This window comes from Taudactylus pleione, unplaced genomic scaffold (genome assembly GCF_031769625.1).
Source record: "Taudactylus pleione unplaced genomic scaffold, aTauple2 ptg000170l, whole genome shotgun sequence".
In the NCBI taxonomy this organism is placed as follows: Eukaryota; Metazoa; Chordata; class Amphibia; order Anura; family Myobatrachidae; genus Taudactylus; species Taudactylus pleione.
Window position 1 is genome coordinate 9,357,744 of NW_028284572.1, and position 144,179 is coordinate 9,501,922.

At 42.7% G+C, this 144,179-nt stretch overlaps 2 protein-coding genes across 4 annotated transcripts; one reads left to right on the forward strand and one right to left on the reverse strand.

Annotated features, from left to right (window-relative positions):
* Positions 1-21,298: 21,298 nt before the first annotated feature.
* FGB (fibrinogen beta chain) lies at positions 21,299-31,542 on the reverse strand. Of its 2 annotated transcripts, XM_088475371.1 has the most exons (9): positions 31,459-31,542; positions 31,230-31,250; positions 29,783-29,998; positions 27,129-27,312; positions 25,652-25,879; positions 25,175-25,288; positions 23,342-23,464; positions 22,243-22,528; positions 21,299-21,527 (listed from the first exon to the last, which is right to left on the reverse strand). In XM_088475371.1, the coding sequence occupies exons 1-9, from the start codon at positions 31,540-31,542 to the stop codon at positions 21,299-21,301; spliced, it is 1,485 nt and encodes a 494-aa protein (XP_088331497.1). The 2 variants fall into 2 exon arrangements, with proteins under 2 accessions (XP_088331497.1, XP_088331498.1); XM_088475372.1 differs by lacking the exon at positions 31,230-31,250.
* Positions 31,543-58,796: 27,254 nt separating this feature from the next.
* On the forward strand, positions 58,797-109,928 carry PLRG1 (pleiotropic regulator 1). Of its 2 annotated transcripts, none has more exons than XM_088475316.1 (15): positions 58,797-58,961; positions 74,263-74,369; positions 75,855-75,988; positions 79,305-79,358; positions 81,091-81,184; positions 81,430-81,520; positions 84,517-84,618; positions 84,916-85,008; positions 86,284-86,433; positions 88,313-88,414; positions 96,268-96,370; positions 100,792-100,900; positions 102,155-102,294; positions 102,497-102,690; positions 108,630-109,928. In XM_088475316.1, exons 1-15 carry the CDS (start codon positions 58,932-58,934, stop codon positions 108,687-108,689), a joined length of 1,563 nt encoding a protein of 520 aa, XP_088331442.1. In that variant the 5' UTR covers positions 58,797-58,931; the 3' UTR covers positions 108,690-109,928. The 2 variants fall into 2 exon arrangements, with proteins under 2 accessions (XP_088331442.1, XP_088331443.1); XM_088475317.1 differs by lacking the exon at positions 58,797-58,961 and adding an exon at positions 75,666-75,775 and having other exon boundaries at positions 74,282-74,369.
* Positions 109,929-144,179: the final 34,251 nt, after the last annotated feature.

The window sequence follows — 144,179 nt, forward strand, 5'->3', positions numbered from 1 at the left end:
TCCTGTGAATTGCTGTCTCCCACTGGACTACCCCGCTACCTCCATCACCCTTGCCCATACCTGAGTGCCTGAGCCTGCTGACATCCTGCGCTTCAGTTCACTATCTGCAAACCTGGCTTGATTATTTTCAGTTCACTACCTGCAAACCTGGCTTGATTATTTTCAGTTTCACTACCTGCACACCTGGACAGCTTTAATTGTTTCTACCTGGACATTAACCCTTTTGCTCCCACCACAGAACTCTTGTGCACATTTATATTTTCTTGGACTTTTATTTACTGCCACATTATATGTCTACTCAAGCACTTATTAAAAATCCTAGTTTTATTTTCAAATCTGCTTCTGTGATCGCTCCTGCTACCACCCCGGGTCCACAAGCAACCCAGAACATAACACAAAGTGAGTGACAAGTAATCAGCATTTGGTGGTGGTAACGGTGGGTGGTTAGAAAAACGCAGGCGTATCTGACCATTTAGACGCCATTTCGTGGGCATGCATAAATTAGCCATTGTGATCTCCTTCACAGCATGAGAGCTCTCTGCATGTCAGGAGAGCTGTAGTGTTTGCGGCTGGTCAGACTTGACTTACATACTGCATCACTGCCTAATGTGTGTCGATGGTACCGAAGTTTATGCTGTTGCACGTCGTCGTATGAAGGGTCATAGAGAGCCGAAGCGGGAAAAAGGGTTGTGGCCTAGTCACTAGAGGCATGGCCCCCGTAGAAAAAAAGGTAAACAGCTAAAGCCTATCATGGTGCTGCGTGCTGGGGAGGGTCTGGCGCAAAACCGGGGGGGGGGGTGGTGGCGCTTACGAATATGAGAAGGCAGCAGTGGGTGTCCCTATGCTCGGGGATACTTTGGAAGGCTTTAGCATATTTCACCAACTGCGATCCGCGAGAGTATGAATTTGCATTTGCATTACCATCCTCCCTATATCGTGTGTTCTGGGATGAAGGGTAAGAGCGACCATCGCGTCTTTTGTTCGTCGTTCTGATGGTGAAGGGTATTATAATGTCTAACACATACAACTTGCCACCTTGATTATTTTAAATGTGTCCAATAATGGAATGCATGACAGTGAATAAAGGTACCTTTATGATATTATGAAACTTTGTATGATATACTGAATTACTTAATTATATAGGAAGACACCACAAGTTAACAGAACAGATAAGATTTTCACAAATTATAGCTTTCCCCTAACTTCTTTAAATAGTTTCTACTGGTTTATTCTCTGCCTTCCAGAGAGCTCAAAAGACAAGATTTATCTGACTGGTAACTAAAGCTGGCCATACACTGTGTGATATGCACCGTGCAACGTGATGGGGGATCCGACGTCCGACATATCGGGACGTTCCCACACACGGTACGACCGGGTGGCCGACCGCCAGATATGCCGGCTCCCCCCTCCCCAACCCGCATAGCGCTGCATGTGATCGCACATCACACCTCCAGATCGACTGAACCTGCAGTAAGATCGGGGTGCGATGTGTGACCCAACGGGTGCGCATTCTGGGCCTGATTCAGACCCGCTCGCGAGTGCTGAGCGCTCACAAGCGGGTCGATGTTGGCCCAGTGCGCATTTGCACGATGGAGGTGGCTCCGTCGTGCGCATGCGCGAGATCCGGATAGCGAAGGGCAAACTGTCGCTCCGGGTCTTGCACCGAAGGGGGCGTGCTGTCGATGTTGAGAGACAGCACGCCCCCTTTGGTGGGCGCACCAGGGGTGTGGCTGCCCAGACGGAGGCGTTCCCATGGGAACGCCTACCGTCTGGGACCGGCCCCACTGACATCACAAGTGATGTCAGTGGGTGGACTTCTTGCTCTGTAAGAGCAAGAAGTCCACTGGGACTTGCGGCAACGAGACCCTACCACAAGGGTCTCGTCGCAAGTCCGGTGTTCGAGATGGTCTTGACCATTGCGACCATCATCCTGGCCGCTCGCACTAGCTGTGGGTGGTTACCCACAGCTATGCGAGCGGCCGGGAGGCCACTCTAAAAATACAATAGGTGGGCCCTGATTCAGAGCGAGCGCTCTGAAAGAGCGTCCAGCTCTGAATCAGACCCTCTGTCCGATATCATGCTCATACACGGTACAATAGAGCAGCCAAATCGTACCAATCCGTCGGATTGGCTTCTTTATCGCACTGTGTATGGGCACCTTAAGAAATGGCATCCGATTTCAGATTTGTTTGTCGTTAGCATTGCTTGTTGTTATCATTGCTTGTTGTTATCATTGCATTGCTAGTGCTGTTTTTATAGATGTAATGAAGCAACATGCAAAGACAGCAGTCTAGGCTTAAACTGCCCTCTCCTGACTGCCATAGTACCTATAAATATCAGCTTGCTAGAAAGGCAAAACGTTTAATTTAACATAGCTGAGAGAGAATGATTAGCAGTGTTTTGCAAATATAATTATCAAATTGGGATGGAGATCTATATATTCTATCTTTAATGTTGCAGTTTATTGCAGAATTAATCAAAATCAAATGAGCAGCATAAAAAAAATAACAAAGAATTGAAAAATCCTGTCAAACACTAATAATTTATCTCTAGAGATAGTGGTCCTAGGCCTTGTAATGGCACAAAGGTGGAGGGGTATGCTTCCTAGGGGTAAATTTACTAACAATCGAGATAGGTCGAGATGACCATCTCGGGTGATTTATTGATTTTTTTTTCCTGCTTGCAAATTTACTAAAGGTAAAGTCGGGTGAGTTAGAGAGAGATTTCTCTTATCTCACTCGTAAAACTCAGGAGAGATAGCAATCTCGAATCTTATCACCATCGGGCCAAATCGGAAGTACTCTTCACCTAAAACATACATCTCTCAAATTTACCAAAAATCGGGATGACAAGCTCGGGTGAGATAGGGGCAAACTCTCTGTTAAAATCACTTTTCAAACTCTCAACCCCCTGAGCTGCGAGATGGTCAGAAACATACACAAATCATTGTGATTTGTGTATGTTTCTTTCTGTAACTGTAAAAAATAGGGATAATTTGTAAAAAAAAAAGACGTGAGGTACTCCCCAAAACACTAACCAGCCCCGGGCTTGCAAGCCTGTCCAGGTTCTTAACATTACAGTGAAAAAAATGTGTAGGGATCCCCTGTAATATAAGAACCAGCACAAGGCAGCAGGGACAGAGCTGGTTTTAAATATACAGAGAAAAAAAATTACGTGAGTTCCACCGTATATTTAAAAACAGCCCTGGACCCTTTCTAACGGGAGGCTGATGCCACAGCCAGGGGTGCCCTTTCACCGGGCCCCCCAGCCACAGCATCAGCCCTGACCATTAGTAAGCCCAGGCCAGGGATCCCTTGGAATTTGGGGACCCCCCAATAAAGGGGCCACCATCTCCAAGGCACCCCTGGCCTAGGCTGACAGCCCGGGGCTATCTCCGCCACCCCTGGGTGGTGGGTGGCGGGTTGATTGTGTTAGGTGAAGTGCAAAAAATAGATGTATCATCATTGTCTTTACAGTGGAACTACAGGTCCCAGCAAGCCTCCCCCGCATGCTGGTACTTGGAGAACCACAAGTACCAGCATGCAGGGCATTAAGGGCCCACTAGTACCTGTAGTTCACCTGTAAAGAAATGGTTAAAAAAACACACAACACACCTGTAAAATAAATCTTTATTACATCCATACATACACATACATATTCACCTGTTTTCAGATGTTTTCTCCGTATATTTAAATCCAGCTCTGTCCCTGCTGCCTTGTGCTGGTTCTTACATTACAGGGGATCCCTGCACATTTTTTTCCCTGTAATGTTAACAACCTGGACAGGCTGGCAAGCCCAGGGCTGGTTAGTGTTTTTGGGGGGGACCTCACGTCATTTTTTTAAAAAACATTTTTCTAATTTTTACAAGGGTTAAAACACAAGCAGCCAACACATATCTCACTTATATGTGCTGGCTGCTAGCTCGGGAGAGATTTGCAGAGAGAAAACACTGCAATCTCGGGTGACTAATCTCCTGCAAAACGAGTTACTCGGGAGAGATATCTCGTTCTGCTTCACCATCGGCAAACTCGTTTAGCCTTAAATCGCCTGTTGGTAAATTTGGTAAAAGGAATGGGATTAAATCACCCGAATTTGGGTGAATTCCAGCGAGATAAATCACTTTGAAAATCGGGACCATCTCGAATCTTAGCAAATTTACCCCCTTCTGTCACCTGTTTATGTTTACATTCCCAGTGACCCCTCCTCTCCTTCTATGAAGTTCATATACATTTCTTCTTTCCACTCTATCGTCATGTTGCTGGCACTTATCCCCCAGGCACTTTCTCCCAGTTCCTCACTAGCTTTGCTGCCTGGTTTCCTTATTTCCTTTCCATTGATCTAGCCTCTCTTATTCTTGGGCATTTGAACATCCATATTTACAACCCTACTGCCTCTAAAAAATTCACTCATGCAATCTTACATTTTTCCAAATGGGCATTACCTCCCCACTCACAGTGATAGACATTCTCTGAACCTTGTATTTTCTCATCTCTGTGCCATCTCCAACTTCTCAAACGCTACACCCAAATCCATGCATACACACTAACACCTAAATGGACCTGACCTTCAATACTCACTTGAACCATTCCTCACTCCTATTTCTATCCTGTTCTGCCCTAATGCTGCAGTAATTCTACAGTACTACACTCACCAGAGCCATCTCCAGACATCACACACCATCTATGACCAGGACACTCAAAAGGCCTGCTACATGCAAAAGTCACCAGAAATAAAACACTATCAGGCGCTAGGTCAGTTAGATAGTTTATTACACAACTACGGTATTAAAAAAAATACAAATTACACATAAAAAATATATATATAAATAAACACATACTGTATAGCATAAAAATGCACCTTCTAAAAGAAAAGGACTGAGAACAATTTAGTTGATAGGCACAAATTGAAACTTTCGTAAGAATATATATTGATATATATTAATATGTGATCACACAGCTAAATTGTTCTCAGTCCTTTTCTTTTAGAAGGTGCATTTTTATGCTATATGTGTTTATTTTTATCTATTTTTTATGTGTATTTTTTATTTTTTTTAATACCGTAGTTGTGTAATAAACTAATTAACTGAGCTGACCTGATAGTATTTTGTTTCTGGTAGATATAAATATTGGAGGGTCCAGTTTCCTCCATATTGATGACTGCTGTCAGTTGTTAGGACAATAATATTTTTATACATATATTCTTTATATTCGTATGTCTATGCTGTTCCACTAATTCCGTGTTTACTATCAGAAAGCCAAAGGAAGTCCAGTGCCTATTTGTGTGTTGTTTGATTATATGCAAAAGTCTTCCACATGTTTTCACAATTTCACTGTCTCTCATTCCCTAAGCAAACCTACTTTAGATCCTCATATACTCCAAGTCATTCAACTCCCTTTGCCTCTTTGCACCCTTCTATTAGCTACTCTGTCACACTGACTTTCTTCCCTTAAAGCTCATGACTTTGCCACCTACTTCAAAGACTAAATTGGCAACATCAATCAAGAAATATTCTCTCAATAGGTCCATCAACTTACACCATATGTTCTCTTCCACTCACCTACCCACCCTCAGTTCTTTCTCTCCTGTTCCAAAGGCAAAGTGTTCATACTTCTCTCTTTCTCTTCCTTATCAAACAATAACCTCAATCCCACTCTACCGCAACTCCTTCACAGCCTCCCATCTAATGCTTGCCTGAATGTAACACAACTTTTTGACTTGTCCCTTTCCAGAAGAACTGTCCATTCCCTCTTCAAACACATAGTTATCTCTCCTTTTGTCACAAAACTGAGCTCTACTCCAACTTGCCGGGTCCAGCAGTGTGTTACCTTCTCAGTCTTGCAGTGGTAATTAGCTAATTATCTGTTCTAAACCTTGGTTCATATCCTTGATATCAGATTGTACCACTATTCTCCTGCTTCATGAATCTAAACTGCGCCCCTAACTCTTACTGGCACAAGTGAAAGATGACACCAGGGACCCTCAACCACCGAATTCATAACACCTCAGAGTCCGGGACCCTCACACAGATGAAAGAATGCACAGAACTTGAACCAACCATATGGGGGTAGCTAGCATGCAACGGCTGCACGGGTGCAGTATGCACACATGGCAGGTGAAGTTCTTGCGCATAAGAGTCATGCCGTACACAACTGCACTATTAGTCGGGTTGCCGAAGGATGCAGCAGCTTAAAGCACAGGATCCCCGTAAAGTGAGCTACGCTGAGATAGATATATAGCTAGAGAGACAAAGTGACACGGTAAAGAGGAGGGGTCCCAGGAGAGTTAGGAGAGGGGACAAGGTGGCAAGGCATAAAGTACTGGTCCCAGTAGAGAGGGGATGAGTGTTTATATAACATTATAACCACTGACAGACAGGGTAGGTGCACGGTTTCTAGGCACCCTAGGTAAAGTTACACAATACCGCTCCTGTTCCCCCCAATACCCTCCACCCAACCCATCACATACAAACTTGACTTCTTAAAATATTGGTAGGTTTATTTTTATATTTACTACAACATAAATTATAAAAATAACACTAAAATAATAATAGCTATAATATTAACAACTTAGTGACCATCACACAATGCTGAGAGCATTTTTGTGACCACCAAACAATACTGAGATAATTTTTGTGACCTACATACAGTAGAATGGACACTGAGAGCATTTTTGTGACCACCATATAAAGTATACTGAGAGCATGTTTGTAACTGCCATACAATAGATACCGAGAGCATTTCTGCAACTGCCGTAAAATACCAAGAGCATTTTTGTGACTGCCATACAGTAGATACTGAGAGCATTTTTGTGACTGCCGCACAATACCGAGAGCACTTTTGTAGCTGCCAAACAATAGATACTGAGAGCGTTTCAGCAATTGCTGTACAATACCAAGATCATTTTTGTGACTGCCATACAATGGACAATGAGAACATTCTTGTGATCACCATGCAATAGATACTGACAGCATTTTTGCAACTGGCATACAATACCAAGATTATTTTTGTGAATGCTATACAATAGACATTGAGAGCATTTTTGTGACTGCCATACAATATCATAGGGAGAGGGGCCCTAGATTGCACACCCTAAGCACAATGTGAGGTGCTACCTGTTGAGACTTGTAGTGCTGCAAGCATAAAGAGACAAATGCAAGTGCGCACTCTAACCATGCTGAACCTAATAATATAACTGCTAAATAGCATCAAAGAGGTTCTTTGCATAATAATGGCCATAATTATGGGCCTGCCCACCGCGTCCAGGTGACCTCTATCAGGCAGGTCCCTAACACTCCCATGGAACAAATATAGGGCACGGGACCCCCCAGGCCAACCCAGCAGAGCCGCCCCATGGCATCACACTAATGTGAGATTTAAAGTGAGGGTTAAAGAATAATAAAGGAAGCCTATGTGTTAAGTCCTACCTAAGTAGGAGGTTATAATAAAAAGTGTATGAAGTGCTACATATATAAAAAACATATATATGTAGCACTTCATACACTTTTTATTATAACCTCCTACTTAGGTAGGACTTAACACATAGGCTTCCTTTATTATTCTTTAACCCTCACTTTAAATCTCACATTAGTGTGATGCCATGGGGCGGCTCTGCTGGGTTGGCCTGGGGGGTCCCGTGCCCTATATTTGTTCCATGGGAGCGTTAGGGACCTGCCTGATAGAGGTCACCTGGACGCGGTGGGCAGGCCCATAATTATGGCCATTATTATGCAAAGAACCTCTTTGATGCTATTTAGCAGTTATATTATTAGGTTCAGCATGGTTAGAGTGTGCACTTGCCATACAATATCAAGAATATTTTTGTGACCGCCATGCAATAACAAGAGCATTTTTTGTGACAGCCAATAAAAACATTAAACCATTCATCTTAGCTATATTACATTAACCCCTTGTCCCTCATAATAAAACCCACATAGCTTACCCCTTATACTTATTAACTTTTCTGAACTGTGACAATCCCCACCCTCTCCTCCATCCCCCCATCTGTTGCTGATATTTTCACCACTGTTACCCTGAATGCTGTTGTTGTCACTTGCATCCTGAGGAACCTAGTTCTGCACTAGTGAGAAGAAACCAAACAACTGGGTGGAGGTGGGAAGCCTCTGCACAGTCATCTGGCCCCCCTCTTGAATGGTGGGAGGTGCGAGCCACCACATTGATTCCCACTCAGATGCCCCTGCAGTCCATCATAATGGACAGTGTCAGGAGGTGGGTGAAAGTCTTAATGGGTGGGGAGGGAGAGACCATGTATTGCAGCTGTGGAAGGGGGGAGCAGGATCAGGGCACTTGAGCAACACTGGCCTCATTACAGCACATGACATATAGGGGTCTATTTACTAAGCAGTGTTAGGAGACAGAGTGAAAAGTGATAAGTCAGTGATAAGGTGCCAGCCAGTCAGCTCCCAACTGTCATTTTTCAAACACAGCCTGTGAGATGACAGTTGGGAGCTGATTGGCTGGCACCTTATCACTTTCTTTTCACTTTTCACTCTGGGCAAAATTTACTAAGCGGCGGTTTGATAGCGGTTTCTATTATATTCTAAACCCCGGCAGTTTGGTTTTGCAGCAGTTTCTAAATGACAGCCCTGTTCTATTCTATTCTAAAATGTGTTTTGATGGTAGTTTTGCAGTGGTTTTGGCCTTTGTAAATCTGCTGATAGCAAAACCGCCGCCAAACCACAGTCAAAACACATTTTAGAATAGAATCAAACAGGGCTGTCATTTAGAGACTGCTGCAAAACCAAACCCCCAGGGCTTAGAATAGAATAGAAACCGCCACCAAACCGCCGGGGCTAAGAATAGAATAGAAGCCGCCGCCGACATCATTCATTATTTTTGTAGGCAGACCCAGCAGTGCCTACCCCCTAGGGCCCAAGGTAGCATTTAGCCCAGGGGTGGGCAATAAGCATCCCTCTAATTGTTGTTGAACTACAAATTGCAGCATGCCTTGCAACAGTTTTAGCATGCCCAAATAGCAAAACTGTGGCAGGGCATGCTGAGATTTGTAGTTCTACAATAGGTGGGGGCTGCTTATTGCCCACCCCAAATCTAGGCAGCTGTCTGAAGATGCCTAAAGGTAGTGCTGGCCCTGCTGACAAGTTAAGTGAATGACATTAAATATCTTGTTACAGTTGCACCTGTCAAGGGGTAGGATATATCAGACAGCTAGTAAACACTCAGTTTTTGAAGTTGATGTGTTGGAAGCAAGAAAAATGGGCAAGTGTAAGGATCTGAGCGACTGTGACAAGGGCCAAATTGTGGTGGCTAGACAACTAGGTCAGAGCATCTCCAAAACGGCAGGTCTTGTGGGGTGTTCCCAGTATGCAGTGATTAGTACATACCAAAGTGTTCCAGGAAGCCAGGAAGGACAATTGATGTTGCATGCATGTGCGCGTCATCCATCACCGCTGGTTAATGTTATGTCTGATCGGTGTGTGTATATATAGGCTCAGAATAAGGCAAAAGGCTACAGTGTTAGAGAGTTCTCATGTATATAGTGGAATTCTGCAGTAATCTCTTTGCAGTGTGTATATTTCTTACACAGCCCACCCACCATATTTATTTATTTAAAACATTGTATAGTTTAAGGGTCAAACAATTTTCCTTTCGGATTGAGGAGGAAATGTATCAAATATTCTAAGGAGTAAAGAAGAAGCCACAGCAACCAATCAGCTTCTAGCTATCTAGTACATTCTTTGCCAAGGGCAATTTTTCCACCCATCCTCTTTAGAAGGTTTGATACATCTCCGCCAGAGGGAATGATTCTGAGTTGGACACATATGTGGCCGTGTCTTTTGCAGCAGCCGAATGTGCAAGGACTGAGGGGCCTATTCATTATACCTAAAATACCGATGGAGGTAATTAGGTTTAGAACTCGCATGGAGTTCTACCTAATTACAGGAGGAATTCATCATTCCTCCTCTCCATAAGTATCTATTCCGAAAAGCTGTCATTTTTGCGATTACCTGTGAGCACTTACCTGTCCGCGCAGCAGCCTCCGGCTCCGTCTGCTGTGCTGTCACATGGTCTCCCAGCAGAGCACACTACTGTTTAGGAAAAAAAAAAGAAAAACTTTTTTTTTTTTCCTAAACTTTATTGTGTTCTGCCTGGAGAACACAATGTCAGCATAGCAGACGGAGCTACCAGAGGAGAGATCAGAGCGCCGGAGGGAGACGCCGGGGGACCTGTACACGCTGATACAGGTAAGTGTTACCTGCTATTCGCCACCTCACAGTGGCGAATATTAACTCCATCAAATTCCGAAAATACATAATTTTTGGAATTTGATTTATAGCATAATTTCCATATCCCCATACTAATGTATGGGGAGTGTGGAAATGAACACAGGGAGGCTTAGCAAGGAGATATCAGTGATATCTCCTGTGCTAAGTGTGTTCATGAATACCAAAATAACGTTATTTAAGGAAAATGTCTCAAAAACGTTATTTTAGTGTTGATGAATAGGCCCCTGAGACGCCAACTCACAGCTGCCTTTCAGCCCAGTGAGTCTTTATCATCGAAACTTGTAGCAGCCCTATGGCAGGTGTAGTTTCTCCATCTGAGTATTGCTCCTATGTCAGCTGTGGGGTGTCTCTTTATGCCGACGTGTTCAACAACATGCACTCAACACTCCGATGCAACATTACCCACCTCCTGCTACCTCCCAGGAATGGCCACTATAATGCCAGTACCCTGCGTTCGAATGTGTACTGCATTTCTGTGCACAACCAATCAGGGAGCATATGCGGTGTGACACAGTGTATGCGCAGGCGAAAGAAACAATGGCCGTTTGCGTGCAGACTCAGAATCAGGCCCTTAGACTCCTATGTAAATAACCTTGGAGAAAGATAAAGTACCAACCAATGAGCTCCTAACTGCCAGTTTTCAAACACAGATTGCAACATGGCAGTTAGTATGTGATTGGTTGGTACTTTATCTACATCTCCAAGGCTTAGTACATAGACACATTAAGCGTATAAACTAATCAGCCTGTAATATATTTTTTTAAAGTTGTTTTTAAAAGTAACTTGGGGTTGAGAACATGTGGTTTGCCAATGTGGAGCAAAGTCCATTGCAGATAGGATTGGGGCTGTACATGATACTGGGTTGGCATAAAGTTCAGATAGTAATTGAAATATTTTGCTTTTAAATAATATGTAAGATGAAATAATAAAGTGTTCTTGTGTGTCCATGAGCACTAAGTCATGTTTTCAGTAAATAAAGTCATTGTGTTATTTGTGCACTTTGAGTGGCTGTGTCTTAACAATTGTTTACATAAGAGGTCAGCATACTCAGCGTAGGCTGATTCTGCAAAAAAGGAAGTCCTTGAAAAGTGATGGCAACGGCATACATGATATTTTGTTAGAAGCAAATAAATAACTGGACAAGGACTCAAACTAAATTGCAAAGCAAAAAAGTATAGTACAGAGATTCCAGTAAATGTTTCACATAATTTGGACAGAATGTTTCAGTAACATCTAGAGACCTACAGAGTAGACCCTTTCTTCAATATTAATGTATGTATTTTTTAAGTGAAATGGATAATAATAATAATAATAATAATAATAGTATTATTAGTATTTTTTATTAGTATTATAGAGAGAGAGGAGGGGGAAGAGAGAGAGACGCAATATACAGCAGGATATCTCTGTAATTGTATTATTCATTCGGAATGTTATTGTGTTACTCTTAACTGTAATTTTTCAAGCAAAATATGTTACATAGCAGTTAGGAGCTGATTGGTTCGTACTTTATCTCTCTCCAAGGCTTAGTATATCTTCCCCTTAATGTAAAACAAACTCGAGAAAAAAAGTGGCAGTCAACAATTCCCGATACAATTTGCAAGGGGTAGAGGCATGGGTGAGGGAAGAGGGGTGAGGGAGGAGGGGAGGTCACAGCGACTAAAACGGTTTCAAGTTAGTTGTCTTAATAGGTAACACTATTCAATGTTAGCAGGAAGAATATCCATATATGCCTCCTCTGGGAGGAGGCAGCCAGGTCAGCACAACCGGGGGAGTGGAGAGGGGCGTGAATGTGCCATGGGGTTCTCTTGCGCGATTTGAGATTACCAGCATTGTGCATCAGGGGGCAAGGCCACGATGACGCGATTCAATGTGAATTGCATCATTGGCTTCCCCCTGACTGCCAACTTGTATTCTATAAGTGGGTGGCTCCCAGGGGGAAGTGGACTGCGGCGCTTGGCGGACGGCCGGGAGACTTGCCCACTCTTCCAGGCGGATGGGAGTGCCATCTGATTTTCGGGTACCTCCCAGCTATTCCGGCAAGTATAATGTATGCTTGCAATTTCTTATGGAAACTTTTTACATCCACCTCAGTTTTGGAAATAGCCGCCCTCATTTCATAAAATAATTCATTTCCCTCATGATGGAGGGGTAAACCCAGTGGTATAGCAAAGTTCTAAAAGTGAGTGGGAGCAAAGAGTTAAAAAGGCGCAAACTGGGGTAATTGCCAACCCCACCATATATATAGGTAACAAAAACACGCAAAAATACCTGTGGTAGTTAGACACACAAAATGCTTATTTTCTATTAAATCAAAGAACCTAAGGAGCTATAAAAATTAAAAAACTTTATTATACCTATATATTATAAATACAGAATACTAACAATGAAGTAAATAAAAAAAAAATCAGCTAGACTGTGAATGTGGGTTAACACATCAATATATGTCCATAACTATGCCCATAACACTTCCATGAGATGGATCTTCTGTGTACCCGCATGGTAGCTACCCAGAAATACCCATTTCACAAAAGAAAGATCCTTCCATGCATGGAAAATAAGCCTGCTCTTGTAATCTCTGTCCATGTGGAAGCGGTATGAAATACCGCCGGGCCGCATGGATGGGAGTTCAAATCCCGGCAGCGTCAGGCAGACAAATGAAGAGATCCCGGCAGCGGCAGCCTGACAGTGCTGGAAATCCTGATCGTCCATAGGTGAGTACTTACTAACCTAACCTAAACCCCCTAACCCTCCTTAGGGGTGCCTAACCCTAACCTCCCCCCCTGTGCCTAACCCTAATCCCCCCCTAAGTGCCTAAATCTAACCCCCCCATTCCCCGCTGGCTAAACCTAAGTCCCCCAGGGTGGTGCCTAACCCTAACCTCCCCCCAGGGGTGCCTAACTCTAACCCTCCCTCCCCCTAGCCTAACCCTAACTCTCCCGGGGGGTGCCTAACCCTACGTCCCCCGGGAGCCCTAAACCTAACTCTAACCCCCCGCAGCTGTTCGCTCGCGACGCCCGGCATCCCTTTGATCGGGATGCCGGGCGCCGGTCTCCCGGCATCGTAAAAATGACAGGCGTCTAGATTTAGACGCCTATCATTTAACCCTCGCCGGGATAAAGCAGTCGGGAAGCCGGCTGTCGAGCTTACGTCAGCCGGCTTCCCAATTGCATCCCGTCCATGTGCATGTTCCTTGTGCTGTACAGTGTGCAATTGCTTTATACGGTGCATGTGCAGTTTGCAGTCTATGGGAAGTGCCCACCTTTGGACATGCATTTGACTCACAGTCAGGCCCATTGTGTTCAACATACAGTAATATAAAAGTTCTTATAAAATTGTGATAATTAGACTTCCATAACATTCATATAGCAGCAGTAAGAGTAAAAAAATGAAAATAAATGCACAGTATAAATGTGTATATAATATATAAGTAATTGTGTATGCAGTATGCAAAAGTATTGATAACTCAACTGTGCAGTGTAATGGCCCCCATACATCTGTAATGGATTGTGACATTTTCCCATTTTGAAGATAATTATGAAAAAAAATTGCCAATGTTTGGGGTACACCGATCACCGATTCTGTCCAAAAAGTAAATCGGTATCGGTAAGTCAGGTTGTCCAACATGTTGGATTTCAGACCAATCTGGGCTATAGATTGCTAGGGTATGGTAACTATCAGCCGATTTACTGACCGTTACTAATAAAATTGATGAGACTTTCATGATTGGCAGATCTGTCTTTCCGTGAAAATACATATCTGTAATGTATGGGCACAGATTGGTGGATTGGGGGAAAAAAAATCACAGGATCTGTGAATCGTTCCTTTGTGATTGCTAATGTATGGACCCCTTAAGGCTTTTATATTCAGTGTTACACAAATGTCCTATGCTATGTGATAGTGACTAAAGAATCGTAATGTGTGATGCTGACCACAAACTGATAATATAGTACAGGTCAGCAGTGGGACTGCCTCACGAGTGATCTGCCACACACAAGGAATAACTTCACCAGTGTTTAGTAGTTTTATTACATTAGGACTCTTCCTATCCATCTACATCTGTCGCCTCTTCTCCAGTCCACTAACAATAAGCTAGCATGTCCCATGCAACCATCTGCATCCACAACACTGCCAGGAGATCAGTGCTGCCACCTATTAAGGCAGCTGAAGCACTATCCTTTATTAGGTGCCTTTCCCCTGTGCCCCAATCTTATACTGCCCATGCTAGTTTATTTTTCACTTCAACTTGCCTCCACATGCTGGCCACAACCACATTTGTGGGGCAGTGGTGGTGGCGGTGTCTTAGCATGTACTTTCTCGGGGTGCCAGTTAGCTGTCATCATGCAACTGTGTTTATAGTCCCCAGTGTCAGCCGGAAATTACCCAGTTTGGCAATTTACAGTATGTGTGTGGCTAAATTGGACAGTGATCCTATTGCTCGGAGCTCAGGCTGAGCAACAGGATTGGTCTGTGCATGTCCACTTGCTAAACAGCAGCATGGTATCAATATGAAAATTCCAGTAAGCAAAGAACACATACACCAAGACATTACTATGCCAAGTGTAGTGCAAAATGGATCAACTGCAAATAAGTTGAGTCCGAATATCATTTTTGAGAATTTTCAGAAATTGTATTTGCAAACTATAAGCTGAACAGCCACAACGTATCGCTTTGGGCAACAGCCTATATCCATTTGTCACACTTAAGTGATTTATGTTGTTTGTGTGCATTGATTGGGTTTATTAGTCATCTGAGTGAGTCACAGAGGTAACTCATTCCATTAAAACCTCACTTCTTGGTTTGCCACAATTTCACATTTGTCTAATACCTTCACAATGTAATTATGAAAAAAATATCCATAAACTAAGAAAAACATTCTTGGATCTTTTCTAAGAACTCTCAACAGTATTTGGCAATTGAAGCATATACAGTAGGATTTAATATAATTTAACAGACAACAACAGACGTGATATATTTTATTGCACATACATTTTTGCAGATGGGACATTTGAATCATGTCTTGACAAAAGTTTAGTGTCCAAAAGTTCAGGTGTCTGTTGATTTAGTTTTAGCAAATAAAATTGTTCAAATATCAAAGGTGAACTTTTAAGCACACAATGTTCCTAATTATTCTGCTATGTTAGATGGGGCTGTGTGATCCACTTTAGCACTACCAATTAATTTATGCAAAGCCATGTCTAATGACCATTGATGTCTCTATGACCTACTCAATGTATTAAATTAATGGACATCTATCTAGGCTTACAAGCATCCCATTACTATCTCTTTTGTGCAGTGGGATGAACATTGCTTGATCTTACAAAGTCATTAGTATGTGCTATTTTATGATATCATAGTAAGATACATAGTTCATACAATTGTCTAACTTGCCTTGTTTCTGGGTACAGGATGTCAGCACTCGGGATCCCGTCGGTCAGAATCCAGACTCCGGCATCCTGACAGGGTTACAATACCGACACTTTGTGGCCAGTATTCTAACCTTCCCCCTCTCCCTACCATAATCCTCCCTTCCCGGGACCCGGTGCCTGACCCTAACCTCCCCCCTAGTACCTAAACCTAATCTCCCCCACTCCACACCCTAAACCTAACCCTCCCCCCTTAGTTCCTAACGCTAACCCTCCACGTAGTGCCTAACCCTCCCCCCAACCATGCTACTTATCTTCGGGATTCCGGCGGTTGGTTTGCTGGTGCAGGGATTCTGAGCGCCGGAATCCCCGCGGTCTGGATATTGATCGCATCCCGTTACGGGAATGTAATACTGGCTTATTGACCATATTCTATAAAATCAGTATAACCTACTAACTCCATAAGCCTCAATGTTAGGAATCATAATTCTGAGGAAAACTGAGGGCCTGATTCAGAGCCGTTCGCTATTTGCGGTCGTTCGTTCAAAAACAAGGGGTGGCTATTCAAATGATCCGTTCGCAAATTGCAGTCTGTTCACACCTCTAAGTCTGAACGAGCGAGCAAAACATACGCTCGTTTATTTGATAAAAACGCCCCCTGGCCGCACGCACCATGCGTCATGTCCGCTATTTATTATATTAATCGAGTACATCGTACAGCGTATGAACTGCTCGCTATTCTTGTGGTTGGTGTTTTCAACCGCTATTTTGCGAGCAGTTCTGAGCTAAAAAAAACCAAGTGACGTGGTCAATGACGCTGCTGTATTAATTATGCACTCCCTTAAAACGCCCGTTTTGACCTTTAAGCACGCCTGCGAACGGATCTCCACTCCCCGTTTTCAAACACCTTCCCCTGTTACCACCCACATACACCTCATTCTGTCACTCAAAATAGCAGGCACTCGCTATATTGCGTACAAATGATTTTCGGCAGCACTGACTGGTTCGCGCATGCGTACTAAAAACCGTACGCATGCGCAGATGTGCGAACATCGCTCGGAACGAGCGTACTGCCGCTAGCGAGTGGCTCTGAATGAGGGCCTGAATATTTTACTTGAGATACTTATTTTATATGATTCTATAAAAAGCTTATCATATAATATCATCATCACCACATATTGTAAACAGACACTGGTGTCTTCAATACAATTTTGAAAATTGACTGAAGTCAGCTGCAATTTCTCACGGGGCGCGAGACAATCAGCGCCCACTTTACATATAGCGGCCGCTCATTGGCTGGGACCCATGTGGGAGCAGCCAATGAGCGGCCGCTTTACATGTAAAGATGCCGCTGATTGGCTCGCACCCCGTGAGAAATTACAGCTGACTTCAGTCAGCTGTCATGTTGTGAGGTGTAAGTATATGCAACAGCATATACTTTCATCTGTCCGGTCTGGTTCGGGTAACTCGTTTATTTGTTTTACCAAGACCCTGGATGCTACGGAGAGCAGCGCCAGGATCTAGGTGAGTATAGATTCTTTTTTGCAGAGCCAGGCACACGGATTCTACTTGAGAAGAGGACAGACACATCTGAAAGCAGGTAAGTATGTGTGAATGGGTAGATGTATGATATAAAGTTTTACTAGGCATGGTGTGTGTGTTTTGTCTTTATTTAAGTATTTAATTTACAGTGGGGGTACGGGTGCCAGCCGCCTGCTGGCATTTGTAGTTCCACAAGTGCCAAAGGGCAGGCATGCTGGCACCTGTAGTCCCACTGTAAAATACAATAGTTTACTTTATTACCCCCGAACCCACAGCCCAGGGGTGAGGTGAAGAGCCCCGGGCTTCAGACCAAGCCTGGGGTTTCGGGGGGCACCCCTTCTTGGGGGGGGCCCCACTTCCCCTGAGATCCCCGGCTTGGCCTGACCGGCTTGGGCTGATAATGCTTTGGCCACAGAGCCCCGGTAATAGGGTCTCTGGGCTGTGTCATTAGAGCCCCGGTAATAGGGTCTCCGGGCTGTGTCATTACAGCCCGGCAGTTTTGGGTCCGGTGCTTTTTTTAGATATAGGAGACAGATATAGCATATACCTCTATGCAATTTTTTTCCCCATATATTTAAAACCAGGACTGGCTGTAATTTTTGGAACCAGGACCGGCTGACAAGTCTGGGGCAAGTTAGCCTTTTGGGGGGGGGACCCCACTTCATTTTATTTATAGAATTTAACCCATTTTTTACAGGTCTAACACACAAGCAGCTTGCACATATCTCACTAATATGCGCAGGCTGCTAACTCGGGAGAGATTTGCAGAGAGAAAACACTGCAATCTCAGGTGAGTAATCTCATCTTCACTTGCAACTCGGGGGAGATATCTCGATTTGTATCACCATCGGCCATCTCACTTTCAATTAAACTCACATCTTAGTAAATTTGAGATGAAAAACGGGAATATCACCCGAGATTCAACGATGCAAATCGAAATAAAAAAACCTAAACTCGACCATTCTCGATTCTAAATTTACCCCATGGAATCTATTTCCATTTTCTATTTTTATGGCTGAATGAAGTATCTGAATTTTCTAGAAATGTGTTTAATGTTGCCAATTTTAATGAAATATTATATAGAAAAGCAATAAGCCTGTACTTGGTTATTCCCATACTCTCCAGGTTAGAAGCTGCATGGCAATATAAATGCTCTACATGGATACAAAACAAAACAAAAAAACAGCCTTTTGTAAAATTGGGCATTGATGTTGTGATACTTCCATAAAAGTGAGAGTTGCAAGCTATCTCCCCTGTAATAAGTGATTCAGCCCTGTCTAAACTGATTGAAGGAATGTACTATGTTTTATATACTGCTCTGTGGTACCATTACTGTATCTTCTACTAATGTAAATAACATTTTATTTGTTCTATTGAAATGTCAAATATTTTGTTACTGCTGTCAGTGAAGAATACTAATAATTCAATGTTGGGGCTTGCTGATGGTAGGGAGGCCTATTTATTAAACGTGGGTACTGTTGACTTAACATATAGGTGAGTTGGGGGGAAGGAGACCTAGAGGGTTTACTCATTTGCTATGACTTTCCATATTTCATATATCTATCTCTTTTTCCAAACAGGCTCCCAACTTTGCAGGATCCAGACAAGTAGCATCAGGTTAAGTAGTGAAAGCTGCACAAATGTTGGGTAACTATAGTGGGGAGTTTGTTCCCACTGCAAGGTCAGTTGGGCGGTATATGCTGCTTCCCATTACTCTGCTTGTGCAGGATGAGCTGTGTGCACCTAGCAACAGTGCATGCAACCTTGTCCCTGTATTTGAAGTGAATAGAAAGAGGTTGAAGTGTGGCCTCGCACTGTACCAGAACAAGGAAAATTAATTACTCAGGTGAGGTGACTGAAGCGTTATTCACCTTTCCTTCCCTCTGGTCACCCCATTAAATGTGTGCCATCACCCTTCAGCTGGCCCCTACAATTGCATTATCCCTGCCCCAGTTTGACGTGTTGTTATATACTTCAAAGATGGAATACAAGTGATGGGTGTACTCGATCTATCTTTACATTTATGATGATTTAGTCACACCCAATTTTCTTTGAAGGTCTGCAACCTATATATATTGCTCCTGGGATAGAATGCCAACATGTTTCCCAAGTTGCTTTTCATCTCATCTATTTGATTCCAGTTAGTTATGGCATGAGAGAGTAATCTGTAATGCTGGCCATACACCTGCACGATTTCGGGCCGATTGCCGATTTTCGACGAGTCATATGATGGATCTTGTGAAAATCATGTATTTTTTTAGCAAGACACGATCCGATGCGCGCTCCCGCAGCTCCTATAATCGGATCTTATGATCAGATGCGCAGCACATCATGTCCATCGTATCGTGTGCAGATCGTATGGTTTATTTTGTTCATGCAATCCATCGTGCGGAAATTCAAGTCATTTCAAAAGTCTCTAGTAACACTCCAATATGTCTTGCACAACTAAAAGATACCTTGCTAGGTGTTTACGCAAAGTTCTAAAAATGTATCTCCTTCGTCTTTTTTTCATTCTAGCAGTTATGTATGTATTATGATGCATTTATGGTCATTCTGGACACAGATTTATTCTTTTGACTCTCTCTTTGAGATCAGGCTTGCTTTATTCTATACAAGAGGAAAATACATATCAAGTACTCTATGGTAGGAGCTAGAAGTGATGAAAGTTTGAACAGTCATTTCTAGTGACTTTTGCAGTTGCCCCTAGGCAGCGTATAACCAGATGTGGTGCAGTCAGTCAGCACACTAAACGGGTGTTGTCCACCTACGATGCATATGACTAGCAGGTAAATGTCTTATATAAAAATAATGTGTTACAATGTGCAGTGCTTCACATAAAGTTCCTGATTAAGCTTAGATCGCAGGTTGCTTACACACACGCAATCGGCTGATTGTTGCGTTCTGCACATGCGTGTGCGAACCAGTCATTGCGATCGGGACTGTGATCGCGGGGACTACGCAGACCCCTCACAAATTGATTGACAGGAAGCATCGTTTGTGGGTGGTGATGCATTTCAATACCGTTGTATGGGCGTGCATAAATTAGCCACTGCGATACAATGCGCAGCCAGAGGCCTCATAGCGTGCGCTGAAGGAAGCAATTCCTGAGTGAGGTCTGACCTGCCTTAATTGTGCGTATGGGTCCGATGGTACACGATTGTACCGAAGTTTTCGCAGTCTTGCTAACCTGTGTGTGTAAGGTAAAGTGGGCATCCTTATGTAATGCGGCGGCATTTCGATCGCTATGGATTAGCATACTATCGCACTGAACTACGTGTGTACGCTATATTGCGATCTGTAGTGAATCAGGCCCAATATTAGAATACACCTACACTGATGAACCCCAAGTAGGATAAAACTGTCTATCAGGTGGCGGCTTGATGGAGATGTCATATAACATGACTAATGCAAATTATAGGCACTGCGTGTAAATATTGTACCGACAGAGAAGCAAAAACAACACACAGTATGTCAGCAGACAACTAGGAGCATTAGGAACATAAGTACATAAAACTAAGCTATGGATATTGCATTATTGCTACTCTCAGATTCCGTTAACTGAATAAAAACATGAATATATTTTTCCACAATTAAAGCTTCAGGTTTTCATGTTGCCTATTACGGAGACATTGAACTGATTCATGACAATACTTCAGTGACTTTATTGTTACACAGCTCTTCATGATAACACCATAGCAAACATGTTCTGTACGATTTAATGATCAACTTGGACAGAGACAAAGCCATTCAGTGGTTCTAGGCTCTCAATATTTACCCATTAATACACATGGCGGTATCACATAAATGGTTTTGATATTGTGATATTATTGTATACAAACCCCCATTTATTATAGCAGCTACTTACGTTTACAGTTGAACTTTTGGACATATTTGATATTAGCATATGAATGTCAGTAAAATGCTAGATGTCAGTAAATTATTTTTCTAAAGTTGTTAATAAAAATATATTTTAAAGGCTGGCAACCTCTTCTCCTCTCTTAAAATTAGAGATACACCGAAGCGTTGAACATTGCACATGCTGGAAGTGGTTGATGTGTTTGGTATAGCCCATTGGTATCTTATAGGCTAATGGCTGTCATAGTTCCTCTGAAGTGAGAAATTACTTCAGTTTTTAATTACTGAACTTTGGTCGGATCTTTATGCTCATCTTCTTCATTGAGTACCAGGAATCTTTCCAGTTCATATATACGACACCATCATCTGTGCCGTGTTTTGTCATATCTGGTGAGTAATTACCACCCCAGTAATATCTGCCATTAGGATTAGCGGAGTGACATCTATTGTACCACCAGCCACCACCATCTTCTTTGGAACACTGTTTGTTCGGGTCTGCATGTAACCTACAGATAAAATAAAAAGAAGATCAACTATCATTTTCTTTGTGGTTATCATTAAAATCAAGGGAAAAGAATCGTGCAGCGTCTTAAATATCTCATTCTGCTTTCCCAGAAGGATTCATTAAAAATCCCGATAGTCAGGATGTGGGCGCTTAGAATTCCGGCACTGGAATCCCGACACCTGTCAGAATCCCGGTGCCGACATCCCGACTGGAATTAGGGATAGGCACTATGGGGAGGGTTAGGGTTAGGCACTAGGGGGAGAGTTAGGCACTAGGGGGAGGGTTAGGCTTAGGCACTAGGGGGAGGGTTAGGGTTAGGCACTAGGGGGAGGGTTAGGGTTAGGCACTAGGGGGAGGGTTAGGTTTAGGCACTAGGGGGAGGGTTAGGGTTAAGCACACAAATGTTGGAAACCATCAGAGTCTGCCTGGAATCAGGACCAATGAGACATGGGATGGGACCAGGTGATGGGGGCATGGTAACTGGAGGGGGTGCAGCTATGCCCCCCAGTACCAGGGCCTGGGAGTATGTTTTTATGGTGTGCAAAGGGGGGGAATGTTCACGGCATTCTGAGCGGTGTGGTTATTCCTCTTCTGCGCTCCAGGACCCCAAGTGAGACCCGTGTACTTTGTGTCTACCCCTCGCAGTGCCACTGCCTAGAAAAGAGCAAAAAAAACGTATCCTTCAAAACAATGTATAGTATAAGTTCCATACATACCAGCCATCGTTGTCTCTGTCAAATGTACTGAAGAACATGGCATTGTGTATTGTCATGGTTCTGTTCTCTCCTTTCAGTTGTGGTGCCCCTTCTAAGAGAGCATTGCCGGCATTTCCCTTGTAGCCAGTGACAGATATCTGGTATTTATTTGCCTCACTTTGTACAAGGAACCCAGTGTACTGCGCTATCACTGCACTGCCGCTCCAGTCTTCCATTTCAATTATGGCTTCTGAGGGCGCTAGGTTGGTGAGCTGGCTAATTTTTTCATTACCCAGCCAGAATTCACCTAGAGAAAAGTTAAATAAAAAGTCAGTTTCTGATCATAGAGACCTCCCTTCTCTTGTACTGTCCCTGTCTCCAAGGCCCTCCCCCCTCACAGTCAGTGATCCATCATATCTGTCACCCTTCCCATGGCACTGGATCATTGAGTACTACTGTCATTAAGTACCTGTCGTTTTGTAGTATCACTAGCTCAATTTATTAGTCCTCCCCTCTACGGTCTATTTGAACCTTTATATATTGTACTAATTTATACAATTTTAATCTACCCTGTATGGCGCTGCAGACACTTGGCGCTATAATAAAAATATTAATAATATAATAGAGTCAAACATTTGGGAAAATTGGATACAGGCCAGAAACTCAAATGCCTTTAACTGGTGTTGTCTGAAAGTGAAATATAAATCACTTCAATAATAAAGTGTTTCCCAATTTTAATAAGAATATTACTACAAGCTTCTCAATAACAATACTGATGGTTTTATTCAATGTACAATAGAAAACCGATCAACATTGATGTTGCATTTCTGTGGGTAAATCACAAATTTACTAATACTAAAATTGTCTGCTAGTAAATGTATGATTTAGCCCTAGAAACACAACAATTTTGATCGATTTTAAATCGATCAAAATCAATTAAAATCGACCTTTAGTAAATCTACCCCTTTAGCTTTGGAGATCAGACAAGTGCTAGGACCCTGCTAAATTCAGGGAATACACCAGAATGATACTATTGGGAGGGGAGGAAATTAGGTAACATGATATTATTTTGATAAATAAGTAACACGTAAACATGATTACAGGTATAAATGAAATTAACCTGGCATGTCACAGATTTTCTTTCCTCCATCATGAGCAATATTTCCAAATCCATTTTTGTAGGCATCCCAGGTTCTACCAAATCCAACACTGCCATCTTGTCTGTTCTGGATCATTGTCCAACCTGCAAAATGTATATTATTGGTTTACTAAGTACTGTAAATGACATGACCTCAGTGTATGCGTGATATTAAGGGCAGGGCCGTAGCTAGGGTAGTGCGGCCAGTGCCATCGCACAGGGCACCACAGGTTAGGGGGCGCTGTTTGGGCCTGTCAAATTTCTGTTTATTATCATTCTTGCTTGTAGCTTCCTCTTATTTCATCTCCAGCATCTCCTGGCCTCCCCTATATCTTCCCTGGCCCTTTCCCATGAAGCCATGGTCCTTTTTTGGGTGCATTATGCCCCTTTGAAAAATGACGGGGGCGCCAATGCTCTTTCTGACACAGGGCACCAAAAAGTCTAGTTACGGCTCTGATTAAGGGGCATTCTGTATTTATTATTAACAGCCCCTGTACGGTGATAAGTAAGATTTTTTTTTTTCACCACTTTTAGTGGTGATGTAAAAAAGACCCTTATCACCACATTTTTCATTGTATGACCTGCTGGATACTGTTGTCATTTTGGACCATATAACTGAACCTTATAAACTGAACCCAGGGGCATATTAAGAGAGCAGAGGGCCCATGTGCAGACTCTCCATCCGGGCCCCCTCCTCTCTATCCACCACTGTGTTGCTCGCAAGTGAGCGTTTATAGACTCTGGTGCTGTGTCAGAGTCTACTGCGCATTTGCATGTCTTTGGGGAAATGCTCACCGCAACATTTACCCTGGTGATTTATGCAGCATTGGAGTGGGACTCTGGAGAGGTAAGTATTGAAAAATATGGGTGCAGGGTGTGCCGTGTGGGCACCCCTTGACCTATGGGCCCGTGTACACCGCACACCCTGCATCCATTTTAGATACGACCCTGACTGAACCTGTATTCTTGCCTCTACCGTCATAAACAGATAAGTCTAAACAGGTCTGTATTGTAAGCTTGTGCTATGCTGATATAATAACCAACATTTCCAGAAATAATTTATTAGCTGTCACCTAAACAGTGCAAGTTTAAACATATACCTGTATATAAGCACAACTGTGTTTGCAAATAATTTGACCTTGGCATCATGTTAACCAGTAGGGCCAACAATACTTCAGGTAAAGACAGGAAACATTACTTTGTGCATGGGATGCCCTTAAAGGCCCAAACAGTGACGTCACTAGTGGGTGTGGGCCACACCGGGTGACAACATCCAAGGGGGTGACACCAAAGTAGCAGAGTCACTCTGCTATTTTGGTGCCACCTGCTCGGATAGTGTCACCAAACATCCACTGCAGAGAGAGGCTGGGTGCTGCCCAGCAGCTCATGGAGCACTGGGCAAGACCCCTGCGTGACGTGAATGGGGACGTGACTCACGGTGACTCCCTCAAAATGGCACAAAACTGGGGGCGTGGCTATGTCAACATGAGGCATCGTCCCCTTTTGCACATGCTTTTGGTATTCACTATTCAGTAAGTATTCAGGCTGCCGCACCGGGTTTCACAAGGTATAGCGACGCTGCTGGGCCCAGGCTATATGCTGCTCATTCATATCTAGTACAGTACTAGTATGTATGCTCTGTAATATACATGCTACCTATTCATATCCTTTATATTGCAGTTCTGCTATCAGTTCAGTAATATTAGTTAAAGAGAGAATCCCAGCTGCAAATTCTGCATTGGGCCTTTGAACATTCTAAAAATGTATGGTTGCCCCCAAGTATGCGACAGCCATTTTCAAATTGAACATGCTCACCTCCATCTTGTGTGGTCATGTCACAGTACACTTTGTATGGTCTGAAAAATCCATCTGGTTGAATCAGATACATTTCGGATGTATCCCCACCTTTCCTGTAGATTTCTTCACACTCTGCAATAATAAAAATAATTCCAGATAAGATAATAAGATAATGGTTGTTATGTATTAAGCAGTTCCCAACCAATGAGAAATCTATAAAACCTAGACAATAATAAAACATTTGCAGGAAGTTTACAATTCTTTTATGCTTATACTGGTTGGTAATTTTGTGTGCTTACAGGGGCCTAATTCAGAGATGTACAGAACTCTCGTGTCCATTGTTCACGCACATCTACGATGGTTTGAGATCTGCCCATGCATAGAAGCCGCACTGTGCATGTGCGACATTGCTCGCAGTGCCCTGGACACTACAGCCTGATTGACAGGTCCCAAGACGGAGCCGGGGTCCGTTTCCCAAAACAGAGGCTACTCTACCTTTGCCGGAGACCACTGGAATATTGCAAGATGTAACACATGGAGATCTGCAGTTGTCTGCCTGGGTGGAAATTGTGCTTTCCAGCTTCTGAATTTTGGATCGCAGGTTTTCCAACACTTGGCGGAGGATGCGGATGCTGGATGGAATATTGTTGTCTAGATTTTCCTTGATGAATGTGTACTCCTCATGCAGATCTTCACCATATTCATTTATAACATTCTGATTATCTGGAAAGGAAAGGTTTCCCCAGTTACACAGACGTGCTTTATCAGTTGTTCTGCACATTGCACTGCCCTAATAGTCCCTGGTAAGTGCTTTATATTAGATAGATATTTTAAAGACAATAATAATCAAATGTATGGGGATTAAGCATTTTTATGGAAAACTGTAACATCTGCAGCAGCACTAATCAGGAGGCTGCCCAGCACCTGTGGTATTGGTACTGGTACGGATTTACCAGTTAAGATATTTCAATTATGATTGATGTAAAAAACTCATTCTGGTGAGGTGCAGTGTGCACAAATCCCATACATACACTAGGCAAAATGGGGCTGCAAACAACAATCTAACGGCACTGTAAGGGGTCACTGCTGGTGCTCAAACGCTGTCACAATGGTACATCGCTGGCATCGTCCCTAATTGAATTGACCACACATTCTGTATTCTAGTATTGCTCCATTTGTGAGTAAGATTCTGCTTTCTCACACTACCGTCAGTCTAATTCCTCTATGGAGCTTTATTTGCTTTTTATTCTATGTGCTGTTACTAGTACTGAACACTAAAACATTCAGCTTGCTCACCTAGGAAGAACAAAGCAATGTGGCAGCTGCCATTCAAATGTGTAAGTGTTTATATGAAAAACATACAGTATTCTCTTCTCACTATACTGCGCATGATGTCAGTACCTACTAGCTTTTATCCCTGCTATCTATGCATTGAAAACCATAACCAGTGATTTCATTGTCATTTAACTTTGAGTTGGCTACAATATGTCTCTATTCTTCAGCTGGCTACATGGATGACAATTTGATTAGCTAATTTAGGGGTCTATTTACTAAGCCTTGGATGGAGATAAAGTGGACGGAGATAAGGTACCAGCCAGTCAGCTCCTAACTGTCATTTTTCAAACACAGCCTGTGTCTTGGCAGTTAGGAGCTGATTGGCTGGTACTTTATCTCTGTTCACCTTATCTCCATCCATGGCTTAGAAAATAGACCCCTTAATTGTTTCAGAAAAAATCAAGTCAAATTCAATGCAAGGGATGGACTCAAATAATTGGATATTCCAATGTAACCTTCTATGCGTTTGTGGATGGTAACTCACAATGGTCACATTGCCATGTGTGTTGCTGGATTTAATTTCCACTACTGATTAAGTAATTACAGACAGTGCACTGACATCTGATAAGTGTTTACACATAAGGCTAATAAAACAGACTAAAGTATCATGAACATTGAGATATAATATAAATTCTACCTGTGTTCAGTTGTTGACTTTCTTTGACCTTGTCTCCAAGCAGAGAAGCATACTTGTATATGTTTATAGAGGACTGTGATAGTGCCCTCACTCTGGGTTCTATCTTAGTCAGGGAGTCTCTGACATTCTTCTCTTGTTTTAGCAGTGTGGTGCGCAATTCACAGCCATTAGGACATAACACTCCCTGGAAGAATAAGAAATGTATGTCTAACAAAGAATGGTCATTCACCAGCTCAATGACTGCACACTTACAAAAGTCCTTCAGAATCAAAGTGGGGGAAATAAAATCAGTTTTTGGAGAATGTCCATAACCACTTTAGTTGAATTGATTATGATACTGAAACAGTTGCCCGCAGAGTGAATGGGCAGAAGGGTTGCTTAGTGCGATGCTGCTTGGAGATGTAATAGAAGTTGGTACCCAACAAGATCTACAGTACTGTAATGGTCTTCTAACTTCTTTTATTGCCATGGGAACTGAAGTGTTAGGGCTCAATCCAGTTAGCTGCAAGTCCGTTAGCGGTGCAAGTAAGTGTAACTGTTTGCTGCACTTACGGTACTACCAGGCTCACGGATTTCTGTTTGCAGCCCCATAGCGATACGCACAAAAATGCGCAACTCCAGGGTGAGTTCAGGCCACGAGGGGGGAGAAGTGTGGTGCCGTTGCCGGCGTTTCTACTTCTCATCCCCTTTTGCGGCTAATTGGAGTGAGCCCTTATTGTCCACGAACCCCAAATATCAGTATGCAATTACTCTGGTACCCCAAGCGTCAATGTGTGATTGTTCTGGGACCCCAAAAAGGCAGTTTACAATACAATATGTTGCGTATCTGTCAAACAGGGTATCCCAAAAACACTTTCTGAGATGATCCCTAGGGTCTTGGCTCACAGATTGCGTACTTCTGATCTAAGTTACATTTCAAACTATTTTCTTATCTTCATGTAATCCTCTAACTACAGCTCATGTGTTTTAGATGCAGATATTTAGATTTATATATAGAGATGGCAGTTAAAGATATATATTCCTAGCTAATATACTAAGGGGTAAATTTACTAAAGTGAGAGTTTTTAGAAGTGAGTTTTAAAAGTGATGTTGCCCATAGCAACCAATCAGATTCTACTTAACATTCAACTAGCACCTTCTAGAAGATAATAGCTATGGGCAACAACACTTTTAAAACTCACTTCTAAAAACTCTCACTTTAGTAAATTTACCCCTAATTATGATAATCAAAAGTGAGATTCCTAAAAGACAAAATTTTCAGTGGTGTAAAAACTTTCTTAAGCAAATTACAGTAAATCATTTTCTATACTAAACAAAGTACAATTTATATCATGTATTTATAGGATTAATACATTTTAACTAGGGATGTGCAGGCTCGGATAGGTTCGAGTTTGCACGTGGAGTTCGGATTTTTCCCTCCAAAAAAACGGAACTCAGAACGAGGCAAAACGTCATCTTACATGGACGAACATCATCATTCCTGGACAAAAGACCAGGAATGATGATGTTCGTCCATGTAAGATGACGTTTTGCCTCGTTCTGAGTTCCGTTTTTTTGGAGGGAAAAATCCGAACTCCACGTGCAAACTCGAACCTATCCGAGCCTGCACATCCCTAATTTTAACATAACCTGACAATGATAAGTACACAATATAACAAGCAACTTTGTTACACAGGAGTTATGAGAACTGATTATTCTGCACAGTATATGCTAATAAAGTCTATGCCTTAAAAAAATATTTCCTGAAACCCCCTACTCGTGCTGTAGTGTTTCCCAACCCTGGTTCTCCTGTCCAGGCACCTACTACATACATTTTCTCCTGCTCTTCTCAATCGCACAAACATCTCCAGAAGAGTCTCCATATAACTCCACTACAACACTACTCACTGCTCAAGGTGATGTTTTACAGATGTTCATCATAAGTGCTAATCCTGGCAATGCATATTCCTAGCCTGCTCGCAAAGACGTCTGAGTGTCCTGAGCTAAAATAAGAAAAACTCCTGGGCCAAACAACAATAATAACACATATATCATTGTAGACTTTACTGAAAAAAGTCATTCGAACGAGGTGTCACAGTCCAAATAAAACACAAAACAAATATCCTTATTTTGCAGCTTACCAGGATGTTGTTACTTTGCTGTGATATGAAAATCTGACATAGCCTACATCATTTATAAAGCACTACATTATATATAAAGCACTACATCATTTATAAAGCACTACATTATTTATAAAACACTAAACTTTGCGAGACCATGGCCACCACAACATTGCACAATGATTTTGCCCATTCTCCTGCCCTTTCTGAACTTAATGCTCAAATATCACAGTCTGTTTCCATAGGTGACCAGCATTTGCCATATTACTCTGTCATGCCACGAAAGTCTAATAGAGTCTTCCACCCATCCCGTCTTTGTTTATTCAATGTAGCAGTTACCACCACCATCCCCAATTATATTGCCTAATACTCAGAAAACTAGCCTAATCCCTGTGTCCCAGTCATGATGCTCCCCCAGTACTAAAACCCTAATAAAAGGGCTAGCCTCTATCCACTGAATGATTCCTGCTCTACTCTTACCCCAAACACTTCTTTCTATTTATTCCTGTATCTTATTAACACCCCTTTTTACTTTATGATATGCAATTCTCATACCGTTTGTTCATATGCATGTTTGCAGCCTCCTTCATCAGGGTAGACTATGGCTTCCTTCTTCTGCCCTCTGGTCGGTGTCTTGGTTGGACGTAATGAATAGTATCCTCCTCCACTGGCTGGTTGTGAAGGAGGGCGTCTGGTGGGAGCTAATTTTTGTCCTGGAGCAAGTGGCCTATGTCCTCTGGCATCAGCTTCTGTTTTATTGCCCTCCGCAACCTATGAGAAAATGTGACCATTTACTGTAGTGTTTACAAATGAAATCCACAGCTACTGAGATAGACCTCTATTATTCTATTAACACTATTGTTTACACACATGTTTACATTGTGACTTCTTCAGCACTACTATAAATGTTACATTGGTGAAACTGTACACAACATAACTATCTAATAAAATAATACAAAAATAAATAAAAGATAAAATGTGTATTATTATATTCTAACATTCATTGTATTACTATTTACCAATATACAGTATAGCCACAATTTTTTAGAGTGGCTGCAAAAGTGCAGTGACCTGCATCTATAGCTGTGACCAGTCCAGTTACAGTAATAAAAACAACTGGCTCATCGGATAATATAGAATACTACAATTTTACTTATGTTAGTAAATTACTGTCAGTGTGTAATCAATAGCAACCAATCAGCTATAATCTGCCATTCGTCTGACGACACTAAACTGCTACAATATTTTATCTACTTGGTTGTTACGTGTTTCAGCATACCATGTTCTCTGATGTCATATTATTGTTTTATTACATTCTGACTTGTGCTCACCCCGGGAGAAAGCATTTAGGGCCCCACTTACTGTATGAACGAGACATAACAGAATAAAGGGATTATGTTCTCCTTTCAATATTTAACAAACAGCGGTATCTAAGATTACCGCCGTTTGTCACTATGCCGGCAATGGGAATCCGACAGCAGCCTTTCCGGCTTCAGTGAAGCCCTCCAGGCACTATAGGGTCTCCGCTGGGTGAAAAGAGGACACCGCTGAGGAGGGGGATCGTCGGTGGACCTTCCAGGAAAGGTGAGTAATGTTGTATACCAGTGGCATACATATTCGTTAGTATCACTGCAATACTAAACTAAATATGTCACTGGTAATAAGGTATGTTCATAAATAGGGCCCTTAATCCAGCATGTATATGAGTTATGCTCCCTCCTGGACCACAGAACAGGTGTGATGTTCAGAGGATGCACAGAGGAGGCCGAGGAGCGATCATGTGAATCATTACATATTCTCTGTAGGGTGCTTTGCAATATGGTGGTGCTAAATGAATGAATAGATGGTGAGTTGGGCACCCTCTTGTGTCTGAGTATTTGTAAAGCATTCCATTCTACCATCCCTGGTAAAGCAAAAAGTCCCTCTCTGTGATGTGTAACATTATGTTTATGGTTGTATTTATGATACAAGGACAGTAGTATAAAGGGTTATGCATTATTACCTTTGTTTTTGTCTCTTCATCCTGCAAAATATATAAAAAGAGAGTTCAATAAAATAATAAAATAACACAGCATATTGATTCCTTTCAAGTAGTATATGGTTACAGATTATAAATTCTTTCAAAATACCAATTATAAACTAAATAAAAGAAGCACTACAAACTTGGGTAAGTGAACAGAATAACCATTATCAAAAGTATACTAAAAATAAGGTCAGTGTAGTCTAATTACCCCATCTTCTTCATCGTAATCACTGCACCACACTGCAGAGGCGCAGAGCACTAGTAACAAGGCCACCCGTATGACTGTAGCCATGCTTACTTCTAATGTTGCCTCACAAAGTAACATATCTTCTTATAGCTCTATGACAATGACACAAGACCTCCTGGCTGTCCTCTGATAGGATGACAGTTGCACAAAGACTCCTGTCTGTTAATAGGTAACTCACCCTGTTACTCTGTTTACAGGAACTGTGAGGTATAGTTATGTCAGGCCGAATTATTGCAAAATTAAGGTTTACATTCAGATTAGCAAACTAAAATAATGTAGTGATTTGATTTAGTAAAGTAATGCTCAAACCTTTCTTCATCATATTAGACTGTGTACTGTACATGTAAGGTGTACGCCAAGGCATAATGCAGTAATACATTTTAGCAAAATAAGATATGTATGGATTCTGTCAAGACTATGATTACAAAAACACAGCTGGCCAGTGTTACCCAGGTATGAATTTCTAGTGACACTTCTCCAACAAGATTGGCAAAATACTATGAGCTGGGGCAGGTGGAAATGGGGAGGTATTATCTAAACATCTAATGTGCTTAAGTATTATTGGCCTGATTCAGAGCCGGACACAATTAGCGCTCGCTCGTCCAGAAAATGGGGGTGGCTATTCAAATGAACCGTTCGCTCTTTGCGGTCTGTTCACGCCTCTAGGTCTGAACGAGCGAACAAAACTTGCGGTCATTTTTTGGGAAACTACGCCCCCTGGCCGCTCGCATCCTACGTCATGTCCGCTATTTATTAGATTAATCGAGTACATCGACCAGGGTATGTACTGCTCGCTATTCTTGTGGTTGGTTTTTGCTACCACAATTTTGCGAGCAGTTCTGGCTATTAAATAACCCAGTGACGTGGTCAATGACGCTGCTGTTTTAATTATGCACACCCATAAAACGCCCGTTTTGACCTTTAAGCATGCCTGCGTTCGGATCTCCACTCCCCGTTTTCAAGCACCTTCCCCTGTTAGCACCCACATACACCTCTTTCTGTCACTCAAATTATCAGGCATTCGCTATTTTGCGAGCACATGAATTTCGACCGCACTGACTGGTTCGCGCATGCGTATAACGATCCGTACGCATGCGCAGTTGGGCAAACATCGCTCGGAGCGAACAAGAGGCCGCTTACGAGCGGCTCTGAATCAGGCCCTGTGTACCTTGTTTAAACTTTGTAATTTTCCTGAGGGTTAAACAGATGTAAATAACATCACTCCCCAAAGCCACAGTATTAAAACTGCCTACTGTATGTACAGACAAGGGAAGCACACGAAGATCACTATATTATTTTTATTTTGCAATTATGTTTAATTACTGTGTGCACATGCAGAACGTTCTGAACAGAGGGGGTCATTCACACCCGCTCGCGAGCAAAGGACGCTCGCAAGCGGGTCGATGTTGCCCCACTGCGCATGCACACGACGGAGGGAGCTCCGTCGTGCGCATGCGCGAGACCCGGATAGCGACGGGCTCTCCGTCGCTCCGGGTCTCGCACCAAAGGGGGCGTGCTGTCGATGTTGATTGACAGCACACCCCCTTTGGTGGGTGTGCCAGGGGCGTGGCTGCCAGATGGAGGCGTTCCCATGGGAACGCCTACCGTCTGAAGCCGGCCCCACTGACATCACTAGTGATGTCAGTGGGAGTGATTTTGGCTCTGATAGAGCCAAAATCACTCCTGGGCTTGCGGCAGCGAGACCCTACCGCAGGGTCTCATCGCAAGCCCGATGGTCGCGATGTTCAAAGACCATCGCGACCATCTTTTTGGCCGCTCGCATATGCTGTGGGTGGTCACCCACAGCTATGCGAGCGGCCAGGAGGCCGCTCCATTTTCAGGTAGGAGGGCCCTGATTCAGAGCGAGCGCTCTGGTCAGAGCGTTCAGCTCTGAATCAGGCCCTGTGATCAATGATGCCTATGGTTATTTGTATTCATTCTACTAGCCGTGGGGGAGGTGTGTTAACAGTGCAATGCTGTAGAATCGCCGGCAATGGCACCGCAACTTGCCCCCCTTGCAGCCTGATCTTGGCCCTATGGGTCTACGAACAAATTCTACAGGTCTGGAAGTACCATAACTATCCATAATAGTACTGAACCCTTGGTTTATATGTACTCACCATAGGGTATACACAGTAGTGCTACTAGACATATTCCTGCCCATGCAACAACTATAGTGGCATAGGCTGGCAACAGCCACTGCAATATCTGTAATGATAGTGGGCAGTTGTGTATGTACAAAAAATATTCTAAATCATATTATTATTGGGCATGTTGGTAAATGTAGTTGGAAGGTGACTAATATCAGCTTGTGAGTAAGGTGGCCTCAGTAATCCCGAACGTGATCTGGGAATTTGGTGTACGTGTGTGGTCAAGCTGGACACCAAGCCTGTTATTTGGTTCTCAGGCCAAACAATAGAAAGGCTGTGTGTGTGGCCTGATACTGATAGTTGTTAGATCACAGGCAGAGTGACACTGCAACAACCCAATGGCTATAGTATTGGACAGGCAACAATCAATGATGATTTATAAAGTGACTCTGACTATCAGGCATTAGTCTCCGTGTCGTCTGCTACAGTTTTAGCAAAGTGAGATTTTGCAGAAATGTGTTTAACTCAAAAAAGTCAGGCAAAAGTGCATAACTTGGTTTCTGTGCACGCGCTGTATGGTAAAGATCTCTATTTGCGTCTTTGAGGAGTGATCGATCTAAATCAGTGTATGGGTACAGTGCTGTAACAGGGCTTTAATGCGCCAGCTCTATGACAAGTGACTCCATTCGCAAAGCGGTCTCTGGGCCTGATTCAGAGTTGTACACTAAGGAAAACGCATTTGCAAATTTTGCCACTTAGCAATTGCTAAAATATTCTAATGCAACAGGCAGCAGATTTTGTATTGTGATGCCCCCTGGAGCCCTCGTATCTGCCAGCAACTGCGTACACAAATGCAGCATTAGACACGGATCTGTAAAACATTGGGCCTGATTCAGACCCACTCGCGAGCGGCTGTCCGCTCGCAAGTGGGTCGATGTTATGCACTGAGCATGCGCACGACGGAGGGAGCTCCGTCGTGCGCATGCGCCAGACGCGACGAGCGAAGGAAAGTCCTTCGCTTGTTGTGTCCGATCAAAGGAGGCGTGCTGTCAATGTTGATTGACAGCACGCCCCCTTTGGTGGGCGTGCTGGGGGCGTGCCTCCCTGACGGGGGCGTTCCCACGGGAACGCCTCCCGTCAGAAGCCGGCCCACTGACATCACTAGTGATGTCAGTGGGAGTGATTTTGGCTCTGATAGAGCCAAAATCACTCCAGAGCTTGCGGTTGAAAACCTCAACCGCAGGCTCCGGCTCGCAATTTCGATGGTCGCGATGGTCTCGACCATCGCGGCCATCACAAAGCACGCTCGTATAGCCTGTGGGTGGTGACCCACAGCTATACGAGCGTCCAGGAGGACGCTCCATGAAAATGGAGCCCGGCCCTCATTCAGAGCGTGCGCTCTGCTCAGAGCGTACGGCTCTGAATGAGGGCCATTGGCTCCTCCAGTGAGGCTGTTTTCACTCAGAATGGCCAGGGTAACTGAGGCGCTGGAACTCTGTTCTCTGCGTGCGCGATCATGAACGCTGCCTAATACACGCCCAGGAAACGGCCCGACGCGCTCGCGCTTTGGTCAGAACTCCCCATAACCACCTACGTAACAGTCTCTTCCTGGCATCAGTGAGCGTGATAGCAATTCATTCGCAGCACGTGTGTAACATGGCTGTGACGCATGTGCAAACTACAGATAACTCAACTGTGTGAACATCGGCATAGCGTTCAACTCTGATCAAGGCCCTCTGTCAGGGGTGTATCTATAATAGGTGCAGGGTGTGTGGAGCTCCACACCACACACCCTGCACCCATAGTATACTTACCTCTCCCGAGTCCCACGTCGGCGCGGGGGCCGGCATGGTAAAAACAGCTGGAAAATGGCCATTTTTCAGCCACTTGCGCATGCGCAGTACAGGAAAACATGTCTGCTACGGCCATTTTCCCGGTGACTTGCGCATGCGATATAAACTATATGCACACTCTAGTGCCAGAGTCTATAAGTGCGGCACTGGTCACGCACAGATCAGTGCGCTCTAGGCCGCCGGAGAGAGAGGAGGGGGCCCGTGTCGGAGACTGCACACGGGCCCCCTCCTCTGTAGAAACGCCCCTGCCCTCTGTGTACACTCAGTGGTACCTATGTGCCATAGGTGTTTCTCTGACTTTTTTCATGACCCCGCAGCCGTCGTTCATCTCTGGTCGGCATCGGCAAGTGTGTATACCCCCGCCGATATGCTGCATACATACATCGTCTAGTGTATATGCAGCTTAAAAGGTAATCTGACGTGTAAAAAATACTACTGCTGACTATTGCTCAGGTGGGCTGGAATTGAACAGCTTATTTAAGATCCAATAAAGACTACAAGGAGTCTCAGATATATTACTAGGAGATAAGAGAGGATATGATATTTGGAGCTAGAGAGGATATGATCAAGGTGTACTAAGCTCCCAAAAGCAAATATGTTCAGGAAATCACACTGGTACAAAGGTCCTGAAGCGTATGAGAAATAACAAGCCGCTGTTAACCACATATGAACCAATTTTATGCACAAAAGTGATCTAACACCAAAATCTGGGAGAAAATGTGACGTGAAATATAAGTTTAAGCATGTGGAGATGCATTCATGTTTTACTACAACTTAATACAATAATTATAGATCCTGAAACCACAGACTAGACTACTTTATAAAGTATATCTGGCATAAATCCACATTTACAATTATTTTACAAAAGGTGCCATATGTTCATTCTAAAATAATCTTATATATTACGGAATTAAGAATCAGCATCTTACACACAGCCAGAAATATGGCAAATATTGATTTGTACCAAGGACACATACATTTAGTTTGAAAGCTCTGTGGGATAGGAGCCTCCCTCCTGTGCTATAAAGCACTGTGTTCATGATTGATGCACTATGGGACTGATTCACTGCCGATCGCAACTGCAATTATGCACGCAAACGGGCGATTGTTGCGTTCTGCACATACAGATGCATCGCAGTGAGCGAACACTCCACTGCGATCGGGACTGCGATCGCAGTGACTACACGAGTGATTGACAGGAAGTGACCGTTTGGGGTTGGTGACGTGGGGTGGTCGGCAAAACACAGGCGTGTCAGTGCGTTTGAACGCCATTACAGGGGAGTGCATAAATTAGCCACTGAGATGCCATACGCAGCTTGGACTTTCACTGCGTGAGATGAGGTTAGCAGTTCCTGAGTAAGGCCAGACCTTGTGCAAGTGTACGTGAGGCCCCAATTGTACTCAATGTTACCGATGGTTTCGCAGTCTTGCTAAGTACAGTATTACGGATGTGTGTAAGGTAAGGTGGACGCCCTTATGTTAGCCTGCGTATGGCATTGCGATTGCAATCATTAGCATATCTCAGTGAGACTGCATGCGTAATCGCTATTGCGATCACAATAGCGATCCTTGCTGAATCAGAACCTATGTGTATATATATATATATATATATTATAGAAATGTGTGTAATATATAAACAAGTGTAAGGAACAATTATAGAAAACCAGAAATGCATAGGTATCTATGCTGGCAGTCATTGTGGTAAAATGTGAAACAAAAGGCTGCAGGCCACCGCTGCTTTTTCTGGCACTCATAGGACTATGCTATGTACATTCTAAAAGCCTGAAAGTGTAATGATCCAATAACCCATGTGCATATCATGTCCTTGTCTTTTCCCTCTGTTTGTCTGTGATGCAGCAGCTTCATTGTGTGCATCAGTGAATCACTTCCTGCTCTGCGGAACAGAACATACTTTATTGTGTAACATTCACAAAAGCCTGTACTTATGATTAGTGTGTAATATGAGGCTAATAGTCCATTTCCAAAAAGAATATGGACCGCCAAATGTACTGTTGATTAGACTTGCCCACCAGACTCCAATTCCTTCCTTTGCTTGTTAACTTGTTTGCACTAGACAATACAAAATAAATGTATAACTTGTGTCTTTGTTATCATCACCTATGTATTGTGTTTTCACCATAAAACAAGATATTTACAGTATATATATATATATATATATATATATATATGTAACAAGATAGATACATATATATAGGATACAGTCATGTGTATGTTGATGGCCGGTAGGCCGTCTGTCTAAATCCCAGCATCGAAATACAGACGCGGGACTAAAGACAGGCGTCGAAATCCCGACGCCCGTCTAAATCCCGACGCCGAAATCTAGACTGACGGCTTCCCGAATGAAGGTAAGTCGAGCAGTGTTAGCGCTTAGCCGCAGGGAAGAGGGTTAGGTTTAGGGACCCCCGGGGGGATTTAGGGTTATTAGGTTTAGGGACCCCCAGGGGGATTTAGGATTAGGCACCACTCCGGGAGGGTTAAGTTTAGGGTACAGTGAGGGGGGGTTAGCTTTAGGCACCCCTGGGAGAAGGTAAGGGTTAGGCACCACCCCGGGTGGTGAAGTTTAGGGTGTGGGGAGGAGAGGTTAGGTTTAGGCACCCCCGGGGGGAGGTTAAGGTTAGGCACCACCGGGGGGGAGGTTAGGGTTAGGCACTACTAAAAGAGGGGGGAGAGGGGAGGGTTAGGGTACTTACCATCCCCAGTTGTGATTTCGAGTGTTAGGACTTGCGGCATCGGGATTTAGTCAGGTGGCTTTCTGGCCGTCGGCATTTCATACCCAACCTATATATATATATATATATATATATATATATAAAACTTTATTATATAAAGGGGAAACAAAAATTCAGTCCAGATGTTCCCAAACGCGGCCCTCAAGGCTCCCCAACAGTTCAGGTTCTAGAGATATCCATGGTTAGACACAGGTAATTAAATCAAATTTAAATCAAATTGACTGAGGTACTAATTAAGTCACCTGTGCTCAACCATGGATATCGCTAAAACCTCAGGTGTTGGGGAGCCTTGAGGACCGCGTTTGGGACCTCTGGTCTATCCAATTCTCCTCAATTATTCATCTGATTAAATCAAACTTGCCTACACTCTTGGAAATCGGGGGAGGCTCACGATTATTCGGGTAGCCCCCTGCACCCCCGGAAGTGTAGGCAGATCTCCCGTATCCTGCTCACTTCCTAATTAAGCGGGCGGGATGGGGAGATTTATTGGGGAATTTGTGGGTCCGTGAGGAGGGGCTTCGACCCCTCCTTGCGGACCCGCAAATTGAAGACTTTTCTGTAGAAAGGGGCGGGGTCTAATTAAGACACCAGTTCGGCCCCGCCCCCCAAAACAGCCTACAACAGCAGCTGTCCAGGCTGCTCCTGGAAAAGGATATCTACAATTCGGTAAGTATGGATTTAATGTATGTGCCATAATTAGAAGTTAAATATAAATGTACCTGTCATTTTTGTTGACTAAAATTAATATAAATTGCATGTCCGATGTAAAATAAAGATAAATAAAGTAAGGTCTGTTGAATATGCAGGCTAAAGAAATTAATTATTGTGCAATAGCTAAAGCATGCAATCTTGCTAGTTGCCCCAATATTAACATATGTCCCTAATTTTTAATTATAGTTGTGCTCACATTCTAGCGATTTTACCTTCAACCAAATAAATGCAATATTTACTCTTCCAGTCTCCCCTGTCACAAGGGCAATGCACTTTGTTAGGTCCACAATAATTTGAAGGACAAAATTTTGGTACACAGATAATCCTGTGTTCCCTGCTATCATTCTGTCAGTCCGTAACCCTTAGTTAGTCTGTGTAAGAAACATTCAAACAAATTTCGTAACTAAAGTGGGGAGGGGGCGGGGGTGTTGGGTTGAATCTGTAAAGAAAAATAAATTATTCTACAATATGTTGAATATGCAGATTAATATTTATTTACACTGGACACTAGTTATCAAAGTGTCGGTGCTTCCAATACAAACTAAATTGTATACAGTATAACACTCACTTTGCAATCAGACGAAATAAAAATTAGTATAGTTAATTTATGCATATATACCAACACTGACTTCCTCGTGTTTTGGGTCAAGGAGGAGTGGCCACAGCACCTTAGGGGCATGGTATTGTCAGTGGAGGTGTGCCCACGCCATCTGGGGCGTGCACATCCTCAGGCTGCATACCTAACACTTCCAGATTGTTTGGCAGCCACCAACCTTGCACCCCTAAAAACATAATTAAATTGTGCAGCACCAATTTACCATGGAGACAAATCTCTCAACTTCTTGAGAGTTGGGGCAAAAGTGCACACTCTTGCACAACGGAACAGTCCCATCTGCACAGTTGTGTGGTAAATGGAAGATTCCATGATGAATGTAGAATTGTAGCAACAAACCTGATTCTGCAGCAAAGTTAAAACATGATTCTGTATATATCCACTATATAAAATGGCTGTCCCCGAGTGCTTGGGGTTCCCTCTAGACTAGGGCTGGGCATTAAGCAGCCCCCAAGATGTTGTAAAACTACACATCCCAGCATGCCCTGCCACAGTTTTGCTATTTGGTCATGCTAAAAGTGTTGAAATGCATGCTGGGATTTGTAGTTCAGCAACAGCTGGCAGGCCGCTTATTGCCCACCCCTGCTCTAAGCGGTTCATTTGATGCAAAATGGACAAAACATGGAGTGAACATAAAGTTAAATAAATAGAAATGATAGCACATATCAAAAGGACAATACAATAATACAAATTAGAAAACCCTAAAATAGGAAGACCAGAGAAAGAGACTGGTGGTCAGGGCTTTGCATATACAGTACTACGCAGAGGGAAACAAACAGGAATAAAAGTACATTGGATTAAATGGCTGGCAATCAGTGAGTAATTTATGTCCCCAAAATGCTAGTTTTTGATTAATGAAAAATGCAATCATGTGTGACCGTCATCTGCCTTTGTAGCAGTAAAAATATGTTTTTCTTATATAGGTTATGTCAACTTTTGGGCATCAGAATTAAAGTATGAAGTGGATTTCTGGGGATGCTAAATAATGCAAATATATAGACAGACACAAGTGCAGCACACTAGGAGGCAGAGCCGGATTAAAGGCAGGTCAACAGGGGCGGTCGTCCTGGGGCGTCCTCACATAGGGGGCACCCACACACTGTCCCCGGCCCCTGTGCACATCCAGTTGAACCGTTTTTTTTTTTTTAATGGAGCCGCCTGCTGCGGCCCGCTCTTAAGCCACGCACCTCCTGGCATTTGGCACCGCCCCCTTTTTAAAAAACCTGCAAATCGCGCTGGTCCGACTGCTGCCTTGGAAACCAGGAAAGGTAAGCAGGTGTGTCTGTGTTTGCTGTGTGGTGTGTGTGCAGAATGTTGATTACAATAGCAGCATTTATTTACCAGGTAGCACGGACCCGCAAGTGTCACTGACCCTAGGGCTTGGGTCAGCCCCAGGGAGGGAGAGAGCTGCAGCGTGATGCTAGGTACCAACAGTAGGAGCAATGTTTTATTGATAGGGGCCCCCACACGTTTATTGCCCAGGGGCCCCCACAGACCTTAGGGCCTGATTCAGACCCGCTCGCAAGGGCGGGTCGATGTTTGGCCCCTGCGGATGCACTGCCTCCGGCGTACGCATGTGCGAGCTCCAGCGAGCGATGGCAGCTCTGTCGCTCCGGGGCTCACTACAAGACAGGGCGGCTTTCGATGTTGAACGACAGCTCGCCCCGTTTTATAGGCGGGGAGGGGGTAGTGGACAGTAGTGGACGTCAGTAGTGGACTTCCGGCTCTATTAGAGCTGGAAGTCCACTCGGCATTTCGAGTGCTGAGACCCTACCTTAGGGACACCCACAGCTTAGCGAGCGGACAGGAAAAAAAAATACTCCCCGCCCTGATTCAGAGCGTGCGCTCACAAATAGCGAGCAGCTCTGAATCGGGCCCTTAATCCGGCCCTGCTAGGAGTTTAAATCAATTGCGAGCGCTTTGGGTCCTGTGAGCTGTTTTCACAGCGAATTCGCACAGTGAATTGTATTTGCAATTCAGTTCCAAACTCGCATTACATTTTCCCAGCAAATTACCATTTTTTTTTGTGTACATCTTCCTGAGCAGGTTAATGTCAAGACCTAGGGCCTGATTCAGACTAGTAAGCGATTCTGATGTATATGCATCAGTAAAGGTACATTACCGTAGTCGCTCGCAGCGGCTATTCACTCGCAGTGTTATTATCAGGGAGCGTTTGTGCGAGGTACTGTAATGGGAAGTTTTAGCAAAGAGCGCAGGCGCCTCGTGTCTATATCAGGGGCTTGTCGTATCCTGCGTCTGTGATCCCGTACACAAGAAAAATGTCATACGGTAGATCGGAAAGTGTGTATGCGGACACATTATATTGTTACATCGTATTAGACCACTGCAAGATAACCGGGTCGTTCAAGTGTGTACCCAGCATTACAGTGGGTAAGGTCACTATGTGGTGCCCAGTGGTTAGGGAGCATAGCAGGAGGTAGACTTTAAGACAGTGGTGTATATATACAGTAGTGGATATAAATGGGCCCCTGGGTGCATGGCGGTCCATAATGCACACCCTGCTCCCATTTCAATTACTTACTTCCTGCCCGTCCTGCTATGCCAACTCTGTTATTCCATCAATATCTTTGGAAACATGGCACCGGCGTGATATTTCTCAAGTAATCACTATGCATAGGGTGCCAGTGCATTATTTACAAATTTAATGCAAAATTATTGCACATATACAGAGTCTTTGTGACATACAGAGTATGCGCCAACGCCATCCAACGCCATCCATGGTCATTTGCACGAGTCCCCTCTAGGCTTAAAACATGCGCGTGTGTGTGTTGTTTGTATGTCAGGGCAATTAGCCTGTAAATTCCAATGAAGCAGGGACTGATATGAATGACATATATTCTCTGTACAGCGCAGAGTACATTTTGTTCATCTTTGCTCCCCCTCATTCAAAAGCTAGATACACTATTTGAGAATGGTAATGTCAGGTTACGTCCCCACTTCGAGACCCCCACTACCACCCTGACCAGTCTTTTCAGAGTAGAGTGTTTGCCAGGGAGGGTAGAGTAGCATCATTGGGTACCTACCTAAATTTTGTTATGCCCAGTAATGTTTTGTTCTGCTTTCTGTGCTGCTGTTTCATGGGAGGGGTGGGCTTTCGATAACACCAAAGAATAACCCGAGATGTTTCCAGAACTACAAAAAAAGTGAATCAATTTCAAATGAGTGTGTCCCAATACAATGACACTCTGGATGTGTCAGTACAATGTAGTATATTGAATACATGCCTATGCTAACAAAATTTCCCGGAGACCCAAAATTTTGGGGAAATCTCAGGGATCCTGGGAGAGTAGTCAACACCCGCATCCTGCCCACAGCTCCTGTGAAGTGGTCAGAATGAGAGGCAGCATTCTCCATAAATCACGCCATCATAGCCTTGCGGCCATGACATAGTGCCGCAATTTGTGGCCAGATGTTGTGAGAGGGGAGCCACGTTTACATGATTATTGGTTCCACTACTTGTATCCCCTATGGATCACCCCCTCAAGGATCCACAGGAGGAAAAGTTGGCAAGTATGAGTATAAAGGAAAATCAGAAATGGGGATATGAAATATGTTATCATTTACATAAATGTGTAGTATTCAGATTGGTTCCTCACACCTTATCATGATTTCATTCCTATATATTATACTATTGCTATACTCTTTTCTATAAAGGTCTACATAAAAGTAAATATGAATAAACTGTGTGTGACAACATATCCAGGTTAGGAATCAATGATTTAACAGGAAGACAACTTATATACATATTCTTTGCAAACCATTTTGTGTATGTCCATTATATAATGTATTTATTGTATATTAAGTTGTTTAAAAGGTCCATTCACACCTATCTTATTCTCATAGCATACAAACCTCATGAAGAGTGTAATATTTTCTTATGGGCTTGTTTCAGTGGTTTGGTTCCCACTTTTCTGTCTGCTGTTGTTTTGGTTTTTGATTTATTTTATATTTGCTGTACAATTAGAAGAAGGCAGCAAATTTCATTCTTCATAGGAAACTGACAACAATTCTTAAGAATCACATTTCTTTTTGATACGGGGTAAAGTATAAGATTGAACAGGTGCTAACAGGAAATAAATAAATGGCTATTTATCATGTGTTATTTAACAGTATTGTTACTATATCAATATTATTTTTTATCAATCATTTATAAAGCGCAACAAAATCTGAAGAGGTGTACTGTGGGGAAGTAGACATATTACATTGACATAGAGGACCAACAAGGCAAAATACTGGACATTCAAGAAGCACAATACTGTGTAAAGCGCAATAGACAAGGTATATAACAAATAAAAGAACATGCAAGTGACATATTATAAAACAACATGTAATTGGACAAAGTATTCTCAAATTTATAATGCTATGCAAGGCAAATACTATTTTTATAACTATAAAACTGTATTATATCCATTGCCAAAAGAATCTCAATGGATTTGTTAAATTTCTAGTACTAGGTAACTGGCGCCACCTTGTGCTGGAATTTGTGATTACAGGTGACAATTGAGTAATCAAACACTAGTTATGGATTTTATTAGCCAGAAAATGCTTACAATTTAAGATTTTCCATATTATTGTTATTGAGTTTTCATTAATTTGGAACATCAATACAAAAATATTATAAATTACATTTTAAAATTAGTCCTGTACTTCCATCGCTAATCTTCCTGCTCACAAAATGCTCTCAACAATGGGCCTGATTCTGAGTCTCATGCAGATCCGTATGCTGCTGCTTTTAGCAAATTTTAGCAAACTACACTATGTGCCATAGCTAACTTACTGTACATAGGCGTATTTATAATGGGTGGCCCTGCACCGCACTCTCTGCACCCATAGTATACTTACCTTGTGCCAGCCAGCAGGTCTCTACTCTTCCGAGGCACCATCTTCCCAGTGACACCCCTACAGAAGATACAGATAATTTGGTCATGATTAAATCCCAATCTACTGCTGTCATTTATAACTAAAGGACAAAACACATATTGGGCCAAATGTAATAGGGTGAGAGTTTAGAAAATGTAAGAGTTTAGCAGTAACCTCTCACACTGTTACATTGGTCGAGTTTTATCTTCAAAATGGGAAAGCATCTGGATGAGAATTTAAATCGTGAGAGTTTTTTGAGTCTAAAAACATGAGTTTGCATGTTCTCAGACTCTATTACATTGGCCGAGTTTAAAAAGTGTGAGAGTTTACTGCTAATCTCTCACCCTATTACATATGGCCCATCATCTCTACTACTGCACTTATTAATTACTAGCTGTGATACTCGACGTTGCCCGTGTTGAAGATTGGACCCTGAAGCAAACCTGCAGCCTTTATTTGTTTACATTGTCCTCGCCTATAACCCCATTCCATTAATCCTGAAAAGGACCCCACTGTTTGCTAACATGCATGCAAGCAATGGCGTGCAAGGGTGCTATGATGCCCGAGTTGCCTCTGTGGCCCGCCACTCCCTGTGCATCCAGTCATGCATAAAAGGTGGGCCGGTCCAGTTAGGGGGGCCCAGGTGTCAGCGATGTTGATTTGGTGCCGGCCTGCCACCTGCTTACAGCTGGCGCACTGGAAACCAGTCATGGAGAGACAGTACCGCTAGTCGTGAGGCAATCACAGTTCGCAAACCAGCAGCCAATCAGCAGTGGCAGCTCCTGATTGCCTGCCGGTCCGCAAGCTCCGATTGGCTGCTGGAGGGACATGGGGAGGTGAGTTGCTGGGAGGGAGAATAATGTGTAAGGGGCACTACTATTGTGTGGAATAATGTGTTATATGGGGCACTACTACTATGTGGCATAATCTGTAAAGGGCATTATTGTGTGGTATAATGTGTAAGGGGCATTACCATGTGGCATGATGTATTAGGGGCACTACTACTGTGTGGCATAATGTGTATAAGGGTGTGGCATAACCTGAATGGGCTGTGTGGCATAACCTGCATGGGGTCTGTGTAGCATAACATGAATGGGCTCTGTGTGGGGGCAAATGTATGTGGGGAGAGGCCTTTTAAGATCTTGCTATGTGGCCAACATAGTTCTACTTACATGCAAACACATAGGCTCTGGATTTAATATGAACTGGCGTGAGTCATCAAGTTTGTTCAGACTGAAGTAAAAGGGATACTTTTGTAGATTTCTCACAGACTGCCAGTTTCCCCTGAAGCCAGCCCCAGGACTTGTGTAATTTAAAAGTGGCCCCATTTTTAGGGATTGTGTGACAGTGTGTGGCCCTGGCGAAGTTCAAACCTAGGCAAAAACTTAATCCTGGTCAAAGTAGACCACCATGCCAAATTTGATGGAGCTAGGTCCAAAACTCTGGCCGGGCAAAAAGGACAAACAGACGCACAGACAAGGAGACACGCTTTCTCGCTTATTATAGATGTTGACACATCTTGTCCCGGTGTAAAGTACTGTATCACCTATCATAATGCAAATTGTGAATAATCCACCTCTGAGCTTTATTACTTACAAGATAGAAATGCTAGCAGACATTGCAAAACCATCTGTTTTCAGCCTATATCTCTCACTGCTCCCTGTTATCCTTGGAATCCCATGATTTCTTATTTACTATACTTCTTTTAATTGGAAGACAAGGCTTTAACTTTCTTTATCAATGTTGCCATCTGAGGCAGAATCTGATTTCCTTGTGGGACTCTAGGGTTACACAATTGCAGGAACTGCCTCCTCAACAATGAGTTTCGAGATGTCTGCAAAAAGAAGAATGTGGATCACCTGCCTATCGGTAGACATTATGATTGTCCCACTGTACTTATGCCGGGAACATCTTTTTGTCATATTTTTACTCTCTCTGAACCAGTTAACAGTTCCCAGAAAATACCAGTAGGAAACAGTTGAAAGGTTTATGCAGCCTTCAACCTGTGTTGTTGGAGCAGACTTTATTTTGGGAAGAAATCAAAAATAACATTATCTCCTGTCTTGACTACAATAAACTTAGGGCCTGATTCAGCAGTGGACAGAATTGCAAAGCCGCACGCAAGTGGCTTTGCAATTCCATCCTGCTAAAATGCAAATGTCTGATACCTCCCTGCTGCATCTGTGATCCCAGCACTGTGACCAAGGTCACATACCCCCATTTCTGGGAACCCAGGCCGCCCCTACCCAGCAAACGCCTCTGCCTGTCAATCAGGCAGAGGCATTGCGGAGGCTGCGTGTGATCTTGCAGGATCCATTCTGCACATACGCAGAACGGGTCTTGTGCATGCGCAGATTCCCAATAATCAGGAATCTGCGTTAGTTTCTGTAACTGCATCCTCTGCTGAATCAGCCCCATAATAAAGTAACTATTACAAACTGAGATTGCATGGATTGCTGAGTTACTGGAAGGATTGTAATCTGCAAAGAAGGTAAATCTGCAGAGAGTTTACAACTGCTGCTCTTCAGCCTCTATAATGCATGTGCAACATACCAGCACTTCATTAAACACGTCCTACTGGATTTCTTGAACAGTTTGCAATGGCCAGCCTAATATGTACTGACAATCTTCAAGAACACAAGATGCAAATAAAACAGGATCTCTGCAAACATTTTATTATAAATTATAAAAGTGCCAATTTAGGAATATAAAAAAACTATTTCTTACATACAAAGAAAAACAGCATACCATTGGCCCAAAGGCCTTTCAACATTATTCAATTACTAAACAGATAGAATACAAAACAACATTTATTAAAAAAAACAATAAGTACCGTAGCTATAAAACAGTTAGATAGTAGCATACATTTGTAGGCCTTAAATTTAAATAAGTCAGCAGATATAGTCAGGAACACTGTGGAAATAAATTTATCTTCCTCCAATTATCCTGTTAGCATATAATATAAATGGGCCTAAAATTAGGTGAAGATACCACAGAGGTCCTTATAGTGCAAGTGTTGCTGATAGGGTAGCTAAAGGACGCATTTCGCAATCTCCTACTGGTAGATTTCTCAAATTTCCTGCATACGTCATCTCCCAAGAAAGTTTAAGGGGTAAATTTACCAAAGGTTGTTTTAGTTTTTTTGGTCAATTTTCTTTCAATTTTGCAAATCGGACATTTACTAAAGTCAAATTCGACTACCTAAAACCGGACTTTAGAACATTGGACCAACAATCAATTTTTCCCCATAGAGAATAGAAACTGCAGATTTACTAATGGTTGGTTTTTACAACTGACCAAAAACAACAACTCAAAATAACAGGAAACCTGCCCAAACAATAGACCTGCCTGAGGTAGGCAAGTTTGGGAGAAGCACTCACAGATCTTCATGAACTGCGCAGGCTTCATTATGTGAAAAAGTTAACAAATTGTTAAAAAAAATGTGTGGGTCTCCACCACCACCAAATCAATAACCAGTCCCGGACCTCTTAAACTGGCCTAGCATTGGAGAAAATGGGGGAAAATGGCATGGGGTTCCCCCTATTCTCCAATAACCAGCACCAGGCTGAACCAGCCGGGGGGATAATGCCACACAGCGTGGGGTCCCCCTGCCGTCACATTAACTGGTCAGCCCAGGGCTGGAATTCCTCGGAAAGTGGGACCCCAAAAATAAAATTTTCTCCCGTCCCAAGGAACTACCAGCCTTAAGCTGAAAGCTGTTACCCACATCCCTTAATAGTATTGGGCCTGATTCTGAGTTGTATGGTCGTATGGTATTGCACATCTGCTTACCTGCAATGCAGCAAGTAGCTTAAATTGAAGCCTCCTGACTGCATCGCGGATCCGAGTGCTGTGTCCTAAGATGCAGCAATGGATCTTCTGTGAGACATTCGGCAATGTGACCAACCCTGAGGTTACCTAGATTGCCCCTTGCAGATCCATAGCCGAGGGCCGGAAGTCTGCCTCAGGATTCCCATCCCAGATAACGTCTGCGACACGTCCTCGTTTTCTGGAACAAAGGCCAGCCCTGCTCGCTCCCCAACCCCAAATAGCCCCAGCCAATCAATCAGGCCGTGGCTTGGGGGAACTGCAAGAGATATCGCAGAGGGAGACCAGCACATGCGCAGTATCGGTGTTGTGCACAAACCATTGTGTTTGCGTGCAACACTGAAGTAGGCCCCTTGTTCAAAACGGGATGTAGTCAGCATCCCGGGTTGCGGGATGTCGACGGTCTGAATACCGGTGCCGAAATCCTGACAAGTCGGGGTGTTAGGGTGCGGGGTTAGGCACTAGGGGGAAGATTAGGCACTGGGGAGGGAGGGTTAGGATTAGGGTGTGGGGAGGAGGAGGCTAGGTTTAGGCACTGGGGGGGGGGTTAGGTTTAGGCACCGGGGAGGTGGTGTTAGGTTTAGGGTGCGGGGACTGGGAGGTTAGGCTTAGGCACTAGGGGGGAGGTTAGGGTTAGACACTGGGGAGGGAGGGTTAGAGTAGGGGTTAGGAAAACACTTACCTGTCTTCCCTATGAGTGTCGGGATTCTGGATGTCGGTATACTGACCAGCGGCATCCCGACAGCCGGGATATTATACCCAACCTGTTCAAAACAGGTGGACTAGGCAACCTGCTTCCTGATTATTCTACTAAAATGCTTTATCAAAACACATACCGTATGTGCTATATTAAAAACAGTAATTAATTAAGCAATTCCCAGTCTATTTGTGTTCCTTCTTCTAGGAGGTTATAAAACATGAACATTCATGTTGGGATAACTCTCACAAGTCTGACAATGTGTGCTGGCATGGATGGATCTAGTAAGGATGGGAGAGAATAATGCCAAGCGTCTCACGTTGTCGTGGCAGAAGCTCTTTAAAAGGTATATTATCCAAGAGCAGAATGTGTGGGAGGAATAAAATGTTTGAGCAGGACACTATTGCTACGGTTCTTAAATCGTGTCTAGACAGAGAGCAACAAAGTGAAGGAAACAAAGACTTTGCATGAAAACGACAAGCTTAAGTTACTGTGGATAAACGTTACTGTACATTTTATTTTTTAGAAGATAAAAGACTGCCAAGGAATATCGGAAGCAGGTGCGGCTGTGTATTTTGCCACAGTTGCATCTGCATCTTTATGCTAATGCAGCTACCAATTTCTTTAAAACTGCGACGCCCACATGCAGCGCCTTGCACCTGTGTAAATTCATCTCAGTTCATCACTAGACGCACATCGGATACACTATAGGATGCACATCGGTGCACTATGGAAACTTACACCAGCCCTACGGTAGGTGCAATTTCTCTGTCTGAAAACATCTGCGTCTGCCTAACCACCCCCATGTTACCTCCCAGGAAGGCCCATTAAAAATCCACACTCCTTGCACCCAAATTCATTCTGCGTCACATTCTGCGGTAACAATGAGGATGCATGTGAAGTGTCACTCGGACGCATGCGCAGTACTTACAACATTGGCGAACTGCGTGCATATCTGCATTGTGTTTTACTCCAACGCAAAGACAGAAATAAAAAGCATCAGTATTAGGGAGGGCAGAACAATTTGTCCAGAAGATGACCACTATCAGGTATCTGACCAAGGGGACTGATACAGACCCCGACAATGTTGCGAGTATTCTTGCAGTTTTCCAATTATCTGAAAACTGCGCATGCACAAGACCTGCCATCTCACACAGAGAAACCCCAAGCCACAGCATGATTGACACGTTGCAGCATTTGGGGGGCGGATCGGGGGGGGGGGGTGCCAGGCCAGCGTTCCCGGAGCCTGGACGTGTTGCTGACGTTTTTCAAGAGTGCCAGTGTCTGCGTCGGTGGATGCACATTTCCTGGCCTCGCAGGCCGCTAGCATGAATAAGCTGAAGCTCAGATTGGCCAGTGGTGCCGCCATCAGAGGCAGCGTCTACGGACACTGCACTCAAATAACTATTGCTAACAGGAGGCGTCTGTTTCCTATAGACCAGGGGTTCCCAACCACGGTCCTCAAGGCACACTAACAGTCCAGGTTTTAGGGATAGCCATACTTGAGCACAAGTGACTTAATTAGTACCTCAGGTATTTGGATTAAACTGTCTGTGCATAATTATGGATATCACTAAAACCAGGACCGTTAGTGTGCCTTGAGGACCGAGGTTGGGAATCACTACTATATAGACGCCTCCTGCAGTATTTTAGTATTTGCTGGATGGTATCACCACATTCACTTGCGGTTGTGCAATACCATCCGGGCCTGAATCAGGCCCCGGGTTGCAATAAAGCCACGTGATCCAGCTGCTGATCCTGTGAGTTGCAAACTGTCATCCTGTGAGATTTTACTGTCCTTTCATTCTATCACCCCCAAAATCTACAATGTCTTTCTGATCTGGCAATGAGAATCCTACTGAATATTACACCTTCTTCTTATAATACAGCGATGGTGGTTTCCATGCCTCATGTGAATTGATATCAGTACTATAAAAACTACGGACTGAACATTCTGAAAGTGCTGTTTGATACTTACGTCTGTTTTAAGCATTAAAAATATAGCTGACACAATTTAGAATAGTTTCCAGGGACACTTTTCCATAGGCAAAGCTAGAGGTGGAGTTGCGGGTATGTGTCCCGGGTGCCAGGGCTTAGAGCTGTGTTTAGCATCTGATATGAAGACAGGACAGCATGTGGCAGTAAAAAAGCTTTAACGTCCATTTAATTCTATCATCCAGGTCAAGTGTATCTATAGGGAACTTTGGGGGTGATTCATAGGTAGATGCCAGTAAAAATATTCGTGTCGGTGTGCGCATGCGTTTGAGATGTTCACTGACACCCATGGTCCATTGGACCATCTGCGCCTGCCAGAGGCATGTGTAATATACGATGGTGTGGCCAATGGTTCGCTGATAACACGTCTTTGTACGCACATCGGCAGATTTGCACTGTAGTCGCTGGACATCTCAATAGGACACCAAACATCTGCCGCATTGATTTGACATACAGTAAAGAGGCAGTAATGGCTGTGCCAAAAGACGCAGCATCAACTGCAAATGCTGCTACCTATCTTAGATGTTTTTACCCCATCTAACAGCTTGATTCAGAGACGGTCACAATAAAGAAATTTTTTCAAATTAATGATTTTTTGCTGCTGCTCATGCATATAAGTCACATTGGGCATGTGCCGCAATGGTCCTGCAGAGCCAGTCGCAGTGAGTATTCACAAAGTGATTGACAGGCAGGGACCGTTTGTGGGCAATAATGGGGGTTGGCGACTCAAACGCAGGCATGTCGCAGCCGTTTTCAGGGTGTGTCCCAGCCTGCGCCTGCGATCCCCTGTGCAGTTGCAAAGGCTCCGGTGTCTCAGTTTCAATGATCGACCAATGTGCATCTGATGGTTGCGTCTTTGGGCCAGATTCAGAGATGGATGCTATTCTGATGTTCATGTAATTGAGCAATGTTTTGCTAGTGCGCATGTGCAAAAAGTCCAGGAATCCCTTACTGCACTCGCACAAACCCAAGTGTCCTATCCTGTTTGCAACGTATGAAATAGCTAACATTTGAGAATGGGTTGGCAATCCCTGGGCGTTTCAGGGTGGAGACTGGTAGGTGACCTAAGTGTTTGTAAAAAGGGGCTGTTTCATGGGCATGTCAGGGTAGTGTTACGGGTGTGTCTGGGAATGCTGCTGCGTTCCCAATCACAAATACAATGCTACCACAACTGGCGATGGTACAACCGATGTTACATCAATGTTGGTGTGTTTACAAACTCCATTGCAAATGCACAGACAATGCAACCTGAAAGTGGGCAACTTACCGTTCTTATGCTCCATCACACAGTGGAGCACAATAGGAAGGCTGAGATTAGCATTTGCATTTTTTTGCAACCATTCTGCAAGCGCGGCTGCATTAGCAACCATCTCTGAATCAAGCCCTTTGTACACAAGCGACAGATCCGAGACACCGCTGGTGGGCATCTTAATACAGGTCCCGGCAGCTGCAACATTTGCATATTTTCGCACATCCACTGAGTACGGGATCGCAGCTGTGTCACCATTTGCGACCGTCTCTGATTCAGGCCTAATATCCTTTAAGAAATTGAATGATGTAGTGTATGTCCGGTGACAAATCAAATGGGGTGTGGACCTTAACAATATTATATAATATTATTATATAATATCAAATGCTGATAGATGATCATGTGCAGTTCTGGATCTATCAAATCCTGCAAGGACTTCAGGTATGCTCTTGCAACTAAACATGGTTTAAGGGTTGTGGTCTATTGATAAGGAAATATTGTTTAAAGGTCTGATACATCCTACAACCCTTGCTGTGTAACATAATTGAGCAATCTTTTTGCTGGATAAAAAAGCAGAAGGAACGCTAAAGATAGTATAAATTACTCAGATGATATAGTTCAATAACATGTAAATACAATACATATAATATTATTTAGCAGACATAGAGGCATATTCAGTTGGGAGCAGTAGTTTTAAAAACCATGCAGCGTTAGGTTTTTCCCACAGCCGCAAGGTTTTTCCTACTTTCCAATTGCCAGGGTAAAAAAATCAGCCGTGTTAATTTCAATAAAAATAAATAACGCTTTTTTCTTGCAGTCCACCAGCAGGTGCAAAAGTCAGGAATTTTATGTTTAAAATGATGGGTCTTTCCTCAGAACCCCTAAGATACCCCATTCCCTTATGACTAACAAAATGGGCTCAAATGACCCCAAAATTCACTTTTTTGTTATTGTATCCACACCAAATTTAATGAAACTATTTATTTAAATAAAAACTTATATTTGTATAATTTTTTACATTTTGTTTTTAAATTGTACATAAAATTACCCCCAAATCACCTTTTTTTTCAACTTTGTTTTGTTGCATTCTTCATTTACTTTGTTTGCTTTTTATATTTTTTTTGCTTTAAAAAAATGTCACTAATCAGGCATTTAATGCATTTTTAAAGAACAATATATTTTTCTTTGGGACAGTAATAAACATAATTTCTGTTACCAAATTTTTTAAAAACATTTTTTAGGAACTATTTTTTTTTTATATGCAGTTATTTGTAGTAAAATTACCATGACTATCTAGTTTCATTTGGATACCGCAGGAACACCCAAACCCGTGGGATAATAAACAAAATAGTTGCAATGTGTGCAGTAATTTTTACTACAAAAATTGGGTACCCATTTTGGATATTCTCCATTAAGTACCAATTAAAAAAAACCAATTGTTAAAATAACATGAATGAAAGGAGAAATTCTTGACTACTGGAAGCTGAATGTACTTGTATCAAAAAAGCTGTGTACACTCAGAAATAAACTGCATAGAAGATAAATCCACTTCTAAACAATTATCACTGGAAAATTATGGGGCCCATACATCTACAATTCCAATTCCCCATTCTGTTGGCGTCAGGGAATCGGGGAAATCCAACATTTTGTAAATTCGCTGAACCCAACCAAAAAAATAGCGGGATTGGCAAATCAGGGATTTTTAACATTATGTTTTTCTCCAATCTGAAGACACATCCCTGATTAATGTCAGCGGATTAGGTTTTTATTTTTTGTAAGTGTTAGTGGAGCTTTTTTTGCTACTGCACATGTACCAAAGCTGCACTGCACATGCAAAGCTATTGGTTAGTCACAGTGGTCTCAGAGAGGATTTGTTCACAAAGTGAGTGACAGGTAGTCAGTGTTTGGAGGGGGTAACGTGAGGTAGCTAGAAAAACGTTAGCGTGTCGGGACTAAATTTTTTGGCATGACCTAGTGAGTCTCTGCAAATTCCTACGCAGCTGTAAAGGTCCCGGCATCTTAGGTGAGACACTCATTCTGAGACAGCATAGGCTTGCTCAGAGGTACGACTGATGTTTTCGCTTTTGTATGTAAGCAGCAGATGTGAGACGCCGGAGGTGAGCATCTATGTGCACAAGACGAAAGCTGAATCATTAGCATATTTTCACAAATCCACTGCATATAGGATCGCAACAATGACGGGCATTACATGCATCTCAGTATCAGGACCACAGTGTTGATAGTGGGTTAGATGCAAAAAAAAAAACACAGAATGAAGCCACAGGTCGACCTTGTATTTAACTCACTTCATAAGTAATCATAATTCACGTATCATAGTCTATGTGAGAATGTTAAAATCCGAAAGAAGCACAGTTAAGCAGCTCCTGGTGAGGTTAGCTCTAGTGGCTTTAATCAGTCTCCTGGCAACCAATCAGTTCATTGTGCTGTGCTGTGTCCTGAATCTTGATTGCTGCAGCTGAGTTCAGAGCCTTGCTGGTTTCTGCACCTGTGATGATTGGCTATTCAGTATTTTCAGGGATTTCCCTTTGGCACTCCTTTGTGGGTTGTAATCAGTATAATCCTGTAAAGCTGGTCACACACTAGACCAACTTTCATCCAACCAGCCAACTAGTTGATTGGTTGGAATGAAAATCTGGTAACGTATGGGAGTAAATGATGATCACCAATTTGCTCCTAAATGCCAGAAAACAGATGAAAATGATCATCAGACAAGTTTGTTAAATGTTTGACCTAAACAATTTGTTCAAACAACAGTTTTTGTCCATTTTCCGGTGTTTGGGAGCAAATTGCTGATTCTCATTTAGTTTCATACCTTACCAGATTTTCATTCCAACCAATCAACAAGTTGGATGGTTGGATGTAAGTTGGTCTAGTGCACAGGTTCTCAAACTCGGTCCTCATTTTCCAGGTCTCCTCACAGAATCACAATCTGAATAATTAGCTTCACCTGTGGATCTTTTAAAATGTGTCAATGAGTAATGAATTCACCTGGGCAACTGCTGGGTGACCTGGAAAACTTGACCTGTGTGGGGTCCTGAGGACCAAGTTTGAGAACCACTGGTCTAGTGCACAGGTTCTCAAACTCGGTCCTCAGGACCCCAAACAGTGCATGTTTTGCAGGTCTCCTCACATAATTACCAGTGAAATAATTAGCTGCACCAGTGGATCTTTTAAAACATGTCAGTGAGTAATGAATACACCTGTGCACCTGCTGGGTGACCTGGAAAAAGTGAACTGTGTGGGGTCCTGAGGACCAAGTTTGAGAACCACTGGTCTAGTGTGTGACCAGCTTTAGTCTAGGTGTTTACTTGAAAACCTTGTCTATGCTACATTGTGGAGTTTGTTTATTTGTGCTATTTCGAAGATCAGCATTTCTCCGCAGTGCAATTAATCTGGGTTATTCAGAAGATCTGCCCACTGTCTCATTACTGTGTAAATCATCTGTGCTATTTGGAAGATCTGGCCAACAATTGTCTACTGTGCACTTATCTGTGCTATGCAGAAGACCAGCTACCTGCTAGCATTTCGCTACTTGAAATATTTGGAAGATATGTTCAGCATTTTTCTACTGTGGATATTACCTGTTCTATCTGGAAGAGATGGCCAGCATTTCTCTACAATGCAAATATCTGTGCTCTGCAGAAAACCTGTTACCTATTAGCATTTCTCAACTGTACAAATTACTTGTGATAATTTTAAACATCTGCCCAGCATGCTCCTGCAATGCAATTATTTGTACTATTCAGAAAATCTGGTAGCCCATTCTTCAGTGTAATTACCAGAGCTATTCTGAAGATTTGGTTAGCTGTTTTCTATATATAGTTTTATCTAGTTATTCCTATTTAGTTGGCATATTTAGCTAATGCATTAAGTGCCTGGTGCCATCTAGTTTAATAGTACATTTAGCTAGTGCTTAAAGTTTCCTTTGCCATTTAGTCATGTTTGAAGTGTCCTGTTCCATTTAAATATATGTATCTGTGTTCTTGAGCCTGCACTACTAAGTCCTGGTGGCAGCCAAATACTAGTGAACCATAGTAGTAACGGAAAAGTGTGATGTTATAGGTGAAGTACTCAGCAAGTTGGTTCTGCAGGCTCAGAATCACTCATAACAGAGAATGGATAGGAGCATATGCACATGTGGGCTAATTAGCCCTTTCACCACTCCAGAATGTAAAGTGTTTGTATTTGAATAAATGTACCGCATCCTGGGGACTTGTGACTCTGCCAGTCGAGCTGTGTGGTAGTAGGGCTCTGTGGTGGTAATCCACTGTCAGGAATGTGTGACGGTGTCACAATACAAATGGGCAGCAGTAGATATGAGACTAATATTGTGTGAGGTATACAGTGAGGAGAAATCAGTGGTGCGCATGCATAGAACCACTTTCTGAAGACAAACACTGATGCATTTTGCAACCAATCACAACAGTTGTTTCATGTGCATTTAGACTCGATCATAAACTTGAAAGTATTTTCATGCCCGGGATAGCTCTATATTGGAAGAGCTGTCTCGGTGGGTAAGTATACCTGCATGCTGACAATACCAAAAGTAGGCATGAATTTGGGGAAATTCTTCTGGCTTCTGTGACAGTGGGCAACCCTCCTCCAGTTTGCTCACTTCTCCTGGGGGCGCGATGCTATGATTTGTAGTGCCTTGCTCCCAATCCTTGCCACCTTATGAGATGGGTCACAGCTTATGCATTTCGCTCATCGCTGTGTGCGTGGCTAAAATAAAACAAGCAGTTACTAAGGGCAGGGCCCCAACCGTGCATTTTACTAGGCTAAGTGCTGCTTCCCTTGCATGTTTCCATGTTTTCCATCGGCTAGCATTTCATGTCCCAGCCTAACACTGCCCTTCCTGGGTTTACGTTTTTACTTTAAATGTCCCCCACATGCTGGTCATACCATCTTCCCAGACACACTTCAGTACTGTGGTGGGGCCCTCATGTCACGCTTGATTTGGCGCTACACTATGCCGCTGAACAAAATGAAAGTACCTGCAAGAAATATTCCTCCTAAAAGGTGTAACTGGGGATGCGTAAATATCTAATAATGTTGCAGTTAAGATGAACCTGTCCTTAATTGTATCCCATGGTTGCCCACCCATGCTCCCAAGTCAACAATATGCTAAAATATATGTATGCACTTTTGTTGCTCACAGTATGGAAATACATAGACTTCGTGAAACAAATTAATGTGCATCCATTTCTAAAACTAGACGATCAGCAAACGATGCGATGGTCGTCCAGATTTCCCTTGAACTCCCTGATAAATGATTTAGTGCATACACTGTGCAATCTTCCAAACGGCATCGTTTGGTGGTTAGATCATTAACTGTATAATGTTAACATATCACCTGGTCTAGTGGCGTCACAAGGGGGGTGTGGGTGGTGCAGTCTGCACCCGGGTGTCACCCGCCAAGGGGTAACACCAAGGTGCAGTCTTCCCCTCACTGACAGGAGCTTAAGTGCAGCACTCAGCTCCTGACACTGAGGGAGCCGGCTGGCACTCCACACAGGGACCTCCTGCACCCCCCTTTCCCCCAAAATAATAGGGGGTTCGTGACCACGCCCCTTCCCATGTGACCACACCCCATTTTCGGCAGCCGCCCCACGTCCCTCCCCGCACCGGGTGAAGATGCGATGGATGACGCCACGTTAGTGCGCATAGTGCGTACACACTTGACGATTTGAACAATTTGTCATTCTGATCCGTCAGAATCGGCCAAATCGTTCAAAAAATCGTCTGTGTACCCAGCTTAAAATGAGGCCTTATGTGAGAAAAAGATTAGAGAGCAAACAGCACAGTAATACTGCACAGTTATTAAAAAATATATGGGAAATCTTTAGAACAGAGGCCCTGATTCAGAGCCTGACGCTCTCACAGAGCGCTCGCTCTGAATCAGGGCAGTCCTTCCTGATTTATCGAGCGGCCAGGATGGTCAAGACCATCGGGCTTGCGACGACACCCTTGTGGTAGGGTCTCGTTGCCGCAAGCCCTGGAGTGCTTTCGGCTCAAACAGAGCAGAAAGCACTCCCACTGACATCGCTTGTGATGTCATTGGGGCCGGCCCCCAGACGGTAGGCGTTCCCATGGGAACGCCTCCATCTGGACAGCCACGCCCCCAGCACACCCACCAAAGGGGGCATGCTGTCACTCACCATCAACAGCACGCCCCCTTTGGTACGAGACCAGGGGCGACGGCTTGCCCGTCGCTATCCGGGCCTCGCGCATGCGCACGACGGAGCCGGTTCCGTTGTACGCATGTGAACTGGGCCACCATCAACTCGCTTGCGAGCGGGTCTAAATCAGGCCCAGAGAGTCTGGTTCAGAGGTGAACCCCAATGCATGCGTGGCTGAGATTTCTTTCAGATCTGCAACTGCATTAATATGCAAATGCTAGTCTCAGTACTTAGAATTTCTTACTCAAAAGTACAGAAATACAAATTGATAATTATAATAAAATGATATCAGTGAAATAACCAATCAGTGACTTCCGTGAAATATTCCTGATGCTCTCTACTGAGTTTCACATGGCAGCGGGGAAATGTCTGGCTCACTCTCCACACGTTCATGTTTAGTACGTCTCAGCCACAGGGGTCGCTGTAGGGAGCAGTCACAGGGAAGTGGCCGGTTATCTCTGATGCTCTCTTCTCTACTATCCCCACTCTGAGCGGCACATCCGGGACAGTGTGTGTTGTCGGTGAAGGCGCTGCTTTCCTCGCTGCACCCGTGTGTGCTTAGCCGGGATGTCTCAACGGGAGTGGGGCGTAGTGGAGGTGAGCGGGGTCGGGACTGTACTAGGGGATTAATAGCAATTATGCAGATCTGATAGCAGCAGAGTGTACAGGGATAGTGTGTCCCTGTGTTCTCTCTCCCTCATTCTGTATCCTGCGTCTCTCTGTCTACTCTCCGGGGTATCTCATCATCATCATCCTGTGCTAGCACTGCTCTCCCCATCATATCACCTATACTGTGTCTCCAGCACTGCTCTCCCCATCATATCACCTGTACTGTGCCTCCAGCACTGCTATCCTCCATCATATCACCTGTACTGTGCCTCCAGCACTACTCTCCATCATATCACCTGTACTATGCCTCCAGCATTGCTCTCCATCATATCACCTGTACTGTGCCTCCAGCACTACTATCCTCCATCATATCACCTGTACTGTGCCTCCAGCACTGCTCTCCATCATATCACCTGTACTGTGCCTCCAGCATTGCTATCCTCCATCATATCACCTGTACTGTGCCTCCATTATTGCTATCCTCCATCATATCACCTGTACTGTGCCTCCAGCACTGCTCTCCATCATATCACCTGTACTGTGCCTCCAGCATTGCTCTCCATCATATCACCTGTACTGTGCCTCCAGCACTGCTATCCTCCATCATATCACCTGTACTGTGCCTCCATTATTGCTATCCTCCATCATATCACCTGTACTGTGCCTCCAGCATTGCTCTCCATCATATCACCTGTACTGTGTCTCCAGCATTGCTCCCTCTGTCATATCACCTGTACTGTGCCTCCAGCACTGTCCCTCCGTCATATCACCTGTACTGTGGGCCTGATTCAGAGCCGCTCGTAAGCGGCCGCTCGTTCGTTCCGAGCGATGTTTGCCCAACTGCGCATGCGTATGGATTTTAATATGCATGCGCGAACCAGTCAGTGCGGCCGAAAATCGTTTGTTCGCTAAATAACGAATGCCTGCTATTTTGAGTGACAGGAGGAGGCGTATATGGGTGGTAACAGGGGAAGGTGCTTGAAAACGGGGAGTGGAGATTAGAATGCAGGCGTGCTGAAAGGTCAAAACGGGCGTTTTAAGGGTGTGCATAATTAAAACAGCAGCGTCATTGACCACGTCACTGGGTTATTTTATAGTCAGAACTGCTCGCAAGATTGTGGTAGGAAAAACCAACCACAAGAATAGCGAGCAGTTCATACGCTGGTCGATGTACTCGATTAATCTAATAAATAGCGGACATGACGTAGGATGCGAGCGGCCAGGGGGCGTAGTTATCCAAAAAACGACCGCAAGTTTGTTCGCTCGTTCAGACATGGAGGCGTCAACAGACCGCAAAGAACGAACGGTTCATTTGAATAGCCACCCTCTTTTCCTGAACGACCGCCCGCAAATAGCGTCCGGCTCTGAATCAGGCCCTGTGTCTCCAGCACTGCTCCCCTCCGTCATTATCACCTGTATTGTGTCTCCAGCACTGCTCCTCCATCATATCACCTGTACTATGTCTCCAGCACTGCGCCCCCATCATCGTATCACATGTACTGTCTCCAGCACTGCTCCCACCCCCATTATATCACCTGTACTGTCTCCAGCACTGCTCTCCCCATCATATCACCTGTACTGTGCTTCCAGCACTGCTCTCCATCATACCACCTGTACTGTGCCTCTAGCACTGCTCTCCCCATCATATCACCTATACTGTGCCTCCATCATTGCTCTCCTCCATCATATCACCTGTACTGTGTCTCCAGCCCTGCGCCCCCCATCATCGTATCACCTGTACTGTGTCTCCAGCACTGCTCCCTCCGTCACATCACCTGTACTGTGTCTCCAGCACTGCTCCCCTCCGTCATATCACCTTTACTGTGTCTCCAGCACTGCTCCCCTCCGTCATATCACCTGTACTGTGTTTCCAGCACTGCGCCCCCATCATCGTATCACCTGTACTGTGTCTCCAGCACTGCTCCCTCCGTCATATCACCTGTACTGTGCCTCCAGCACTGCTCTCCATCATATCACCTGTACTGTGCCTCCAGCACTGCTCTCCCCATCATGTCACCTGTACTGTGCCTCTAGCACTGCTCTCCCCATCATATCACCTGTACTGTGCCTCTAGCACTGCTCTCCCCATCATATCACCTGTACTGTGTCTCCACCACTGCTCCCCTCCGTCATATCACCTGTATTGTGTCTCCAGCACTGCTCCTCCATCATATCACCTGTATTGTGTCTCCAGCACTGCTCCTCCATCATATCACCTGTACTATGTCTCCAGCACTGCGCCCCCATCATCGTATCACATGTACTGTCTCCAGCACTGCTCCCACCCCCATCATATCACCTGTACTGTCTCCAGCACTGCTTTCCCCATCATATCACCTGTACTGTGCTTCCAGCACTGCTCTCCATCATATCACCTGTACTGTGCTTCCAGCACTGCTCTCCATCATATCACCTGTACTGTGCCTCCAGCACTGCTCTCCCCATCATATCACCTGTACTGTGCCTCTAGCACTGCTCTCTCCATCATATCACCTGTACTGTGCTTCCAGCACTGCTCTCCATCATATCACCTGTAATGTGCCTCCAGCACTGCTCACCATCATACCACCTGTACTGTGCCTCTAGCACTGCTCTCCCCATCATATCACCTGTACTGTGCCTCCATCATTGCTCTCCTCCATCATATCACCTGTACTGTGTCTCCAGCATTGCTCTCCCATCATATCACCTGTACTGTGTCTCCAGCCCTGCGCCCCCCCATCATCGTATCACCTGTACTGTGTCTCCAGCACTGCTCCCTCCGTCACATCACCTGTACTGTGTCTCCAGCATTGCTCCCCTCCGTCATATCACCTGTACTGTGTCTCCAGCACTGCTCCCCTCCGTCATATCACCTGTACTGTGTCTCCAGCACTGCTCCCCTCCGTCATATCACCTGTACTGTGTCTCCAGCACTGCTCCCCTCCGTCATATCACCTGTACTGTGTCTCCAGCACTGCTCCCCTCCGTCATATCACCTGTATTGTGTCTCCAGCACTGCTCCTCCATCATATCACCTGTATTGTGTCTCCAGCACTGCTCCTCCATCATATCACCTGTACTATGTCTCCAGCACTGCGCCCCCATCATCGTAGCACATGTACTGTCTCCAGCACTGCTCCCACCCCCATCATATCACCTGTACTGTGCCTCCAGCACTGCTTTCCCCATCATATCACCTGTACTGTGCTTCCAGCACTGCTCTCCATCATATCACCTGTACTGTGTCTTCAGCACTGCTCCCTCCGTCATATCACCTGTACTGTGTCTCCTGCACTGCTCCCTCCGTCACATCACCTGTACTGTGTCTCCAGCACTGCGCCCCCATCATCGTATCACCTGTACTGTGTCTCCAGCACTGCTCCCACCCCCATTATATCACCTGTACTGTCTCCAGCACTGCTCCCTCCGTCATATCACCTGTACTGTGCCTCCAGCACTGCTCTCCATCATATCACCTGTACTGTGCCTCTAGCACTGCTCTCCCCATCATATCACCTGTACTGTCTCCAGCACTGCTCTCCCCATCATATCACCTGTACTGTCTCCAGCACTGCTCTCCCCATAATATCACCTGTACTGTGCCTCCAGCACTGCTTTCCCCATAATATCACCTGTACTGTGCCCCAAACACTGCTTTCCCCATAATATCACCTGTACTGTGCCTCCAACACTGCTCTCCCCATCATATCACCTGTACTGTGTTTCCTGCACTGCTCTCACCATCATATCACCTGTACTGTGCCTCCAGCACTGCTCCCTCCGTCATATCACCTGTACTGTGCCTCCAGCACTGCTCCCTCCGTCATATCACCTGTACTGTGCCTTCAGCACTGCTCCCTCAGTCATATCACCTGTACTGTGTCTTCAGCACTGCTCCCTCCGTCATATCACCTGTATTGTGTCTCCAGCACTGCTCCCTCCGTCATATCACCTGTACTGTGTCTCCAGCACTGCTCCCTCCGTCATATCACCTGTACTGTGTCTTCAGCACTGCTCCCTCCGTCATATCACCTGTATTGTGTCTCCAGCACTGCTCTCACCATCATATCACCTGTACTGTGCCTCCAGCACTGCTCCCTCCGTCATATCACCTGTACTGTCTCCAGCACTGCTCCCTCCGTCATTATCACCTGTATTGTGTCTCCAGCACTGCTCCTCCATCATATCACCTGTACTGTGTCTTCAGCACTGCGCCCCATCATCTTATCACCTATACTGTGTCTCCAGCACTGCTCCCACCCCCATTATATCACCTGTACTGTCTCCAGCACTGCTCCCTCCGTCATATCACCTGTACTGTGCCTCCAGCACTGCTCTCCATCATATCACCTGTACTGTCTCCAGCACTGCTCTCCCCATCATATCACCTGTACTGTCTCCAGCACTGCTCTCCCCATAATATCACCTGTACTGTGCCTCCAGCACTGCTTTCCCCATAATTTCACCTGTACTGTGCCTCCAACACTGCTCTCCCCATCATATCACCTGTACTGTCTCCAGCACTGCTCTCCCCATAATATCACCTGTATTGTGTCTCCAGCACTGCTCTCACCATCATATCACCTGTACTGTGCCTCCAGCACTGCTCCCTCCGTCACATCACCTGTACTGTGTCTCCAGCACTGCTCCCTCCGTCATATCACCTGTACTGTGTCTCCAGCACTGCTCCCTCCGTCATTATCACCTGTATTGTGTCTCCAGCACTGCTCCTCCATCATATCACCTGTACTGTGTCTCCAGCACTGCGCCCCCATCATCATATCACATGTACTGTCTCCAGCACTGCTCCCACCCCCATCATATCACCTGTACTGTCTCCAGCACTGCTCTCCCCATCATATCACCTGTACTGTGCCTCTAGCACTGCTCTCCATCATATCACCTGTACTGTGTCTTCAGCACTGCTCCCTCCGTCATATCACCTGTATTGTATCTCCAGCACTGCTCCCTCCGTCACATCACCTGTACTGTGTCTCCAGCACTGCGCACCATCATCGTATCACCTATACTGTGTCTCCAGCACTGCTCCCACCCCCATTATATCACCTGTACTGTCTCCAGCACTGCTCCCTCCGTCATATCACCTGTACTGTGCCTCCAGCACTGCTCTCCATCATATCACCTGTACTGTCTCCAGCACTGCTCTCCCCATCATATCACCTGTACTGTCTCCAGCACTGCTCTCCCCATAATATCACCTGTACTGTGCCTCCAGCACTGCTTTCCCCATAATATCACCTGTACTGTGCCTCCAACACTGCTCTCCCCATCATATCACCTGTACTGTGTTTCCTGCACCGCTCTCACCATCATATCACCTGTACTGTGCCTCCAGCACTGCTCCCTCCGTCATATCACCTGTACTGTGTCTTCAGCACTGCTCCCTCTGTGATATCACCTGTATTGTGTCTCCAGCACTTCTCCCTCCGTCATATCACCTGTACTGTGCCTCCAGCACTGCTCTCCATCATATCACCTGTACTGTGCCTCCAGCACTGCTCTCCATCATATCACCTGTACTGTGTCTCCAGCACTGCTCCCTCCGTTACATCACCTGTACTGTGCTTCCAGCACTGCTCTCCATCATATCACCTGTAATATGCCTCCAGCACTGCTCACCATCATACCACCTGTACTGTGCCTCTAGCACTGCTCTCCCCATCATATCACCTGTACTGTGCCTCCATCATTGCTCTCCTCCATCATATCACCTGTACTGTGTCTCCAGCATTGCTCTCCCATCATATCACCTGTACTGTGTCTCCAGCCCTGCGCCCCCCATCATCGTATCACCTGTACTGTGTCTCCAGCACTGCTCCCTCCGTCACATCACCTGTACTGTGTCTCCAGCACTGCTCCCCTCCGTCATATCACCTGTACTGTGTCTCCAGCACTGCTCCCCTCCGTCATATCACCTGTACTGTGTCTCCAGCACTGCTCCCCTCCGTCATATCACCTGTACTGTGTCTCCAGCACTGCTCCCCTCCGTCATATCACCCGTACTGTGTCTCCAGCACTGCTCCCCTCCGTCATATCACCTGTACTGTGTCTCCAGCACTGCTCCCTCCTTCATTATCACCTGTATTGTGTCTCCAGCACTGCTCCTCCATCATATCACCTGTATTGTGTCTCCAGCACTGCTCTTCCATCATATCACCTGTACTATGTCTCCAGCACTGCGCCCCCATCATCGTATCACATGTACTGTCTCCAGCACTGCTCCCACCCCCATCATATCACCTGTACTGTCTCCAGCACTGCTTTCCCCATCATATCACCTGTACTGTGCTTCCAGCACTGCTCTCCATCATATCACCTGTACTGTGTCTTCAGCACTGCTCCCTCCGTCATATCACCTGTACTGTGTCTCCAGCACTGCTCCCTCCGTCACATCACCTGTACTGTGTCTCCAGCACTGCGCCCCCATCATCGTATCACCTGTACTGTGTCTCCAGCACTGCTCCCACCCCCATTATATCACCTGTACTGTCTCCAGCACTGCTCCCTCCGTCATATCACCTGTACTGTGCCTCCAGCACTGCTCTCCATCATATCACCTGTACTGTGCCTCTAGCACTGCTCTCCCCATAATATCACCTGTACTGTGCCTCCAGCACTGCTTTCCCCATAATATCACCTGTACTGTGCCTCCAACACTGCTCTCCCCATCATATCACCTGTACTGTGTTTCCTGCACTGCTCTCACCATCATATCACCTGTACTGTGCCTCCAGCACTGCTCCCTCCGTCACATCACCTGTACTGTGTCTCCAGCACTGCGCCCCATCATCTTATCACCTGTACTGTGCCTCCAGCACTGCTCTCCCCATAATATCACCTGTACTGTGCCTCCAGCACTGCTTTCCCCATAATATCACCTGTACTGTGCCTCCAACACTGCTCTCCCCATCATGTCACCTGTACTGTGCCTCCAGCACTGCTCCCTCCGTCACATCACCTGTACTGTGCCTCCAGCACTGCTCCCTCCGTCACATCACCTGTACTGTGCCTCCAGCACTGCTCCCTCCGTCACATCACCTGTACTGTGTCTCCAGCACTGCTCCCTCCGTCATATCACCTGTACTGTGTCTCCAGCACTGCTCCTCCGTCATATCACCTGTACTGTGTCTCCAGCACTGCGCCCCCATCATCGTATCACATGTACTGTCTCCAGCACTGCTCCCACCCCCATCATATCACCTGTACTGTCTCCAGCACTGCTCTCCCCATCATATCACCTGTACTGTGCCTCTAGCACTGCTCTCCATCATATCACCTGTACTGTGTCTCCAGCACTGCTCCCTCCGTCATATCACCTGTACTGTGCCTCCAGCACTGCTCCCTCCGTCATATCACCTGTACTGTGTCTCCAGCACTGCGCCCCCATCATCGTATCACATGTACTGTCTCCAGCACTGCTCCCACCCCCATCATATCACCTGTACTGTCTCCAGCACTGCTCTCCCCATCATATCACCTGTACTGTGCCTCTAGCACTGCTCTCCATCATATCACCTGTACTGTGTCTTCAGCACTGCTCCCTCCGTCATATCACCTGTATTGTGTCTCCAGCACTGCTCCCTCCGTCACATCACCTGTACTGTGTCTCCAGCACTGCGCACCATCATCGTATCACCTATACTGTGTCTCCAGCACTGCTCCCACCCCCATTATATCACCTGTACTGTCTCCAGCACTGCTCCCTCCGTCATATCACCTGTACTGTGCCTCCAGCACTGCTCTCCATCATATCACCTGTACTGTCTCCAGCACTGCTCTCCCCATCATATCACCTGTACTGTCTCCAGCACTGCTCTCCCCATCATATCACCTGTACTGTGTTTCCTGCACCGCTCTCACCATCATATCACCTGTACTGTGCCTCCAGCACTGCTCCCTCCGGCATATCACCTGTACTGTGTCTTCAGCACTTCTCCCTCCGTCATATCACCTGTACTGTGCCTCCAGCACTGCTCTCCATCATATCACGTGTACTGTGCCTCCAGCACTGCTCTCCATCATATCACCTGTACTGTGTCTCCAGCACTGCTCCCCCATCATCGTATCACATGTACTGTCTCCAGCACTGCTCCCACCCCCATTATATCACCTGTACTGTGTCTCCAGCACTGCTCCCACTCCCATTATATCACCTGTACTGTCTCCAGCACTGCTCCCTCCGTCATATCACCTGTACTGTGCCTCCAACACTGCTATCCTCCATCATATCACCTGTACTGTGCCTCCAGCATTGCTCTCCCATCATATCACCTGTACTGTGCCTCCAACACTGCTCCCCCATCATATCACCTGTACTGTGTCTCCAGCACTGCTCTCCCCATCATATCACCTGTACTGTGCCTCCAACACTGCTATCCTCCATCATATCACCTGTACTGTGCCTCCAGCATTGCTCTCCCATCATATCACCTGTACTGTGCCTCCAGCACTGCTCTCCCCATCATATCACCTGTACTGTGCCTCCAACACTGCTCTCCTCCATCATATCACCTGTAATGTGTTTCAGGCAGTGTTCTCTCATCGTATCACCTGCTCCTAGTACTGCTCCTCCCTTGTATTACCTGTAATGTGTGTACAGCACTGCTCCCCATAATGTCACCGGTAATGTCTCTAGCACTGCTCCTCCCCATCATATCACCTATATTGTCTCCTGCACTGCTTCCCCCATCATTTTACTTGTACTATGTCTCCAGCACTACCCCCCTCTTCATATAACCTGCAATGTGTCTCCAGTACTGCTCCCCCATCATATTATGTCTTCAGTCCCCATCATATTAATAACTAGCAAGAACAAAAAAAGGCGCCCACTCTGCAAAACTAAATAATAGCAGACGCTAGCCTAGGGGTTTGCCTATTCAACACCTTATTGAACACCAAGGCTCCAACATATAGAAAAAATATGGCACCACAACTACTAATATATATTGAATAAATATAAAAGCTACAATCCGCAGTCATTATAAAAGTACACAATTTATTAAATAACAAAATCACCTGTAATTAGCCTGTTGTATGATCTGAAAAGTAATTGATTTGGAGCAAGTTTATTATGGTTAGTCTAAAGCTGGGTACACAGTTCAGCGATGCAACAATATATCACATTGCTGTACACAATGCACAATCCGCATAATGTAACAACACTGTGTCATCTGTAGCATCGTCCCATCTGATGTGCAGCACATAATTTGGGAAGATGCGACCACCAAGTTCGTAAAGCAATGAATTGGGTGGATTTTAGGGTACACACTACGATGGTCATTGTGATCAGCCAATATATGGTACAGTATAGTGTTTACCCAACTTAAGGGTATAATCACTTATCCAAACCAGGTATTTTAGTAATAAAATTATTTAATATTGTATAAATGTTATTTTTACTTTCGTGTTGAGGGTTATAATGTATAAATAAAACTGGAAAAAGTTTGATCTATTTTGTAGGGTGTAAAGTGATATTGCCAATTCTGCTGTTTCCTGCTGCAATTAGAATGATCTGTAATGCTGAGTACACTGCATTGCCATCTGCCGTCAGAGCGGCCAATTTAATAAGCTTACCAGTCGCCCGCTCGATATGTCTGGACTACCTTCACAACTGGGCGGGCATTCAAATTTGCCCTGGTGTGGGTATATGTGACCCTGGGCACTCCCTGAATGTAAGCAGGTCTGGTGGGTAATGAGTTTTTCTAGTAGGAAAACTGTATATGGCAATAAAATGGGTTTTACCTACTATAGGCATAATTTAGTATTTAACCATATGAGAACATATGAGAGGTTCCAGTTATTAAGTGAAACAAATATGACATTTATTCATCATAGTAAAAAACATGTGATAATAAAAAAAACATGTGAAGACGTATGAAAACATGAAACACTTAGCATACAAAATCATGAATGGGGGGGTACCCAAGGGTTATGGGTTTGGTCCAAAAATTCTTGGGGTTGGGAATGGTGGGCAAACACCCCGACAGAACGAGTAGATTCAGTCAGATTTACCAGCATGTGTATTGAAGCTGGATGGGTGAGTGGGATGGACGAGGGGAATGTCCAGAGTGTTCTTGGTGTTGGTATATATATTCAATTATTCCAGTTAAAAGATAAAACTGGATACATGAAGTACTTTAGTAAAGTCGTACCGGTGGAGGGGTGGGGAGCCAGCGGGTGTTGGTTTGCAGGGATTCCGGGTGACCCTGCAATGGCTCCACTAGTTTGTACCCAAATCGTCCGGGGATCTTTGTTTGTTGTCCTTCTGGTCCAGGAGATGACACAGGTGTAGATATCCAATGCGTTTCAAGAATTGTAGTCTCTTCCTCAAGGCTGCAGCCGGAATCCCTGCAAACCAACACCCGCTGGCTCCCCACCCCTCCTCCGGTACGACTTTACTAAAGTACTTCATGTATCCAGTTTTATCTTTTAACTGGAATAATTGAATATATATACCCATCCTGTGGGTTATTTTTTATACCATACTGAAGCTTGAGTTATAGATAAGTCTACAGTGGTTTATGAATTCCAAAAAGTACATGTATTCTAATGAACATACAAACAGGAAACATATGTTACAAATAACTAAACAGAATTTTACTGGAATGTTCAAAATGTGATTTTTTTTTTGGGGGGGGGTACTTTGTTATTGTTTGGTTGTAATTAGTAACATTTGTTTATGGTGTTTGTATTTATGTTTCGTACAGGAATATGAGTTTGCATGCCTTCCATTTTATCTTTGTTATACATGTTGCTAGATTTTCAGTCTAGCAGTTTGTGAATCTTGTCTCTGTCTAGCTGCGTTATATCTGCAACATTTTCTGGCTCCTAAATATTACCTGCTGCTATTTCTCTTCCTTTTTCTTTTCTTTTTTTTTATAGCCCTTCTATAATTTCAGTCTGTGGTTTCATTGCTGCAGTTTTATTCTGGTCTGGAACTGTCCTGTGCATTGTCAATTAGCAAATACTGCCCTAGGTATCCTTATTATGGTAGCTTGCCTTTTTTATGTATTCACTGCAAGTCTCCAAAAATCGCATAGTAATTCAGATCATGTTCCCTTCTGATTCTGTCTGGAGCTGGCTGTGCTCTTGTAAATAACTGTCCTGAGATCATACCTTAATAATATATGTAAAGCCAGCAATGCTTGTATCTGCTTTTAGTTTCATGATATAAAGGCAGGAGATGTATTTATTTAACATAATTAAACTTATACAAAGTGCAGCTGCCTTTATGAATAAACATTTTGGTCTCCAGTTGTATATATTAAATATCTATAAATCATGATTTCTTCAGTAGTGCTTATTACTTCTAGTTAATGTTTAAGCTATGTAATTTTCCAGGCATTCCCTGCAATTACAGTACATACAAGGGGGTGAGGAGACATACTAAGGTCCGAATTCAATTAGCTGTGAGTTCCGTAGTATTAATCCCACGTTACATTAAAGCGCACTTTGCAGAATATTTTCATGAAACATGCTCCTGGTACCCACACAAGTCAGTTGCACATGGCAAGTCGTGGGTTTTGGGGCAATGATGTTCGTTAATTCTGTAGTGAGACCTATGTGAAGTACATGAAGGAGTAGGCAAATCATCCTGAACCACAAAATACATTTTAAAAAAAGGCAGCAGGACAGTGTAGAAGGCTGTTATAGGCCATATAGTATTGGATGCACTTAGTGGTTTCAAATTGTTGTGTTTTTTGCAACTTTTATAAATGATGGAAAAATTATAGGCAGTAAGTGCATTTCAGCTAATACAGGTCTGTAGAATATTTTGGGGTATAGTGATTTTTAGATGTGTATATACATGTTTGAAAAAAAAAAACACTTCTCCTATCTGCAAGTTCAATAAAACCCTTCAACACAGTACCCAATATAAATGTCTCACATCATTTAACCCGTTTTTTTTTGCTTTTTTAGATAAAATCACCTGATAAATGAGACAGTATTTACTGGCCATATTTTACTATTTAAAAGCCTCCAAATACATTGTTATTCAGGGGAAGGTGTGAAGGGTGGGTATTCCATGGGTATTTCACTGTGTCCCAACATTTTACATTAAAATAAGGATTCTCCATACTTTTCACCTAGTCTGGAGTTGCAAACTAAATGCTGCGTTAACTTCCTTTGAGACCTGTGATCTTAATGAGGATTTCTAATTGAATTGCAAAAATCTGTGGGTTTTGCTTGCTGTGAAGAGTTGCGCAACCTAGTTTGCTGTTAATTCTGCTCCATGGGATATATGAAATATTAGAAAAGAAAAAGCTAATCTTTGTCCACACAGTTACATGTCAGATTACTGTCGACATTGTTAAATTTGCCTGGCAATACAGAACCTGAATTGGAATACAAGCATCATCCATAGACATCTGTGGGTAAAACTTGTGGCATTTTTATCAAAGTTTTCTCCCTTGTTTTTAGTAATATTTCAGTTTCGAAACTCTAATGCTGGGTACACAGACGATTGATCGGTGAGTAGCCCGATCCGCCATCTCACTGGCCTATTGGTAAGCTATACACACTTACCAATTGGCCGCTCGATATGTGATATCACAAATGGGTGGATATTTAAATTTGTTCATGTACGTGTCAGTGGTCCCTTCAGCTTATGTATGGATGGTCAGCGGATCGCATGGCAAATGGCATGGGCTGGGTGTGTGGCAGGACGTACCTGATATGTCTGTGAACTTCGTCGTATGCAGACATGTCGAGTGTAAACACCTTAGAATGCACTCTCTCTTTGTTGATTGAACGATATATATCGACAAGTGTCTACCCAGCATTATTACAGTGAGAATGTTACTCAGTAGGTATCTTCTGTGGTGTGCAATCCTTCCTTAGCATATTGTGCTGCAAGCAAAAGGTTAGGATGGCACATTGGCATATGTTCACAACTTAATATGCATTACATGTTTTTGCATTCATTAAATATCTAGACTCCCAGAAGAAACCATGGAGGCATATTTAATATGCATTGATTATTCAAAGACGCCGATGGTCTGCGGCTTTGATCATCTGATTTAAAGCGGCAACAGAAAAAATGCCTCGCCATGCTTGTTAAGCATTTTTGTTTCTGTTGCAGTTTTACTGCCATTGGTCAAAGCCTTTGAAAAACCAACACATAGTAAATCTGCCCCAATGATTGTGTCTTTCTTTTCGGCAGCCAATAACAGAGCACAAAGTGGCATAAACTGCTATTAAGTCAGCAGTTACCTCCGAAACAAAACACTTGTTAACTAGTTGTCCTTTAAGAAAACAAACATTTTACCAGTAGCCATGTTTCCATTGTCTGATTTTGGGCAAACCAAAAATATATAACTCACATTTTAGTAGTTTTTTTTTATTACATACATAATTTATATAGGACGCTAATGAAAATTTTGTTGTGATATTTAAAGAAAAAAATACAACAAATACTACAACATTGAAAAGGAAATTGTCATGCAACACTTCACAATTCAGTGTTGATTTGGTTTTGCCTGTAACATTTGTTTTATATTCCACTGCAACGGTTAATGTCCAGATTAATTGTTGGACATTTTAATTCAAGAATAAATTTAGTTTTATTTACTTTTTCAAGTTATATGAAGTCTTACTTGCGAGTGGTATGTGAACAATATCACTTGTCATAACAAGATTTGTTTAAGGTGATTACAAACCACATGCATAACAGGCATAAATCTATTTATAGATAATCACATACAATCCCCAGATTGGGAAATTTGTGTCACAGAATATTTATCATCCACTTAATTTGCAGCGCAAGTCTTCTGTTCAGCGGTCTCTGCATAAGAGGGCCCTCATCGTACTTGTCTTTATTGTCAATAACCTCTGCACAGTCGATACTGCTGAAATGTTTTTTACGTCACAAATAAGCAGAACACATTTTGAAGATATAGAAAGTCTTAAGGTGGATTCATACAGAATGCAACACCCAATAAATATCTCATCAAAATCAATGGAATTGTTAAGTAACAATGTGAAAAAATTATTTAGCCCTTTTCTGAGCCCTCAATGGCTCCATTTTGTTAGAGGTTTCTGTTCACTTTTTGCAGAGCTGTCATTGGCTTTCTGGGTAATGTATTATATTTTCTATAGTGCCAGCATATCCCTGACCCATTGAAGCTTATTCTAAATTTCCTATCAAACGAACACACCTTTATTTATTTTTTTTACACTGTTTGTGAGAAGAAACTGCTGCAGCTAATGAAAAACCACCACAATCACATGGAGAACATACTGTATGTAGTCAGCACATATAACTCAAAAACCTGACTTCACCACATGATTATGTTTCCTAAGATTCATACTAGGATGATATCCAGAATACCCCTTAAAGACTTTAGTTGTCAAATTGGAGGAATTGGCAGCAGTATGTAACGTGACCAGTCATACGCTACAATTGTTGCCAAAGGGAACTGCAGGTAGAGATGGCCATCAATGTTGTGACCATCGATGGTAACAAACTATGCAATGAATGAACATTGATTGTTTCCCCAACCGATGGTCATCTCTAGTCTTTGACTGGCCCGTGGGCAAATCAGATCCTGGGGGTGGGGTTTCACGGGTGTTGGGGGCGGATCTATGCTTTGTTCTTCCACCTTACAAAAAAACATTTGGTTATGCTTTACCATCGATGAAGGTTAACTATCTGGTTCTCCCACATCGATGGTAAAAGCATTCAATATCGGCCATAAACCATTGATTATGAATAGTCGATGGCAATCCCTAGCTGCAGCTGAGCTGAGAACTCCTCAAGGGAAGCAGTGTATTACATAAAGGAGCTTGACTGACCAATGTCTTCCAAATGTAATGTTTTATTATAGAGCCTACCATGTCATTCTGTGTGGTGTTTTAGCTGCATTTTTATCACATTGATACGCCATTTTATTTATGTTTGTTTTTCCCTCTACATTTTACTTTGTCATATTGTGGAAGTGTAAATTAGAAGTCTTTTTAATGAAATCTATTAGTGAATGTGATAAAAATCATATTTGACATTATACAGTTTATAGCAGCCTGGACAGTAAAACTGCCATTACAGTCCAGGTTTTAAGGATATCCATGCCTGAGCACAGGTGACTTAGTTAGAACTTCAGTCAATTTGATTTAACCATCTGGACTCCAGCATAGATATCCTTAAAAATTGGACTGTAATGGCGGAGTTTGGGAAACTCTGGTTTACAGTGCTTTATATAGTTCATTGTAGTTTCCTTCATGTTCGGCCCCTCGAGTGTTTAGTAATCTGTTTCTCAGGCCTCTAATTGCATATGAATTGTGCTTGCAGGATGTGCAGAAACACTCCGTCCACACACTGGTTTTCAGATCTTTGAAGAGGACCCATGACATGTTTGTGGCTGACAATGCCAATCCAATCCCAATTGATGAAGAGAGGTAAGATCAATATACCATTGCAGTTTCAAAGCGCAGCTAGATATTACCTCTTTCAATGTAACATGTCCCTTTTGAGGTGTTTAGAAGTAAATATCCAACCAACTGGAGTAATAAACACATAGCCACTGTAGAACAGAGGGTCTTGAAAGGTGAACTACTGATGGAAGCTGTAATTACAACACATACTGTTTGAGGAAGTCTTTAATTACTTCTGTCCTGCTGGCTCCTGTTTTTATGCACAATAAATAATGGAGAGAAATAACAGGTTATCATTGTACCTGTTGTGCAGGTTCAGGGAATAAGCTTTAGATTATCTCATCAAAACCTGTGAGTTAAATAATAATTGAGCACACAGCAACCAACAAATACTATAGTCATGTATTTATGGAAACCCATGTGTTACATAAGCAAGTAATAAATACTATGGGCTCCATTTATCAAGCCAATTATGGAGGAAAGATTTTTCTAGCTCTTCTGTGTGATTGTCTGTGGGTGGCAGATCCTGTGTGGAACTGTCAAGGTCAAGACTGGGGAGGAGTGGGGGTAATACAAAGGTGCGCATGCATTTAGTAACCATGGTGTATGATTATACAGCTCTGTGAGACCCCCTATGTATAATAATATTACATAATTACTGGTGCTAGCAGAATTACATACATCTTTTTATTGTCATTAGTGGCTGCATTTCTTGCTATTCTTCTCTCATTATCCTTCACTCAGTCCTGTGATCCTGCAGACAGTGCTCACTGTAATTAAAAGTGTTGCTGCTGCAGAGTAGCCCATATTGTACAGCAGTGCAGTTGAAGCCATAGAGTGAAAACATTTGGGAACTGTACCTGCTCTTTGCTTTGAAACAGTTAAAATATTTTTTGTGCTTTACATGGGCCTACGGTACCGCAGTGGACTCTGTTCAAGTAGCTGGGGTAGCATTCAGAATTGTCTATTTACAAAAATGGATAAGGATGAGGATTAGTTATTCATATTTTAGCTATGGGTACCATGCTGTTGAATGCAGCATTATGTAAAGGGCAGGTGTGTTGGATTAGGTGCATTCCAAAAGGAACACATATGTAGCATTGTGCTGAATGCATTGGAGCTATTGTTCCCTGTGCACTGGTCATATCTATGTTGTTTGCAGTACAAATCCTCCATTTACTGTATGTTTCATGGGTAACTCCGTAGAGAGCAAATGACCTTACAGTATAATACTCCAATGTGGACTTTGGATTGTGAAATACATTACATATGACTGCCATGGAGGAATCCATTGTAAAATGTGTATCTACCAAACCACAGCTAAAAAATGAATATCCCAATCCTCTGCAAATACTTATCAATTGGGGGATGCATCTATCTTTTAGTGGAGGAAGACTAGAGACTACTTAAGAACGACAAATCATAAATAAGTAAGTGTTTTACTTAATAAATAAGTCACTTATTTTAAGAATGTATGGATCCACAGTTTTATGTTTCTTTCCTTACTAGCCACAAATTGAAAATGGCTGTGAAATTGCGGACAGAGTATGGACCTGTACTTCACATGCCCACACTAAGGGAAAACCGGGAGAAAGGACATCATGTAATGGGCGATCCATATGAACATTATTCCAATAGTCAAGGTTTGGAATCTCCTTTTGTGACTTGTGTTTTGTTTTCTTTCCTTTTTTGTGTACAGACTAAATGTTGCAGCCCTAAAATGAATATCATGCTCTGTAATAATCCAAAATTGAATAGTTTATTTGGCATGGGTAAATCCGGTCCAAAGATGACCTTTCACACTGTGTGCGCAGTTACCTTCTAAACCATGCAGCTGACTGGCTTGATCTTGTCTAATTTGGCCACCTAATTGTGTGGCCAAGTGGGTCCTTGGTTCTGTTACTTGACTAGTAGAGACTGCTTAGCAGTTCAATTTGTGGAGCCATCAGACAGTGAGTATCCTATTATACCCATATGAAACCTGTTTGAAAGAATATATTTAGTTATTGTTCATATGGTGTGCAGTCAGAAAATCGATCTCATTGAAGTGCTGGCAATGTGACTTTGTGCAAGGTTGGAACCAGTTGTGAGATGATATTGTAGTTAAATGCTCTTACAGAGAGTTTAGACTGCAGAAACTAAAGACAGGAAAAATTGGACTAGCTTCCATCTAACATATATAATGGTGTAGTGATATATGATCTACCTCTGCTGCCCCAAAGTGGTTTGCTCACGGACACCTATTGATTTGTAACACATATTTTCTAGAGTGTAATTATAGGCAAGCAAGCATGGCAAGGTACTAAGGCTATTTGACTTCCCAAACTTGTTACAGTTAGGCTGTGTAAATGGGCTGGATGTGTAACTACGTTAGGTTTTTTTTTTACTTATAAAGAATTCCCTGTGTAAAAATCGCACACATTGCAACTCATTTTCGTGAAGAGCGATTCTTGTAATTTAATTGTAAGTGGTCATTTGCGATGATTGCGGTGATGTAGTGCATTCATTTTACAGTGAATGAGTGGGAAAATCACCATAAATAACCCAAAAATGGCAAGTAACATTACAGAACAGTATTTAAGGCTATTAGTGACTATTAGCTGTACCTAAAAGGTGTCAGATGGCTGATTTTTACATATTTTAAAAATGGTGGGATTTTTCTAATCTGAGACTGGTTATTTGAGTCTCTGTCGGTCCCATGTGATAGAAATTACTGTCTCTGAATTGACAACTTTCAGAGCTGTAAGTGTACAATTCAGTCTCTGTCACCGCGCACTGTGGAGCTTAGTATCCAGTGAGACCAAACATTAGGTTCTGTAAACATTTACTAGATATCTGATTGTACAATAGATGATATAAAACCACTGTTATCTAGCATAATTATTTACTTGTCTCCTTGGTACAGTCTAATGCTGGGTACACAATGGTTTATATTGGCCATTATATTGTACGGCCATTATATATTGTGTGTCCCATCGGCCAGTGTGTGCAGACGATATCACGTTGGCTGTGTAGCACAGCCGATGGCAGATATATCTGCTCATCGTGCTGTGTGTATGGGCGGTCGGCTGACTTGCTGCAGAGGCTGACTGGGAGAGGGTCGCGACGCAGCCCCTGGCAAGATGGACCACAGATGATGATGTTGGTTCAGTGTGTATGAACAACCGTCATTTACAGATTATATATCTGCAGATCAGTCGATCTGCAGATATCTGTCAGGTGTATACTCAGCTTAAGCCTATTTTTATTTGCCCATCATGCCACAACTTCAATTTAAAAAGTAATATGGCATATAATGTGAATTTTGGGCACTACTTTGTGATATAATGTGAGTTGTTGGCTTTATATTACAATCCAAATTATTCCTTTCAAAATTGAAATGTGCCCCCCTCAGAGGTCAGAACCCTGCCTCCTAGAGTGAACACTAGATATGTAAATGTAGGTAACATGCGACTTTCCTGATATTGTAGAACTACAGTAGATGTCCCTGAAGTGCATGCTGGGATTTGTTAGAATACTTTGAGATTCCAGAGTTCTTTTTGACCACCGCTCTCTGCAGAGTTCATAGAATTGATCATAGGGAAAAAAAATTCTCATTTCCTCATTCCTGATGTAGTCCAACGGAACAATAAGAGGATATTTAGTTGCATGTGATTATAACCCACCCAAGCTGTCAACTAACTGAATACATGAAAGTGGAAAAATATTACCTGTGTCCTCTACACTCTGATTGGTTGAGTTTTTTAACCAGTCATCTGAGGGGAGAGTTCGTGTTGGGGGTGTAGTCTGAGAATCTCTGTGCTAAAGCCAGAATGGTGGGAAGGTGAAGACTGGGGAGAAGTACTCTCACACACATTAGTGCTGTGGCTTGTTGTCGGTATTAGCTGAGGGCCACCTGCTTTTGGTAGCACCTCCATCTTCTAAAACAACCACTACAGCATAGCCAAATCCACATGGTAGTCTGTCTGGATGACTTGTGCGTAGCATGTTGTGCAATGGTCATCGGGTTGTCCCTGTCTCTGGTAAACAGGAATTGGCCTGCTTGTAAGGAAGGTATTAGAAGGTTAGTCTGGGGAAGAAGGGAAATGGCCTCTATGCAGGATACCATTTCTTGAAAACTGTTTTTATCTATTCCTATAGTACAAATTCTCTTGTATCTTTGTGGTAACTTAATATTTATGCAGAATTCTGTTTTAAAAAGTGAAGTTATTTAGTAACATGTTGCGCTTTTATCTGCCTATTATGGTATGCAGATTCTGTTCGCAGCTTCTTGGGGAGTGAGCGGAATCTGCCTTCTGTAGTTGACATGTGGAATCTGTTGCTTCCGCAGCTAATCCCCAACGTGATGATATTAAATAGCCCTAATTTTGTAGTATTCTGTCAGCAGGTATTGTAATCAATGATAACAAGTGTCGCAATCTATAGATGTGTCCACATACATCTAACCTCTGTGCATTATAAGTCGCGTTACACATTACACATGAGAGCAGTGTGTCTCAGTAGCGCTGAATGTATTTCAGAGCAACTTTTTACCTTCAAATTTGTCTTATTCGCACAGCGATGCAAATAGGACGCACAAGCAGTTGTAACGTAGTGTTTCGCGTCAACTAGTCACACGCTCAGTCACACACAGAATATAGAGATGCCGCATATCATTCTAATCAGCAGAAGCTGCTTGTGCATCCTATTCCCATCACTGTGTGAATAAGAAGCATTAGCGGGTATAAAAGGCACACAAAAAGACGCTGTACGCTACCGAGTCATGCCACAGCAAGGCGTGACTAGTAGGGCTGTTTACTGCGCAAGGAGGTTATATGTATGATTACACGTGTTGGAAAATATCGATATTTTATGACGTTTCAACATCAAGTAATTTTATGAATATTTTTTTTTTTTTTTTTTTTTTTTTTTACTTCAATACAGTATTATTTATTATAAAATGTGCTTTATCTTGAACAGGTCTTGAGTCTGAATACATGGTAACTGGAACGCATCCATATCCATCAGGACCAGGTATTTCATCTTACTGTTGTGTAAATGGCTAATTTTTGTTCCTCCTATACTGCTGCCAAACTGTTACCTAGTGAAACTCTTGGGAGTGATCTGTGATCTTAGTACAGAACATACATGTAAGCTTGCACATACACCCCTCCACCCTGGTTACTTCCGCTCATGCTCGTATCCAAGATTTTGCCCGTGCAGCTCCCCTTCACTGGAATGAGCTCCCTCGCTCAATCAAGCTCTCCCCGAGCTTACAAAGCTTCAAACGTGCACTGAAAACCCACCTGTTCATCAAAGCTTACCCTTCCACCACATAACTGTGTCACCAGGTCACTTTCCCTCCTGCCTCAGCCATCTCTAACTTGCCTACTTCCTGCACTCAGGTCCCCTTCTACACACTCATGCCATCTGTCTGTTTCCCCTCTCCCCTAGATTGTAAGCTCCTAGGAGCAGGGACCTCCTCCCTACTGTCTCACAGCTCTCTTCTCTAGCACTTCAATGACAGCCTTCACCTTCCCAGCTGTATTGTGTATGGAGAACTGTGTTGCTAGTTGTTAATTGTGCTCTGTTTAGATTTTGGTTACTGTATTGTAAAGTAAGTTTCTGTGCACGCTGTACGGCGCTGCGGACCACTTGTGGCACCCTATAAACAAAATGTAGTAATAATACACACACAAGATTTCACAGAATTTTTTAATTTTCGATATTTAGGGGTCTATGTACTAAGCAGTGTTGAGAGACAGAGTGAAAAGTGATAAGTCTGTGATAAGTACCAGCCAATCAGCTCCCAACTGTCATCTCACAGGCTGTGTTTGAAAAATGACAGTTGGGAGCTGACTGGCTGGCACCTTATCACTGACTTATCACTTTTCACTCTGGGCCTGATTCAGAGCCACACGCTCTGACCAGAGCGCTCGCTCTGAATCAGGGGCCTTCCTACATGAAAATGGAGCGGCCTCCTGGCTGCTCGCATAGCTGTGGGTGACCACCCACAGCATATGCGAGCGGCCAAAAAGATGGTCGCGATGGTCATGATCATCGCGACCATCGGGCTTGCGACGAAACCCTGCGGTAAGGTCTAGGTGACCGCAAGCCCTGGAGTGATTTTGGCTCTATCAGAGCCAAAATCACTCCCACTGACATCACTAGTGATGTCAGTGGGGCCGGACCAAGACGGTAGGCGTTCCCATGGGAACGCCTCCGTCTGGCAGCCACGACCCCGGCACGCCCACCAAAGGGGGCGTGCTGTCAGTCACCATCGACAGCACGCCCCCTTTGGTGCGAGACCCGGAGCGACAGCTTGGCTGTCGGTGTCCGGGTCTCGCGCATGCGCACGACGGAGCTCCCTCCATCGTGCGCATGTTCATTGGGGTAACATCGACCCGCTTGCGAGCGTCCTGCGCTCTCGAGCGGGTCTGAATGACCCCCTCTGTCTCTTGTCACTGCTTAGTACATAGACCCCTTAGTGTTATTTGGTTTATATCCCACCCATGGACATCTCCAGCCACAAATGTGTGGCTGATGCCCATTTCCCTGTCTGATCACACTAAATATTGCAGGTTATCTGTGCAATGTCACATGTGCAATCAGATTACATTAGTAAATATTCTATGGGGCAATGCACTCCCTACTGTACACTAAAGCCTTGAACTCCATGGTAACTTCTACTGTATAGAGTGGTTTTCTATATATGTTCCATTATTCTCTCTTTAACATAACTTGTGTATTATACATTCTTTTCTAGGTGTTGCTTTGACGGCTGATACTCAGATCCAAAGAATGCCCAGTGAGTCTGCAGCACAGTCTTTGGCTCTGGCACTGCCACCTTCACAATCAAGGTAAATGTTTCACAGATTATCCCTGTAAAGATCACTTTGCTAACAGAGCAATATATGGAACATTAATAGGCATTGCACATACAGATCTATATTTATAATGATACTTGCACAACTGTCCTGTCATGGAATCAGGTAATTGAAATAAAATATAGATCCTGCAAATTGTCTATACCACCTATATGCACAATGGCAACCTTATTTATAAACCTTTCTCTGTTTGTAATCTGAACTTCTCTTCTACACAGGTTAGACGCTCACCGCACTGCTGCGGGTGTCGCAGATATTTACAGACAAGCTGGATTCTCTGAGCGCTCACAGCCACCTGGTCTGTCACTGGTAAGTTCACTTGGCGCTCTGTGTATAAAACATGAAGCATTAAAAGGAAAGGTGGTGATAATGTAACATAAAGCCAAAAATGTACTTCCCAACTGGAAAAGTAATAGTTTATGAATGTGTATAGTTTAAAAAAAAAACCATAATCCCATGATACACTATATGGCCAAAAGTATTCAGATGCATGACCATTGCACCAACAGGGAATGTAATGACATTGTATTCAAATACATATACTTTATTATGGAGTTGGTCCCCCTTTTTGCAGCTATAACAGCTTCCACTCTTCTTGGAAGGTTTTCCACCTGATTTTGGAATGTTTCTGTGGGTATTTGTGCCCATTCATTCTGTAGAGCATTTATGAGGTCAGGCAGCGATGTTGGATGAGAAGGCCTGGCTCTCATTCTCTGTTCCAGTTCATCCCAAAGGTGCTCAATAAGGTTGAGGTCAGGGCTCTGTGTGGGCCATTCAAGTTCTTCCACACCAAACTTATCAACCCATGTCTTTATAGTCCTTGCTTTGTGCACTGGGGCACAGTCATGTTGGAAGGAAAAGGGCCTTCTCCAAACTGTTGCCACAAAGTTGGAAGCATAGCATTGTCCAAAATGTCTTGGTATGCTGAGGCATTAAGATTGCCCTTCACTGGAGATAAGGGGCCTAGTGCAAACCCTGAAAAATGGCCCCATAAAATTATCCCTCCTCCACCAAACTTAACAGTTGGCACAATGCAGTCAGGCAGGTAACGTTCTCCTGGCACACGCCAAACCAACGTAAGAGAGAACCTCTTGTGATTGGTGCAGGCAGCATCATGAAGCAACGTAAAGCCCATACTAAATTGAGGTCTTAGAGTGTCAGCACCAGATGTTTAGTGTCTCAATTTCTCTCTGGTTTTTGTGGAAATGTATTCCCATGTCTGTCTGTGCCTCCATGTACGGCCCCTCAGTGATGCATTTAGTGAACAATATTGGGTACACAACATTTTAGGAAGCACACGTGAATGTTCTTAGAATTTTGTTTTGCTGCCTGTTGGGAATGAGTACTCTAGCAGTACTTTAGACGTGAGGCCAGGTCGCCCCTCTCCTGTTATTGCATAGCAATGGGACTTTTATTGTAGGATAGAGACACTGACCTAATAATGATGTTCCTCTTATTTTGGGGGTACTTGTAGAAGAGAAATGGAGGAACTGTGAATATTTCCCTCGTCTCACTTTACTTTTAGCTCCCTGAGTACTTCCAACGGTATGTGATTACCAGAGGTAGTACCCGAGTACTTCTGTTTTGCTCTTTGGGGTTTTGTATCTCTGGCTCTGAAAGTTTGTCTAAAACAGCGAAAAGCATTGTTTGCCTTACACACAATGTTATACATTTTGGCTAATATTATTATTACACACCTTACAGCAGGTAATGTAAGGTAATAGACATGGGGAATTAAAATAATGCTTCTCATGTTTATGGCACAGCTATTACTTATATAGCGCCAGCATTTACAATTGGGAACAAAACTGTAATAAAGGAATAATACAACAAGACTGTGTAATGACAGACAGAGGTAAGAGAGCCCTGCAAACAAGCTCTATAGGGAATTAGGCATTGATGTACACGGATAAGTGCTGCTTATTGCATATTGGTCCAGCCAGACAGCAGAGGTTCTCGGTGGCCTGTATGACCCAGTCACACAATGTTGGCCTGGGGTCAGTGAGATGTGAGAGTATAGAAGAGAAAATATGTAAAGTTGTGTGTGGCCTGTATAGAGGGGATGTAATTGAGTAGAATAGCTTCATCTGTTACTCCTTTCACTGGTGACCTGTGCGTGTCTGCTCCCATTGTGGAACAAATGTCTTCACCTCTGTTCCTGGCTCACCGAAAGGCCTCACTGAATGTGGAAGAGGTCTGAAGGAACGACGCCATCCTTGTTTCTTGCTCCCCTTTTGCACATTTTAAAGAAAAACAATCACCTTTACTAGTAAACAGCCGATGTATTAATAACAGATAGTTCCTCTCTACCGTTCTCAATTTCCAAGTCGCCTAAAATATTGGAGCCTGTAAGTTTAATGTACCTGTCTGAGGGGAAACTAACTCAGAGATAGTGAGTGTGTAGAGATGTAGTATAAAAGTCCACATTTAGAATGTCTACTGTCACATGGGCATTAGGACAAGAAGCAATATGTCAAAATGAAACCATGGCCCTCATTCAGAGCCGTACGCTCTGAGCAGAGCGCACGCTCTGAATGAGGGCCGGGCTCCATTTTCATGGAGCGTCCTCCTGGACGCTCGTATAGCTGTGGGTCACCACCCACAGGCTATACGAGCGTGCATTTTGATGGCCGCGATGGTCGTGACCATCGCGACCATCGAAATTGCGAGCCGGAGCCTGCGGTTGAGGTTTTCAACCGCAAGCTCCGGAGTGATTTTGGCTCTATCAGAGCCAAAATCACTCCCACTGACATCACTAGTGATGTCAGTGGGCCGGCTTCTGACGGGAGGCGTTCCCGTAGGAACGCCCCCGTCAGGGAGGCACGCCCACCAAAGGGGGCGTGCTGTCAATCAACATTGACAGCACGCCCTCTTTGATCGGACACAACGAGCAAAGGAAAGTCCTTCGCTCGTCGTGTCTGGCGCATGCGCACGACGGAGCTCCCTACCTCGTGCGCATGCTCAGTACAGACCATCGACCCACTTGCGAGCGGACAGCCGCTCGCGAGTGGGTCTGAATCAGGCCCCATATTAAGTAATATTTAAGTCTAACCCTAAGCCAAAAATGTATCTTTGACATATTAAATGTCCACCTTATATCCATGTCGCCATTCTGACCAGATACCAGCCTGTATGTGTAGACTGGTGAAATTGATCACTTGTATATTGAGAGACAGACATGTTTAGAGAATTCCCATTTTAAGCTAATACGCCAGAGAAAATAAGAGAGGCGTATATGTTTATGCACTTTTTTGATGAAGAGTTTTCATTATGAAATAGGTTCAGTATATCTCTTTGTATTTTAGGCTGCTATGGAGTCTGGTGGAACAAAACACTCGGCATTAGTAGCTAAGAAAGCGCCAACGATGCCCAAACCACAGTGGCATTCCCCTTGGAAATTGTACCGCGTGAGTCTTAACCTCGTTCTCCTCAGACTATTGTGCAAAGTACATTTACTATTTCCTGCTCATAGCTCATCTGTAGTTTTCTTTAGTTATGTGCTGCAGAAGTCATTTTACCATTAAAGAGCTTTATCGTAACTGATCTATTTAAGTAGCTATGCCTTTGAGAACTTACTTTTTATATAGTGTATCCTGCAATATATCCCGAGCACGTAATACTTCTTGTGGTTGCTAGGCAACGTCTCATAAACTTGTTTTTTTTGTGTTCACTGTTTATAAATGAAGTGTGTGCTCTTTGTACAGGTTATCAGTGGTCACTTAGGGTGGGTGCGATGCATAGCAGTTGAACCTGGGAACCAGTGGTTTGTTACAGGCTCGGCAGACAGGACAATTAAGGTAAGAGGACTTCACCAGAGAGTTAGTTCTTTCGTGCTGAAGGGTATAATTTCCAGCACTCCCATTGTGCCTTTGTAATTTTCTTCATGCCGGCTTCAGCAACGAAGAAAAAGCAATTTTCTTTTCCATGTTGGAATGGTTTAGATGTGCGAATCAATGTAACTAACAAGCAAATTGCTGAAATAGAAGCAGTCTCACTTGGCTAGCATTCAGCGCTCACTTAATACCATGGTAGTTATGTGATGTGAAATGAAAGAAATTATGTATAAAAATCATAAATTCTGTGTTTGCTATATAGACCCTGTACATGTGAGTTTTTTGAGAAAAGGATTACAGATTTTTGTAACCGTTTTATGGACAGGACGGCTATGCCTTTTTATTGTTGGAACTTCTTATCAATATTTTACTATCAATTGTCTGTTTCTCAAGCCCAATTATAAGTATATGTTTGGGACAACACTACCTGGAGAAATCTTACAATGCACATATGTGATACGGTGGTACTAGAAGCACTGCACTGGTTTTTGTTTTTACAGTTAAGTTGCAGTTATTAGGCTTCCTCTAACACTGGGTACACACTGGGCGATAGATCGAACGTTCAGTTGTATATATCGAGAGCAATACGTCAGCAGATAGCTGATATGTCAGCAGATATATCGGTGAATCTGCTGGTGTGTACGAGCGACCTACGGATCGCCCATACACATGCTGCCGGGATCTGGCAGCGAGCAAATTTAAATGCCCACCCAATTGTGACGTCAGGCCCGACACATTGGGAAGACGATTGTTAAGTGTATATGCACTTACTAGTTGTCAGGTCAGCATTTGGCCGACCCGTCGACCAAGTGTGTATCCAGCATATAACCGTGGTTAACAAATAACAGCAAACAGTAACCGTGCTACCTAAAGGAGAATAAATATGTATGTGTAAAATATTGATCGCTTTATATCAAATAGAGAATAAGAATTTGTCATTTTAAGCTTGTAGCATAGTGACAGCAGTTTTCGTTACATCTTTTAGTCTGTGCAGTGAAGACCCAGCTCTTTGGCTTTGCACCACTAATGTCTGATTCTGTTCTGTTTTCTTTCTGTCTCTGCCTGTATATCATTGGAGAACACATGACTCCAGCTACTGTTAGTGGGCCCAGGAGAGACATCCTCTTAATACAAAGCACAACTGTACATTGGTTTTCTTCTCATCGTTTTAATAAGATTCTTGGTTTATAGAGAGGTTTTGTACTGCACAGTTTGACTTAATTTCTATCTTCTCTCGAGATCTGGGATCTGGCAAGTGGTAAATTAAAGCTGTCCTTAACAGGACACATAAGCACTGTCCGAGGAGTGATTGTGAGCTCCAGAAGCCCATATTTATTTTCTTGTGGAGAGGACAAGCAGGTGAAGTGCTGGGATCTAGAATATAATAAGGTATGTATTGTGTCTATAAATAATGCATTTACCCAGGGAATACTACGCTAAGCAGACCTCTTTATTACTTACCTTGCTGTGTAAACTGAAAATGCCTTTAACCATTACATCTGTACAATCATATGATTGGCATCTATAGTACAAGTTAGACAGTGAAAGCCAGTGTCTGGTTGATTATGGTTTAGTGTACAGTTTCCAGATATATGCAGTTACTAAATTAGAGACTGTAGCATCTGTGGATCAGTTAGGGCTAATGAATGTATGTAGGTGCTGACAGTGTTGTCGACAACCAATATCTTTAAAACTTGTGATTAAAATTAGATTTGTTATTATATTATCATTAATATTATTGCAGATATGTAAGGTGCCACATTACTGTGCAGCACTGTGTGGAAAACAGGACACATGGGTAAAACAGGGATTTACAAGATATGCAGAATAATTGCAGAACTGAAAACACAGGGTAAGGAGGGCCCTGCTCACTAGCAATCTTTCATTCCAATAGGAAGTTATCACTATGGAAATAAGAGGAGTGAGTGTGGTGGTTGGGATAGCTGTGAACATTGCAATACTTGGGAAGGGATCTGCACAGGCTGAAAACATTGCTTTTTTATGACAATCTGTTCAAACCAACATAATTGCTATATGTTCTATTGTAGATATAGCACCTGGTTGGTGGTGCTCCCAGAATTTTGTTACAAGTAATCAATTACTCTAAATGCATAGATGCAAAAGAAAAAAAATTCTTAGTGGGGCACTCGTTATTTTGTGTTTATTTAAAATATAACTTTTATTATTGTACCTCTAAAAACCATGGTAATATATATTCTACATAAAAAAAGTATTAAACCATAATGGTATCTTCTAAATATATTCTATATAAGAAAGTATTAAAATTTTGTTGAATATTTCTTTTGCGTCTATGCAATTTGAGTAATAGCTGTGAACATGCATTGGTGTTGGGTTAAGGTCGGAGTAAGGTAAGATCTTGAAGGGTGGTTGTGAGAACTTTGTAGGTGAGCATGGGTAATTTGGATTGGATTGTGGAGGACTGGAAGAGCCAGTGTAGCAATATGCAGAGTGATGTACCGTACTAAGAGATGGACAATGCGTCTAGCGCAGTGGTTCTCAAACTCTGTCCTCAGGACCCCACACGGGTCACGTTTTCCAGGTCACCCAGCAGGTGCACAGGTGTATTCATTACTCACTGACACATTTTAAAAGATCCACATGTGGAGCTAATTATTTCAATAGCGATTCTGTGAGGAGACCTGGAAAACCTGCACTGTTTGGGGTCCTGAGGACCGAGTTTGAGAGCCTGTGGTCTAGCGGCTGCATTTACGATGTACTTGAAGAGGAGATAGGCAAGTTAGTGAGGGGAATGACAGATAGTAGTTTGGGATATTGATAACACTATTGCAAAGTCTTCTGTTTATAGCATATTGAAATGTGACATATTATAGAGTTATAAAAATAAACAAAAACTGCATCATAATGTACATTTTTACTGTAACAATTATTACTACACATTTCTTGACCGCATCCTTTCAGACAATTTAATAAAGATATTAAAAAAACAAAATAAACCTGTGCAACAACCACCACAACAAACTAGCTACACCGCTTGTCTCTAATCTTACATCAAGTCCTATGTCATACCTGTGTAGTTATTAATCCAGCCTTTTATGTAAATTAAATGACTTCATTATTACTTTGATAAATCTCCTGCTATGTAAGTAAAAGCAGAAAGCCTAGGTATTAACCATCTCTCCTACATTTTGACTTAAAGCTTTCTACTGTAAATATTATTTGTCTAAAATATATTTGAAATTCACTATTTTCTGATGCTAACCTGTGCTGCCATTTTTTCCCTGACTAGGTCATAAGGCATTACCATGGTCATCTAAGTGCAGTCTATGGGCTGGACCTGCATCCTACCATTGACGTGCTTGTGACTTGTAGCAGAGATTCAACTGCACGTGTAAGTAATGATTGTGTGCTGTAGATCTGTGTAATATATTGTGTTTGAGCCACAAGGCCTCAAACATGTACTTCTCTCTTGGTTCTACACTAAAAGGAGGTTTTATTGAGAAGATAATTATTGAAATCTCCAACAATGTGAATTTATGGAGTTTGGAAATAAAAAGCAGTGTTCAGTCTTATCCTTATAGGCTACTTTTGTTATGAAGTATGGTTTAGATATTCCTTCATCACAAAACCGTTAACGGTGGCTGATATGGGTCAAATAACTGTAATGGCTATTGATCGCACATCCATTTGTAACTTGTATTACCGTTGGTCATTGATGTATGGATGTGTCCACAGTCACCTATTTAGGATTAGTATATTTTGTTGCTAAGGAATTGGTATAGAGTAGAACATTCAGCATAACGATGCGTGGAGCCAATCACTCGGATACAGTACGAGTGGCTCACGCCCCACATCGTTTTGCTTAATCTGCTACTTTATATACCAATTCCTTTTGCTACAAAAAATAGTAATCTAAATGTAGTATTTAGTACACTATTTGCTACTTAGTACACTATTAGTGAAATAAGACGCAAAATTCAAGAAAAGGTACTCAAGCACGTGGCAGAGTTTCTAAGACGTGCCAGGCGTCTGGATTCATGTGGCGCAAGAAGAATAGATGTATCCCCCAGTTATATTCAGAGTACTTATATTATAAAGCTTCAAGTCTTTTCTGTGTGATGGAAGATAAAGAACTCCTCTCCAACATATTACACACACAAGCTATCTGAAAAGCAGTGTGGCACGTGGCGTGCAGTTAAAGAGCAAGTTAAGCCACTGTTTGGCATTAATATAACATGGCTATTTTACTGAATAATAATATATACATACAATTATTGCAGTGTGTATTCTTAATAAAAATGTCCACTAGGATCTCTTAAACTGGCCACACACTAAACGACTTGCAAACGATGCAGTGTCGTTAACTATTTCCCTTGAACTCTCCCCGGCACTCCAGGACACGATGTGGTGCTTAGTGTCCAATCTGATCAACGACCTATCATGCGTCCTTAATGATTTCCAGTGCGTCGTGTATGAGATTGCCAGAACTTGCCTGCTGTAAGTAAGATCTGAAGATATGACAGACGACCCGCGGGTACGCGCATCGCTATTGTCAGACACGATTTGCACATATTATGCACGATTTGTCGTTCTGATGCGTCAAAATCTGGCAAATCGTGCACAAAATTGTCTAGGTTGTGGCCAACTTTACTTCCCTTTTGCAGATTACCATGTTATGAGTTAGGTGCAAAGTCTGAGTCACCTTTATTAAACTTATCGTACAGAACTATAATATGAGAATTGTTTAAGAAACACTATGCTATATATGTTGGAGGACTGTCAGATGTCTATACTGCAGTGGGGGAGGTGATCATTCAATGTATTGTTTATCTATAAATTGTGTTTCTACTGTTCAAACATTTTTAAAATTTAACATTATACAGTGAAAGAATAAGATAAGTAGAAAATAAAAAATACTCTGCTTTTCTTCTTCAGGGTCCACAGGATCTACCTTAGGGGTATGTAGTTGGAGTGATCCATTGCACCAAACCACTTACAGCTTTTGAACCTCCCAGCATACACTGGTCCTCCTCCCTATATATCCCGCCTCCAGCCACAGGCATTCAGTTTTTCTGTTTTGTGCGCAGCAAGTATCCAGACGCACCATTTTAACTGCGGGACTGCCTAGGCAGTCCCAGGCTTTTTCTTTTTTGATTTACCTTAGTTTTTTTAACTTCTGAGTTAGCAGTATTAGGCGCCGAATACGATTCATATACTGCAACTCCTACCTCCGCCGATGCCGAAATGCCACTACCGCTACATGCCCTGGGAATTTCGGCAGGCCTCAGCGTGGCTCAGCTAGCGGCATCGCTGGGGTCCAGACTGCGTTCGGATTCACGGAGATGGCAAGTAAGGAGATTCCTCGTGAGGGGAGTCGTGTGCGAAGCAGTTCAGGCCTCCAGTGTAGGAGAAGCATCGGCGGGAGCTGCGGGTGAAAGTCTCGTCTAACGTGGCCTCACTAAGGCGGCTGGGGCCTTTTAGTCTGTCACCGGGGACGGGTAGTAGCCTCGCTAGAGCCCACTAGGAGCCTCTAAAAACTGTGAGGCCAGCGTACCCGTGCCGCCAAAATCGCAGCTTAGGGGAGATAGGCACGCACCCGGCCGCTCCTCCCCCAACTCAGACGCAACTTCCGGTTGCGGAATCCTGCGTCTGCGTCTTGCTACTTCTGACCATCTCGTGTGTGAGATGCTCACAGTCCACCTTGGGTGCACTGCTGAAAGCTGTTGTTCTCAGAGGTTAAGGCTGTCTCCCTGTATACCTCTCCCTTGGTTCAGGTTTATAGCACTCTGGGCCTGATTCAGACCCGCTCGCGAGCGCAATACGCTCGCAAGCGGGTCGATGGTGGCCCAGTGCGCATGCGCACGACAGAGCCGGCTCCGTCGTGTGCATGTGCGAGACCCGGATAGCGATGGGCAAACCGTCGCTCCGGGTCTCGTACCAAAGGGGGCGTGCTGTCAATGTTGAGTGACAGCACGCCCCCTTTGGTGGGCGGGCTGGTGGAGTGGCTGCCCAAACGGAGGCGATCCCATGTGAATGCCTCTGTTTGGGGCCTGCTCCACTGACATCACGAGTGATGTCAGTGGGAGAGATTTCGGGTCTGTGAGAGCCGAAATCTCTCTGGGACTTGCGCCAACGAGACCCTACCACAAGGGTCTTGTCGCAAGCACGATGGTCTTGACCATCGCGGCCAACTTCCTGGCCGCTCGCTATAGCTGTAGGTGGTCACCCACAGCTATGCGCTCTAAAAAACAAGAAGGCCGGCCCTGATTCAGAGCGAGCGCTCTGTCAGAGCGTCCGGCTCTGAATCAGGGCCTCTGTATCCTACCAATACCCCTGAGGGGGCTGGTCAGTTGAGTCCATTTGCATTTGATTATTATGCATTGTATGTGATTGTGATGCTAGCTGCTCTATTCATACTGCCTTTCTGTTTTCAAAACTGTCAAGATATATCTATCACTGTGTTTCTCCTCATCCCTCTGAAGGTATGTGGGGGTTTTCATTTAAAGTCGACATTGCATTTATACGACTACCTTATACCTGTTACACATTGCTATGTCTAAAGGTAAAGGAGAGAAGGATGAGCTTCCTGTGCTGAAATCATGTAAATCCTGTTTTGCAGTCCTGTCTGAGCAGGATTTTGTGCAAGATGGGTTGTGTAGTGTCTGTTGTAAACGGCTTTCTTTTCTATCTTGTACACCACTACCAGCACAAGAACCATCCTGGGTGACTTCTTGGTCTCAGGTGTTGTCGCATTTGGTGGACAGGGCCGCTGCTTCGCGTGCTCCAGCCACAATATTGTCTTCTGCTATGGGATAACCACAGCATTTGCATGCTTCTATGTGTATGTCCCCCATGAATCCCTGTTGGTTTGATTCTTCTGCTCACTTTAGTCAGAGTATTCTGCCGTTTATAGCCCCACAGCAGGTGGTGCAAGCGAATAGACCAGTGGTGGTAAAGGAGTAGCAAACAGTTTCTTCAGACGTTTCCTCAGGATTCTGACTCAACCTCCTGCATGTTCCTATTGCACCATCTCGCCAAAGATTTCTGAGAATGGCTGTAGATCTGCAACATTACCAATTTCAGACTCTACCATTCGGGTTGGCCACAGCCCCTCTGATATTTACCAAGATAATGGCAGTCATGACGGCTCATCTCAGATGACAAGGAGTCAGGATACTGCCATATTTGGATGACCTCCTGATATTGCCACAATATCTGGAGATGTTACAATGTCATCTCCAGATGACCATTGTCTGCCTACGAAAGCACGGCTGGATAATCAATTGGAAAAAGTCTTCTCTTTCTCCAACTCAGCAAATGGTGCACTTAGGGGAGCTCCCGGACTCTCTGGGACAGAGGATTCTTCTACCGGAGGACAGGATTGCAGCAATTCAATCTCGTGTGCACAGTCTTCTTTGCAAGCAGGAAGTATCAGTTCACATGGCAATGCAGGTGCTGAGCTCCATGGTGTCCACATTCGACATGGTGGCTTATGCCCAGTTCCACTTCAGGTTCCTGCAGCAATGGATTCTGTCTCGTTGGGATGGTCTGTATCATCGGATAAAGGCCCTGATTCAGACCCACTCGCAAGCGGCTGTCCGCTCGCAAGTGGGTCGATGGTCTGCACTGAGCATGCGCACGACGGAGGGAGCTCCGTCGTGCGCATGCGCCAGACGCGACGAGCGAGGGAAAGTCCTTCGCTCGTTGTGTCTGATCAAAGGGGCGTGCTGTCGATGTTGATTGACAGCACGCCCCCTTTGGTGGGCGTGCCGGGGGCGTGCCTCCCTGACGGGGGCGTTCCCACGGGAATGCCTCCCGTCAGAAGCCGGCCCACTGACATCACTAGTGATGTCAGTGGGAGTGATTTTGGCTCTGATAGAGCCAAAATCACTCCGGGGCTTGCGGTTGAAAACCTCAACCGCAGGCTCCGGCTCGCAGTTTCGATGGTCGCGATGGTCACGACCATCGCGGCCATCAAACTGCACGCTCGTATAGGCTGTGGGTGGTGATCCACAGCTATATGAGCGTCCAGGAGGACGCTCCATTTTTATGGAGGGCGGCCCTCATTCAGAGCATGCGCTCTGCTCAGAGCGTACGGCTCTGAATGAGGGCCAAAGTCTCAGATAATCCGCATTTCACCAGAGGTTCGGCTCGCCTTTGCTTGGTGGCTGCAGATGACTCATCTAGACATGGGTCGTCTGTTATGGGTCCCAGATTGGGTACTCGTCACCACGGATGCAAGTCTGCAAGGATGGGGAGCAGTGACAGGTCTTTACACCTTTCAGGGAAGGTGGACGGATCAAGAAAGTCACCTACAAATAAATGTTTTGGAGCTTCATGCAATGCACAGAGGTGGCCTATATCAATCATCAAGAAGGCACACGAAGTCCGGCAGCTATGAGGAAAGTGGCGAACATTCTGCAGTGGGCAGAATGCCATCTTCCACCAATCTCTGCAATATTCATCCCGCGAGTCCTCAACTGGGAAACTGACTTCCTAAATCGTCAGGACATACATGCTGGAGAATGGGCTCTTCATCGGGACATCTTTTAACTCCTGGTGGCCAAGTGGGGACTATCAGATGTAGACCTCATTGCGTCACGTCACAACCACAAGGTCCCCAGGTACGGGTCCAGAACACAGGACCCCTCAGCCGCCTTCGTGGACGCTCTGGCAGTGAGAAGGGACTTCAGGTTGGCATCTCCCTCCTCCCAAGGGTCGTCAGAAACTTCAAGCAGGAAGGCGGCAGCATAATACTAATAGCTCCTGCATGGCCCAGGAGACATTGGTTCACCTATCTGACATGTCTATCCATAGACAGTCCACTTCCACTGCCTCTGTGACCGGATTTTCTAGTGCAGGGTCCCTGCCTATATCCGGATTTACCTCGGCTGACTTTGACGGCATGGCTCTTCTGTGATCCAGACGATGCTGAGGGCAAGGAAGCCTGCTTCGGCCCACATCGATCACAGGATTTGGCATTCATTTTTTCTTTGGTGTTCCCATAGAAAATATGACCCTAAAGTTTTCAGGGTCTCGTGAGTGCTTGCTTTTCTTCAGGCGGGATTAGACTTAGGTGTTCGCCTGACTACCTTGAGAGTTCAAGTTTCTGCTTTGTCAGTATGATTTCAGTCAAGAATTGCTCCCCTGCCGGATGTTAGAACATTTTTGCAGGGGGTTCTCTGTCTGCAACCTCCATTTGTCCCATCGGTGGCAGCGTGGGATTTATGTTTGGTTCTCGGGGCACTGCAAGCTTCTCCTTTTGAGCCCTTGGATGAGGTGGACTTTAGATGGTTGACAGCGAAGACCCTTTTTCTCCTCGCTATTTCCTCGGCTCGCAGAGTTTCTGATTTGGCAGCACTATCATCTCGCTCCTCATATTTGATTTTTCATCAAAATAGAGCTGCCCTCTGTACTAGAGTGAGTTACCTTCCAAAGGTGGTATCCCGTTTTCATATTAATGAAGAAATTGCAGTCACAGCCTTTGTCTTCAGACCTTTCTAAGGGTGAAGCTTCCCTGGATGTGGTTCGTGACCTACAGTACGTATCTGCATGGATCGTACCAGCTCCATCAAGAAATCAGATGCGCTGTTTATGTTATATGGGTTTCACAAATGTTGTTGGCCAGCTAACAAACAGACTTTGGCTCGCTGGTTGCATATGATTATTTCTCAGGTCTATACTCCGGCTGATCAGCACATTCTACTCTGTCTGTGGGACCATCGTGGGCGGTTAGACATGGCGCCTCGGCTGAACAGCTGTGTAAGTCGGCCACTTGGTCTTCTGTTCATACCTTTATCAAATTCTATGTATTTGATACTTTTGCCTCCCAGGATGCTTCTTTTGGGCGGCGGATAATCCTCTGCTCATGAGCGTCCCCATCCTTAAGGGAACTGCTTTAGGACGTCCCCAAGGTTGACCCTGTGGACCCTATGGACCCTGAAGAAGAAAATTAGAGTTATGGTATAACATACCTCAGTTAACTTTTTGTTTGAGGTCCATAGGGTCCACAGTGACTCACCTGGCCTCAGTTGGGATCTGTTCTTTGCTTTTTTGTACCACTGATTCCCTCTTCGTATTTTGACAGTTTCTTGGGTACATTGTACTCCACTTTCCGTCTCTTGCCGTTAAGCTTGTTTACAAACTGAATGCCTGTGGCTGGGGGCGGGGTATATTGGGAGGAGGACCAGTGCATGCTGGGAGCTTCAAAGCTGTAAGCTGTTTGGTGCAATGGATCACTCCAACTACATACCCCCAAGGTGGACCCTATGGACCTCGAAGAACAATAATGAATTGAGGTATGTTATACCATAACTCTAATTTTCTCATTATGATACATTTGTCAAGGAAAGTTTCTATCACATTGTGTAAAAATAAAAAATGGCAGGCTCTGTAATATAGGTTGATCTGCCCCGTAGGTCGTAATTTTTTTTTATAAAACTCATTTTGTCATCAAGTGCACAACTCTTCAAAATAGCTGGCAAATGATTTTTGTATGTCTGAGCAATTGGACAATGAACAGCATTAATGTTGAGAGTATCCAGTCTTGTCTGCTCTCTATGTATTCCTTTTAATAGACCCCAAGACCAAAATATTGAGGTTCTCTAGGTACATTAGTATAAGACCACTTAGGACATTAGTGTTCCACCACAAGTTCCAAAGATTTGTACCGTACCGCCAAATGTAAACCATAGAGCCCCTTAGGCACAACGTATAGAGCACAGGGGAAATATAAAAAACAGGCGATCGGTCTATTCTGGGTCAGAGGCCAATGAATAATCTGTTTTTAAGAGCTGCAGTGGAATGTAAGCGTAACTCCGATAACTATTTTACCCCCATGGTTCATATCTGAACTTCAGAATTTTTGGGGGTTAGTAGTGGTACTTTAAGTCTATAGCACAGGTTCTCAAACTCTGTCTTCAGGACCCCAAACAGTGCATGTTTTCCAGGTCTCCTTACAGAATCACAAGTGAGATAATTAGCTCCACCTGTGGATCTTTTAAAATGTGCCAATGAGTTATAAATACACCTGTGCACCAGCTGGATAACCTGGAAAACATGATCTGGGTGGAGTCCTTAGGACCAAGTTTGAGAACCACTGGTCTTTAGTATTCCTTTGTTTCAAGTATATTTAGCTTTGCAAATCCCAGACTTTGATGTACATTCACGTGATATCGTTTTTTTTTTCCTACATTTAAATGAGGATTGTGTCATCTTTTGATTTTTCCTGCTTCTGTTTTATAGATATGGGACATAAGAACAAAAGCTGGTGTACACACACTTGTTGGACATACCAATGCTGTTGCAACAGTACGATGCCAGGCTGCTGAGCCTCAGATCATTACAGGTAAAGTTGTTGAAGTAAATATTGTACAATACCTAGGATGGTACTTATGAGGCATTGTGGCACTTGTCTTTTGGGTGGTGTTTATTTTAGGGAAAGATGGATCACTTTATTTGTGGATGCTACCTAAATATTGGGGAACCAGCAATGCTCTCAATACCTACATATCGAAGTAGGAACTAAGGTTCTGTGCATCTGTAAAAATTGATTACACTCCTTTTATTACACTAGAGATAAATTGCTAAAAGTAAGTTATTATGCCGCCTTGCATAGAGAAAATTAGACTTCTCATATACTGCATCATTACTTTCAGATGTCTGGCTGTTCAGGTCACCAGAAATAATGTGTGTTGCTTGAAAATGTGTTTATTTCCTTTTTAAGATTGCTGAATACGAAGAAAGTTGAGTGTAGTTTGACAAATATTTGTCGCTATATTAGTCTTACATATGGATAGGAGAAAGTTCTGGATTGTGCAATCCATAGTGATAGTAATGGTATTTATCACTGTGTAAATAAAAGGTCTTATGTTGTTCAAAACTTTTGGATTTAAATCCTGTCCCATAACTTCTAGGATTGCTGTGTTTGGAGCTGTTGTGCGTTTTAAAGGCTATTTCCATGTTTGTTTATATTACACCCTTACTGTCTTCCTAATGGGGGCATACATAGCTTTAGTTTATGGAAATAATGTGAACAGCATTTTCCTTAAACACAGGGCACAGAAATATAAACCTTTCCAACACATTGAACAAAATGTTCTAGATTTCCTCTTAGAACTCGCTGCTGAAAACATTGTTGTATGTAACTCCGTTTCAGTGTCCCATTACTATAAAAGGACGTACTGTATGTGCATGTTTGTTAAGCTGCTGTAACTAATCGGGCTTCCTACAAGATAACTTTTTGAGCTTTTACAATTTCACAGCTTTAATAGACACTTTCAGTTTTTTGAGCTACTGCAGAGGAGCCCCCCTACAATTCTGGACTACCTACTACATTAAAGCAATACTGGTGCATCTATTAAATTAGCTTGTGAAAGGCGACACTAAGATAATAAGGAAGAGCTAGATCAAAACAAGAAAGCTGGAAGAAACCCTGTCACATCTGTCGGAACCGGACAAGATACTTGCTAATTTCATGTGATTTTTTTTTTTCAGTGACAAAAACAACATCCAACCTAGATTTAAACTGTCCAGAGGGGATATACTGCTTTGACACATGCAGTGGAACAGTATAATAGTGTAAATACAACCTTATTGAGCAAGTCCCAGGGGTATAATGATCAGTGCAGCAAGCTCAATAGTCTCTGTCTATAGTTGCTCTTGCGTGAGACTGTCCCATAGAGATTTGCACTATGCATAGAGTTGTTAAAATGCAATCTGTGTGGAAGAAAAATAAGTGAGACCACATTATTCTGTGCAGGGCAGCGGTGTTTATCTCTGCTGTGTTGCTTGTTTGGTTTTTCTGCTTGGCTTCATTTTCTTCCCTGTTATGCATGATTGCATAATAGATATTTCATACACATACATTATTATCTGATATTCTTATATAGTAATACCACAACAAAACAATGGTGATGCGCTAATAAACAGATAAATAATATACTATGTATTTCCCGAAATGGCAGAAAACATTCTCAAGACACCACCTAGGTGGTAATCATAATCTTTATAGAAATAGAATAAGTCAGTACATATATTCAGATTTACACTTAGAAATAATCACATTATCCAATATAAAAAACTCAAGCGCACTCCTAAGAATTGAAATATATATAAAATATACTGCCTCTAATGAAAGTAAGTCACTGGAACTTTGATGCCTGGAGCAATCTCTTGTCAAATTAATGACATGGAAAATCCGATAATATGTGAAGCTCTTTCTGTATGAGATATATGCGCACACTTACCAGGAGTGCCCACTGTGGGCGTGCTTCATAGGAGGTGTCCTTCCAAACTCAGCGGATTGTTCATGGGACTCTGCAACTAGGTATTGATGTGGTGAGAGACTGGAGTAACAGTGTGCGCACTTATATCATACAGAAAGAGCTTCACATATTCATTATCGGATTTTCCATATGTCATTAATTTGACAAGAGATTGCTCCAGGCATCAAAGTTCCAGTGACTTACTTTCATTAGAGGCAGTATATTTTATATATATTTCAATTCTTAGGAGTGCGCTTGAGTTTTTTTTTTATATTGGATAATGTGATTATTTCTAAGTGTAAATCTGAATATATGTACTGACTTATTCTATTTCTATAAAGATTATGAATATTACCTAGGTGGTGTCTTGGGAATGTTTTCTGCCACTTCGGCAAATACATAGTATATTATTTATCTGTTTATTAGCGCATCACCATTGTTTTGTTAAGGTATTGCTATTTAAGTAGTGGGCAGATACAAGCCCATTGGCTGAATTTGCTGCTATTTCTTATAACATTTGATTCATTGATTAGTGTCCAGTCTTTTGTCTTTTTGTTCTTATATAGTAGCACAATTCATAAAGATTATTAGTGTGATATATATATATATAATATATGATTTCCTGAAATCTAATTCTGATGAGCTGGGAACAGTCCTACAAACCTCTATGGGCAGAGGTTGGGAATAAATGAGTGCACAGATATATAATGGGAGAACTGTGAACAACTGCGCTCCGGTAACTGCGAGCCGCAGCATCCTAACAAATGTCTGCCTTCATTTTCTAAACTGTACTAAGCAAAATAACCAAGTTGGAAAGGTTGTGTGGTTACAGTACATTTTATTGGTCCTCATAAATGTCCCACATTTAACATCTAAACAGCAGAGTAGAGGAAAAGGTTAAACAAGGAATTTCTGAAATATTCGCTGGATTACCTATTTTTATTTTAGCACCGTATCAGAATTGTTAACCAGTGGGGACTGGTCAGTTTTTTAAGAGTAACGTATTTTGCTATCCAGTTTGCTTGGGGAGATGAGGTGTGTAATGCTCAGGACTAGTCCATGTAAGGGAATTGTTGCACATTGCACCTGTGGTTGTTACAGTCTGTGAAAGTATTTTGGTTACTGAAGCGGAACGCTTTGTTACCGTACAATTTACCTGTTCATCTTGTTAACGCTCTCCAGCTGTGGGCACATCTGCTGAACATATCTCCAGCTCGTAGTAGCGGGACAGGTTTGTCAGCGAGCTTTAACTGAAGCTGATTATATTTAGGGAGAGGCTTTATTTTTTAACCTTTTAGAAACAAGACTGCTAAATTTGACAATGCCTGTGCTGCAACAACTATACCCTAGTAAGTGTAGATGGATGCAACTAGAGCTAAGGTTGTGTGCTGTTTAACTGTGTACTATCCTGAGACGATTTACAGAGCATATGCTCCATTCAGTGGAAATGCATGTTTTACTGCTGGACTAAACTTGCAGCCTATCAGTTCGGTAGGGACTTGGGACAACGCTGGGGCACCTCTTGTGCAATGAGCTAATGGCCTACTTTGCACTGTCACCTCTTGGCCACTCCGACATGGAAGCAATCATTTTGTGTACTGTGATGGTATAGCCTAAACATTTGCTGCCTCATGAATATTACTCATTCATTTCTCCATTAGTGTCACTGGGTTCCTGGACCATTTTCTGACTGTTTTCGCAATAAATATTTCAGCCCACTCTGTAGGTCTCAGTGGTCCTTTATAGAGCAGCCTGGCATGACACATTGTTTTGACTTGAATAAATGATTTCTTGAGTTCATATGTATTTGAAAAGAGAGCCCGGAAGTCATGTATTTTCATGATGAGTTATTTAATGCACAACACCATTTAGTACCCGCTTTAGTCATTAAGGATTTGTTGTGTGTCAAAAAAAATCACTGTGCCCATATGTCTAGATATACAGAAGAAGGAATTACAGTTGTGAACTTCTCTCCACCCTTTGGCATTTACCATGTAATGTCCATGGCTTTGCTGTGCAAATAAGCTGGTGAAAGATTAAGCAACATTCTAATAGTATAGGAAAGGAATGGTCAGTCGCGCTGTGCCGTAAGCAGGTGATATGACATGATTACATTAGTCTTCTGTTTTATTGCTGTTCTGGTTTAAAGGTCACAGGTCATTGGGTTGACAGAACCCCTTAACTTTTAATATACAGTATTTGCAAGTATTTTCTGTGCCGTGATACCCCCTAAAATGTATTGTACATATCCTTACATTTACTAAAATTATTGTATATTAATGCATTAAATCCGCGTTTTCGATTTATGGCACTTTGTATCTAGTAAACTGAAAAATTTCCGTTTTGTTAAGACCCCAGAATAACTGTCTGCACTGTATGTACTGTAGGTGTCTGGTACACTTCAGGCTGTATTTTGATTTTCCAGATTTATTTCTGTATTGTTTCAAATTGCTTAGAAGATCATTATCTATCTTATTGTTTTTTTGGATTGTCCTCCTTTCAGGAAGCCACGATACCACAATTAGGATGTGGGATATGGTGGGCGGAAAGACTCGCGTCACATTAACAAATCACAAGAAGTCTGTCAGAGCTGTTGTATTACATCCACGCCAGTAAGAGCTTTGCTTCTTTCTCTGCTTTTCCAGTATGTGACCCTTCTCATGCAAGGTCTGGTTCGGAGGTGGGCACTAATGCATGTGCGGCTGCGATATTTTCGGGGCTCGCAGCTACGATAATATGCAAATACTAGTCTGAGCCTACTCCTTGTGTACTATCGTGCACTTCAGGATATTGCACTGATTAATTTAATCATAGATTGTAAGCTTGCCTATAGATTGTAAGCTTGCCTATAGATTGTAAGCTTGCCTATAGATTGTAAGCTTGCCTATAGATTGTAAGCTTGCCTATAGATTGTAAGCTTGCCTATAGATTGTAAGCTTGCCTATAGATTGTAAGCTTGCCTATAGATTGTAAGCTTGCCTATAGATTGTAAGCTTGCTAGCAGGTCCCTCTTACCTTTATGTCTGTATTTTATAACCCAGTCTTGTTCTATTAATGTTGATTCAAATTGTAAAGTGCAACGGAATATGCTGCGCTATATAAGAAACTGTTAAATAATAAAATAATATATTTAGTATGTGACACTTGTATATCTGTGTGCCAAGAAGTCTGAATCTGTATGTGAAGCACAACAGAACTTAGTTTGAAAAAAGCTGCGGCATGGTAGCACTTCGTGTACAGATTCAGACTCGGTAATAGGCATAATAATAGGCGTAATAAACAGGATGGAACTCTGACAAAAAATGACTTCTGAACAGTCTCTTGCATTAGATAAGAGGATTGTGTTTGTATCCTGCACAAGCTGATACTGTAATAACATTTTTATTACAGCATTGTTATTTGAGAATTTAAGAAAATATATTTAATTTGTTAAAGCTTTTAGGAACTTATCACCATTAAATACACTTAAATGAATAGTTTGCCAACTTTGTTTTCGGTTTAATTGTCCTGCAAAAGTGGAAAAACCTTCCGTCACAATAGCAAGGTTAGCGGCCAGTGACACCAGTACTTTAGAGAGCCTGTTAGACTTCGTAGCCTATAATGAAATACTGTTCTGTCCCTACGTCATAATGAAGTGTGACTGAAGAAAAGAAAAACAGATGAAAAGGTGCTAGAAGCGATCAGCAATAGTTTTCTTTATGAAAACATTTTTCTGCAGCACCAACTAGTCTTTAGAGAAGCCAAAAATAACTTTCCGTGATCCAGAAAGTGCCGCTGCTGCAGTCAGCACAACTCTGTGCAGTGTAGTATATTCCAAATTCTGTTACATTTCTACGCTTCACAATCTATTTTTTCTTTTATTCCAGGTACACATTTGCATCTGGGTCACCGGATAATATAAAACAGTGGAAATTCCCAGATGGGAACTTTATCCAAAACCTTTCTGGCCACAATGCTATAATCAACACTTTGGCTGTGAACTCTGATGGTGTGCTGGTATCAGGAGGTAAGAACTATTTCCTCATTCATTTTCAGAAGAATCAAATGGAAGGATGGAAAAATATATATATATTTAATACATGTATATGTTTGTATGAAATAAATAGATGTAAATGTTTAAACTATAGTATGTAAAATATAGTCATTGCATGAGCAGTGAGGATCTTGGGTGTGGATTTTGTCTTACACCTCTCTATTATCTCTTGCAGCTGATAATGGAACAATGCACCTCTGGGACTGGAGAACCGGATATAACTTCCAGAGAATTCACGCTGCTGTTCAGCCAGGCTCTCTAGATAGTGAATCTGGTATATTTGCATGCACATTTGACCAGTCCGAGAGCAGATTAATCACTGCGGAAGCTGATAAAACAATCAAAGTTTACAGGGAGGATGACACTGCGGTATGTATCAATTCCATTGCGACCAGTTGAAAAAATTTAAATAATAAAAAAGTAACATTAATATCAAGTTAATATATTCTCATATGTTGATTATGGATATTGTCAATCTTTTTTGCAGAGTAGTGAGGTCACTTTTGTATAATATACCCATCTCTGTGGTTAGCATAATGCAAGTTGTTTTTCATACCTCATTTTAAGTGTTCCATGATGAATGCTTAGCTATCAGTAATTGCATACAAGCAGATTGCTTGGTTTCACATTTAAAATTGTATATTAAAAGGAATAATATAACCACAGATGTTAAATATTAAAAATTAAGAAGCTTCATGGCATTGATAAATATAATATGAAATACCCATTTATTCTAATTATATTTAGCATTGTACAATTGAGGAAGAATACAATTGTAAATAAGCAGCTCAATGTTTATAGGTTCATTGTATGAGGATTTTTAATTATAGATCCTTGTAGTATAATGGTAAATATGAGTGAATTTCCTGCCATTTGGATTTCTCACAATTATTTCAGAATGTTATATGTGAGTTGTATCCTGTTCATGCAGAATGTTGAAGAGACAAAAGTTTACAGTTTAAATGTTTTATGTTTATTTTTTCTCTTTTATAATCAGTCATTTAAAAAATGGCATTGTAAATGACTATATTGGCAACTTAAGTGTAACGCTCGATCCTATATTTTCAACCACAGCACAGTGGTTGAAAAACGCTGCTATAAGGTGCAAAGGGGGCGAGTTGCCGTTGCATCGGCATCGCAGCTCCCCTCCTGTGGCCTGGGCCAGTGGATTTTTGTACACTGCGCTATGGGTCCAGAGGTACCATAAGTGAAGCAGGCCGATTTGCAGCTAATAGGATCTGAGCCCTATGAGCAACATATAATTTCAGTCTGCAAATGATGCGTGTTCCATACAAGCTGCTTCCTGAATGCTGTGTCAATGTTTTCACTTATCAAAGTACCATTACTCAGATTTTTATCATTTTAATCATTCTAACTTGGAAAAGAAAGGTTATACACTATTTTGCTTGGGAAATGGCGAAACCTTGAACATTTATATAAAGAGGCCTGTTATATTAATTGGCTTTCTAAAAATGGTTCACATTTTTAAATATAGGCTGTAAGAGAGGGGCGACAGCTCAGCTTCTGGAGAATGAAGAAATGTTTTATTCAGTAGTTTGGCGTAATGGTCATGTCTCGTCATTAAGGAAATAATTTGTAATCTGCAATATCCATTGGATGCTGTGCACTTTTGTATGCCCGGAAGTAGGATCCTATGTCTCCTGTGATAAATCATAATGCACACTTCATATGATTCTGAAGAGCAATCCATAAATCTGTTACTGAATTAAACTACAACGTTTAAATTAGATCTAAATATATTAATATAAAGGCACTCACTGACATCTGTAAATATACTGTATAGGTGTATGGAGGTACATATGGCTGACACATAGGGACTTATGCAGAGTTTCAACATATAACAACCACTAATGTATCACTACTGTATAAATGTAGAGCAGTGTTTCCCAACTCCAGTCCTCAGGAACCCTTAACCGTGCATGTCTTATGGATCTCCTACTTGGTGCACAGGTGTATTCATTACTGGCTGACACTTTTTAAACGGTGTGGCATGTTAGGTTGACGGTTATAATGTCGATGTGCTTCAGGTTTGCATGCTGCATGTCTACATTCATCATATCTACACATCACTGGTGGCCCAGCAGTCACTTACCTGGTCCCAATGACTGCAGCGGCTTCCGGGTCCCAACGTTCATGTTACCCTAATCTTTCCTCTAGTGCCTAACCCTAACCTCACATGGCGACATTCTGAGGTGCCTGTCAACTTGTGGAACTATGTATCAAAAGGCTACACAGAAGTAATGTCTTTCTCTAAACCTTTATTGCATAATTTAAGGTTTTCCATTCCATTATACTAATAAAACTTTAGTATTTTCCTATCTGTTTGGTAGATCTGATTGCACTTTTGTTTGTTTATTGAAGTCGTATGAATTTTGTGCCTTATGCTGGGTACACACTGGCAGATATATTGGTTGATCAATTGATCGGCCAATATATATTGGGTGCCCGCCGACCAGTGTGTACCAGCGATATGTCTGTGAACGATGTTAAGACATATAGTGTCAGCTGTGCAGCACAGCCGATGCCCAATATATCTGCAGCTATATTGGGGCATCGTGCTGTGTGTACGGTACACTGGCAGCAGAGGCCTCGGGGAGAGAGACACGACACGCCCCCAGCCAGCGCGACCCGTGGCCAGATGATTGTTGTTCAGTGTGTATGGACAACCAACATCTGCAGATATATCTGCAGATCACTTGATCTGCAGGTATATTTGTCAGGTGTGTACCCAGCACAACACACTGAAAAACACAAGTGTCACATGGCTGCTTTTTGGCTGTCTAGTCTTTTTATAGGTTTGTGGTTAATCTGACATGTATTGAACTGTCGCTGTCCATTTCAAACCCAGATAATATTAGCTATTGCATGTCTGCAGGTCTCTAAAGAGACTGCTCAGCAGCCTTTCATTTTAATTAGATTCACGCAGGGCTGCTACCACTAGATCACATTGAGAGCTTTCTGAATTGAATAGCCAGTTGATTTACTTTACCTGTGTTTAAAACCTGCTATATTAATTGTTTTTGTTATCTATATCAGTGCCACAGAAATTATATTTTAGTTTATTAAGGTACCATGGAGAAACTGGCTAATGTATGGATTTCAAACCCATGATAAACTGTTATTTACATAATGCTGTAGTTTTATATGTCAGCGTTCAACAGTACATCATTATGCCAACTGAGTCAACAATTCTTCAATGTGCTCTCAACCTCCAGTTGGTGTTTCCCTGTATATAAATGTCAGGGTTGGGTCCATCGGTTGGGGAGTCCATTGTGTTCTCACCTGGTAATCCATATCCGGAACATGGAAGTAATGCGCAACTTGTACTTGGGCAGTCAGTGGCTTGAGCTGCGGGTATTCAATCGGATTACTTCCACAATTCACATATTGAATGCTTTTTAAAACTGAAAGCTTGTCAGCGGTTTGTAGGGGGAGGTGGGATCTGCTGCTTATCTTTTGTGCCCATACATCTAGACATCACAGCAGTTCCCCATTCTGCCGACCGTGGGGTCTTGGAATTGGGTGTATTCAAGAGGTTGAAAAATTTAAATTCCCCGATCCCGACCCAAAAATTGTCGGAATCTGTGGTCAGGGATTTTTTATATGTTGAATTTCCCCGATCCTCCAACAGAGCGCCAATCATCGATGGCCGCCGCTGATCAGATCGGATCGACAGAATAGGGAATCGGCACTGTAGCTGCATGGGCCCTATTATTTTTAACTAATGTTAACAGTGCATGTGAAAACACAATTACCTGACTGGTATACGATGGGAGAAATATGTATTAACCATTTCTGATATTGCGCAGCATATTTTGTTGTGCTTTGCAAATGGAAACAACATTAATAGAACAACACTGGGTAGTAACAGGCAGACATAAAGGTAAGAGGGCCCTGCTCGCAAGCTTACAATCTATAGGGAAATCGGTGTTGAATCACAAGGATAGGTGCTATATATTGCAAATTGGTCCAGCCAGATTGCTGAGGTTATTGGTGAGCTGTATGATCCAGACACACAGGAAAGTTGGCCTAGGGTTAGGAGGATGTGAAATTGAAGAAAGAGAAAATATGTGATATGTGTATACTGTAAGAAAGGAGTTAAATAGGGAAGCTATAAAGGGAATCTCCAAGATACAAACAACAAGTCGGGCGCTCTCCACTGGGTTACAGTCAAATCTGGGCAGGGTGGGTGGGTAAATTTCACATGCAAAACAAGTTCTTGTAATTCAAGTAGAAATTCAAATCTCCATCCATCGACGTAGGTAATAATACATTTTATTCAATCATAAGGCTCACAGGAACCGCACATAAAAAAGATAAGAAATCACATATAGTGAAGTACAGTAAATCATTTAAAATATCTAAAACACAATTCACCCCCAATGGTGGGATTGAAAATGCGTACCAGAGGTAGGGGTGTAAGCAGTACACCAGCATGCGTATGATATGAACAGATATCCGGAATAAAAACCTGTTCCAGCACAAGCTAGTGCAGATAATCCTCCAGGATGTTCCCCTCTGGTGTATTAGCTCCCTCCTTTCACCAGGGGAACATCCTGGAGGATTATCTGCACTAGCTTGTGCTGGAACAGGTTTTTATTCCGGATATCTATCTGTTCATATCATACGCATGCTGGTGTACTGCTTACACCCCTACCTCTGGTACGCATTTTCAATCCCACCATTGGGGGTGAATTGTGTTTTAGATATTTTAAATGATTTACTGTACTTCACTATATGTGATTTCTTATCTTTTTTATGTGCGGTTCCTGTGAGCCTTATGATTGAATAAAATGTATTATTACCTACGTCGATGGATGGAGATTTGAATTTCTACTAGAATTACAAGAACTTGTTTTAAATGTGAAATTTACCCACCCACCCTGCCCAGAGATTTGACTGTAACCCAGTGGAGAGCGCCTGACTTGTTGTTTGTATCTTGGTAATTTGTTTTGGAGACAGTGACCTCCAATCTAAGTGTCAAGTGGCTGCACTCTGAATTGGAGCGCAAATTGTATTCGTCTGTTTTCATATGAAGGGAATCTGTATGTAATGCCGGCAGCTGAAATCCCGACTGCAGCAGGTAAGTACCCTAACCCTCTCCCTACCCTAACCCTCCCTTAGTGGTGCCTGGCCGTAACCTCCCCCTCTAGTGCCTTACTCTAACCTCCTGCCCCGATAGTGCCTAAACCTAACCCCCCCCTGCCTAAACCTAACCCCCCCCCCTTGGTGGTGCCTAACCCCCCCCCCCTTTCCCAACCCTAACCCACCCAGGGGGGTTGCCTAACCCCAAGTCTTCGCCGGGGCTCCCTAAACCTAACCCTCCACCCCAACCCTGCGTCTAAATGCTAAGAAACTCGGCTTACCTTCGTTCGGTATGCAGGGTGTCAGGATTTTGTAGTGGGGCTAATGATAGGCGTCAGGATTTCGACGCCTATCTCTAGTCCCATGTCGGGATGTCAGTGTCGGGATATTATCGGGCGGGATAGTGTCTGCCGGTATCCTGACTTCATCCCCTTTGAAGGTTATGTGGGTGGTTCTGGAATCTGATAAGCTTGTCTGAAGAGGTGAGTTTTCGGGCAACGCTTGAATGTTTGGAGACTAGCGGAAAGTCTTATTGTGCGTGGGAGGGCATCCCACAGGGTGGGTGCAGCCCGAAAAAAGTCCTGTAACCATGCATGGCAACAAATAATGCTTATGGATGTGAGACGCAGATCTTGTGCAAACCGGAGATGTCGGGCTGGAAGATATTTTGAGATAAGTGAAGAGATGTATGTTGGTGTGGTTTGGTTAATAGCTTTATGTGTGAGTGTGTATTTTATATTGAATACGGTAGATGACCGGTAACCAATGGAGATTGTATTATAGACAGAATATCTATGGCAATACACTTTAGCATGTCATCAAAGGTACAATTATCCAGCCTGGCAGTTACCTATGTAGTCTAGGTTTTACATTCAAACCTGTGTTTATTGTAAGTATATCCTAGTTCTCCTGACACATGGACAGGTAAATTGTACATTGGAAGGCTAAGGGGTACATTTACTAAGATGGGAGTTCTATTTAAGAAGTAATGTTGCCCATAGCAACCAATCAGATTCTACTTCTCACTTATCTAGCACCTTCTAGAAGATACCTGGAATCGGATTGGTTGCTATGGGCAACATCACTTCGTAATAGAACTCCCATCTTAGTAAATTTACCCCTAATAATCAAATAAACCATGCTAGTTAATTAAGTAGTTGAAAGTTGGTTTGTTAAAATTGTCCTGTTTCTTGCTCTTTCAGACTGAAGAGACTCATCCAATCAACTGGAAACCTGAAATTATCAAAAGGAAAAGATTTTAATAAGCAGCATCTGTACAGTTTTTATTATTTTTTCTTACATTTTGTTTATCCCAGTTTGACATAGCATGGATTCTGTTTCAAACATTAAGCATAACTTTGGCTGCGGCCTTTGTCTTTCATCATTGTGTTAAAATACATCCTGTTATGGCTATTTGTTCTGTGATCCCTGGAAATTGTCTTTTTTTTTTCCAGTAAAGAAAACCTATTAAAGTTGGAGGCTTCCCGATCTAAGGGAAAAAAACTTGTGGTGTTCATTTGGTTTTAAGCATCTGAGCTCATTAAGGGGGTGCTCATACATACCAGAATACAATGCAGAGTGCCATAAAATGTGATCCATCCATATTTTATAAATATGACCCTATAATCTAGAACTACTGTAGGTGATTTTATTACTTTTTTTTTTTAATAAGGTGAAGATAAATCTTCAATTGCAATTACCCAGATGGTTCTGAGTTTTATGGTTTTATATTTTTATCATCATGCCAATAAAATATATACACCTCAATACAACTGTTTTTTTAAGGCTAAAGTAATAAGCTGTTAAAGATGAAATGCTGAATTTAGAAATTATAATTTGGTATTTAGTAAATATGGAAGGTTACTGGAGTGAATAAAGGTATGGATTGGTATAATTTAGGACGTTTACCTAAAATGGAAGCTATTTTAGTAAGATGTTACTATTCTGTGGATGAAAGAGGCAGTTGCTGATAGGAGTGTGCCAGGCTTGTCAGATTACAACTTCAAGTCATAGTACAGGAAACAATCAGCGGTTCCCATTGTTGGCCAAAACCACAGTGTTAATAGTAAAAAGGGAAAATGATGTAACACAACGTGGTTTCGCTTCAAGACATTATTTAAACAAAAAAAAAGCTTCTTCCTCAAAATGTTCAGTAGTCCAGGAAGGATATTTACCACTTATGCAGTCGGATGGATTCATTCTGTCTGTGAAGCATGCACACAAATGAGAATATCACAAGTCAAATTGCACTTCATCAGCCAAATGGCAGAATGTGTGGCCGCGGGTGCCAGGGAAAGCCACACAATCAGAACCTTGCATAGCTGGCACATGATCTTCATTATAGCTATTCTCATGCATCCTCTGGTAAGAGAGTTCCTGTGCATTTAGAGTCTCTCATAGACCTTGTAATACTGAATATTCTGATTTACAGTAGAATTTTATTGTCTTGTTAGAGATTGTTAATGCTCCTTTGGCTATAGTATATATCAAACCATGTGTCCCTGAACAAAATAAATCTTAAAAATGATATCTAAAGAGAATGCGGTCTGCTCTGTCCTTTACATAAAGCTGACATTGGTTTGATAGTCTCCTAAGTATATCTGGGTACACACTTACCGAAACCAGCGGCTGACCAGCAGTTGCACCAAGTAACCGATTTGGTAAGCTGTACACACTTACCAGTCAGCCGCTTGAGATATATATATATATATATATATATATATATATATATATATATAGGCATCACAACTGGGCTAGCATTTCAATTTGCCAGCCCAGTTGTGATGTCAGTGTTGGAGCAGTCGGCGGGTTGTCCGTACACTCATGCAGATGTACCGATGCACCTGCTGATGCGCTACCGATTCATCATTCGAACGACATATCTACAAGTTTGTACCTAGCTTAACAGAAATGATCTTTGCATACTATTGATTGGACTCATGCACAGGGCCTTGTCATAGCAGCATGCAGATGTACACAGTACAGCTTCCACAGAGACATACACCTCTTACTAAAGTGTTACACTGACCGTAAATTAGTGGGAAGGTTGGCTTTTTCTCAGGCTATCGTACTAAGTGGCAGTTATCAATGTGTTGGGCACAAAACTAAGTATTAATCAAAAATATCTTAACTCTGCAAAGTCTGGAAATCCATTCTATCATTGTGTTGGCAGGATAACATTAAGGCAATATATTTTTTTACGCTTGCCCGGTATATTAAGTTCAGCTTTATATCATTTGAGTATGTTTCATTGAATGAAAATATTTCACAAAAGAAGAATTTTTTATTAACATTTATAGACTCATTGTGTTCGTGGGCCTTTACCTACTGGTGTTTAGTTAAAATACTTGACTTGCTTTTAAAATGTAAGTTTGCTTACACATGTAATATAAATCCATTCTCTGTGCCCATATCCTTATGCATTCATACTTATCGAAACAAGGAGAAAAAGTACTCTCGAGTTGAGGGGCACTCCATGTTCGAGTGTGAGTTAAAACGTAACTTTTATTAACAAAATCTAAGAACATCCATATCTGGACTAAGGCCCTCATTCAGAGCCGGACGCTCTGAGCAGAGCGCTCGCTCTGAATGAGGGCCGTCCTCCATAAAAATGGAGCGTCCTCCTGGACGCTCGTATAGCTGTGGGTCACCACCCACAGCACATACGAGCGTGCAGGATGATGGTCGCGATGGTCTTGACCATCGCCAGTGCGACCAGAAGCCTGTGGTCGGGGTTTTCGACCACAAGCCCTGGAGTGATTTTGGCTCTGTCAGAGCCAAAATCACTCCCACCGACATCACTAGTGATGTCAGTGGGGCCGGCTTCTGACGGTAGGCGTTCCCTTGAGAACGCCTCCGTCTGGCAGGCACACCCACCAAAGGGGGCGTGCTGTCAATCAACATCGACAGCACGCCCCCTTTGATCAGACACAACGAGCGAAGGAAAGTCCTTCGCTCGACGCGTCTGGCGCATGCGCACGACGGAGCTCCCTCCATCGTGCGCATGCGCAGTGCACACCATCGACCCACTTGCGAGCGGACAGCCGCTTGCGAGTGGGTCTGAATGAGGCCCTAAATTCATACATATATCACAAACAAACACTAATATCAAAATGTATAAATAAAATCACTTAGCTAGTGATTCCAGAACAAAAAGTTACCTACATCAGGATAACGCAAAACATGTCTGTGATATATTCATAGAATTTTTTTCAATATAGTTATTGTTATAATGCAGCTTCCTTAAATACAGGTAGGTATTGCACATAAATACACTGATACAATCACTTGTACAAATCATAAGAAATACACAAGTTGCCTCCTATTTGATCAAACAGAGACATGTACATGTACTGAGCAAATAGAGCACCATAGAAATTTCAAACTCTTCTCTCTCAAAAGGATCAAAGAGATTATCATATGGCAGTAATGCTTGAGATTCAGTGAAGGTATAATGCAGCATCATGTATAAAGTAACACTTCAGCAGCAAGGGTTAATGTCATGTAACAAAAACAGACGTAAATAATAGCGCCCACTGGAGTTATGTGAGGTGGTCAGCTGCTGTACAGTGTGCTGAAATAGCAGGTAGGTACTGTGTACTAAAATATTGTTGGGTCTAATCAAAGGAGAAATACAAAGACGTGTACATATACTCAGCATTTAAAGTGCCATAAAATTATCAAGTGCATGTACATCAGAAGTCAAAGAAAATATAATTAGGCACTAGTGTTTGAAATTCAACTAATGTAAGGTACATACAGTGCAACACTACATATAAAATACTATCATATCGACATTGATGAAATGTTGACAATGTGGTTTTAAGGTTAAGTCAATTCCTAATACCATTTTTAAGTCAAAACTTTAATGCCAATGTCAAAATATTGACTGTCGTCATTATGTCAATGTCATCATATTCCAGGTCTCAACATTTTCACCATGTCAACATAACTGTCGACATTCTGGTGTTAACAGTGTACATATTCTCTAAGCCTTGAGTGCAGGGAAAACTGGCAAAGAAGTGCGTTATGAATTGTTACCATAAAGTCTACCAGTGGATATCCATATGTCTTGCTAAGAGCTGTAACACCTCCTTGTTTAGTTCCCATTCACCTAGCCAGGTTTGTTTCTGAGAATTGCTTTGCCTGGTGTATTGAGAACTGCTGACAATCTACCTCTCCCCCTCTTCTCACTCATATCCCTGTCTCTGCTATTTCTTCCTGGATGTCCCAGCGCTTTCTTATACTTAACATGTCTAGGACTGAGCTGATTATTTTCCCACCATTTTGCATAACCTCACTTCCCACAATTTCATTATAGGCAGCACAACCTTCTCTAGCCCCCAGGTCTGCTCCCTCTCCTTCAAACCACACATACAGTACCTTTCGCAGTCCTGCTATTTCCATCTTTGAAAAAATTATAGGATAAGACCCTTTCTCACCATGGATGCAACTAAGACCCTCATCCACTCACTGGGCATCTCGAGATTGGACTACTGTAACCTCCTATCTGGTTCCCCTGACTCCCACCTCTCTCCACTCAAATTAGTCCTCAATGCTGCTGCCCAGTTTATCTTCCCCTCCAAATGTACTGCACCTGCCTCCCCTCTCTTGAAAGCCCTACCCAGACTCCCCTTCCTCTTCAGAATCCAATTCAAGCTCTTCTCACTTACAAAGCCCTCACCCAATCCTCTCCTATTTTCATCTGACCTGATATCTCTTCACACTCCTGCTTGCCCACTTCACTCCACAAATACGTGCCACCTCTCCTGCCAACTGATTACTTCCAGTCCCGCCTCCAAGATTTTGCCTGTGCTGCTCCCTACCTTTGGAATTCTCTCCCTATCAGACTCTCCACCTCTCTACTAAATTTCAAACGGGCTCTCAAAAGCCCACTTCATCAAAGCCATCCAGCTCTCATACTCACCCACTGCTCCTTCCACACTGTCTACCATAGCTGTGTGACACGTTTGTCTGCCTCTCCCCTTTAGACTGTAAGCTCTCACGACTCTTAACCTCATGTGCTTCTACTTTCCATTACCTATACTATCACTTCCTACAATGGCACCTAACCCTTTGTTGCTGCCGCCCTGCTAATTATTTGAGTGTTATGATCACGGATGCAGCTATGTTTATAAACCATCTCCTTGTCCTGCATTGTTTTGTACTGTAAGTCATCATTTTCTTGTTTTGCTAATCTGTAAGGCGCTGCGGAACCCTTGTGGTGCCATAAAATCAAAGCATAGTAGAAGATTATTTGTCCAAAACATCTATGCAATGATAGCCTTGCTCCTGGTACTTACGTAGAATGCTACTGCTATTTTGTCTAAGAATATCTTTAGGTGCTTGTCTTGTCATTTCAACTGGAAATGACAAATCTCCCTCCAATCTGCTTTAACCTAGAGAATTTGAACCTCCTTTCTTGTAAAGTCCATGCACCCTGCTCTGTGTTGACAGGTGGACTTCCAACCTGCCTTGAATGCATCTGTTGTCATAACTAGGTATTGTGGGTGCAAGAAAGGACTTGTTTCTGTAACTCTGGACTCCAGCTGACTTTTTGGTGGACACTTTTGTGATGCAAATGTTTTTTCTTGTGACTGTCTTGATAACAGGTTCCACTATAATTTCCTCATGCACCATTTTTCCCACAGTAATGAGGTTAAAGTTGGAAAGAAAATCCCCAACAGAGGGAAAACCCATCCAGACCTGAACCATTGTTTGTGACTGGACTGACAGTGTATGAATTTTTGTTCTGATGTGTGTCGATCTGTACTCTAAAGAATTTTGGTTGAATTTTCTCCCAAATTATGGCATGTCCATGATGCAGGAAAAATAGTACTTGAGTTACTTTGGCTTGTACAAGTGCCTTTGATTTTCCTGTGATTACAAGATCATTTAGATATAACCATTTTTTCACAATATGCTTTTTTAACTCTTCTAGAAGAGTAGTCAGTATTTTGATCGATTTTAGTGATGTCGTCAACCCAAATGGTAAACTGGTAGTGGTTCTGCAGGACACAGAACCTACAAAAACCTTTGTTAAAATTTGGTAATGGAAATAAGAGAGTAAGCAACATGGAGGTTTATTGAATCCAAGAAGTCAGCTCTGCTTATTCCATCCAGAATACATTTTATTGTTTCCATTCCAAGGTGTTTTACAATAGATGTCTTTTCTAAACAGGAGAATCACAGTCGCAAAATACTTGTGCTCCTTGTTGTTTTACTAAGCTGTCTCAATGTTTTGCACCTTATCACTGTAAGTTGAGTTCTTCAATGACAACCACATTTTCCCTTGATGCTTGTTTGAATTCTGGACAAGATCTCTAACACCCAGTTGTCTTGAATGGATTCCATCCATCTTTAGGCAAAGCCTATGAGTCTTGGTTTATGCAAGTCATTGTGCTAACTTCTAGTCTTGTCTTCTACTGTACTGACAAAAGGACTCTCTTGATGGGCTGGACTGATACTTTACCATTCTGACATAGTGGTCTGTAGCTGATTGCCTCTTTAAACCATTCCTTTGATGATCCTGTAAGTTAATGTTTTCATTCTGTATTGTGGCAGCATACTTTGTTTCCCACCAGACATCATCTGTATTATATTTTCCAATTTGTCACTGAACAGAAGTGATCCTTCAAATTAAAGCATAGTTCTTAGAGTGCCTATTGCAACAGATTGACTCGGCACACTCCAAGCCTTGTATAAATATGCTTGGTAGTCCAAGTCCCTGAGCTATCTGGGCATTCTTATTCCTAAGGAAGCTGATCTTATCAGTTGTAATTACCAATCATTACTCTATAAGCTGATAGAATCTACAGAGGATTGGGTGCATTACAAGATACTATGGATGGGTAGATTGGCAGCAATTACAATAATGATATTCCCCAAAATATTAGATATATTCCTGGAATTCTTTCAGGTAAATGGTTTAATACGTTTTACTCTGCCAAGAATACATTTATTTGGAAACTGAGAAAACACAGCAAGTACCAGACTGCATGCCTCCTAAAGCACCTTTTGGTACTGCTTTGACCCCTGGTTCCTTAAAACCTTGGGTCGACCTAGAACTTAGCATACATGGTGTGTTCCCTGCTAGAGATCTTTTGTGGTTGCCTAAACATGATTGACCTTTACACCCACACACACCTGAAGAGAGATCTGACATGCTCACAGCTTGGGGTAAATTGCTAAATATTTTTGAATTACCATCTGCTCCCAAATTTAATTTACTGCTGACTAGTCAAGCTCTTAATTCCCAAACTATGCATTGAAAATTGGTATAGTCTTAACATGATGACTCATAAGGATATTTATATGGGTGACAGCCTTATGAGATAGAACATCGATAGAAACAAATAGAATATCAATACGACCTTATTTCCATAGAGTTATGCAATTCCCCCAGGTCAATCACCGATCTATCCCCCTATATGAGTGCAATATTTTCTCTGCATTCAAATGGGTTATCTCATGATGGTATAATTTCCTTATCTCTGAACAATCTCTTAAATTCCCTGTACAAACCAAATGGAAATCAGTCTCCAAATGATTTTGAAGAAAGACAATTGAAGTAAGATTTTTATCACTGGTTTCAAAATGCACAGGTGAACTGATCACATTGACATGTTCATAAAACTCACACAGGATGTGCCTCACTCTTGAGAAGCAACATACTGTTTGACCTTTGCAGTACAAATTCTGCTGGTGTTAACCATAAGCATGTTGGTGATATCCACCATGGCCTTGCCATGGGGTCCGGCACTTGGAGTGAGAGCGTTCCTCATCGCCCAAGTTTTGGGAGTTAGTATTACTCTGTCCCCAGCAGTTGTTCTATTAAATCTATGGGGTGTAGTCGGCGTGTGGGATGCCAATGGCTTAAATACTGGTGCACAGTTCTACATAATGATAGATACATACTCGGCCACATTCTCATTGTAGCTTAGCTATGGAAATAACTTTCACCCCCCCACCATTGCCATGACCATTTCCATGGTGCAGAAGAGATTTCAGATGGAGACTAAAGATTGTCCCTATTCCTCTTCTGCTTCCTACCCATTAAAGAAATGTTTCTGATGATATGAATATGTCATGGATGGCCCTGGTAACTACCAAATACGTCTCTGCGTTTTTGTATATTGTATGTAGTGTAGTGCCCCTGGGCCAGCACACTGATCATGGCTTTTTACCAGCTTGGGAGTTATCACCCCATGATATTTTAGCTGATTTTTTGCATCTCTGTTCAGTGATATAAATTGCATGAAAATGTTTTTCTATTGCCTGTTTGTTTGCATTTTATTGAAAGAAAGCACAATGTAAGTCCACGTAGAAAAAAATTAAACAGACACACTCCTAGCTCTACAATAAGAGACAGGAAACTTACCCATAATCAAAACTGCCATTGATGACTGAAGAAGACAGATCCCTGTCATTTTTTTTAGTCTTGCTATGGAAGGAAAGTACATTACCTAGAAAAGAAGATGTCCATATCTATAGATGAGACTAATCTATGTAGCATAGTAAAATAGTAACTTCTCACAGAAATATTTAAAATAGTATTATAGGGAAATGTAGGGTTAGAAAAATATAATTTGTTTATTTGTCGAAAATGTGTCTTAGAGGTGACCAAATTAATATGAATAATTATATTCAATGTTGACACTTTTTTTTTTAAATGAACTTTATATACTGAGGACCATAGAGAAGATAAAATGGTCATCAATTGTGAATGGTAGAAAGACTGTTTCAACATCAGTACAGGAAGATTCTCTACTGGTTTTGGTTTTATGATGTAAACTAATTAATCAATATGCTAGCAGAATTCAGAAATGGCATCTAGTTCGTAGAGGACATTATGGGGGTGATAGACCCAGGGATGCACAGCCAGTCTATTGGGAGATATACCAAGCAAATTACACCCACCAGACTTCTCTATTAGAAGTCTGTCCATTATTTATGTTGCGACTTCCTATTGCTCTTTGTCATCATATCATGAAAGGGCATTGCTAGCCCGCAATCCCTACCTTACCATTGAAATACAATGGAAGGCCAGAGAGTACCACTTCAAGGCACACTGAACTCTAGTTTTTTTGAGCAGAGCAGTGTGAAGAGGGATGGTACTAAAAAATTGGGGTTTTCCATCAGAATTACAACAGTTCTCAAACTGTGCTGCTTTTACAATATGGTACTTCCATTGGGATGTAGTTACTTTACCTACAATCGAGGAGCCGGCAGGCGAAAGCCTGGCACCGGAATCCCGACCTGCGGCCACAACACTGGCACTGGAATCCCGACATTGGGTGAGATGCCGACGCCAGAATCCCAACAGCCAACATCACGATTGTAAGTATAGTGGATCGTGTTAGGGTTAGGCACTAACCGGGAGAGTTAGGTTTAGGGTGCGGGGGAAGGGTTAGGAGTGAAGGAAGGGTTAGTATACTTATTTACCTCCAGTCGGGATTCAGATCATCGGGATGCCACTGCTGATCTTTTGACAGCCATCATCCCGACTGCTGGTCTACCATACCCAACCCCTTCCATTAGTGTCTAATGTCTGTTGCTGCTTAGCCAGATCCTGGATTATTGGAACCTTGTTGAGACATAAATAGCCATTATTCCCCTCCCTAGAGGCTGAACAATCAACCAAAATGCTAAAAAAAAAAACAAGCAACCTCAACATTAAATCTTTAGCACTCATGTTTAATAATTAGGCCTCCTCAACTGGCCGCAGCAATAAATTAATAGCATAATTAATAGATTAATTTATTTCCCCCTCGCCACCAGACAAGATTAAATTAACAGAATTAAAATTAAACAGAATTGGCATGACACAGGACTGATGGTAGCATTCACCTTTCCTTCTCCGGACAAGCGTTTTTCCAGATTCCCCAAACAATCTGAAAAGGGATTCATCAGAGAAAATAACTTTACTCCAGTTCTCCGCAGTCCAATCCCTGTACCTTTTGCAGAATATCAGTCTGTCCCTGATGTTTTTCCTGGAGAGAAGTGGCTTCTTTGCTACCCTTCTTGACACCAGGCCGTCCTCCAAAAGTCTTCATCCTGTGTCATGCCAACAGTAAAGCATCCTGAGACGATTTATGTGTGGGGTTGCTTCTCAGCCAAGGGAGTGGGATCACTCACAATTTTGCCTAAGAACACAGCCATGAATAAAGAATGTTATCAAAACATCCTCCAAGAGCAACTTCTCCCAACCATCCAAGAACAGTTTGGTGACAGACAATGCCTTTTTGCAGCATGATGGAGCACCTTGCCATAAGGTAAAAGTTATAACTAAGTAGCTCGGGGAACAAAACATCAAAATTTTGGCTCCATGGCCAGGAACTCCCAAGACCTTAATCCCATTGAGAACTTGTGGTCAATCCTCAAGAGGTGGGTGGACAGACAAAAACCCACAAATTCTGACAAACTCCAGGCATTGATTATGCAAGAATGGGTGGCCATCAGTATGTGGCCCAGAAGTTGATTGACAGCATGCCAGGGCGAATTGCAGAGGTCTTGAAAAAGAAGGGTGAACACTGCAAATATTGAATCTTTGCATAAACAAAAACCCACAAATTCTGACAAACTCCAGGCATTGATTATGCAAGAATGGGTGGCCATCAGTATGTGGCCCAGAAGTTGATTGACAGCATGCCAGGGCGAATTGCAGAGGTCTTGAAAAAGAAGGGTGAACACTGCAAATATTGAATCTTTGCATAAACTTAATGTAATTGTAATAAAAGCCTTTTAAACTTATGAGATGCTTGTAATTTTACTTCAGTATACCATAGTAACATCTGACAAAAAGGTCTAAAAACACTGAGGCAGCAAACTTTGTGAAAACCAATACTTGTGTCATTCTCAAAACTTTTGGCCATGTCTGTATATTCCATAGACAAAAAACCTTACGGTTTCAAATGAAATTAGAAAATTAGGGAGCTGAATGTTTATTCTGCATGAGATGGATGTATGGAGTGGGAAGGATGTGGTGAACGAATGGGAAGATTATGGGCACTGAGTGGGATGTGTGTGCCACATAACTGCTCCGACCTCAGTTTCATAGACTGCATGTGTGTATTCCAGTGAGCACACAATTCTGTGAATTAAGAGCTTCCACCATTTTGTGAGTGACAGCAATGTCACTCTGTGAGACTGCTGAATCTGCAGTTAACCACAGGGCATACCATATCTGTATTGTGCAAGGAACACGTCCATTAAGGCGTCAGCCTTAATGATCAGAATTTCATTGCTTGTAAGTTTGAGTGGCACAAATTCAGTAGGTTTTATGAATTTCAGATCATGTCAAAGAAGCCTTAATGGGACATGTGAAACCGTAAGGCTTTTTGTCTATGGAATTTCATTGCTCTTTTATAATTTACTAACCATCAGGGTTTTGAGACGCAAACCAGGCCACTTGCAGGGCAGAAGGACAACAAATAGGTACACTAGCATGGGTGGAGGAGCGGACAGCACACAGGTGTTTTGGGTGTGCAGAGGGAGAGACGGCTGCGGGGGCAGGCTGCAGGTGTGTTGGGCAGTGGCAGCAACAGAGCCATGCACAGAAGCATCAGTGGGCAACAGAAGGACTCACTGGCGCTAGGCATGCACCTGAGAAAATCAAATTAACAAGACACAGATGCATGGACGTATCAGTGAGATCCATCCATGTTTCTGTTAAAAAATGAATGTGTAATGTTAAAAAAAAAAGATGGACCCCCACAGCACCAGGCTTTAGAGCCCCAGTGCTGTTTTTGCTAAATACAGGGGACAAATGACTTAGGGTACCCCTGTATTAAGCACAACCAGCACCAGGCTGATCAGAGCTTGTCCTGGTTGCCAAAATACAGGGGACAAACGAGGTAGGAGCCCCCTGTATTTAACGGAACCAGCACTGGGCTCTGAGCCGTCCTTGTTCTGGAAATACAGGGGGAAAAAATGAGTAGGGTTCCCCTGTATTTACCATAATTGGGGTTTTTAAATAGCCGTGGCAGGTGCATTAATGCGTCTTTAAAAGAAGTGGTGAAGAATAGCATTTAGCTTTTTTTTTTTTGTAAAAATAACTAGTCCCACAAATTTGGGGTACATGAAAATGGGTGCAAGCATATTTTTAAGTCCCTAAAGTGATTTTTAAAAATTCTTCAAAAATCCACCTGCCGCTACCACCCACATTCTAGAAAACACCTGCTGCATACTTGGGGACCCCCCCTGAGTCAATTTCGCTAGTTTTTAAGTTTGTCCCCCAACTTTTTTTTTTCTCCCCCAAAATGAAACCATTTTTTTTGGGATGTCCTATGCTTATTTTTTATTTTTTTTACACCAATCACTTTAAGGGGATATTCCCAAGACTGCAGGGAATTTTTTTTTAATTCAGCACCCCAAAACCCCAATTATGCACTTTTTTCCACCACCTATGCAGTGGTGAACACTTATCCCCATTTTTTTACAAAGACTTTTCACACCTGCGAAAAGTCTATGAAATTGAATATGGGGATAAGTGAAAATGACATCATCGGCGATAAATTATCCACGATAACGGACTTTTCGCTCCAAATTGAATATGGCCCTATATATTAAGCACTAATCAGGCAGCTTATCAAGACTCATGAATTTGCAGTATACATGTCAATCCGAAGATGGTGCACTAACAAATACTACATATCAAATTGACAATTGTGATGTATGAGTCTGTATTTGTTGTGGCATCGGGGTGGAAACAGGAGGAGAGACAGGTTTAAACTGAAAGGTGGGTTGTTTAATGTGACTGTTCGTAGACATGAATAATAAGATAAACTAAAGTCTAGTAATAAACAAACTGATAGCTGTGGCTGAAGGGAGCTGTAGTGAATGGGAGTAACGAATGTCCAGATCAGTGACAGAGATGAATCCAGATAAACTGTGAGAGTGAAGTGGGAATCCTGGTTTGCTGAATAGTGGCTGAAGGGGATATCCAGTAATGTGGTGATGCTTGCTGAAATGGAAATCCGGGAATGCTGTGATAGGTTAACTGAGGAGACAGGTTCAGGCAGGAGTGGGTTATCTGAGGAGACAGGTTCAGGCAGGAGTGGGTCTGGTGGATGGTGCAGGGCTGATCTCAGCAGTGAGCAAGGCAAGGCAGAGCGGTGAAGGCTATGCAGGGAGCCAGAGGCCAACAAGGAGCTGGGGCTAGCACCGGAACACAAGTCTAGGTTTCAGGAGCGCAGAGAACTCTCTCTCGCAGCTACGCTGTGAACACGTTGCACTGGCAACTACATGGAGCTCCAAACACCCTTAAGTACCCAGTGGCAGAGCGTGATAGGCCAGAGAGAGCAGGTGACCTGCAGACTATTGACCTGCTATGTCACATGGCCAAAGACAACATGGTGGTGCCCAGACACCTGTGACACCGATATGCCGCTAGACTTACCCTTGACAGGATGGCCCAATGCTGGCAGACCTCTGCGTACAGCCAATGCCAATCTCCACATGCCAGCTCCCCCAACAGAAGGACCGCACCAAAGCGCCCTCACCGGTAAGGACCGCAAACCTCCATGCAACAAAACCCTGGTTGTGACAGTACCCCCTCCTTCTGGGTGTCCTCAGGACACCTTTCAGGCTTTTCAGGATGAGCTGAGTGGAATTTGCTGAGTGTGGGAGCGTGGACGTCCTCAGCTCTGGTCAACGCTCTTCCGGACCAAAGCCTCTCCAATCAAGCAGGTATTGCAAATTACCATGATGGATACAAGAGTCCAGAATCTGAGACACCTCAAATTCCACCCCTTTTTCAGTGTGGATCCTGGGGGGGAACAGGGAGAACACTGAGAAATGTATTCAAAACTAATGGTTTGAGGAGAGATATATGAAATGAATTAGAAATTTTCAAATAAGATGGGAGCTGAAGATGATAGTAGACTGGATTGATTATTTCTGTAATGGAGTATGGTCCAATAAACCGGGGGGGCGAACTTCATGAATGGTACCCTGAGGCGAAGATTGCGGGTAGAGAGCCATACTTTACCCCCCGACCCGCTTCTGAGGAACTTTTCTTCGTTTCCTATCAGCCTGGTTCTTGTACTGCAGGGAAGTTTTCACAAGAGCATCTCGCAATTGAGCCCAAACTGAAGCAAAAGTTCCGTACAGTTGGATCCACAGCTGGTACATCAAAGGCGGGTAAACTTCGGAACTCAGGGACCCTGGGATGAAGACCATATACAATGAAGAAAGGAGTTTGGTTCGTAGAAGAATGGTATGATGCGTTGTGCGCATACAGTATTTGGCCCAGGGAAGGGGCTCAGGACCTCATTAAGAGTCGGTCATTGCGGCCGCACAGTCGTACGCCGCCGATGTTTGCTAAACTGCGCATGCGTAAAATTCGCAATGCGCGTGCGCAAACTAGCTGTTACGATCGGAAATATCTCTCTCCTTGAACTTGGCCAGGTCGTTAGTTTGAGTGACAGGATGAGGCGTTTGTGGGTGGTAACAGGGGAAGGTGCTTGTGAATGGGGGAATGGTGATCCGAATGCAGGCGTGCCTGACTATGCAAACGGCGTTTTATGGGAGTGCATAATTAACAAAGTAGTGTCATAGCACACGTGACATGGCAGGTTTTTACACTGACTTGATCGTAGAGCTTAAGAGACGGTATGGTCATTTTAAGCTTTCCAACCAGTTCCCGATGGTCTCGATTAATCCTTATATGCCCGGAGATGACGTGTAATGCGTACGAGAAGGGGGCGTATTTTTTGTCTTACGGCCGCATCCTCCCCTTGGTTGGCCAGCTAACGATCCGATCTTAAGGACGCAACTTGCAAGTGCATCATTTGCATATCCGGCCCCTTTTCCCTTACGACCGTGCGGCCGCAATGACCGACTCTGAATGAGGTCCTCAGACCAGTTGTCCTGGGATGATGACAAAAAGATTCTCATGAAAGTCTCGAGGTCCTGGTTCACCCTCGCGGTGGATCCATTACTTTGAGGGTGATAGGCTATGTAATAGTTAAGTTTCACTTGCAGTACAGATCAGAGAGCTCTCCAGAATTTTGCCACGAATTGGACCAGACGAAGACTTACACATTGAATATTTTTTAGGAAAAGAAGATTCCTGTGGTCTGTAAAAATGGTAAAAGGGAACTTAGCTCCCTCTAGGAGGTACCGCCATTCCTTTAAGGCCAGTTTGACAGCTAATAGCTCCTGTTCATCTATGGCATAATTTCTTTCGGCAGGGGAGAATTTCTTTGAGTAGAAACCACACGGGTGAATCCGGTTATCCTCAAAACGCTGGGAATAGACAGCTCCCAGTGCCTCAGACGAAGCATCCACTTCCAGTAAAAAGGGCCTATTGGTATCCGGTTGTCTCAAAACTGGAGCTGTTATAAAAGCTTGCTTGAGAAGTTGAAAAGCTATCTCCGCCTCAGGGGGCCACAGATCAGGGTTGGCACCTTTACAAGTTAGGGCTGTGATGGGAGCCATCAAAGAGGAGAATCCCTTGATAAAATGCTGATAGTAATTTGAGAAACCAAGAAGTCTCTGAATGGCTTTCAAAGACGTGGGACAGGACCAATCCAGTATTACTTGGACTTTTTTGGTGTACATTTCTAAACCCGATCCTAAAATTATATATCCAAGAAATGGAATACCTGGTACATCAAACACAGATTTCTCCAATTTACAATACAGTTGGTTCTTCCTCAGACGAGACAAGACTTCTTTTACATGATTATGGTGTTCCTCTGGAGAAGATGAAAAAAAACAAAATGTCATCTAAGTAGACAACAACTGAGACATATAAGAGATTCCTAAAAATCTCATTGACAAATCCTTGAAAAACAGCAGGTGCGTTACACAGCCCGAACGGCATGACCAAGTATTCAAAATGACCGTCCCTCATGTTGAATGCTGTTTTCCACTTGTCACCTGTTCGGATACAGATGAGGTTGTATGCACCTCGGAGATCTAATTAGAAAATATAGTGGATCCCTTGACTATGTCAAATAATTCGATGATCAATGGTAGAGGGCATCTGTTTTTTACTGTAATATCATTCAGGCCTCTATAATCTATACACGGCCTAGAAACAAAGAAGAATCCCGCTCCAGCAGGTGATGTAGATGGTCGGATAAATCCCTTTTTTAAGTTCTCTTGGATGTATTCCGACATTGCGTCGGTATCTGGTAGGGACAGCGCATAGGTCCGACCACGGGGAGGCGTCTTCCCAGGCATCAAGGAAATAGGACAATCCCATTCTCTGTGAGGAGGTAAGATGTTAGCTTGTTTTTCGGAGAAAACATCGGTAAACGATTGATATTCTTTAGGTATAGATGGGGCCTCTGACGTCTGAATTTTCCTCACAGGTCGAATCTTCGGAAGACAAGACCCCTGGCATTTCTCACTCCATGACAGAACCTCCATAGTGTTCCAATCAATTCTGGGATTGTGTTTACGCAGCCACGCCTCGAAACCCTGATTGTGACAACAATATTAGATGCCACTACTGACTTTGTAAAATTAGTTCCGCCGAGCAATAACATGCATCCACGCAAGCGAAGCTCCGGGCAAACACTAGCATTAAATACTATTTTGCCAACCAACCCAAATATCAAGTTAATGGCATTATTTTATTTCCCCTAATGAGGCTCAGCATTAACTTTTCAGCTCTCACAATGTACAGACCAAGCACTTAATACAATTAATATGATATAATATTAATAGCCCCGTTATTACACTAATACCCATGTACAAGCCTTATTTTAATACTCCACAAGCCCCCATATAAAATCAATAATCCTCACCACCCCTGATTGTCAGTGTTCATAGTGGTCCTGAGCCACTCCTCACATTTCAGCCAGTATCACTCTACCTGTGCCTTGGGTAGTGGTACATTCCCATGTATATTGCATTTCATGAGAGCCATTCATTGAAATTGGTATTATCCTTTAATTTACTTAGCAATTATATACTCTAAAGTCTTTATAGTATGCAATATGTGTTTACAAGTGTAATCTGAACTTCAGATTGTATGTGAACAGAAAGGTTGATGGCTCTGTAAATGAGTTTCCTTTTATTTTATTGCGGATGTGCCTGGATTTTCATCTGTCTTGCCATATCCTGAATATTCCTGCCATCTCTGAATGATTTTCCCACATAAAACACACTCTGTTGTGCTATGTTACTGGATACTTTCTCCTTGCTGCATCTCAATGAAGATACAGGCTGAGTACACACAGATGACTTACTAGATCTTGGAAATAATTCACCAACACGACAATCACATTTTATTGTTCAGAAAATAAACAATCCATCTCCAGCTATGTTAGATACTGATGTATGGTGGGAGTAAAGGAAGGCTGCTATGCATGTCTAGTGAGATAATATATTTTTCTGGATGATATTGTTGAGAATTGTCATTCTACAGTATTAACATCGCTGTATCCAAAGTTGTTGGGAAATTAAGTTAGAGCCTGATCAGTCAACACTGAAGATCCACTGAAATGTAAAATAGTTACAATCGATGAAGTTCGAGTTTCCTATCCAGTCTTCTGTTTGTCTTGCCAGAAGGATTTCTTTTAGTTTTGCAGTGTGACCAATATTTCATATCTCATGGTGCATAAAAATGCCTGCAAGTATATATTTGTGTCATTTTAAGCCACTTTTTAAAAAAACTTAAAAATACACCTCTAAAGGGGCCTATCCATTAGCAGATCTTTCTGTAAGATGAAAGACAGAAGATTTATCCCTTGAAAATTCCTGGGGCTGCTGTGACAGATATCTGTCTTGTACATGACAGATTTTTGCAAACGAACGATATTGCATGACATCATTCTGGGAGTGGATTTTTTAAAATGTTTCTATTAATTTTCATTAAAAAAAATCGTTCGTCGCTTACCATGACAGCGATAAACGATAATTGACCAACATGTTGGAGAGACAAAAGACCAAATTTGTAGGCCGCAGTAGTGCGCATTTTTATCGTTCAGAGCCTATCCATTAGCAGATAAATTGAACGACTGAACGATAAATCGTTCATCGTTCAAATTTATCGGCTAATGGATAGGCCCCTTAACACCCTACTGCAATCTTAAAAACAATCCGATGTTGAATTATCATGCATTAACTTCCTTGCTAATTGAATAGGGAAAAATTAGTTTTTTAAACGGGTTATCACGGCTTATTGAATCCCCCCCTTTATATGTCAGGAAAGGTTATATTGATAATGCTATTATAGTGTTTGTCATACTTTTTTACATTTATTACATTTTAGATTTGCATGCACCAAATTTTGCATATGTTTTAAATTATGTGCCTAAACAATTTGATAACATCACATCTGAGAAGATACTAAAATCTTGGTATTTTGTATGGGGAAAAATGAAGTAGCTCCTTACATAATTGCATTATGTCTATTTAGCTGATTTTTATTTTTTTGATTACAAAAAATAAATCTTGTTTTAGTAATTTAGTCATGTAGTTACAAAATTACAAGATCATAATCCTTTGGAACTTTAAGGGATAAATTTATTAACAATCGTGTCTGGCCGAGTTAGAGTTCCTGTGAGAGTTTCCCCGATCTTAAAACACAGAGATTTACTAAAGTCAAACACGGATGTCAAAACAGGAATCCATCTTCAAAACACGTTACCTCCCCCAAATGCTGCCGACCTGTGTGTTGCTGTCTGAGTCTCTGATCCCATATAAAATAAACTTGGCTCCAGTGTCTACCGTCCCATGGAGGAAGGTTTAGGTCTATGACACATTAATGTATGACAAAAGGGAGCTGAGCAGTGACGATTTTAGTAAAGTAAGTCAATGAAAAAAAGAGACGTCTGAGCGATTTCTTGTTTAATGCTGCCTAAACCGTTAAAGATATATAACAACAATGGACTTTATTTTATACCATGTAGAGATTGATACATCAATTTTTCTGGAGAAACCAGATAATACGTAAGTCCTGTTTACCGAAACAAAATTTCAGTTTTTCCATTTTAGAACCGTTCTGATTTAATTTATCTGAAAAACGATTCTTTAATTTCAAACGAGTCCAACTCCCGATAAGAGTCTGCTTTGGCATGACAATTAATAAAGCACAGTTACATACACTTAATGTGCTTTAGTTGACCTAAGTGGAGACTGTTTTGTTTATGGACAACTTTACATGGCCCTTTTGCATGCGCCGTTAAAACTAAACCTTCTTGTGCTGACTTCAGGAGGAAAACGATTAATGTCATCTACAAGGTAATCTTTAAAGACCTCAGTTAACAAAATTATGACCGTAAATTCAAAATATCTCCCATGTGAAGCTGGGACGGGTCGCTAGTACAGTATATACCATTCTCAATATACCCATCGTTAAAGATCTGTGGCGAAATATAATTTACTTTACATAAAAAGGAGAACTGACATTGATTATCATAAGTTCATCCCACACCCTCTCAGAAAAGGTCAATAATAGCACCTACATTTATCCTTTCTGATCCTAACATAGCAGAGGATAATAACTTTCAGCGAGTTAAACATTACAATTATTAAAATATCAATATATTAAAAGGTTGTCCAATTTTGAAACATCCTTCTATTTAATTACTGTCCCCCATGTAGCAAATAGCAGTAGTAACGTTACCTGCAGCTATGAGCCAGATATAACTATATATGGCAGCAGCAACTACATTATGAAATACAGGACTAAATTCATTCTTGTTGGAAATTATGTGTGTGCAGGTGTTGATATTGAAAAGTTATTTAAGCACACACCAGTGTATGACTCAAACTATAAACAGTCAAGTTACTTAATCAGTGGTGTTGGTGGTTTATTGAGAGACAGCAGGTACAGCTGTACTCACTGTTACATGTACACTGGTAATGGAGGAAATCAGGATTCTATACAGCTCACTAGCCTGCTGCAAACGGGTAGAAGTGCAGGCAGGGCCGTCACTAGACATTTTGGTACCCTGTGCCAGAAAGAGCATTGGTGCCCCCCTCCGCCCACATTAAAATTAGAGATTGTGATAAATATGCCCATAAGTACAGACTGATCGCATTTCTCATTAGAGGTATGAGAAATTTGATCAGCATTCAAAAGGGATACACATTTTAGGGCATGGATATTTAAAAAAAATCTCCTCCAAAACCCAGGTTTCTAAAATGAAGAGATACTTAAATAAGGTAAAAAGATTGTGAAAATATCCATTTTAACAACATTTTAGTAAAAAAAAAATGATTAATAGGTCCCATTGGCTCAAAAGAGTCAATCACTAATTATTTACACACACACATTATATATATATATATATATATAATATATATAGATATTTATATGAGTCTCCTATTTAGACCAAGGCTCCCATTTATTCTATTTTTATTATTTAATCTGAGGGTGGGCTTGAGGGTGGGGGCAATTAGATTACCAGAAATCTCAGGGGGATCCTGATTCCAGAGTCTGCAGTGCTGCCGTGCTGTCTGCAGTGCTGCCGTGTCACTAATTTATTCACTGGTGTTCTCAGGCTGTCAGCTGTGACTCACTGAGCAGTGAGCACAGCCACAGACAGCAGTCTTCAGGTGTGTTATGGCCGCCCATGAGCGGCAGTATCACAGCCTTCTTTTACTAAGTTTAGTCCTACAGGGCTTCCGTAGCCCTGCAGGACATAAGGACCCCATACACGGCACGATATACGTGCCGATCCGACGGATTGGCATGATATAGGTACTATATCATGCCGTGCATGGGCACGATATCGTACCTGATATCGTGCTGCGCGCTCCCGCGGGATCGTATATCGCATCCCCAGATCTTCCCGCAGGTTCATCTGATCTGGGATGCGATGTACGATCCCATTCAGATGGAGGAGGGAGCCGGCATATCGTGCGGTAAGCGGGGACCATACAATTGCCGGCGGTGACAGCACGATCCGTCTACCGACGATTCGGCAGTCGCCCTACACGGGGAATCGCACTGTGTATGGGCACCTATACAGTAATAGATGAATATGATAATGATGCGGCCGCATCAACTACTGGACCACCTGGGCTATTATTGCAGAGGAGGCGGCCGGGATACAAGTGCGCCAAGTGCAAGATTCGGGGGAGGCGGAGCTGTTAGACACAGCTACGAAAGGCAGCCGGCAGTGCAGCTGTGATATACACAGCAGCGGGTTCCGCCTCAGAGCACACTGCGCTCTGTGCGGTGACACCGGCCGCACCACCTTAGTTATGGCCCTGAGTGCAGGGATGCTGGAAAAGCTTTATATGCCTCCCACCTGCACAGTACAACCAAGATGACCCCAGTATATGCTCAGTAGTGATCACATCGGCCATCTTGGAACAGGGCATAAAACCTGCCTGGAAGGACAGGACGTTGGAGTCTGCATAGTAGCACACTCCTCTATTAACAATTCTGTCCAATCTAAGAGAGTAAATCTAATACCCCTTTCACACTGTCAGCAATAGACCGGGTTATTTCATTTGAAATAATCCGGGTCGAGTGGGCAGCCAGTAAGAGCTGTGAGGAGAGGGAGGGAGAGAGGGAGGGGGCATGGCTTCCCTGCAGTTCTCTACTAAGGCTATGCTAGACGGGTTGGGTATGAAATGCCACCGGCCGGGAAGCCGTCTGACAAAATCCCGACGCCGCAAGCCTGAACGCTGAAAATCCTGACTGGGGCTGGTAAGTACCCTAACCCTCCCCTCTCCCTCCCCCTAACCCTCCTTTAGTGGTACCTAACCCTAACCTCCCCCGCTGGTGGTGCCTAATCCTAACCTCCCCCCGGAGGTGCCTAACCCTAAACCTAATCCCCCCTCACCGCACCCTAAAACTAACCATCCTGGGGTGGTGCCTAACCCTAAGTTCCCCCGGGGGTTCCTAAACCTAACCCCACTCCCCAGCTTACCTTCATTCGGGAAGCCGTATTTCTAGATTTCGGCATTGGGATTTAGACGGGCTTCTGGATTTCGACGCCTGTCTTTAGACCCACGTCGGTATTTAGATGCCGGGATTTAGAAAGACGACCTCCCGGCCGTCGGCATTTTAACTGTATCCCGTGCTAGACACATGCTTTACCGGATTATATAATAGATTTAGAGCTAAATATTGTAACAAATACATAGGACACTGCAGATATAATTTGGTCTGCCAGTTTCTGTGAAATTTTGGCTTGCTATGTCCAATGACAACTACAGATTATTCCGAACTAGAATTGTCTGATCATTTTTTAATTGTTCAGTATTTAAAATGCAGTTGGCTGCTAAGAGCATTAACATGTGTGTGGTCATCTTCCTGCCTGTTCTGAATCCCAAACAATGGGATCTGTCCCGATAGTTCTGTGATTTATTAATTCCCTCAATGACATTTCTGAATGTATGTACCATGTGGGTTGTCAGGACTTGACATCATGTGGCAAAATGGATGTGTGCAGTACTCTTCGTGGGCATATAGAGAACCAGACAGACAGGGAAAAGGCAAAAGTCAAACAGTTATATCAAGTAATTGAAATCCAATTTTCTTCTAATGATGTGTTGCAGAATTCTCTAAGAAGCTCTAAGGTTTTCTCTCAGGCCATTGAAGCATTACACATTATGTAAAGCTTTGCAAAGTCTAATTTGTTTCATACACCTGTGGACAGAGATTTGCATCATCATGAATATTAATAACCACTTTAGCAACAACAAGGGAGAAGATACAATAAACATTCGGTCTCCTGAATTGAAAAAAAGACGAAAATAAGAAGCATTTCCTTTATATTCTGCTTGGTAATTATACTGCTGTCTCTATGTTAAGAGTATTAATACTATATGAAAGCAGTGTTTGTTTTCTTAATTTAATTGAAAGGAAACATAACCAAAAATATTTTTGTGTGTTCTGAAAATGTATCAAATCTCTGTCCAATTGTAATATTATTTGCTATAAAAATGTAAAGGTTAGCTTAGATGGTTCTGTTCTCTTCTCCACCTTACCCTGCATTCTGTATTGTAAAAAACCAGATCAGTGGTGGGGGCCACATGATATTTTCAAGGGCAGGGGCAGCCCTGCACATAGGCAAACAAGACTCATGCCTAGGGCGACCTAACTCCAGAGTGGATACCTAGGGTTACAACTAGTCTGGTAACCAGACTGTCTGGAGTCCGGGAGGGTGTAGATGACCCGGGCATCAGATCATATTGCCAACAGAAAAGCCACTGCGGCTTTTCAAATTTGACACCGACCACGAGCCAATTAGGCTGTGTAATCACTCCACCCACTCACAGTGACTTTTATTAGCTAGCATGAGCGGCAGTCAGTCTTTCAGTGGAGGGGGAGCATAGAAGAATTCTCAAAGAGGAGCAGAAGGCGCCACATAAAAGAGGGAGCCAATTGGGAGCAGTTGCAGCAAGCATTCATGGCGTGCTGCGTCATAACTCTGCCCACTTACTCTGGCTTTTATTATCTGGTGCCAGTGGCACAAAGTCAGTACAAGTCAGTAGAATGGTGGAAGGGGAGCATAGAAAAGCTCCCGCACAGAAGAGGCGACCTGGCGAGAAGAAGATTAAAAGAGATGGAAGACAGAAGATTGGAAAAGGAGGCAGAAGGAAGGTAAAAGGTGCTGGGTCAAGCCAAAAGATGCCAGAATGCCTAAGTCATGGCGGCAATGGGGATCTTGCAAAAGAGCTTAAACTGACTCCCTTGCTGTTCAGGTGAATGGTGACAAGAGTCAAGTAGCCAGTGGAGTCAAGCCAGCACAACAAGCCAGCACAAAGAGGTAAGAGAGGATCCGGAGCTTGGCAAGCTGAAGAGCAGCACTGACCCCTGCAGGAAAGGGCTGGCATAGACAGTATCCCCCACCTGTACCCTCTAAGATTGGCCTAGTGGGTAATGTACCCATGGCACACCCTGTACTCATATAACCATCCTAAACTACAAGGGTGTCTGGCATTAGCCCGGGGCATGCAGTCAGTAGAAGGTCCACAGGCATGGTGGGCAGGTCACAATTAAAATCTTGTCTAGGGCTCCGCAGCAGCCAAAAACTGCATCCTTTAGTTGTGGATACAACCTACTCCTTCATTCTCACTCTTTTTAGAAAATCTCTTCCATGTCTTTAGGATGGATTGATTGGAGACATCCATGCAAAAAGACAGCTAATATTGAGCATTTCTTTGAGACATGGGAGAACTTAAATGACACACTCCCCCCTTTCCTTACAGAACAACTTTACAAATGCTTCCAGGGTACCGTCTGGCATTAAACTTGTGTGTGTGCTCAGGAACCCTTAATTCAGCTAACACTTTCTTTTCCCTCACCCAAATGATGCTTCTGGTTGCAAGTTAATTGTTGCATTGTTTCTACTTGTTCTCCTTTTTACTGTATATATCTGTTGGGATTTACATATATCATTCTTTATGTTATGTATTTACATATCCCTATCACACATTTGAACTGTGCACTTGAACTAAGGGCCTGATTCAGACCCGGAACCCGGACTCTAAGCTGCGATCGCTCGCTATGGGCGATTGTCGCCCGTCTGCGCATGCATATGCACCGCAGTGCGCGTGTGCGAGCAAGTCACTGTGATCTGGAATCGTGCGCTTGTAGCACTAAGACTGAGCGCTACCTTGAGTGACAGATAGTGCCGTTTGTGGGTGGTGACAGAGGAAGGTGCTTGTGAACGAGGGAGTGGTGCTGCAGGCACTTCTGGGCGTCAAAACTGAGTTTTATGGGTGTGCATAATTAGCATGGCAGTGTCATTGTACACGTCACTTGGTTGTTTTTCAGCCTGCAGTGATCGCAGTGCTGGCGGAGGAGTAGGATCTGCCTCAAGCGCTGCGTGCAGCTCCGATGGCTCTCGATGTTACCGATGACGTGTGTTAAGAAAGGAAAGTGGGCATCTCTATACACCAGCGTACGCTCACTGCCGTCTCTCTATAAGACAGGGGGCATCCTTACGCCACACAGTGCGATTGCGGAATTTCCATACCCAGCCCCTTTTGGCAGCGAGTGATCGCAGCTTAGCATCCAGGTCTGAATCAGGCCCAAAGTTTTCAGGCTTCAATTAAGAAAAACGTTTTTGAAAAATAAAAATCATGCCCAGGTGACCAAATTGGTAGGGCCGGCTCTGTTCAGGGGCCTGATAAGTTCACATCCACAGGGGGGCAGATTATTACATTTGTGGAGAAGCATTATCATATGTATTCTATTATGAGAGTTCAGCATCACACAATCACAGATACACTGACTATGTAACTTTACTTTGTCCACTCTGTGCTATTAAAATAACTGAGAAGAAGGAAGAGAATAATAGATCCTACTTACAAAATCCTCATCACATCCATGAGCCAATCAGTTTCCAATAACTGTGCCAGTTTCCAAGGACCACAGACATGATGAATTAGAATCATCAATAGTATTGTAAAGGATATGTAAAATCACCTACACTCCTGATGTCATTTACATCTGCTTGTGTGGGTCTTCCAAACCTGTTCGGTACTGTTAAGATTAAGTAGTCTTAAATATAGCTTCTAGCAATGTTCCTTTAACATTACAATTAGAGACTATTGGGGTATATTTACTCTGAGAATTTTTAGAATTAGAGATGTTGCCCATAGCAACCAATCATATTCTACTTAACATTTAACTAGCACATTCTAGAAGTTAATTAGAATCTGATTGGTTGCTATGGGCAACACCTCCAATTCTAAAAACTCTCACTTTAGTAAATATAACCTATAACGTATAGGTATTGGGATATATCTTTGTAGACTTTCTGAAGAATAATAACAGCAAACCTAAATAAACATTTCCAACAAAGGAGAAAAAGGGGGATGAATTCTGTTGTGGTTACAAGTATTAAAGTCTATATTCTTAAAATTACTAGTAGAATTCTTGATTTTCAGTAGTGTTATAATGTAAATGAATAGATTCTATTTAATGCATATAACTAAAGAATAAATATATGTATATATTGTGGCAATATCAAGCTAAGAGGTGTTAGTGAGCCATGGATTCTGTGTGGGGATGGAGGGATTCACCCACACTGGGGAAAAATAGAAGGTGTGACTGACCACAACTAATGGCTGCATGTGGAGACAGTCTAAGAGGGACTGTAGCAGCCAAAGACCCCAGTGTGCCAAGCCAGGCCAATGGGGGCTAGCAGGCCATGTCAAGACCTGCAGTCAGGCAGGGAGGACCACAAGAGAGACTTTGTGGCAGACAAGCCAGGCCAGGAAGCAGTGTCTATACCTGTGAGAGACAGTAGAATGCCTGCCTCTAGCATTGCTGGCTGCTCGGTGCTGTTCCAGACACCCTGCTAGACAGAAGCAAGGGCCATGAGGCAGCTACGGTGCTGCCCACAAAGCCCTGCACTCGGTGCGGTGGCATCGGTTGTACACCCTTAGTTAAGGGCCTGGATATATGTACTAATCTGAGGCAGATATGGCTGTTATTCAAAAATGTGCACACCTTTTTTTTGCTAATAAATTCTGGAATATGGCCTTATGAAATAGCAGATGATCCGCTCTTTTGATTTTGTATCTGGTATGAATTGACTTCACCCAAAGGAACTGATCCTGTTTTTGTTTTCACAAATTTGTTTTGTTACGATTTTCCATATACAGTATAAGAGCACTTCTTGGTATGTATTATTATGAAGTGTTTTTTTGTAGTGGTCTATGTTTTTTTAATTGGGTACAAAAGCAGTTGGAATTATTACAAACATTTTTACACTATACTTTGTATATGTTGTACTATTTTTTATGCGCATACGTTTCTGATAATACTGAGGAAATCACAAGGAAATTAAGTTCCTGGGATAAATAGAAAATAACTCAGATAAGCTCTTGATTTACACAATTTGATACGCATATAATATTTTGGGGATCCTATAATGGGATACTTTAATTAACCTTCGGACATAGTAATACTACACTAGATGGCGCTGTGTCTCATTTATTGTTTAGTTTCATCCATTGGCAGAACAAGATATATATATATATATATATTATATAGTGGTGAGGGGAGTTGTCTCTCACCTTAATTGCCCACATTCTGGTGGGATAAGCTCCAAGGGAGAGGAAAACAAGGCCAGCACATTCTGCAGTAACAATAGAAGTTTGGAATTCCGGGTTTTCTGGACTGCACAACTCAAAGTGGAGATATGGAACTCCTTGTTTTCCAGGTTGCCCAGTCCAGCAGGAAGTCAGCAGCACAGGAAGGGTTTAAAACTCTTACACACCTGTTGCTCCTGATGCTGGATAAGCTAGCCAGGCAATAGGCTGGTGGGTGGTGGTTAGCATTAGGGTGCCAGGATCTAGAGGGTCCACAGACATTAGCGCAAGAAGTGCTGAGACATTTACTTTTATGTTGTTTGCTTATTTTCTGTTATGTGTCTGTGTGTTCCAGGCCTAACCTCATGTATGCTAAGGTGCAGCATCTGCTACCATTAAAAATACACTGCTTTACCAAGTAGCTGCCTGTCTGGAGTCCTCATTTCAATACCCCATGGAGCTTATCCCACCAGAATTTGTGAAAATCAGGTGAGAGACAACCCCTCTCACCATAATATATAAATTATATATATATATATAATATTACAAAAAATACTAACATACATGTAAATTAAAACAGAAGTCAGCAATTCATGTAACATGGAATTCACTGTGGAGTAAAAAAAAAAACGATGTTGGAGGCAAAATGGATACATTATCTAGACACGGTCAGACCTAAGGGTTTGAATGATCAAATTAATTATAATATCTTCTTATAAAACTTTAGATCTAAGGAGCAAATTTGTCTTCTAGTTGTGGAGTTATGCTAATATATTATCAACATTGCTTTAATGGGGTTTAGTATGTTAGTATTTTTTGTAATATTGTTTTTTCTTGATAGATGTTATCACGTGGTTGGGCTTGTTGTCTGGCAGGCATCGAGTTTCCATGGTGATGATGACGTCGTTGATGTGATGATGCGCATCCGGTTTTACCGGAAGCCCTTGCACGCAGGACGGGAAGTGACCAGTGGGACCCGGCGCGTGCCAGAGGACAAGAGTGGGCATTTAAGGTAAGATGGTTACTCTATATATATTGTCGAAACCGGATAATTGGGTAAGACAGAATCTGTTTGCAATCAGGAAAACCTGCACGACGCCATCTTGTGAATGGCAGCAAGACTCCATTTTAGAAAAGAAAGCTTACACAAGCGCCATTTTGTCAAAAATACATAGTACACAGACCACAGTGCAAAGTTGCTAAAAGTAGCACGAACAGCTTTTTAACAATCTTCCCCAAACACATACCGACAGTGTTCAGAATACATAAAATAACTTTCCAAAACATTAAAATCACCACAGACTTATATTTGAGCAACAGCAAAGCAGTGGTGTTTTCCCCGCATACATACATTTAAAAGCAATGGTCCCGTAACGCAAAAAGGATAATTATCACTTGGTTTAAACGCAATGTCAGTATATAAAGAAATGAATGTTTTCTGTAACTATGGCTTAGTAAATGACAATTGGACTGTGTTTGGAAAAGTACTGATCTACTCTGTTTTCACAGCGTTCCGGTGACATCAATATGAAGATCAGAACATGCGGCTATGAAATATGAATGTTAGAGAGAATAACTATTTGAAATGTTGTAAGCCATAAGCAGCCTAGATTTGCATGTGGGGGATGCAAAGGGAGGTTGGAGACCTTTTGTATCCATTTAAAATTGTCCAATAAATGCCCTGTAACAGATTTCTAACCCTTACCAAAAGACAATGACATTGTGTAGGCTTGTTTACATTTTTGTCCAAAGGACTGGTTATTCCAGTCTAATCAATAGAGATAGCTAACTGGCACTAGAACCTAATTAGCAGTAGTTTCCGGAAACCAAAAGGATACTCCCTTTCTGATGACCTCACAGGTGAAAGGGGGCGAGAACATAGCATGCACATTCTGAGAACACACAGCCAGCAGACACACTTGCAAGAGGGGAGATTTGGAAGAGAGGTTCCCTCCCTCACAAGACAACGGAAAATGGGTCTCAGTTCCCCTGGGTTATAGCTAAGTATAAATTGTGCAATATTTAGCCTATTTGGGTGTCTGTAGCTATTTTTGGTGTTAATCTGTTATTAGCTTAGCATGGTTTGTGGTTTGTAGTTTTCTAAGGATATTCATGAGTCTATGTTAGCATACAGTGGATGATATGTTATCTAATCTGTACTTTTCATCTACACTGTAGGGTACAATAGTCTGTTATCAGCATGCAGGAAAGGGATTGATTATGGAGTTTTTGTAATATTTGTAAATTATTGATGCTGGTTGATTGAGATCCTCTGGTGAGCTGTGTTAGGGCCTTCCCATGTGCTCTGTGTTAGGGCCTTCCCATGTGCTCTGTGTTAGGGCCTTCCCATGTGCTCTGTGTTAGGGCCTTCCCATGTGCTTGAACAATATCTCTGCTTGGGAGAGATAGGCTTGGTATGTGTTGTATACTCATGAATGTAATCATAGGGTGGTATCAGTTATATATTATGGAAGTTGAATTAATAACAGCTTTGAATGGTCATAAGTAATTGCCGTGTGGGTCAGATAGGTATATTGTCTGCAGTTTTAGAGATGGCTACTTCCATGTGGGGTGAAAAAAGGAAATTATAATTCTACCCAGTTATGGTGTTGTATGGGTCAGATAGGTATATTGTCTTTATTATAATTGTGATCATTGATGGATGTATGATTTACAGAGTTACAACTTAATGTGAGTTTTCAAATTGGAGTTTGCCTAGGGATCATGAGGCTTGCAAACAAAGGAAGAGCATGTGCTTCAGCCCTTCCCCCTCTCCACGGTCTAGTGGGTACTGGATGAGGTCTGTTGTAGGATGGTATTGTTGTATATTGGAATCAGCTTGTGTTGTACATGTTGGAATATTAAATGGTGCAGTGTTTGCCTGATGTGTTGGCATATGATATTCAGCTTGCATATTTAATTAACTATGTCATTATGGGAGATTTCAATGAGGTAGTTTCATAATGGAATTTGTTTGTAGACCATGCGGTTTGGACAATAGGGCAGAAAGCATTCCCAACCCCCCCCCCCACACACAAACACACACACACACCATCACCAGCCATCTTGAACATGTGCTCTCAGCAGATATTGATATCTCTCTCATTGTATTTTGATGTGTCTCTCTTTCTCTCTCTCTGTCTCTCTGTCTCATATTGCTCATTGTATTTTGATCTTTAATAACCGTTTCATGTATATTAACTGTACCTTATGACCTAATGTTTGTACAATTTATTTGGTTTTAGAAGGTATAAGCAGGTTTTATCTTAGAGGTTTATAGGCAGGTTTTGTCTTAGAGGTTCTAGGCAGGTGAATCTTAGAGGTTTATAGGCAGGAATGTATTAAAAGGTTTATTTACAAATTCAACTATATATATATATATATATATATATATATATATATATATAAACAGTGGACCGTGTATTCACTGCAGCTTAGTAGACACTTCATAGCCAACATCAAGTCAGGTTTGACACTCTGGCTTACAGACAGCATACACAATATCTGTGGACCTATCCCAGTCCTGGCACCCTAATGCTAACCACCACCCCCGTCCTATCGCCTGGCCAGCTTGTCCGGCATCAGGAGTACTGTGCTTTGCTTCTAGCAAAGCCTTAAACCCAGCTCACATGTGGTGCTGACTTCTTGGTTGGGATCCCAGCACACTGCAAAACCTGGACTGGTCCCAACAACTAGCCTACACCCAGGTAGTCAAGTGGTGAGTATTGCCTCTGTCTTGTGGCACCGTGGCCTCCCTGCCACAGTACATAGAATTTGGAGTGTATGGATATTTAAAGCAAATTTAAAGTTCACAATTTATCCTGACTATATGCAGTTTCATTTTTAAAAAAAATGTGTCTACTGAACAAATGAAGACATTTTTAAAAACTCACATTAATGAAGATGTTCCTTCACTTTCATTTTGCTTTTGAGAGTAGGAGATTCATTATCTGCTTTGACAGGTATAAAAAAACTGGCAACTTTCCGGGGAGTTAAAGAAGCCTTCAATGCAGGTTTGTGTTTCTTTGATTTAATATGGACTGTAATGTCAGGCCTCCCACCATGGCCAATTGCAAACACAGCACTGCGCACATTGAGGATAACACAGTCTTATTGTAATTTTCTTTCAATTTCCTAACAAAAGGAACGTTATTGCGCAATTTTTTTTGATGGTGAAATCTTAAATAATTATAAATTAGAACTATGAGCTTAAACGCAAAATAGTATTTAATATAAATTATGTGAGGCATTCTTTTGAGTCAAAAGACCGAAGACCAACTTGAAATACAAAAAACATTTTTTTATCCCTTGCAGGGCAATAGTGTATTTTATATTTACTTTATGGAGTATTTTGCAGGTGGCAAAATCAGACTATATAATACAGTATTTGTGTCACAGCCTGGTGCTGGTGCACAGTCACAGCAGCCTATATGCTCTATGTCTGTCTATCTATGCTCTTTGTCTATCTACTCCAGGGGTGGGGAACCTTTTTTCTGCCGAGGGCCATTTTGACATATATAACATTATTCGCTGGCCTGGTGCAGGTCACGCCCTGTGATGTGATGTCACATGGGACGGGGTCACAAGCGCCGGTGATTACAACAATAATGCCGGGAGCATCCTGAGGATGCTTCGGGGAGCTGTAAGGGCAGCGGTATGACCGTCTGAAGCATCCTAAGGACGCTCCAGGCGGCACTACTGCATAGATTCTGACTGCAAGGTGCCATTCTAGGCACCCTGCTAGCCAGATGAAGTTAGCAGAAAAAAAGCTCAGAGAGCCAGAAAAAATTATTCTTATACGGCCCTCGAGCCTGAAGTTCCCCATCCCTGATCTACAGTATGTTATCTCTCTATTGTCTCTGGGGATGGTCATGGTGAAAACTGGTCTGTGAAGGATTGATCCAGACCAACGCCGAAATCTAAGCTGCCCGCGCACTGAGATGGGCGGTGGGAAGACATAGTCGGCCGGCTGCTGTTGACGTTATAACAAGGACAACCTCCAAGTGTTCCACAACCACGTGTCACACACCAGGCTTTTCTTCCACTCTGCCCCTGTCCCCTCGAAGATCCACCAGCTTCTGGCTTGCTTCCTGCAGCTGCCAGTCCAGTACCTGGGACATTTATGTGTCCCAAAGGCAGTTATCGGAATGCAGGGACAGAAGGCCAGAAGCCGGTATGAGCCTGGGAAAACCAGAATGTATAGCATCCCTACCTGTACAGGTTACTATACTATACTGAACAGTAAGTACTAATTAGTATTACATACTGCACAAGCTTGTTAAATATATAGATTGATACCATTTGTATATATAACTTAAGAAAAATACCAAGTGGGTTGACATCGACATTTTCAAATATCTTCCTTTTTATAAAAAAACACAGTTCCCTGTATACACCCCTTATAAACTGTAGCATCAGTTCTATTAACTTGCGTATTAGTATGGACAGTTGATGGACCTTCTGTAGAAAATATTCGTGATCTCATTAATAAATGTTTGCCTAAAAGATGATTTGTTGTTGACCATTCATTCCTTTAAGTTCCTATTTGCCATTCCCATGTACTGAAGATCAAGCCACAAAGGCCAACCAAGATTTATACAATGTGGTCCATGGTGCAAAATAATCTATATACTGAATCTTGATTTTTAAGGCCACTATGTGGGAGTGGGAAAGTTAAGCAGTCTTTATGCATCTGCAAGTTAGGCAATTTGAGGTTTTACTAAAATTATATTGTGACGCATACGTTATAAGTTAAATGATATGTTGCAATCTCAGGCCAAGGGTTTGTGGCAAAAATAGCTCAAATTCTAATAATGTTTTTTGATTCAATTTGATTAAGAAACAAAACTTGTAAATATGAAAAAGTTTGGATATTTTATCTTTCTTGGATAGTTGTTTGATGCCAGATATCCGATAAAAACACTTCAAACTGGGCTGCATGTTGTTCAGCTTGTACACACAAATATTGTGCACACATATTTACAGCTGATCCTAGTTATCAATAGTACTCAATAGTACTCATTTAAGGGTCAATGCTACACAGTCTCTATGTGCTTGTCCTCACCGTAACTTTTCATGTATGTTTTGACAAAGGTTCTGGCAGTGGACCGAAACATTGACAATGGATTATGTTAATAGTTTGAATAATTAATTATCTAGGAAGATACAGGGTGGGAATATATCAGAGGGTGACAGAAGATGGTCTTTGGTATTGATACGAGTGCAGGACTTCAGGTGAAAACAAAAGGCAGGTTGGAGGTAATTTTTTCCATGTGTCTCTTACTAATTTAAAGCTTTTGCCAAATAAATGATGGTCCCCTGCTCAGCCTGCTTTGCCGTTTATGTGTATTCCTTTTGGCAACAATCTATATTATTATTATGTATTATATCTTTCTGTGAACAGTTATGAGTATTGTTTCCTAATACTAAATATCTTTTATGGCTTGGTCTTGGAATGATTTACAAATTAATTTTTACAAGACACTGGGATCAATATATGCCTCAATACAACTATGAGATTTATTAACTGACCATTGAATTTACTTTATTTTCATAAACAAAATATCTCTGGCTAAGTATACAATTGCTATTATACATTTATGGTGCTTTGCAAAGATTGTGAAGGAAATCATTTACTTTTTTAGTAAAGTGAATTTGCTGGTGGGTCACAATTCATTGCTATTTTGTTTCCATGTGCTGTATTTCTTTCAGGAATATTTTGCCCACTATAATTAAGGCTTTTGTGAGTTCTATTATCAGATACACCCTAATATTTTTTCTGAATGCTTTTAGTTCGGTTTGGTATATACTTCACTTGGAGCTCACAGTAATCTAATATTTCAAACAATCTGTTTTTTTATTTGTATGTGTTTTATTTTTCTTAACTTGTACTAATATCTATATAAAATATCAAATATAGAAATATAAAACATTGTAATTATATGTATTATATGCTCTATTTCATTAATTTTAGTATCGTTTTGTTAGAATATATATATTTTTTCCTTTTTATTTCGGGCCACTGGTGACATGTCCTATTTTTAATTTGACTTAATATTGAATGTGAGTAATTTATGTATTTTTCTTCATTTAACATTTTTTATGCCAATTGGGCTGATGATTAGGGTAGCAGAGTCATAACTAGCAGTGTGCGAGCGGTGCGGCCCCAAAAGAACCCTGTGGGTGACATCGCTGCTCAGCCACGGCTCCTGCATCTGGCAAGCACCCTGAACGGCACCCTGAAGCCGGAGTCTCTGCAGCAGTACCATCTGTAGAGTTGTTAGGACGCTTCAGACGTGCAAACCGCTGCCCTTACAGCCTGAGGATGCTCCGGGCATTGCTGTAATTCTCAGTGTTTGTAGCCCCACCCCCTCGGCATGACATCATATTGATGGGATGTGGCCTGCACTGGCCACTGCGAGCCATAGTTACGGCTCTGTAGGGTTAGGTTTAAGTTTAGGGTTAGGTTTAAGTTTAGGGTTAGGTTTAAGGTTAGGCTTCAGTTAGGGTTAGGTTGCGGTTAGGGTTAAATTTAGGGTTAGGAGTAGGGCTCTAACATTAGAAAAATGTTATGTTGTCATGCTGACTGAAAGTCACCATTATGACCATATCAACATTCTCTTGTCGACATTCTGCATGTAGACATCTGAATGTTGACATTTGAGCTGCTCCCTGGGACAGCAGTTTTTCTGTGAACACCACAAGACATTTTAGCTGAGAGCCCTATATGCCAGTATGCTCCTATTTTGGGATGTGACAATTCACCACTATTCTGGGATCTCAAAAGAGGTGGATCCCAATGTATCGTACATCTGACAGGAGACTTCAAGATATGATTCTGGATGACCACTTTGGGTTTCGAACCACAGGTTGTGCACAAATGATTCAAAAGCTGGATGGGATTTTGGTTTCTGTCAGTATTTGCTACAACTTGTTCTATTACTATGGAAACATGGTTTTCTTCCTCTGTAGTCCTTGCTAATGTGTTCTGTTACCTATTTTCATCTTTTGTCTGATTCATGTTCTTGTATAGCCTTTGTGATATATTTGAAAGGAAATAAATGATGGAAAACTGCGCACTACATAAGGGACATCTTTTAGATTGAGCTGCGGGCATACTATGATAATTGCTGGCAGCGTGAAAGCTCATTTCTGTGGGCCTTGTGATATTTGTAGTTTACTGCAAGGCACGTTGCATCTGTAACATGTGGTACCAGAGAGTTATTATTTCAAAAAAGCATTCTATTAAAATGTTATATCTATAACAATACAGAGATCAATGTTTCAAAGTTTATGACAAAGACACAATATGTTGCGCCCACTAACAGCTATGTGTAATTTGAGAAAGATAGTGGATACATATTTATTTAGATGGGAAAAACTGGTTTCATTATAGTTAATCATTTTGAAGGCCCACAGCTGTTATCAGCTTTTTCAGTATAACTCCATATGTCCAACATTTGTGAGTTCAGAATCAGGACAGCTGTGTGGCCATGGCACACTAGGGCACATCTGTGTGTGGCCATTGGCCCAACCTATGTACAATTTAACAACTCACGTGTTTGGCCAAATCTGAAAGAGCCATTTCTGTATAGGAGCCAGTTTTGTGGGAGGTAGAGCACCACCAACCCAAACTGTGTCTATGCATCACATTTTTCAGCAATATGTGGAGTAAAAAACAGCACACTCAATCATTTTTAAAAGGTAGCTCTTATGTATTAGTTTGGCACTCAGTCCCAAGTGTTAAATCTGTGGGGTACAATTAATGTGGTGGAACAATGACTGGA

Coding starts and splice junctions, on each gene's coding strand:
- FGB (XM_088475371.1), bottom strand. CDS start 31,542: ATGGCTACAGTCATACGGGTGGCCTTGTTACTAGTGCTCTGCGCCTCT. Junction 27,313..29,782: donor AACATGCATATGAACAAACG/GTATGAGAATTG, acceptor TTATTCTTCCAG/GGAGTGTTATGTCCTAATGG. Junction 22,529..23,341: donor GAAAATCTGTGACATGCCAG/GTTAATTTCATT, acceptor ACTTTTCTCTAG/GTGAATTCTGGCTGGGTAAT.
- PLRG1 (XM_088475316.1), top strand. CDS start 58,932: ATGTCTCAACGGGAGTGGGGCGTAGTGGAG. Junction 85,009..86,283: donor CGGCAGACAGGACAATTAAG/GTAAGAGGACTT, acceptor TCTTCTCTCGAG/ATCTGGGATCTGGCAAGTGG. Junction 102,691..108,629: donor ACAGGGAGGATGACACTGCG/GTATGTATCAAT, acceptor TTGCTCTTTCAG/ACTGAAGAGACTCATCCAAT.